Below are 144,179 nucleotides of genomic sequence, written 5' to 3'. Positions count from 1 at the left end.
AAAAAAAAACTCTCTGCTTTTTTCACTCTCCGGGGCTCACACAAACACCGCCTTCATTTGAAAGCTAACTCGAATTGTCTCACTGGCCAGCTAGCCGCCGTGGCACTCGAGATACAAATGCATGGGTTAGGTGTGTGTGTGTGTGTGTGTGTGTGTGTGTGTGTGTGTGTGTGTGTGTGTGTGTGTGTGCACGTGCACGTGCTTGTGTGAAATGTATTTTTGCAAGCTGCAGATTGGCTGGCTCGTCTCAACAGAGGTCCCATTACCTCTCAGTGGCTTTCATCTGCTCATCGAGTGAAAAGTCCTCGCATCTGAGGTGAATGAAACACAGCCTGACATGCAACACACACACACACACACACACACACACACACACACACACACACACACACACACACACGCGCGCAAATGCACAACTAAAAATACAGATGGACACAGAGCCAAAAAGAGTGTGTGTGTGTGTGTGACAGGAATTCAAATAGAATTTATCACAAAGTACAATAAGCACTCGCAGCTTGTTGTGCCGGTGAGTGCAGCATTAAAGTGGATGTTTTCCTCATCCTGATATTGTTGATGAAACTTGCTTGTCGTCCATCTGAGCAGCATTTCCGTCTCGGACCGCAGCCGTGAGTTAACATAGAGTGTGGCTTTTACAGTTTTATATTTACAACAAAAATAGTGGCACAGTTTCAGTATTGAAAACCCACTCACACATTCACGTCTTTCACACAAATATCAAAACAATTACTGAATAACAAAAATAATCTTTCACAATTTGTCTGTCGTGAAAGTTGATTTAAAACAAATTTCCGGAAGTTCATCCGGTAAAAAAAAACAACAACCTTGGAGCATAGGTAGAGGAGAGATCTGAGTACCTTGGAGATCTTTAATCTTTGAAAAAGGACTTACAGTATGGTTGCTTTAGTATAAACTGTAAATGTAGATGATTGCAGACATTAAAGAAATAGCCTGATATTTTCCTCTCAGACTTATTGTTAAAGATGTAAACACGGTAACGAAGAGCTTGCGAGGACTCAAAATAAATACAGACAGAATTTAGCCAACTTTTCTTTATCAAAGTGGCAGCGCACTATAACTTTACACATGATCAGAGAATGAAGTAATGTCCCAGAAGTAACTGAGATATTTATCCGCACAGTTAAAAAGGATATTTCTCGAAGGAAATGAAAGCCTGTGTGCATATGGCAGACGGATGACGTGTACCACGAAGGCAGATGCAGACTGTCACAGAGCAGGAAACTCACACAGGACTGATTGTGTTTACTTATGACTGACACACACACACACCGAAACAAACACTGATGGAAGTCTGGAAGTTTTGCATATTGTTCTTAAACCAACTCTTTACAAGTTGGTTTTGGAAAAGGAAATGTTGGCCGGATATTTCAGAGAACCATCTGTGTAGATCTCTTTATTAGTGCTGGTAGTTCCTGACTGCTGTGTGTGTGTGTGTGTGTGTGTGTGTGTGTGTGTGTGTGTGTGTGTGTGTGTGTGTGTGTGTGTGTGTGTGTGTGTGTGTGTGTGTGCGTGTGTGCTTACGTTTCGATAGCAGGAGCAAAATTGAAACTTTATGATGACTTGATTTTATAAAGTAAGGACAAGTAGGCACAGTGTGTGAAATCGACCTCAAATGTTAATGAAACAAGACATGAAAGAAAAGAAGAAACAGCTAAAACACAACCTGAAAAGTTCAAGTAAAAGCAGACAAAAGCAGCTGAATAAACTGTGAATTTATCATCAATATTAATTTGGCAAATAAGAGGCTATGCAAATCAGATGATGTACAATAAGTCGCGATGCTATTAACACAAAATGAAACACATTTTCTAGTTTATTAATATTTTTAAGACGAAGGAACTCGGTTGTAGAATTAAGACTATAGCCGTAGTTTTGGAAAGGGGACATTCAGAAAAATGTCAAAGTCTGTGTGAGTTTTGCATGAATTAGTGCACAAACAAAACAGAAACAACGGCAAAGCTTATTGTGACAGCAAGCTTTGCATTTTTTTTGTATTCTGTTCTAAATTAACTTATAAATGGGACGTGTTGAAATGATCTTTAAGAAGATGAGCACATAAACAATATGGACAGACGAGGTGAAGGAGTGCCGCACGAGGACAGTGTGATGAGGGAATGAGGGTGTAAATGAATAAAGTGTGTGTGTGTGTGTGTGTGTGTGTGTGTGTGTGTGTGTGTGTGTGTGTGTGTGTGTGTGTGTGTGTGTGTAGGGGGGCTCTCCTGTCAGTCCTTATATCCATCAAAGGGCTGCATCCCATTCACAACAACATGACAGAGACGTAAAGCAATCTGCCAGACCAAAAGCATTTAATTTTGAAATGGTCGCCCAATGAATCCCCATTCGGACGAACAGGGAGCGACGCACACACATATGCACACAAATGATTTTGCCATGCATGTACTTGAGTGTGCACGTATGTCTGCACAGATACATTTGCCACCTCAACCCCCACAGCCTCAGGGGGGGAAAAGAGGAAATGCCTTTTTTTTAAGGTTTGAATACACCGGGATGAGCTTCGCCACTTTAACCTTACATATGCAAAATCTGGTGCTGTGTATTCATGCAGAGAGACACAAAACAGGCAATACAATCAAAAAGGTAATTTCCCTGCCAACGAGACGGCCATGACTCTCCCACTGAGAACAGAAGGCTCTCATTCCCAGTGGCACAAAGTTTCATCACCAGTATTGACAATAAAAATACCATATATGATACAAACTTAAACAAAAACTAAATGATATTACTCATTAGTCCTTCTTGTTCATATTTTCTTTTTTCTTTTCAGATGTTTTCCAGTTTTAGTGTTCACCTACAGCAAAGATGCCCCAAAGTGTCCCCAAAGGTTACAAATCTTCAACACAAAACTAAACCATGATGCTGTTAGCGTGTACGTTACAGTCAGTATGGGGTTAAGTGTTATTGTTTTTCATTTATTTATTCAAATACTGACTTACATGTAGACATACTTACTTAAAGCCCTGAGCTTTATCCATTTTTCTTTTTTTTTTTACAATGATCAAAACATGGTTAGTTGTTTCATTTTAGTTGGTTGTGCCACTGATCAACTCTTGTTGTATATCTGCCAATCAATAGACACAAAAGACAGTGTTACACCTTTAACTATCAAAATGCGTGAGTATGTTTAACTGTTTATGTGTGAGTGTTTAGTAAGGGTGTGATACTCCCTGATTGACTGACTATATTTGCATGATAAACTGAAAAGCAAAACTGCATCTGCATTGCATATTTTATTCCAGGAGAGATGTATGATTTACAGGAAGAAAAAAAAAAAATATATATACATTTAGGCACTGTGTACTGAGAAAAATGACATCAGAACAACCGCCTGTGTTTGATGACCTCACGACTTCTGATGGCTTTATATTGGAAAAACGGGTCAGAAATGTGCTGATGAGTGAGGTCATGATGGCGAGGCATTTTCCTCAGTTGGGACTCATTAGGACACATTTTAAACGAGCTATAATATGGCCGTCTGCTTCTGGGTAGACCAGTGAGGAAGCGGACGACATGTATTCATTTTTCTGCATCTGAGACGCCTCATTTTCTACATGTTTTTTTTAAAGGTAATTCTTTTTTCATCTTCCTTTTTTTTTTTTTTTGGCACCCAATTTCTTAATTTTATAATCAAAACAGAACACAGTTGTTCAGCATGTTGGCTGAAGAACACGATTCCAGTCAGCTTTGATCCAGATATGACGAAAAAGCTCATTATCAAATGGAAATGGCATTTTATGTGTGCACCGAGGCACCACAAACACACTCAACGTGTGCGTGTAAACACACAGCTGCACGCAACTCCACAAAGATGAAATACAGTGCTACATGATTGAATTCGCAGCACGCTCTTCTGTTGTACTTTTTGAAAATATTCCTGGAAACTGTTGTTACCGCTAGCCAGATGATGTTAGCTTTCAGCAGCATTGTGTTGCAGACAATGAAGCCACTAGTGCTGCTAGCATCAGCTGTGTGTGGCTGATAGCCAATACTGAGATCAAAAGAAGGGATTTCACTGCGTCTTAATTGAACTGAGCAGGGTCCGCAACAGGGCTGAATCTCAACTTTGTGCGTGTGTGTGTGTGCGTGCGCGCGCCATCATTTTAGTATTAGGTGATTGGTTAGTGGTTTGAGTGCGAATAAATGAGTGCATGTGTCTGCCTGTTAATTGAATTGGGTGTTCTCAAAGTCTGAGAGGTGTGTGTAACACAGTGCGTTCTTCTAATACACCTGTGGCAGCGGGGAGGCGGCTGATTGTGTGTACAGGTGCTGGAGTGCGTTTGATGTTGAAGTATCTGAACCTCACAAGAGTCAGCAATGCAGTGCTTTATCACACACACAGACGCACACAGACGCACACACAGAGGCAGAGAGAAGCAGAATCGCTCTTATTCTTTTTCCTGAAATAAACAGTAAAAAAAAAAAAAAAAGTTAAACCCTAAACAGGAGAAGTTGAAAGCTCAATGTTTGTATTTAAATATGTTTTTAGTTGTAGTCCAGTAAAAAAAAAAAAAAAAAATACATCAACAATGAATATTAATAATTTGAGAACCAATTAGATTTTATTTGTAATGTCTTTCTCGGGTAAAGTATTCATCAGTTACATGGTTCTAAAATTGTTTCCGGGTTTGTTTAACCAATACGCTAAGGCCCGAATTCCTTTGCTGAATTGTTCCATCGCTTTTCAGACTGATTTGATGTTGCCAATGTGATTAGTTTGACTGAGGCAGTTAGTGTTGGCAGTCTGCAATAAAACCATCCATTCTGTGATGTTGTAGGTTTCACAAATTCACAAATGAAAATGTTCTTGCTGTTTAAAAAAAAATAAAATTATACCACATTCACCTGTCATAACGCTTCTTTGCCTTTTTTTTTTTTTTTTTTTCTTCCTCTCTCTCTTGCACTGTTGAGCCAAAAAGCAACTTAATTTTGTTTTTTGTTGAACTTTTTTTTTTTTCTACTCTTCAGTTTCTTCTTTAAAAGGCACATTTCCAAAAGAAAAGGAGAGCTGCAGCGCTTTAGAAGATTTGGTCTGAGAGGGATTTTCTTTTGGTTTTCGGGGGTGTTTTTAAAAGGGGCCTCACTCCACTAAGTAGGGCTGCTAACTGTGCAATCCCACAGTGCAATGTTCCAAATCCACGAGACTTTGAACATTCATACATATGGGGCGGGGGTGGCGAGGGTGGTGGTGGTGGTGGTGGTGGGTGGGGGGGGAGATGGGGGCTGGCTACAAGGCTATTAAAATAGAGAGACGAGGTTACACCAGTGTCCCTCTTCCATCTATCCCTCAATCCATCGCTCTCTCAATTAGGAAATGAAAACTGCGATTGTCTTAGGAGGGAAGAGATTACTCCCTGACCCTGATGTACATCATAGGGTAATTTTTGACTTTTAGCATAATTAAGAAAATTCAATTCACTTATGACTTTTAAACCATCTTATCGATCTTCAGCTTTGTGTAGTTCTCCACTTTTTAAGGAGAGAAAAAAAAAAAGCTCATAACTTCTACAACTAAGACAAATTCCCAGAGTGTATTAATGTTAAAAGCTTTATAGATGTTTGGGAGTGCATTAATGGTATAACGTTGAGCACGAAGGAATCAAAGTGATGCTTTTTCCTCCATTTGTTCGTCTGCTTCTCCAAATCATAAATGTAAAATGTAAGTTGTCGCACTTGCAGGTACAGATTTTGAGTTTTATGGATTTCCTGTTTCTAAGGGATGAGCAGCGGTATTACAGATTTCTTTTTGTAATAGATGCATACTGTGCACAATTTCCTCTTGTGTTCCCTCCTTCTTCTGTTGCACATCCTCCACAAGACCCACAATCGATTATTTAGCCTGTCAGTTGCACCCAAGAAGGGAAGTGAACTATTTATTCTTCTTTTGAATTCATAAATGAAAGTAGAATCTGTGTTTGTTTCTGTGTCGTACCACAGTAGGAAAGGTCTGGTGCTCCGTATGTTTCCATTTGGCCCCCTATGGAGCATCGAGCCCCTCCATCACCCATCATCTCCTCCACACACACAATGCATGCATGTTCATACTTCTACATTTGTGAGGACCAGCACTGACATTTTCTGATTCTGGTTGGTCCATTCGCAGCATTCTGCCTTTTAAAATGACGACATTTCCACCAGTGCAGCGACAGTAACTAGACAGCAGCAGCCTGTTCTGTTCTCAGCCTCAGTTTTACTTTGAGTATTGCTTTTCAGTGAGATCCTGTTGTACCATATTTGGTTTACCGTGAACAGAATGATACATGTTTTTATAAAAGGTTCTGAGCTATAGGGATGAAACTATTTTCTTTGCACTGTTTTCTCCCGATTTGTTTGATCTTTTAGTCCTTTAGGGACTTTAGTAAATGTTTTTGTTGCATTTACTGTAGGTTTGGCAGGTTTTGCTTGTTATTTGGACCTCGGTTAATCCTCAATTATATTGTGTCAGGTTGCTGCCATTCTATATATTTTGTAGTAAAACATTTAACTTTAATTGCAATTGAGTGTCTTGGTTTGGAATTTGGGGAAGGAATGATCTTTAATGATCTTTTATGTTGCACTCAAAGACCCCTAGTGTATCTCTAGTCCACACTTATGCGCCTTTTTGAAGAAGTGAGGTTCAGCCAAACTGTCCACGGTATTCAAAAAATGTCCTCAATTGCAACGAGCAAAGTTTTACATTATCTCCAATTTACTCTTCATATTATTCTTTTCTGTGTTTATTCTGCTACAAAGAATGATGTCTGGGTTTGTCTAAGTGAAAAAGCCGTTTAAACTGCCAGAGGATTTTCTTTGGAGGAAAGGTGATGTTCATGGGTGAAATTCATGCGTGAATGGGTTAATGGCAGGCAAAATTGTAGTGCTTTGTTAACTGATAAGGTAAAAAGGCACTAAATACTGTTCAGACAGACCATTTACAAATCTGCTTGTTTCCTGTCAACATTAGTTTCGTTTAACCATGGCCAATATTAACCAATAGGTTTGCAGCATCCAACAGTCATTTTAAACTAAGCAATGATGTTTCCATAAACAAGCTTTGTTTGTGCCTACGCGGTGGTGTCAGATCATAAAACTATGATTTGCAACAGATTGGATTGGCACTAACAAAACTTTTAATCTTGCCTATAAATGGTTCAGAGTTTTTCAGCAGTAACGGGCTATTTTGTAGTTCATTTTGTGTGTGCGTGCGTGTGCGTGTGTGCGTGTGTGTGTGTGTGTGTGTGTGTGTGCGTGTGTGTGCGTGTGTGTGTGTGTGTGTGTGTGTGTGTGTGTGTGTGTGTGTGTGTGTGAGGGTGTGGATGAGAGGTAGTCAGAAGTGGTTAGAGGAACAGTGGCCTCCTCATCGCCCAGAGGGTGAAAAAGCCAATGATAGCCTTTCTGCTGCTGCTGCTTAGCTGATAACACATAGTACCATCACCTAATGTCCTTTCTCTGCCCCCCCCCCCCCCCCTCGTCCCCCTATCTCACTTTACTATCAACACTCGCACGCTCACTTTCTCTCCCTGCCCCACTACGTATCTGTCTCGCTCTCCATTTATTTCCCCCCGGCCCTCTCTCTGTCTCTCCACTGCTCTTGTCTGCAGGAATGAATCAGACATAAGAGGCCAAACAAGATTTTCAACCCATTGCTTTTGATTAAGTGACTTAACACAGAGGTCTGCGGCCCGGCAATATCACTAATGGTCCGAAGAAAGAGAGATAGTGTGTTTGGGGGAAACGAAGAGAGATAGAGAGGTAGGGCAGGAGAGACAGAGAGACAGAGACAGAGACAGAGAGAGAGAGAGAGAGAGAGAGAGCGAGAGCGAGAGAGACGTAGGCTAAATCTCCCACAAGTAGTACCATTATCCCCGGCTAGAGGAGAAAGTGATTATGAACTTAAAAGGAGCTTTGCGCTCAGAGCTTTCTCCACAGCAAGTTTAGTTTGAGAATTAAGATTAAGCTGGATTTAGATTTCACGCAAATGCCTTTTTACACAGAGGAGGCAGAAGGGGAGAATAGAGGCTCCTTCTATTGCAGAGTGAGCAGAGAAAGACAAACAATAGTGGCATCTTGCTGTCAGCTCCCAGTTCACCATGTTATATTAAAATAGGACTCATTCTCATTATTAATCACGGTTAAGTGCTGGAATTTACTTAAAAAAAACACAGGTAGTTTTCAATCTCCCTGAAAGTGCCTTCATTTTAATTTTGTTTGATTGTTTTTCTCTTCACATTGAGCAGGAAAAAAGTGTGAATAATTATTGTACTCCTGTTTTCATTCTTCTACAGGAAATCCTGCGAGGAATTATAAAAGTTTCCAAACAGATGAGCGATTATAAATTCCCTGTTTGGGTTTTACGAGCGAATAGTTAATTCTACAAATGTGCTTTTTTGAAAATGCAAAACATATGTCGCTACTTATCTGATTTCCTGCAGGATATCAAAACAATTTGGCATATGAACTCTGTGTGGTGACAGGATATGCGTAAAACAAAAAAACAAACAAGGAAAATACATTTTTCTAATCATTTGTTTGCTGGAAATTGTTTTGGATGATTGTTTCCAAATAAGGAATTTAATCTTTTTATGTCATAAACATGTCCAAAACCTGTTGTGAAATGTGGTAAAGGATTGCCAAATGAATTATTAGTAAAGACTTATATTTTTTGTGATTTCATTTTGAACCGATTTTCTTTTTAAAGCTTCCACTCACAAATGAAAACAGTGAGATGTCGTAGGCATCACTCACTGGATCGAGGGAGAAAAACTTCAGATTTGAGGATGTGATAAGGTTTAAAGGACACCGGCGAGACGCACTGTGACATATGAAGACCATTACAGCATTTTGGCTGCTGTGAAATGCATCGGTTGAACGAGGCAACATACTGAAAATGAATTTAGTTGCCTAAATTTCACTGTTATTGCTTTGTGCTCCAGTCACAGTTTCCAAGAAGCTAAGTATCCTCCTGGTGAGGTGTGCCTGTAAATTCGTGAGAATATGTGTGTGTTCTGGTGTTTACGTGAGCACTTCTACCTGCATGGATATTTGTGCACATGTAAGGTTGTGTGTGTTACTTTCCGCACATTAGCGGTAATTATAGTCAGTAATAACCCTAACGAGGAGAGAGGGACGGGCTGTGTTCAGAGCAGCAATTACAAGTTAATCAGCTACCATGTTGTTGGGAGTAATTAGGCAATGCTGTGAAGAGGATTTAGATCTCAGATATTTAATGCTGCAGTGTGTGTATGTGTGTGTGTGTGTGTGTGTGTGTGTGTGTGTGTGTGTGTGAGAGAGAGAGAGAGAATCACTGCAGTCAGCCGTATCTGTTGAACTGTTGTCCATCCAGTTTGTGTATCCTTATTTAGCCTTTTTTTTCTTAGAAAAAAACTTAAACTTGCTGCAACAGACTAATGTGTGCATCTATAGTAATTGTATCTCCTTATTATAACCAAACACAGTGTATAAAACTGGTTGTAGCTTCTGGGTCTGAAAAGTGAGGCCGATGCGGAAGAGACTTAAACTGCAATACCACCACGGGCCACCAGAGGTTGTCTCCAAAAAGGCTCTGGTTCCATAGACAACTTCTCATGAAATATGAAGTCAATAAATCTTCATCTGGTGCCATTTGCTAAATTCCCTCCTTCTTATTCATTTTTTTTGCAGGCCCATTAAAAAATAATCCCATCAATAATTAAATATTAGACCTTTTTTTTTGGCATTTCTGGGGGTGTCTGTTTGATTGACAGGCATGTCCACTATAGGTGAGTGGGTGTAGTGCCCTCAGCTTCCCAATCAGTTACAGTCAGATTTACCGCTTGCTCCTCCCCAGCTTGTCCAAATATGGTGACATCTGGCCTTCCTTGGGCCTTCTGCCAGAAGGATCCACTTAGTATAAAATGATGTGACATGGAACACACCGTTAGCGCTTGCTGAGAGTTTCTGTCAACGATGGGGGGGGGGGGGGGGGGGGGGGGGGGGGTAGTCAGAACACAGTGCATCACGTCTCTCTGTGGATGGGGCTGCCTAGCAGCCGACTGGTCGGAGTACCCATCGCCCTGTTTTCCAATGTCAGCATCCACAATGGGCATTTGAGTGTTGGAAGTAGATGATGAAGCAATGGAACAAGGTGGCCTGGTCTGATGCTTCACACTTTCTTTTACATCGTGTGTGGATGGCGTGTGTGCGCTGTTTATGCCTGGAGAAGAGATGGCAGCAGGATGCGTGGTGGGAGAAAGGCAAGCCGGCGGACGCAATGTGTTGATCAGGGCAAAGTTATTTAGACATGTACCACCTACTTAAACATTGTTATAGTTACATAGTTACTGATCTTGTGGAGTTCATGCCTTTTGTTGGCCTGAGGGGTACCGAACACAATATTAAGCAGGTTGGTTTTATAGTTGTGGATGATTGGTGTAAAGAGACAGACTGCTCCTCAGATACTGTTGACAGAGAGCAGGAGAGACTGGCCAGTCTCAGTCTCAAAGGTTAGAATTCAACTAAATTTAAGCTCAGCTGTTTATTACAACTTCCTATTAGCATAACACAGTTATGCAAAACATACAGGCTGTGGATGAAGATAGGGCACTGCGAAGGGGGAAAGTGAAGAGACAGCATCTCTGAAAGTTCTGCCATCTTCTGATTGCACAACAGGTGTTGGAAATATTGCTTTTACTGTCTCTGGTGGATTTTGTTGCACTAAGAGATATCAGATGTTGCTGTCTTTGACTTTGTAAAATATGACCTGAACGCTGTCACACTGTCTTCTATGAGTGTGTGCGTGAGGAGGCTTGACCTCATGCTAACCTGCAAAGACGTAGCAAACAGGGAAAAAAAAAAAAAAAAAAAATAGGCTGAGATTCTATTATTAGAACAATAACAGTAATTTATTTTTCATGCCTATCAGCCACTTACCTATTGTGCATCCTGACTTCAAACAGGACAGGGCAAGTCATCTTTACCCCTCAGTAGCAGAGAAAGTATGACATTTCAAAAAGAGTGGGGGAAAAAGCAGTGGCCTAAATCCTCACATTCCAACAGAAGTGAGAAGAGCTTGACAGTGTTTTCAAACACAGCAGCTATACTGCACTCTGCTTTGTGTCAAGCTGGTGAGGTGTTAATGTGTTGTGGTGTTGATCGTGTATGTGTTAGGCCTGTAATTGTTTGACTGGGAGGAGGAAACTGCGATTCAGCTCTCTGCCAAGTGCCATTTAGGCTGAGGTGCTAATAGCAAGGGTCTGACACTAATACACACACTTTAATTGTATGTTGTGTTAATGAGACGCAGGGGAGGCGGGAGGAGGCGGCGGCAGAGGGGGGGGGGGGGGCAAGACAGACAGACAGAGAAGAGAGGTAGAGAAGAGACAGACAGGGATCAGCCAATGACCTGTGTGATGCAGAAAAACTGCTCTGACAGCTCATTGCCCAGTCCTGACTACCCTGCTGTGTGTGTGTGTGTGTGTGTGTGTGTGTGTGTGTGTGTGTGTGTGAGTGTGTGTGTGTGTTTGTCTACTTGTAAAATGGAGATATTTTAAAATGCATGATTAGAGAACAACACACTGAAATTATGCATCAAATTACCATATTGAGTGTGTTTGTGTGTCACTCATTAATATTTAACAATTCAAAAATGTGCTTAAATGTAATCATTAAATTACTTATACGTACTAATACTAAACAGTATGGCAAAAATGCTGCTGTTGTAGTTAAGGCCTCATTATCACTGTATCAATATATTATGAAACAGACTAAATTAATTCAAATAACATGGTAACATATGGAAATCATGTTTATCCTACATCACTTTTCTGTGCTGTTATTATATTTTAGTTTACATTTTATGACAGCCCTTTGTGGATTGTCTTACTCAAGCAAATGATTGGCTGAAGTACTGTTAATTTAGCAAGTCTGTTTATGACATCATTAAGTAGTGAAAGATGAGCTTCTGTGCAAACTCACAAAAAAGTTTATTGTTTAAATTAAAACAAAATTGTCTGAAATTAAAATGCAGTTTTAATATGTTTATATATTTCATGTTGTCTTGGTCCACTCGTCAGTTGCAGACATGTCCAAATCTCGTGATTGGCAGATGAGTGATTGTTTCCCCTGCTGAGTTTTGTACTCAAGTCAACTGTGTTAACTCAGAAGAGTGCACTGGTTTGACTACATGTTTGGAATTATCAATTAATAAGTTGTTATAACTTGTATCTCATTGCTCCACTGATGATTGTTTAGAGAGATGACTATTAGAGTTCGTGTGGGTATCATTTCTTAATTTTTTTTAGACTCGTCTATTATAGTAGCTTTTAAAAATCACATATGAGTATGTAAAAACTATCATCATGCATTTAGTCCCGATAACTGTGTATGCAGATACTAATGTGGTTTTTTTATGTTTTCATTATATAACTTTATGGTGGAACTCTTTTTTTATTATAATATTGAATAATGATCTCTGACCTAAATAAGTTGACTACTATTATTGATGGTGACCAATAATCAGCTTTAATTTTCTCATGGCAATCGATTTGAAATTGAGTATCAAGTTTTTCTAATTGGTATCGACACGTCTGTTACACGTGAGTGCCTTTGAGCGTATTTGTATAGTTCTCTGTAATGCAATGAATCACATTTAGTGCCGTGTGTGTGTGTGTGTGTGTGTGTGTGTGTGTGTGTGTGTGTGTGTGTGTGTGTGTGTGTGTGTGTAAATGATAGCAGAGGGTCAGATTGACCTCCTAATTACTGCAGCTGTGATGGGAGGAGAGACACGAGGCCAGAGGTTAATAGCTGGGTTGTCGGACAAGAAGGTTGAGCAGGCGAGTGAAGGCGGGGGGGTGATGAGCAGGAGAGGGATGTGTGTGTGTGTGTGTGTGTGTGTGTGTGTGTGTGTGTGTGTGTGTGTGTGTGTGCGTGTGTGTGTGTGTGTGTGTGTGTGTGTGTGTGTGTGTGTGTGTGTGTGTGGAGGGGGAGAGGGGGGGCAGAGGAGAGTAGAAGACAGAGAGGATGAAGTAGGTTGGAGTGAGCAGAAGAGGAGAGCAGGAATGGATACAGATCTTATAAGGGAGGAGTGGGAAGAGTAGAAATATGGTGAACTAAAAATGAGGAAATTGGAGGGAATATGAATTGTAAAAGGAGGGAAAAAGAGGGGAGACTTTCCGAGTTTAAATTCTAAATGAGTGACAGATTGGCAGCATTTTCTGTCTAAACACAAAAATATACAGTCAAAAGTTCCTCTCTCAAAAGTTGACCAGTTGCTCTTTTCCCACTCTGCAGTGGTGAGTGTCTGTATCTAGGCCGGAGCAAGCATTGTAGTTAACTGCAGGTGAGTTAAAAGAAAAAAAAGAAAAAAGAAAAATTAATTTGGACAAGCCCCCTCCAAAATACCACCAATTCTCCCTCTGTGTTCGTCTGGTACCGTTTGTCTGTTGCCTGGAGCAGTGAGAGGTGATTAGAGCGCCTAAAAAAAGGGGTTAAAAGACAGAGCCTCATCACGAATATGGAGCGACTCTGAGACTGAGACACACCGAGTGACGCCCATAACCCAGTTTAAACAGGAGCAGACGACAGTGCTAAATACTGGATGGTGATTGACTGAAGATTGCATACATAAATCAGCTATATTTACAGGTTAGAAGCTCAAAACCAATTGTCATTACTATATATTCTACTGTTAATTCACTGTGAGGTGGTAAACATCTTACTTTTTTAGAGTTATGGAAACTGAGGTGGTTAAATGCCTTGCTCAATGGCTATTCACACAATAATGTCCTGTTGCCTGCCGCCGACTCATTCTTTAAGAAATTACTCAAAGCAAAAATCAAATCTATTTGTAGGCTTCATTTTAGGTTTTATCTGTTTCATCTGTGGTTTAAACAAGGAAACATTTGATAAAAAATAATCCATAATAAACAAATCTAGGTGACCTCTGATAAAACAGGAGAAAAAGCAGCATTTAGGTGCATAAAACATTTTGCACTTGTCTTGTCTAAAAAACATCTAGCTTTATTTAATAAAATAACATATATTATATTATATTTTCTACAGCTTTTCAAAGTTTTGCTTCCATAAAATAATATTAATACCTTAATTATGTTTGATGATGTAGCTCTGCTTATCTGTATTGCATTAAAGTTACAAAGCATGTTAAAATAACAAAAACTGACTGTCAGTGAGATAAACAGTAAAAAAAAAAGAAAAAAAAAAAAAAACACTTTTAGATATAATTATGATTGAAAACTGCAGAATAAATTCAGAACCCTGAGAAAAAAACTAATTAAATCAGCATTTTAAGTTATTTAAAACGCTGCCTTGCTCGTCTATGCTCCTTAGGCAGGGTGCTCCTAATTACTTTATCTTTTAAAACAACAAAAATAATAATTAAGTTTTTGCCCTGGGACAACAGCTCATAAAAAAAAAAGATAGCAGTGAACATGTTGGGCACCTGCAGAGGGGACGCTGCTCAGGTCCGGACCCGCAGTCTGACAGAGAAGTGAAGTGAGAGCAGCCTGATTGTAAACATTATGGAAACACTGATGGTGGCATTGGTGTTTGTAATTAATTACCCTGATTGAGTCCGACTGCAGCTTGCTTTTTGAGTGGCATTTCATCTTGATGTTCTTTAGTTAATACACCCACTCCCCACTAATAAGACAACAATTAAAACAGTCATTTGCATCTAACATTATACCCTCTATTAGCTTGCAGAGGGAAAAAAAAAAAACATAACTGAAGGGGGCCGAGGTTGCTGAGAACAAACGCAAAATTAAATTTGTGTGTGGGTTCTCACAATAAATACAACTGTATATACAAAACAATCCTGCAAACAAACTGAAACGTAAAGGAACAGACTTCCACACATGAACCTTTGCACTGCCCAGCTGATTTATGGGAAATGGGACTGCCAGTTCCGTGACCCTGCAACGGTACTCCATGTCCGACCCTTTGGTATCCCAACACACACACGCACACACACACACACACACACACACACACACACACACACACACACACACACACACACACACACACACACACAGAAGCGGGCGCCCAGCCATCACTCGTTGGAATATGAGTTGCCATACCAAAGATGGGGGGTCCACGGGCTGTCCTTGGGGCTGATTGGCTGAGAGTTGTCAAACGATCACGGCGGTGGCGAGCAAGGGGGCCTCGCTCCCCCCCTAAAATCAATTTCAATCAACGTGGAGACGCAATATTATCAAATGTCAAGTCCACCGCGGCCCTCGGCCCCACGCTGCAGCAAAAAATTATTCCTGACAGCCACTTGCCGACTTAATTAAGTGCAAAAAAAGAGAGAAGAGGGGAGGAGGCGGTGGTGAAAAAAGACTGAAGGAGAGGTGGAAGGAATGGAGGGGAGAGGGGGGGGGGATTAAGAGTCAAAATACCTCAATTGGTCAGTTGGTCTTTTTGTTTGGTTGACTGATCGTATTGACAAGGCCTCAGAATGATAGGCTCACAGGGGAGCAGTCGGGCAGGGATGGAGGGAGCGAGCTGGACGGCGGGACGGGGAGATGGAGGGAAAGGGGGAGGATCGAGAAAGACGGGGACGAGACAAAGAGGTAAGATTGAAAGAGGAAGAGAAAGACGGGATGAGAACAGGAGGGGATGAAGCATGAACAAAGGAAGAGCGGGACGACAGACAAAGTTGGAGACGAGGAGTTATGGGTGGAGAGAAAGGACGTGGTGAGAGGAAGAAAGAGGAAGGAAAACAAAAAAGAGCAGGCAGAGACGGATGAGTCGAGAGAAGGACAGATGGAGGGATACAGGAAGAAGAATGGAGGAGTAAGTGGTAGTTTATTGACAAGGATCTTCCTTCACACACACACACACACACACACACACACACACACACACACACACACACACACACACACACGCACGCACCCTCCTATCCGCTCGCCAGCTCTCTTGATATTGAAATGATTCCTTGGGAAATAAATCACATTTCGATTGGCCAGTAATTGCTGAGGATCGATCAACACGTTCTGCTTGATTCTCCCTGGGATTTTCCCTCCTTTGTCCACAACACACACACACACACACACACACACACACACACACACACACACACACACACACACACACACACACACACACACACACACACACACACACACACACACACACACACACACACACACAAATGCAGGCAGTCGATGGGGACCTTGAATCTCAGAGGATAACTGATACCTGATTGAGCGAATCAGTAAACATGAGCTGCTGATTGTTCTTATGCAGATGAATATGAGGTGGTCGATGGAAAAATTAAGTATAGAGAGATGGACTAAGAAAGGAAAGAAAGAGGGAAAGAAGAGATGAAAGTAAATGTACTAAAGTAATGACACAAAATGTATACACTGGATGAAGTCGTAGCAACATTAAGCAAAAGATTAGCCGAAAAAAAAGACAATATTTATCGTTATTTCACCACGTTATGAGACTGGGCTCGGTGCGCTCCTGAAATGCTCGTCTGATTCATGAATGAGTAATTTTGATCAATTCTGCAATCAGTCTGCAGTTGGAAGTCCATCTCCCTCATGTTAAAGTATGATTTATAAATGGCTGGAGGTCATTATGATGCTACAGGCGCTTTATCAGGCTAAATGAGAATGGCCTTTCTACTCATGTTCTCTGTATGACAGGGACAAGCAGGTTGTCGATACAGCAATGACCGTGCTGGAGGGCTGAGGAGACACACACACACACACACACACACACACACACACACACACACACACACACACACACACACACACACACACACACACACACACACACACATACAGACACCTGCACACAAATGGACACGGGAGCGCACAGTCACGTGTCAGTTTGAACACATTTAACATAAACAAAACTCCAAAAATCCAAGAGTGCTGTACAGTCAAAATGTAAACAAGCTAAATCCTCCGAGTCACCCACTGATACAGATACAGTAGTATATACTCACACCCAAGCGATGGATCAGTCAATACACACATTGATCACCTTCTGATTTACAGAAGCAGCAAGCGTTGTAAACAGCAGCATAGATTTTTCTGTTTCCATAAAACACATGCACAATTTATTCACCTTTTAGGGACAAATCGATGCGATTCTGCGCCCGTGGAACAAATTTCTCTCGCACGCAGCATAAAAACGGACAGGGTTGTTATTCAAGCATACCTTAAACCCGGAGAAAAGCTGCGGCTGGATTGGTGGGAGATATTGTCGGGGCTTCGGATTTATTTGCGCAGCTGAAAACGGACGTTAAAAATATCTGTCTGAGAGTGAAAATTATGTATTCGTGTAAAAGCAGAACGATTGTTGCCTGTGTCTGTGCTGATGATGAGGTTTTGGAAGTTTGTGTCGCGCTATAGCAGCATGCAGATGAAGCTAAGGACTGAACAGTATTATAGGTTCCACTTGTGGTTGGAACGTATTATCACAGCTTCCCCAAGTCCATTTCAGTTTAAAATTGTGTGGTCGCAAATGTGGAAAACACTGCGCTGACTTGTGATTGTTGAACATGAACCTTGGATGACCGGGTCAATTCTCATTTATTCGCAAAACGTTCGACGACCAGCCCTGGTTCATAGTTGGTTTTTCAAAATCATCCGAAAGGTGCTATAGTCAAGTCAAGTTCTTACACACCAAACTCTTTTCATGGATCATTTAAGAAATAAAACATAATTGCTGTGGTATTTAGATTTGCTTAGCTGGAACTTCAGTGACACATATTTGATCAGACCAAACACACACAAAAAGGTCTCGCCGCTTAGCTTTGTTAAAGCGGAGTTTGTGTTTAATACCGTCTCTGTTTAGTTAAGTTAAGATATCTGTTTGGCACTTCTGCATGGCAGAACACCTCCACCTACGTCCAAGAGTTGTGCTGCATCACACAAACTGTTCTTTGGCCTGCTCTTATTCATTATAAACTGATGGAAGAAATAAGTGAATTTAAAAAAGGTATATACGATGTTTTAATTCATTGATTAATTTTCTATTTAAGGGTGTTGCTCTCTGTAAGACTAAGTTTGGAGGTTTGTGTCACACACATACACACACACACACACACACACACACACACACGCACACACGCACACACACACACACACACACACACCTAAGGGTGCTCTGTGTAAATAAGCGTACCTGCACCCCTGCAGGGAGGTCAGAACACCCATCCATCTAGCCCTGCCTTGGGTCATCATACACACATTCTTTTTCCCGCTCATTCACACACCCATGAAAATCCTTCTCCTCTTTCTGCCTCTGTGTCCCTCTCAGAAACACACACACACACACACACACACACACACATTACTTGCTGCCTGCAGCCATCATTTAGTGGTTTGTGTTCAGAAAGTGTTTGGGATGTGTAACACTAGAGATGACACGGGAAGACAGAACACTGTCCAGAGGTCAGTGTGTGTGTGTGTGTGTGTGTGTGTGTGTGTGTGTGTGTGTGTGTGTGTGTGTGTGTGTGTGTGTAGTCCAGCTACACAGATGGCAAACACCTGCGGAGTGCTGCTCACCTCTTAATGTCTTTGTATTGTCACACTGACTAAAAGCTGGTTTCTAGTTTTTTAAATAAAGAAGCTTTTTGTTGGTTTATTGTATAAGTGGAGAATTGAAAAGGGTTTTTGTCGTGTTTTGTAACCCCCCCTTCCTCCCTCCCCCATCCTGCCGCTCTGTCTGTCTCTCTCAAGAGGTTCCAGTACTTTAGCCTCCTCTTCCTGTGAGCAGACCTCTCGTCACCCTCCCTGATGACATCTAATGTTCAGAGATGGACTGAAACACAGTGAGTGGAGGTTTGGAGGGATGCAGAGATGGCGGGATGGAAAGAACGCAGCAGAGAGGTAAGAGGGCATGAGCAGAGGTCGGAAGATGTCTTAATCTAAATACATGTTGATAATAGCAATAAATTATTTACTTTGTTAGATGATTTTTCCATGTCGATTTCAAATGCCCAAAACTTAATTAACCCCTAAAACTCAACCTGAAATATTTTTCACACTCTCATAAGTTCTGCTGGTGATCCCTGACTTTCTAAAACCACTAAATATGTCTGATTTTTTTTTTAGATGTGTTTGACAATGTGTTTAAAATTTCAGATTTCATTCAATGTAAACGTCATGTGTGATGCAGAATCAAAAGTAAACAACACAGTCAGTGTGGAGTACTAAACACGTGTTATCAGCTTTGTCTAATTTAACCTTTGCTTGTTGGGTGAAGTTACAGTGAGAATTTTATGAGGTGAGCCGGTTTGAATGATGTAGATGTCGTTAGCTCTCCCGTCTAACAGATGTAACAAAGGTAACAGGAAAGGCACAGGCTGTGTCTAAAATAATGTGCTTAATTTATAGTTGCTAATTTGAGTGCATAAGTGCACTCACACCATCAAGTATGAAAACATGCAGTGCAAAACTCCATCTATAAACTATAATAATCTATAAGTGCATAAACTCTGCATAACTCATAAACAGCTATGCTAAATCAATGCATAAATAAGTGCATAAACAAATCAACACATAAATAACTTTAGTGTTAGCTCTTCTGTTGACACACAACATAAACCCAAAACCAGCTGCAGTGTCGGCTCCAAAATAACATGTAAGATTTGGTACATTACTATGAAATGAAAGTAAATCTCCATCTCAATGCACTCTCTGAATTTTGTTGCTGTTCTGACGGAAATGCACGTGTAGTGGCCGGTCATACACTCCACGTAGTTCTACCCAACAAAAACAAGCATACATACCATGCTTACACGCGAAATGTTCATGAGCATAAATTATTACAAAATAAATGTCTATAACATAATTTTACAATGTTTTTCGTCTTCACGCTAGTTACTCTGTGCATGGAAACGGAATCTGTGAACATCAGACCAACTAACTAAGCAGCAGCAGGAAACAATGTACTTTTTACTTGTACACAAACAATGTTGATGTACATCTTTCTATATTTTAGTACAGAGAGTTTAAACAGTTGAAGCATATTTACCCCATGAAATGAATCGGACAGATGAATCACTCGCATGGAAGCGCTCCACTTCCTGTTTTGCTCTCGCGCCATCTCCTCTGTATACCTCACAGCTGGGGAACACCCATTCATACATCGTGCCACTCCCCGGCTTTAGTGTGAACTTTGTATCTTTCACGAGGCTAGTCATCATTAGTGGATAATGTAAGGGCTTTTAGTCCAAACACACACCAGCGACATATCTGGCATATGACAAGAGATAACTGAACAATTAAAAATGAACACAAAATTTAAGCGTGAAAAATGTAGTTCTGTTTTCCTTTTATCTTAAAAGGTAAAAAGGTGAACATTATGGAAACAGGTTGATTTTGACGTGTTTTATCTTTTTAATAATCTTACTTTTTGTTAGCTATCTGGACAGCAACTTTAAAATATCGTCTTTTCCCATTTTGATGTGAGGTGTTGTAAAAATGAAACCAAAGAAACCTAAATAAACAAACCAAAAACTTCCAAAGGATTCTTACTTTGTTTTCCGGTTTTGTTGTTTCATTTGTGATTTTCAGTTGAAACCATAATTTTAGACTCTACAGAGTGTTAAATCTTGTCAGGCAAACTTGTCATTTTACCTCAACTGCAATGAGGTCAATGTATGTAGACATTAGTAAAAAGTACAATAACATTAAGGTATTTTTAAAGAAAGAAATGTTCATCTTTCAGTCACTTATTCTGGGATTTCACATTGGCACCTGTACACACACAGATATGTGAGAAAGAACAGAGTGTGTCCACATGCTTATGTGTCCACATGTTTATGCGTTCACATGAACTTTCATGAATGCATAAAGACACACTGAAGCATAAATCAGTACATTTTAACCACAACATGAAACAAGTATGTTGTGGTTATGGGGCATTAGCAGTTGTATTTACCATCCTGACCATCACTTAACAGAACTCACTTTGTGTGTGTGTGTGTGTGTGTGTGTGTGTGTGTGTGTGTGTGTGTGTGTGTGTGTGTGTGTGTGTGTGTGTGTGTGTGTGTATGTGTGTGTGTGTGAAAGCTTTTAGTGGGACAGAGACCAAGCAATTCCTCTTCTCTAACTGTCAGAGACCTCATCTTGTCTCTGATTGTTGTTCTGTGGTTCTGGCAAACACACACACACACACACACACACACACACACACACACACACACACACACACACACACACACACACACAGAGCACACACCTCGAGAGTGCAGGTCCCTCCTGGTCCCCCCCGCCCCCCTCCACACACACACACAAACCTCCACACCCCGCCCTCACACTCCTTTTATGTTCTTAAATATTGATAAGTAGCTTTGCAACATTAATATCTTAGATGGCTTACAAGAACACTTAAATAAAATCTCACTCCCCCTCCCCCACCTCTCCTCCAGCCTCACTTGTTTTTCATTTGTGTAATGCATTTGCCTGTTTGGGAAGCGGAGGGGGGGAGGGAGGAGGGGGACAAGAGGATTAAAGGGAGTGTGTATCCGTGGATGTTTGTATAATGAAAGTGGGCACTTTGTTTTTTGAATTGCACAACATTTTTTTTTTTGTTTGCATAAAATCTCAAGTAAAAGAGAGGATGTGATGTTTCATTAGCAAATCATAGCTTGCAGTGCCTTACATTGCTACACAGTATTAATGTCTGGCTATATGATTCATTGATTAAACTAACTTCAGATCAACACGCTACTAACAAACTCTTCAAAACAGTTTACACAAGCAAAATGTATTTAATGTATCACCCATCATTGTATGAGCATCCCGAGCATATGTATTTCCCAATTGGGAAAATTTAATTTTGCATCCTTTATTTTATAACATTATTTACAAAAAAAACCACTCCAAGTTCCTGACATTGCTGATAACTTGAATTAGGTTCATGCTAACTAAAACAAACACTTTTATTTTACTATTGGATTTCAGGATCATCAGTTCACCGATGAGCTCTGGTGAGGTGAAATTCCAGTGTTTGGTTAATTCTTTTGAGGTTTTTATTCACGTCATTGTGCACCTGAAGCCCATTTGCATATTGGTTATATTATCTTAGCAGCTTCTTTTAATTTTGTTTCACACACCATGTCATATTTCATAGAAGACAAGTGAGTGATAAGAAAAAGTGAGCAAATAGAGGAATGAAGATAGAAAGATTCACCAACTTCCGGCTGTGAGAAAAGATCAGAATAATCTCACTAAACAAGTGGCAGGAATCTCATTTCATTTACACAGGATGGCGTTGACTAGTTAACAGTCACCCACAGTACAGACGATTGTGTGTGTGTGTGTGTGTGTGTGTGTGTGTTTTTCTGGTCCGTGACTTGACGTGATTTAACCCCGCTGAGGCCCTGAGAGGCTGATAGAGAGTTTTAAAGGGATTAGAACAGGATTAGGGACCAACTGGGAGGGATTAGCCCCCTGAGTCTTCTAGCTGCTCACATAGCGGTTACCAAACCCACAATGTCTGTGACACACATACACACACACACACACACACACACACACACACACACACACGGGAACACGAACTCGACAAGTGTTGCACATCCAAAAATGTTTGCTGCAAGGGAGGGAAAATAGTGCGTGTGTGTGTGTATGCTCACTTACATGTTTGGGGTCCAATGCATGATTATCCATAGAAAATGTTGTGACTCATTGTGCATGCCACAATGACAATTGTAAACAATCCAGATTCTTTGGCAACCGTTCAGTAAACTTTTAAACCTAAAATTATAATTTTTTTATTTTTTTTATTTTTTTTTAAAGATGTCTAAAAAAAATTACATCTCAAAAACAATTTGGTGTACACGCTCACACACACACACACACACACACACACACACACACACACACACACACACACAGACACACACACAGACAAAAAGGGCCCTCTTGACCACGTATTTACCCGAGCGCAGCCTCTTCCTTCAACAAGACAAATATTTGGTCCAGAGCGTTCGCCACTTCTGTGTGTGCAGGCTGCGTGTGTGTGTGTGTGTGTGTGTGTGTGTGTGTGTGTGTGTGTGTGTGTGTGTGCGTGTGTGCGCGCGTGCGTGTGTGTGTCGCAGGGCATTTTTTTCCGGGGGAAGCCAAATGGAGAAGAGTGATAGGCTGACGTGCGGTGAGGTTCATCAAAGTCACGGCGTGCGACGGCACTCATTTTTCATTGGCTGAGGGGTCCCGCGCACCTGCAACCTGCAGCAGCAAGCCCACCTGACAGAGAAGGAGGGGGTTGGGGGGGGGGGGGTGAAGGAAAGATGTTGACAGAGACAGAGAGTACGCTACAAACATGAGGGAGAGTCGCCAGGAGAAACCAAGAGCAAGAGGGAGGAAGAGAGCGGGAGACACTGGTGGTTGGGACAGTTTGAACGACAGCGTTCTCCCTTTTACATTTCACACCCGGACGCTCCCCGCAGCGCCGGGGGGGAGGAGGCAGGGAGGAGGTGTGGAGGAGGCGTGTGTGGTGTGGGTTGTTTTGCTCAAGGGAGAAAGATGGGGAGATACATTCTGAAGATGTTATTATTATACGTTTACCTTGTTTTGGACTCACAGGGGGACTAAAAGAAAAAGACACACACACACACACACACACACACACACACACACACACACACACACACACACACACACACACAACCAGCACAAATCCACATCCATGTTCCTGCACACACTCACAGACGGAGTCGTACTCACAAACTGCTTGAAGTTCACTTTTCTAAATCAGTTTGAGTCCAAGAGGGAGACAGACGTGTTCACACCAAATATGACCTATTATATATAGAACTGTAAATTTTAAATATGTTATTTCTATTGTGACAGGCCCGTACTGTAGCTGTATTGTCTCTGATGCTAAAACACCTTCTTAGAACTGGTAGAAGGATTTAGATTTTCTATACGTGAAAAGACAAATAACGCGGCATGTAAGAGAAGTGAATACTGTGTTCCGGGAACATGTGTGCAGTGAACATTTTTCTGACTGATGCAGCTCTTGGAGACATTTGCATGTCTAATTGGTTTGACTGTATCAAGTTCTGATCATATGAGTCATTTGAGGTGTTTGTAAGATTTCCCTGCGCTGGGTGGGTAAATGTCCACCACAGTTTGCAGATTAAGTAAATCTTGGTTCTTTCAGAGGATCCTTCCTGTTAAAAGGGAGTTTTTCCTTTGCCAGAGTTTGTTTTCCTCCGAGCTTACATGGGAATTGTTGAATTGTTGGGTTCCTCTGTATAATGTTGTAAAGTTCTGTTGTAAGGACTTTACTGTGTTAAGTGCCCTGAAATAACCTGTGTTGTGATTGGCGCTATATAGAATTGAATTGAATTCAGGGCACTAAAACCCGTAGCCTTCTCCATGTTTGTGTAGAAAGATATTGAGGAAATTACAAAGGTTGGAAATACAAGAGGGCGCCTATTAAGAAATATGTGCTTTCCATGAATTTGAAATACAAATAAATTTAGCATTTTATTGAACTAGCAGGGAATGCTTCTTCAAAAGTGTTTGTATACAGAAAATTAAAAAGTGGAACACTAAAATCAATTCTGTGTGTGTGCGTGAGTGTGTGTGTGTGTGTGTGTGTGTGTGTGTGTGCGTGTGTGTGTGTGTGTGCGTGTGTGTGTGTGCGTGTGTGTGTGTGTGTGTGTGTGTGTGTGCGTGTGTGTGTGTGTGTGATGATGGTGGTGGTGGTGGTGGGGTGTCACCTGCAGCACGTTGAGGTCATCATAACTGTGTGATGTCCATCGCGCCTGTCAACACACGTTTGATTGTACACACACCTCGCTGTTGCTCCCGGCGATAGAAACCCTGCGTCTGTCCGCTATACTACACGCTATACTGGACCCATCACTCAGGCACTGTCACACAGAAACACGCACTTACAGAGACACACACATGCAGGTAAAGACACATATAAATAGACTCAATATGACACAAACACATACTCACACACACACACACTCGCACACATGGTCCAGCAGACACACATATCACTTACACACTCCCTCCTGCTGCTTAGGTTCAAGCATACACACTCTCACTCACTCACAACAGACGGCTTACAATGGAAATGAAGCTAATCCATCACTTGGAACACACACACACACACGCACACACACACACACACACACACACACACACACACACACACACACACACACACACACACACACACACACACGCACACACACACGGCAGGCATCGTCACCTTCACAGCTCACCTACTATCATTGTGACATCCATGCCTGCTGGACACTGTAGCTGCTGTGATGAATTCATAAATGCACACACATGCATGCACACACCCACGCATGCATGTGAATTCATGCACAAGCACTGTATACAATTATTTGTCTGAACTTCACAGCACGGATACTCTGCTTTCATTCTTTTCTTTTAAGTCACTAAAAGAAACAATGAACTTGAGTGGCTATCAGACAGATAGACAAATTACTGTTATATTATATATATATTGTATATTATACAAAATATACAACATTGTGGTTCAATTTATATTTTCTTGAGAGCTTTTCTGCTTTAAAACATATTTCAACTGCTGTGAAACTTATCATTGAAAATAAAGATATGGGACAAAATAAAAAAAAAACGCAATCAGGAGAAAATAGTGTCACGTGCAAAAGCACAAAAAAACGCACAATGATATGCTCATAGCTTTTACCACAATACACCTTTTTCATGACTAACATTAAACCATCACAGGGCAAAAGCACAGCAGGTGAAAAAGTAAAATAAACAATGCAAAAATACATAATAACCAGAAAGTCATACATTCAAACTTTCACTTAGGATAGGTACAGACTAACTTTCAATAATACAACACTCACATACAGTACTTTGTGAGGCTTAATGGACCGTGTTAACATTTAAAATGTAGTTAAATACTAGTATAAAGTAACCAAATATGAAACTAATTTTAAGTACCTTTAAAATGGTACATAACTGCTTTACTTGTGTCAAAGTTGAGTTAATTCCACCAGTAAACCACAGGTGTAATAAAGAATGGGACAAATAGCTGCATTTCATTTAGGTGTTTCATTGCTGGTCCCTGCTATTGTTCAGGCATATGGAACAGATCTATTCGTGTTATTAGTTTCAGTTGTGCTCCTCCGTCTGTGAAAAAGTCAAAATATTGTATCCCCTTTTGAAAATGGCCTATTATTCATTCAAATGAAAACACTTTCGCAGCTCCAACCAAAGCACCACCCACAGCTGTGACTGATGCAAAACTCAAAGCAAAATTATCCCCCCTAAAACAACAACAGGAGCATGAAACTCCTCTGAGAATCACTGGTGTGCGTGTTTGACAAATGCTCGCCGGCAGCACCGCGGTCTCGTCCAGCAGCTCGCCGAAGGCTACAGCCGCGTCGTTTCATGGCTCTCCTGTTACTGGGCTGTAAATTCAGCGGATGGGTCCTGTCTCTGCGTATTGATCCGCTCCGTCACCTTGAACCTCGGTATTGACACATGGGGCGACGCTGAGCAGGGTAAAAGCGGCAATTTACCGACCCTCAATTATGACATTCATAGATGATGTCACAACAGGGGCATGTGGAGCTTTGAGGCACACACACACACACACACACACACACACACACACACACACACACACACACACACACACCCCCGCATGCAGTTTCATCGAGGGATTGAACCCATTTGTTTGAGCTTTGTGCACCAAAACACACACCAGGCAAAGGCTTTTTCATCCTAAACAGCATTTAATGACACCCTGTGTGCGATTCGGTATGTGCCCATGCACACATGGAGTATCTGTGTGAGTGTGTGTATCACCTCTGACAGCCGTTCTCAAGTCTGCTGTCCTTTCATTCCCCAGACAGATGGTTCGCTGGACCATGTCATTAGCAGAATACAGTCGGCCTTTATAATGTCATATTCAATACTACTTATTAATCGTAAGATAGCATGAGGCACAAACAGTCTGTTCTCCCTGCTGAAACCTCCGCATGTGTCATCCAGCAAGATCAGGCATAACAGTAGAAGTCACTTAATTACCGGGCAGCGGTCGGACACAAACATTTTTAATGCCCTGCTCATTTTTCTATTGTTTGCATATGAGAGATTTGTTTTGAATTGTAGCCCAGAGCTCCATCAGTCACATTTGTGACTGGGAGAAAACCTCTTCAGGGAAACTTGAAAAGGAAATTGTGTCTATTTCCTCAGCAGTAACCATAGACAGTAGCTGTCCTTGAGCAATGAGCACCACTGCTGCTCCGGTGGAGTTCTTGTAAGTTTATCTCTGATGTTGTAGAAACAGATTGTAAATACATAACGCTGTGCTGGAGTTTATGTCATGACAGCTCGGGCTCCTCAAAGTGAATGTAACACTTTTAGAAAACCAGACCAACTGTCGGTGTCTCAAAAAAAAGAAATGTAATAACCAATTTTTGCATTCAATGAGTTTATAGAAGTGTCATTATCAAAGACAATAGGACACAACTTTTACAAAGAACAATCTGTACTTTATAGCTAAGGTGATCAAACAATTAATTACTTAGTTGACTGAGAGAAAATTTGCCATAAATGCAAATATTCGATTCATCCAAGCAGATATTTTAAAGCAAAAATAAAGACAATATTTATGAATTTATCTTGTGAAAGCTCCCACACAACATTTATCCTTATTGCAAAGTTGGTGTTTTTAGAGGATGATTAAAGTACAGTAATCAGCATTAGTCTTATACAGTAAATGGTTCTTTGAAGCCATCCTTTTTCTTTAAAATAATTATGATCATTCAATGATCCAACTTTGGGTCCTGACCCTCACATGAAGTACACCGCTATATTGCATTACAAATGGATTTCAAATTGAAGCCATATCAGATGTCACATATCTGATTCAGTAAGTAGTGGCCAGGGGCCGCCCAGCCATCGTTAATACTGTATTCACAATCCATTGATGAGATCATGAAAAACTGTGTATGTTTTTTTGTGTGTGTGTGTGTGTTTGCCCTCCTAAGAGTCACCCCTGTGTGTACTGACACTCATAAATACACTCACACACACAGAAAGAGAGACACACTCCCCAGGGCCTGAGTGCTCTCAGTGTTGACCGCTGAGGATGTGGGTCAGAATAAGAGGGCAAAGACAGAGGGGGCTCTTAACAGGCCACACAGATGGGCCGTAGTCACACAGACACACACACTCGCACAAACATACATGCTCTGGGAGGTCAGGGTTCACCTGGAGAAGCTCCGGTCACTGTCCATCCATCAGTTTTATTACTCATGGTGAAACAGAGAGCAGACGAGAGATGCAAGATACAAACTGATGAGGGGAGAATCTGTAAAGCTCTGAATCTGTTCAAAATACTGTAATTATAAAAAAACTAATTCAGATTTGAGTGTGGATACATTTTTAAAGGCCAGTCATGCTGTTAGATGACTTTGTTTTCCTCTCGTAGATTGAACTGTCCACACTAAGCCAGCTAAATATGAAAATGATTCATTGTACAAGCAGAGTAACAATGCACATTTTCTGACATTTCCTCCTAGAAGACGTGGACGGTGTTGCAGGTGTTTGTGCAATCAAGTTATGACAGAAGTAGTTGTGAGCTTGAGAGATAAGTTCAAACCATTCCTGCTCTCAGACGTCTCTCTACAGCCCGGTCTCGCATCCAAATGTGTAATAGCTACGTTGGTCCAGAACGTAAAACATATTAGTTTCACAATAACGGCTCCATATTTGGGAGTTACGTTTGAGATCAGTGCTTTCACCCAGCAGATTGGTTCTCGGGTCTAAGAGTAAGCAAAAATAAAAATGAAATTATTCTAAATATGTGTAATTATTATGTACTGAAATGTGTATTTAACATTACTTATGTTGATAACGTACTTATTTTAACTTTAATACTTATGAGTGTTTTGCCTCCTACTCAGATGGTCTGCGTGTATTTATTCATGTTCGAGTGAGTTCATGCATCATATGTACTTTAGAATGAGTCTCTGAGTGTTTCAGAGTGCGTGTGTGTGCGTGCGTGCGTGCGTGCGTGCGTGCGTGCGTGCGTGTGTGTGTGTGTGTGTGTGTGTGTGTGTGTGTGTCTCCCCTTATTTCCCAGTGTTTTCCCATGGGAGAATGTCAGCCATTTTGTCCTGTCACTCCTCCGTGCTTTTTTTTTTCCCTCCCTCTTCGCCTGTCCAATAATGACAGTTTAATTTGCCAGCCAATTACACCTGAGCGGTATTTAAATGAGCCAATCAGGACATCTGACAGGATGACTAGTTGCTCCAGTTAGCACTCGGATGCAGAGGTCGATTTACTCCCTGACTCACTCAGTGTTACTGTCGGTACTGTTTGGAGCCTTCATCAATACTGTTCCATTGTTTTCTATTCTATTATTTTCAAAATATATATTGTACAGTTCCATCAGTATTTAGTCTTGGTTTACAGCAAATTAGAGAAAGGAAAGAAAATATAGTGTAAAATTGAAAAAAGGAGAAGGGAAAATGAAACAAAGCAACACGAACCCAACATGGTGAAACAAAAGGAAGAGAGATTGGCAGGGGCTCATCCTAATCCTCTCTTGCTCTGTGTGTAAATAATGTCTAAGCATCTTATTCTGCTCATTTACATAATGTGGGACTCAAATGCTCTCGAGGCCTGAGATGTATTTGCTCAAGACATGTGTGTGTTAGGGATACTTTATTTCTTGGTTGAGGTAAAGGTATCTTAAAGTGTAACTGTGTACTATTTTGTATACAAATGACTTTGCAGGTTGTGTCTTCACTGTGTATGACTGTGTGTGTGTGTGGGGGGGGGGGGGGTCGGGGGAGGGAAGGGGTGGCAGGGGCACTTCTTGATTAAACATCCTCTTTAATCTCAGCTGCTTCCTGCTTTCCCAAGGTCCCCTCCAATAAGCGTAACTACCCCCGGACCACACAATAACTGTAACTGTGCTTTTTAATACCAAGCGATGGTAAGTAAAAATAACCCGAGTCTAATATCTTCAGATTAAATACATCTTTTACAGTCGGTCTCCGTCCTGCTGTGTCGCTTTAAGCTGTCCTCACATACACACAAGCACTATTCATGCGTTGGCACAACCAGGCATTCAAACACACAGGACACATATCATTATAATCACTGAGGCACAACTATACTTATAGATATTAAATGTAGCTCTAGAATGCTTTGCAAATTGCACTTTTAAATATGTGACCTGACCTGCAAGACTTTTTTGGCACCCTGTAAGAATTACTCTGCTTGATGAGTTTGTAACAACAGGGAACCTGTTACAGTAATTACTTTCTGTGCATTAGGCCAAAAGCAAGGTTGCCAGAGTTGCAGATTTAATTACCCCCGGGGGCCGGGAGTTAGGCTCTAACTTGACAATGCAGCCGGTCGATCCAGTCTGCCAGTGTTTGTGATGGAAGGGTGATGATGTTTGCTGTTTCGAATGACCTGAACTTGAAGGGATAAAGCGTACTTAATTATACTTTACTCCCAATGTGTACAAGGGTGGATCAAAAGGTTCCAAGACTGGTCCTGTTGCTCGCGAACGGTGCAAAACCCTGTGACATACACAGAGCACAGAGAAGCTGTAACCTTCGTCAGTAAGTACTCTAAGTTTCGTAGCTTGATGAAAATCAGCACCTCAGCTGCACATGCTTTTGTGAGCAGTGGTTTGTGTGCGCAGATGTTTCCTTACTCACCTGAAACTTAAGTAGAGTGCGCAAATGAAAGTTTGTGTCAAATTATTGGGGAACAGAGAGAAGTCACAGGACAACGTGTTATGACGGCAAAGCGTGAAATAGACACATTTGTCTCAAAGCATGCAGTAGGTTTAGTTTTCATCCACTACAGCAAAACGTGTTACTGTCACGTCGAGACAGCGCCAATCGTAGCTATGTCACATTTTGCTTTAGTGGACGGGTATGACTATTTCATGCTTTGCCGTTATACCGGCCTGCACAGGAGGTCAAATCTGGTGAGTGGGGCTGGTAGGGAGCAACGATTGTGTTGTTGTAGGCGACTTGTGTTTTCAACGCGCTGTGAGCGGTTGTGTTGTCATGTTGAAGAACCCAAGTGCAATCACACCACAGTTCAAGTCGTTTGCGCTGAATGTTTTTCTCTCAGACGTCTCAGAACGTCACAGCAGAACTCGCTATTGACAGTCGATCCTGGGGGACAAACTGGTGGCGCACGACCCGGCGAATGTCAAAGAAGTTTTTGATCCCCCCTCGTCAATAACTAGAGAGAAGAGAAAAGGGAAGGGAATATAAGAAACAAAAGATTATAAAAATGCGTAAACACGTGAAAGAGACGGTGGGGAAATCAGATGGTTTATGTTTTGTCTGTTTGTTAATTATTTCTTCCGTTAATTTCCTTTTGCATTTAGATGCTCAGTTAATACTGTACTTCTGAGATTCATGCCAATAAAAAACAGATGGGAAGGATGGAAGAAGTGCGATACGTTGAGAGAAAAAGAGCCAGATAAGAAAGACAAAGAGAGAAAGATGGTTAATTAGAGATAGGTGGAGGATCAAATCTGTGAGAATGACATAGGGGGAGTTTGGCTGTGGTCCAGTCATCACGCCGAGTAAACAATTTGATTCTCTTATCAAACTGAGGGTTAAAGACTCAAGTGCACGGCTATAGAGGAAAGCAGCGTGCACTGTGTTGTTCCGTAATGACATCTGGACAGCTCGGAGTCAGGGGCCTTTGCACATAAAAACACACAGACCCACACACTTACCTGGAGCAAAGCATGCTGGGCTTTCCCAAGAGCAAGTAGAACCCCGCTGCGCGGCTGACAGCATCCTCCATTAACTTCCATCTCACACAAATACGCACATACATGTGCATGTATGTCATAGACACAAATACAGGGGAAGAGAGGGGAGAAGGAGGAGATGAAGAGAATAAATGTAAGAGGAAGGAGGGGAAAGGAGACCAGATGGGGGGAAGGCAGGACAGAAGAAAACGAAACAAGAAAGACAAGAAGAAAAACTGATTAGAAGACAGAAATAAAGACAAGATGAAGTGAAAGAAAGTAAAAGAAAAGTGTGGATAAGAAAGAAAAGAAGGTGAGAAGAAAGCAGGGGGGGGCAGGGGAAAATGAGGGGAAGGAGAAGAAAGGAAAGGAAGATAGTAAAAACTGTAAAGAGGAGAAGACAGGAGAAAACAAAATAAGAGGGCAGAGAAAGAGACAAGAGAAAGGCTAAAAGATAACGGAGAAAGACATCAGCAAAGACAAAATGACGTAAAGAAGAGAAGGAGGAAGAAGGGTAAAGCAAACCAGATGATAGGAAAGAATTCAAGAAAAGGAGGAAAGCAACGATTGGAAAGGAAGGGATGAGAAGGCATGAACATGTAGCAAAGGAATAAAACTGTACAGGGAAAAAAAAAAACAATGAGAAAATGTAAAGAAGAAAAAGTAGAACAAGAAGATGAGCCAAAGATGAGAGAGTACATAAAACGTCTCTTCTTTGTTTGTGCTCCATCTGTGTCGGCATGAACAAAACGAGCATCAGCAGCTCAGTTAGTTAGTTAGTTAGTTAGCAGGGGAATCAGCGAGTACTTAGGCCCCAATTATCCACTAAATCTGCCTCTCGCTCTAAATGAGATTATTGCCACACACAGAAGCTGTGGCTCCCATTGGGTTCCATTAACTTTGATTACTCCTCATTATTTACTTACAGCTCTGCCACTGTTATTGCTTATCCACTCACACACACACACACGCACAGAAAAAAAGACGAGGGGGAGATGTAAACAGGGAGGCAAACATTCAGAATTATATGCAAACATGTGTAAGGACTGAGGAAGATAGACTTGATGGAAGCACAAAGTGTAAATAATTAAGCGTTAAAGGATATTTTTGTGACGATATGCGAAAATATGACTGGAGAGAAAAGCAAAAAATAATATGGACCAACAATAGTATTGGAAAAGAGATAAAAGATGTGTGTGTCATTGGAAAGGAAATGAGATAATTAAAACAAAAAGGGAGAAGAGCAGAGAAAATGACAAACCCTGCCACGAACATTTCATTTCATTGTAAACACACGCTGTTAATACAGTTTTCAGGGGACACAGCATCAAATGAGACTCCTGATTTACATTAATCTTTTGAGACACTCAATTTGATATTGGGCGAAGCTGGTTTAAGCGCGGATCCAAGTGTATTTGGTAAAACCATTAACTGTGGAAAAGAAGTGGACGTAGTTTCAGGGCCTGACAAGTGAGGCCAGTGCAGAAGTGCCTTCACTGCAATACCACCGAGCACCAATAAAGGTTGGCTCCAAAAAGGCTCTGGCTCCATCGACTCCCATTCATCTTAACTCGTGAAATACAAGGTCAAGAAATTGTTTCTATGAGTCCAAATGCTGTCATTCGCTGAAGTCACTCCTTATAATTTGTTTTCTGGTGGCCAATCTGAAAATAATTCCCATTAATAATTAGATATCAGGCCTCAAAAAGCAGTATGCTTTTAATTGACAGGTGCAGTGAGGTTTCTGCTATCGGTGGATGGGGCGTAGCATCCTCAGGTTCCCAGTCAGATAGATTCAGATCCACCGCTCCCTCCTCCCCAGCTCACCCAAATATGGTCACCTCTGCCTCCAAAATAGCAAGATGGCAACGGCCAATGCACAAACTCGAGGCTTCATAACAGCAGCTAACATACCAATGGTATCACTGTTAGTTGCAGCTTGGGCAAAACACAAGAGACTTTTTTCCGTACCTGAGTCGAGTTGGTATTTTCATGGCTCAACAAGAAGCCAGCTGCGTCGAGGTGGGCAGAGCAGTACAACAGGGGGAGTGTTGCTGTGCAGTGCAATTTTGGTATCAATTTTGAGGTGAAATCCCTTTACACCTACTCATCTGGTTGAGGGCATTTAATTCATTGAATACGTGCCTGAAACTGCCGGGCAGGTATGTCAGTTTCCTCTTGCGTAAAGTTTAGATGGCGGTGCCGGCCTGCTCCTTCTTCAGCCATTACCAAACTGACGGTACACTGCACCACAGCCGTTTTAAAGGGGATGGGAGGAGCTCATTGGATTGGCCATGACTGAAGTCGGTGGTGACACACCTTCTAATTATCTATTCCTCCCATTTTACCACTGTGCCACAGATGCACTTGCGTTTGTGTTCGCAAACCTACCAAAAAAGTTGGCTACACCGACATGCATTCCCAGCACACAGAACCTAGACCTGCGTTTACGCTGCGCACAGATTGATGAAAACAGAGCCCTCTAAGTCTGACTTGAAACAGACATATAAAGAAGCTACTTTCCATTTAGCTTGTGTTTGTGCTAAAAAAAAAAAAAGTAAGAGCAAACAGGTTTCTGCAAGTTGCCCAAAAACAAAATCACAAGATATACACAATGCAATCTCAACTCTGGCACAAGAGATCACTGTTCTCAACCTGTTTCCCATTAACACTTGACTGTGTTAAGTGTTAAAATTAACCAAACCTTAAGCATAAGGGCGTGACCATCTGTTTGACAAAAAAACTAAGGTGGACCGTGAGTGAATATGTCCAAAATGATGTGCTGTGGCTGTATACATTTTGTCAGTGCTCCAATTAGTTTTGGAAAACACATACAAATAATTTTGTTCTGACGTTACAGCTGCTGAAACAGAACTGTTCATATTAATTGTGTTTGAAGGCAGTCAAATCATCATGTTTTGGCATTACATCTGGAGAGGTTGTCGCTAGTAAAATGAGATGGAGAAATGTATCATGTCCATTTGCATGTTAGATCAAATTGGATTTGATCAGATTAGAAGTAAAATCTTCTATCCCTGTGGGAAAACTGAATGGAATGGGAAATGAGGTGGAAGAGAATAGAAAATGTGTGCAAATTATTTTTTTATTATTTGTATTATTATCATAACAACAAATTTATTTTTCTCTAATTTGATGTCTTTCCAAATAAAATGAGCATTTTCAACAATTAGTATTGCATTCATATCCAGCGGATTGTGGAACAGAAAACGCAAAACAAAAGAAAACTGGGAGAGAGGCAATGATGATTTTCGTCAGTCCCTTTCTTTGACAATAAAAGTAACACTCGTGTCTTGAGGAGAGCCCCTCTCTACATAAGAACCCCCCCCCCCCAAACATTTACTGTAGAGAGAAGAGAAGTTTGTTTGGTGACTGGAGAGCTGTTCAGTCGTTGTTTTGGGGCCTTGCCCAGCGCTTACGGCGCATACAGCTCTAATGTCACACTCTCCGTGCACCGAGCTGCCATACAGGCCAAATCATCAGGGCAAAAGAGTGTGTGTAAATGTACTTTGGCGTAGAGGGGGCTGCGCATGTGTGTGTGAAGCCTATTACCACATCGGCACCAGGGGATCGCAGCTGTTTCGCCTCCAAACTTTCTGATGGCGCAGAGAGAAAACTCCGCAGAAAGCCAGGATGGGGGAGGGTGAGGGGAGGGGGGGAAGCAGAGGGAGAAAGAACTCAGCTCTAAGGCCTAATTTCACCGACATTGTCCCTTGCCTAATTGCAAAATCCCTCCGTCTCTCCTTCCCTCCCTGTCGTGCAGCTCTGTGGCGCTCCAAGGTAAAAAAGAAGTCGGGTTCTAATTTCATTTTGGTTTGTCTTAGGACAACTCTTAGATGTTTAATTCTATCCCAATTTCATGTAATCAGGCGAAAGACTTCCCTAGAGGGAGGGCATGGCAGGCCAGGGCCAGGCCTGTGCTATTTGCAAATGTAATTGGTTCACCTTTATTCTGCTCTCTATGATGTTCAGGCGGTCTGTTCTCTCACTCATTTATCCCCCATTATCTTCATATCCTTCCTTCTCTTTCCATCTTTTCCACTAGCCCCATGCTCTCCCTGTCTTCCCGTCTCCCCCCTTTCCCTCGTCCCCCGTCCCTCCCCTCTAGGCGAAACCAGTGTGGTTGTTATTGTGATTTCATATTTTCTTCTCATCCCTGCCTCTGCAGCCTCTGGACATTGACTACAAAATCCATTATCATTTGTATATTTTAATTATGCAAATGAGGATAGCTCAGCTGGCCTGTTGGAGGCTGCAGGGGAGAAAGCAGGAACTCCATTGCGGGTGATTACAATTCATCCGCTCGTCTCGCTTTAATTGTAACAAGCTAATTACCTTGTTTCCATTTAGTATGAACAATGCCAAAAAGAAAAGGGAACAGTGATCGCTATGGCTAACTCACGTGGCACAGCTAGCTGACAGGCATGGAAGGAAGGGAGGGAGGGATCGGATGGTGGGAGGGGAGGAGGGGGTGAAAGGAGAGGAAGAGGGAATGGAAGGAAGGACGGAGACGCTGCATGGCAGTTTTAGAAACTCAGCGGGCTCATTGAAATGGATGAGGTTTTTTTCTTCTCTTCATTCAGTGCGAATGTTGGTCTGAGTACAGTCAGCCTCGGCATGTACGGATGTTGTCCGAGAACTTTTGCTGTTTTGGATCTTTTCGTGCTCAACAACGAGGCCGACCCGTTCTCATCCCAGGGTGTCAAATACTGCCTCAAGTTTAGGCACCAAAAAAAAAAAGTCGTTAGGTTTAGGAAAAGGTCGTGGTTTGGGAAAATAAAATATATGATAAATAACGTCATGTAAGTTAACTTACCTACGATTTTTACGTTCTCTTTTGCTCTTGAATACCGGCCTCCTTAGGGAAAGTCCTGTGTTTGATCCATCCGACCTCCTGTGTTTGCAGAGGTTATTACTCTCTCTACTGCTTCACATGACCTCTTTCCTCGCCTTGCGTGGCGCAGACACCGTGGGACACCTTAGGCGTATCTCTGTGATGCCATTGGCTTCAGAGTAGCATTTGATGCACTGGGAAAGACAACAGGCTGACAAGGCATCTGTGCAGAGTATCTGAAAGAGATGATTTTAAGCCTTTCACATATTGAACACTATGCGATACATTTGTTAAACTACCTTAAATTCCAGCGATTGCAGGCTTTAATCCTTTAAAAAAAAAAAAAGTTTCCTGTTTTTGACTCTGAATAGTAACCCCTAACATGTTTGACAATTAAAACGTCAGAATCAGTCTAAATGATAAACATTTACAGAGGCTGCTTAAATGCAATTTCTGTATAAAATGAATCTCAGAACAGGAAGTGTGTTCCCTGATAAAAATGTAAATTGAGGAATGGAAAAAAAAAAAAAAAAGTTCTCTCTTCATAAAGAACAAAGGACATCAATACTGGACTTCTATAGGTTTATAATCCGTCTACAAGAGACCAAGTTGGTGTTTCTGCCAGAGGTGTTCAGGCGCGTATTCACTCCGTTCAGAGGTTTCTCACTGAAATGAGTCCAGGGCTTCTGGGGATCAAGACCAGGCCTCAGCTGAACAAGATCTCATTATCTCTCCCTCACATAGAGCCACACACACACACACACACACACATACATACAAAGGCACACATACTGTACAAAGACATGCACGCACAGATATGTATTCACACATGCACGCACTTTGTCATGGTACAATGAGCAGCGTGCCACAGTGAGGGACCCTGAATGTATGTCACCATGAACAAGACACTGAAGTATATCACAGATTTAAAGGAGATAATACATTTCACTTCAGGAAGTCACAAGGCCCAGTTTGTGTCTCTGTCTGTGTTGTGTTTCTTCTTTATCCTTCCTTAACCTTCCAGCCTATACACATACAATTATTTACATACACAATACTTTTAAAAATGATGTACTCATACCTTGCAAACATACAGTAAGTGAATGAACCTCAACACACAAACACACAAACACACACACACACACACACACACACACACACACACACACACACACACACACACACACACACACACACACACACACACACACACTTTTCCAGGAACACAAAATACAGTCATTCCAACACACATCCATATGCACCCACAAATTACCTTAGATTACACTTGAAGACACACACACACACACACACACACACACACACACACACACACACACACACACACACACTCATTAATGTTCATACACTCAAATATTCACCTTGTCTCTACCAGTCACACTGCCATACTCCTCCTACCAACTTCCCACATTTTCCGTGCCCACCTACTTTGCGGCGCCATCAGGGAGAGACTTGAAAGGTATTTGAAACTGTCTTCCTTAATCATTTCCCGGATCCCGCAGGACACCGTGTGACGTGACGGAGGAGGAAGGACGGATGGGGGATGAGGGAGGGGTCGGGGAGGAGTAGGAGGAAACGGGAATGGGGGTCTTCTCTGAAGTCTTCTCCAAGAGTTCCGAGGGAACACCCAGTGACACAAATGTATGGAATAATAGCCCTAAAACCAAATGAACAAACCGTGATTTGTGTTTTTATAACCAACAATTATTGAAAATGTTCTAAGCAAAAACAGTTTATGACAAAAATATTTTTTTTGTCCAGTTATAATAATTTTTCAGTGAGATCTAAACGGGGCCTTGGACCTCTCGCTGCCACAACTTTCATTCCCTTGACTAGTTGGATTTTATGATATTACATCCAACTGGGAGAAGCTGAATTTGCTCTCTGCAATGTCTGAACATTGAAAATGTAATAATTCATGCTTTTGCTGTTCATCTCAGTATCTCCTCCTGATATGTTGTTCTACAGACACATTTTAGCCAAACACTGAAAGACTGACTAATTTAATCTTTTGGGGTACAGATTTCAGAAAAGAGCAACTTTGTCCAGACTAGGATGTCACGTGGTGCCTGCATGTTGGATGTTAGGTGTAGGAGTCTAGTAGGTTGCCTCATGGCTGACCCTTGATTTAAAAAGAAAAAACAACAACATCAAAAGACATGCATGTCAGGTTAATTGATGATTCTATATGTGGATGATGTGGAATGGCTCTCAAGGGCAAGGAAGGAAGTGGAGCTATATAGTGCAGGAGATGGGAGCAGTCCTGGCTGAGGTCCCTGCACTGCTTCTGAAGCCAAATAGTGGCTAACCTTTGTTTGTTTCTGGATTTGCCTTGAGTGAGAGGCAGTGATCAGGAGCGACAGTCAAAGCTAAAACTAGAGTAAAAGTATTTTTTCAGTGTTGGAAATAAACTGAATTTAGCTACAATGCCAAGGATGTCAATGTGTACCAGTTCTGCTTATGGTGCTATAATCAAAGCCAAAGAGTGCAGAGTGTCTAGTTTGAGCATCTCAGGATTGTATGTGGAATTTTTGTTGTTGGGTTCTCCTGGTTTCATCAAACCACAATCTCAAAATGTGGACTCTGTTGCTAAAATTGAAGAGGTTGGGAATTAAAATCAGCATCTTCAAGTGTGAGGTCAGGAATTCATTATTTGGGAGTTCAAGCTCTTCTTTGTTGGCTCATGTACTCGTACCTGACAGTTGTGGTGAAGACGAACTGAGTCTTTTACCTTTAGTCACTTTTGGTTATTAGCTTTGCGTCGTCACAGAAGGGATATGATCACTTACTGAAAGTGGCTGACAAGTTTCTCTCACAGGGTGTCTGGCCTCAACTTAAAACACAGTATGGACCAGATAAACCATGACCAATATGTTGGCTGTGCTGCCCACATTATATTTGTTCTTTAAACATATGTCAAGTTTTTGGGGCTTTTTATTTTGTACTTTTCAATGTATTTGATATTTTTGTCTCAGACCTCAGTTCCTGTCAGTGAACTGTGTCTCTGTCCATGGTGCTGAAAGATTTAAAAAAAATCAAGCCTTTCAAGAAGATACTCCCATTTTAATTTCTAGTGCAAAGAAACATATTTTTAATGCAGTGTTTTTAGCTTTTAAATTATATTAACAACTTTCACCATTAAAATATGTTTGAATTGAACATGAGGTATTTTAAATAACAGTGAGAAAGTTTAGAAAATGTGCTGCTGTGTGACATCAGCACATGAACTGCACATGTTTTAATCGTAATCCTGAAAACCACCAGTATGTCACACAACAATAAGACTATAATGGAAACATCTGGGGCCAATAATTCCTTTTTCTTTCTGTTTACATTTCGAGGGGGAACTTGTGTTTCTTCGCTGTGGGCACACATGTTAATGTATACAATTGTGCATCCTTGCATGTGTACATATTAAGCTTCGGTCATCCCAGTGGTCTTTACTTGTGTTACTTTCACCAGGAAAAACCACAGAGGAAACATCATTTATGATGATCGTAAACAGCAATAACTGTTCAACAGGAAAAAAAAAAAATCTTATTTGCAACCAAGACTTCCATTTGAAAATATGATACCCATCTTTACAAAAGCAAAAAAATCTCTTATGGATAATATTTACATCTCAGATGCATGGAAATCCGGCACAGACCAAACCTCTGATCCTATTATACCTCTCTATTACTTCAACATACAGATGTCAAACTATAAGTTAAAGCACATGTAAATACCAGAAAGTCTTTGCATAGATGGAAAAAGAGCGATTTGATCATGTTAGTACAGCAGTTAACTAACTTGATGCCTATTTGACCCGTATGAACGGTATTACTGTAAAACGCCATATGTCTCCATCTACGTCAGGTGTTATGTTGAAAACCTCACAACAATCACTGGCAGTTTTCATACTTAAATGTTTTAAGTACAGACTTAACTTTGCACACAGCCTTTAGATGTTGAGTAGTTCTCAGATATATGATTTTCTTAGTCACTAATAAGCTGTCTTTACACAACTGTGAGGGTCATAGCTGACATATGACATCCAACTTTATGTGTGTATGTGTTCCTATGTGTGAACAATTACTAATTACACATTACTGACAACAGTAGCTGTATATAAAGCAATGGGATGACATACCTGTTTTCTCTGCTAATAGAATTGGATTAGGTCATACAATGTTTGCTCAGTGTGTGTCCACATGCAAACACAGGAATGTGTCCTTGTTTCTGAGTGTGTGCAGACGTACCTCTTTATAAATTGAGGGCAAAGCATTGTAGACAACAAACACAATTAATAATGAGGCAGTGTTTCACACTCAGGTACATGAATCAACCAAGAAATAATCAGAAATGAAATCTTTGTCATTTAATTAATAAGGTTTCGATTAACGGAGGTAAACATCAATCCAGGAACAATAAATTAACTAGATTCAAGGTTTCAAAAGATGTTGGGTGATAATATTATATCTCGGTCAGCCCGCTGTGCATGATGTACAGTACACAAACGTGTGCATATGTGAAATATAGCCCAGCTATATCTGGAATATGTTTGGCCTTTGGCCAAGAATGAACTTTATGTTTCATTTAGATGCTTATAAAACTGTAACCTGCTTCCACCTCAGTATATGTAACTAATCCAACACCTGTAGGATTTAGAGGCTGGAAGTGTTTGACATCACACAAGTCATTTGTGTCTGTTCCGTATGTTTACCAGAATGAGTGAAAGTGGTCATACATGGTTACAACAGACAGATACCAATAGAAGGATTTGTCCTTAAATTACCCTGGCAAAGACATTTACACCTCAACAGATCTACAGTTGTATATGAAAAGTTTGGGCCCCAAGCAAATTATAATTTAAGTGAAAAGAGGTAAAAAAAAACAGGCAGCATAGTGGGGCAGTGGTTAGCATCAAGAAGGTTCTGGGTTCGATACCCAAGCAGGGGCCTTTCTATGTGGAGTTTGCATGTTCTCCCTGTGCCTTTAACAAGAGTTAAACACATTTTTGCTTTTTCAAAAGTTTGGTCTCAGGACTTCATTAGTAGGCCCTTTTTTTTTTTTTAGAAAAGTGAATGACTTTTCACATATCTCAGAACCTGAAGTGATCTGAAAGAAAGAGTGGCAGTGAAACATGGGGGTGGAAATAGGGAAGAATTTGCAAATATTTGCAAATTGTGGATTCAAAATGTGCTCCAGTCAGTTAACAAAGTGATGTTGAAAAAGCTGGCCTTGAGAACCAGGCAATAATCAACAGCGTGACCTTCAAGTCCAAGCTGAAGCCTCAGTAACGACCCCCACAGACTACTGACTTTACCAACAATTAAATTTGATGGGTAAATCTAAAAAAATGACAAATATATCTCAGAACTCGAAGAGATCTGCAGGAAAAAAGGCTGAAAATTCCTTAATGAAGAACAGAAAGACTCTTAGTTGGCTAAGCTTCGCCAGCATCCCTCATTCTTTTATAGCCTCTTAAACTAAGCATGTGCCCTTTGTGTTTCAAATACATCTCAGAGGTTTATTGTACTTACACAAATACAAGGATGAAACTAAGAATAATCCTTGCACTTTCCATTTTTATATTTAGAACTGCAAGGTTATAGCCTTATAGGTTTGAGATTTAGCACACAACAGCTGAAAATATGTTGAAACTTAACACCTTTTCCTCAAGTGACGACACCAGGTTGCCTTAAAGGGTCATCTGGATCTTATTGTAAATCTGTAGTGAATCAAGCTGTTGACTTTTTTCAGGGTGGTACCAACATAGTGTCTTTTTTGATAATGGACATTATTTGTTTAAAATAGCTGAAGTGCTTATGCACACACACATATAAAATTGCATAAGAGACAAACATTACATGAGATAATGAGACAATGACAGGTATTGAAGGTCTGTTGGTTCCATTTGCAGCTTGAAATTTGTTCACAAAAGGTCACCCAAATGGCCTAGAAGGCAAGCAGACAACATTTAAAGATCTACTTTCTCTTAAATATCTTCTTTGTGGCCTCTGTTTTTCAAATACAGCTTAGAGGTTTAGCAGTAGGTTGGACTAAAAGAGAAAGCAAGGCAAAAAATGTAGAGGGAGAGATTTAAATCTGTAACGTTCATTTAGAGATCAGACACTCAGAGAGGATCAACTTAAAGCTGTGTCCCAGCCTCACATTTCCCTCCTGGACTCGTGTTTGAATGTGTGGGTAAGTAATCACGTAACGGTACACAGTAAAACATTCATAAAGTACATGGCCAAAAGTACATGAACATTCAAACACTGCATTTCCTTTTCAAAGTTATGGGTGCCATGGCAGCGTCCTCCCTTCTGAGACAACCTCCTATCATATTTTGATGCTTGTGTTCCCATTGAGCCACATAAGAGCAGTCAAACACTTGATGTTGGAGATGTTTTAGAGGACTTGGTAAAAGTTTGTTTACTTCTGTCAAGGAAGCAAGTGAAGCAGGAGTTAGAATAGTCTAGATGGGATTGGTTAGAAGTGTGCAAATTCATCTACGTGTTAGCTTAAGACACAGTGGGCCTGAGTTTAGTCATGTTCGACAGCCAGAAAAAAAACATAATATCCAGAGTGACACAATCAAACACTTTCAAACACCTCAGCAACAAGTACAGCGAGGCCTTAGCAACAAGGCTAGTTTTTACAGACAGTTTTACGCACCATTTTGTTGCATTTTAAAATGTCTGTATTTGTGCATCACTTCCGGAGTACTTTCATTGTCTGTCATGCACTGCATTAACCTCCTCATGATTAAACTTCTGGGCCAATCACGACAGCAAAAGGCCCAGGATTACCGCAGCAACATCTGGGGACCATGCTAATGGCCCGCATATGTTTTTAATGTTCAGATTTAGACGTCAACATGTTGCTCATAATTTCATCCCATAGAGGAAGAGTGGGTGAGTGAGGGTGGTGAGGGCGGGAGCTGAATGATAACTCTCTCTTTTAGAAATAAGTAAATCACGACTGAGTGCAGCTGTCATCATTAACCAAAGTACTAGTGATGACAAGAGACCCACCCAAACTGTGCGAGTGTCCCTGAGCACTTAAGGAAACCCAAATAGCCCCATCTGTCAATTTTACACTCCATGATTCTTACTTAGCGCACACAGCCCCTGTAAGTGTAACATGCTGTGGGGATTTTATAAAAACCAAATACACACGGCAAAACATATTTATGCTCTCAGCTGTGAGTTTTAATCCGTGTTTTAGAGTGAAAGCCAGTAAAGGAAGAGTATTTTAAGAGTCAGACGCAGGGCAGCAGGGCCAGTTCAGGATAAATGGAACTAAAACCAAAATGTTACACTTTTCTTTTAATGTCTTTGATGTGTGTTGGATAAGAACTTCCTGTTCTTATTAACAGTCCACTCAAGTGTGATTATGAGGATGTTATTCTGCACTGGTTACAACTGAGGATTTTTCAGTTCAACAGAGAGCAAGAAGGAAGTTTGGTTGGAGCTGTGAATAGATCTTGTACACTTTCATTTGGCTGAACATGAACCTCCAAAACAGTGAATTAGTTGTTTCATTTTATCCCTTTTTTTGGTATCAATGTTAAACAGGATGACATGGCTCTCATTGAGTGACAGCTCACTGAGGTGTGGGTTATAGAGAGAGGAAAATCAAAGCTATATAATTTCTGCTTTTTTCACACGAGACATGTTATGTGTCTTTGCCAAGCAGCAGAGACAGCGCCCTCTTTGGCCACTGGTGGTAATAACAAAAACATCTTACATTTAGTACAAACCCACAATTGTGCTGCACACCCATGACAGGTCAGAATTTGTGGAATGGCAAAAGGGAAAGAGGAGCCAGTCAATTAAATCGAACTTACAAAACTTAAATTCCCGCTGACGCAAACTGATGCAAATGCAGCAAGCTAGCCAACATAGCTGAACAACAACAGATATAAGCGCACTGATTATCTGTACTAATGTCTGGAAGTGTTATCTGGTAAGTTTTCTAACATCATGTCAAAATGTCAAGGTACCGACTCAACTCTTGCGGAGATGAGCTGAATTGGCTTCTGATCAAAAAGTCAACGACTTTACTAACACAGCTAAACACCAAGAAGGTGCGACAACACAAGACATAGTGAGCTCGTTAATACTATTTACTAGTCCAACTTCAAAAAGGCTGGCTCAGCCTCACAAAACTCTAACCGGCGATTAAAAGCCAGTCTGGCTCCATCAATCTCTCCATCCATGGCCTCTTCGATCTCTTGACGTCCGTACAGTGAATACCAAGCTAATGTTTTACACCTTTTTTCGCAGTAAACTGTAGCCAGTCAACCCGAGTTGTTTTGTGCAAATTGAGTGCAAGAACAGATATTTAGGGTGCGTAGTGGGAATACGAGGCACCGTTCTTCCTTTTACAACTCGTAATTTTGAAGTTGTGATTTAGTGTACAATAATGTTGCTTTAACTTTTACTTGCATTACGCCGGTTTGGAAGATTTGCCTGAGCTAGATAACCTATGGTTAACGAAGCAGTACTCGAGGAAGTGTAATGCATATGGGATTTTTTTTGGATGGGAAAAATATATTTGATTATGTTCATTCATTTTCTTACAGTTGTATGTTTACATGTAGATAATTTACTGGCTCCTTTACAAAATACAAAAAAAAAGAAAAGAAAAGCAAGACACTTTTCTCCCCAACAAATTGCTTAAGGGAAGATGAAAATCTATTATTCTTGTTGTGGACTGTCAAATTTCCTGTGAACAGTCCCAGAAGGTGCCACACAAAAGCTCCAGGAAGCAGTTGTTCTTGACAGGAGTTTACCAGATTTATGTGTTTGCCAAAGCAAACTGATACTCATCCCTTTGTTCCTTTTTCCTAAGAAAACTGAAAAAATATCCTTTGAAGATGTTTTTTATTCGACAAGACTATGCTTGTCGAAGTTGTGATTTACTGTTAACCATACGTTAGTAACCTAACAGAAGTATTGCAAATAAAATATGTTACAAAAATGTAAGCATAAAATTAAAATATTTGATTTATTCACTGCCAAAACAAAGTGTCTCAGTGCCAATGTTTCACCATTCAGATCCAGTTCTGTTTTCATTGACTGACTATTTTAAATGCTAAAATCCAAAGTCACTCTCCTGGCTCCATATACAACCGTATATCCTGATTATAATTTTGAAATGTAATCAAAACTCAAAATAATAAGTATTTTAATTATATGAGAATCACAGTATACAGTGTACGAATGAACCTCTATGGGTGTCCAGTAAGGATGTTTTTTATGATCTCCTTTATTCATAACATCTGTCATTAGGTTGTAAAAAATACTGAAGATTATATTAATATTCAGATAGACATAATCCTTCTAAAATAGACATGAAAAACATTGTGTTGCTTCTTATGCTTGTGAGCGTATTAAAAAGCAACAGTGTGTTTGTGTGTGTACTTACATCAGCAAAACATGCCGTGTGTGTGTGTGTTTTGTTTGTGTTTTGTATATGTTAATTTGCACGTGACTCCAGCTTGTTACGATGTCACCATCAAAAACAACAAAGGCTCACATTTCTGTCATCATTATCACCGTCAGATTGCTGTCACCCATCCTCAGTGTTAATCCCTCATTTCACACACTGTTGTAGATGGGTATTTACGCATCGGTGGATCAGCAGTGATTCACAGTGAGAGAGCAGGCAGAATAATAATAACAATAACAGTGATAAAATCTGTTTTGATGCTGAGTTTTAATGTGGGGAGAGGGGGGGATCAGCACATCAAAAACAATACAGATGTAAAATCCACCCATATGTGCTGCTGTGTATGATCCTGTTTGGAAGAGCAAGGACTTAATGCGTCAAAGAAACAATCATGTTTTTTTGATTGTGGAAAACCAAAGATAGAAAATGTGAGAGATTTAAAATTGACATTGTATTCGTGCAGTTTTTCCACCACATTTAAAATATTTTCCTGATCATACTTCAAATACATCCACTGAAATGTGTTTTTTTTTCCCAGTGTGCAGTAATTTTATCAACCCAGTGTGTTTTAATCTGCCGCTGTGTGTGTGTGTGTATGTGTGTGTGTGTGTGTGTGTGTGTGTGTGTGTGTGTGTGTGTGTGTGTGTGTGTGTGTGTGTGTGTGTGTGTGTGTCATTGTGCTTGCCTCTCGCTCGCCTATGTGTCCTGCATGTGATTCAACTTAAACCACCTCCTCCACACAAACACGCACACATGCACACAAACATACACAAACATACACATAGAAGAAGAAAAAAGCGGGAGCTAACATTCATTGTTATTTAAACACCAGAGCAGATATGCAGCTGAACAATAATTATTTTCTGGAACAATAATTATTACCATTTAATTCTGTTGTTTACCATTTTGCCCGGTGGCCCCTCTTTAAAAGCCAGCCTCTATCTATAATGGTGAGCCCTTGAGCAGAACTACATTTAACACAAAATATAAAATAATTAAAAATCAAATAATTGAAAAGTAAAAGTGAAGCTTTTTTTTCTTTTGTATTTGAACATTAATTGCCAGAAAAACATGTGAGCTGGTTCTTCCCAGAGGACTGTTCTTCGTCGTGTTTGGTGTCGGTTTGCGCATTATTACGTATTTCATTTTTTGAATTCTTGTTTTACAACGACAGGGAGTGATTTATAAGAACTCAAACAGGTGGATATTTCTGTTTCTTTAACATTAACACAGAAGACTTTTTGGTTCATAAACTGACAGTTTTGATAATGTTGTTATGATTTGCTTTCTATGCTTCATTTTGATAATGTTGTTATGATTTGCTTTCTATGCTTTATTTTGATTGCTTTAATATTATATTTTATACTATGTTTGCACCCACTGCAGTTTCACCAGTTACCAGTGATAAGTCTCTTGCTCAGGAAAGATATTTGGCATGCCATGGTAGTAAAACTATATTTATGAATAATCAAATTTGTGATGATGGCTGATTAACATTTAGCTTCCTTATTTTCAATCCTGCTATTGTGCACGATGGCTCACTGTCACACTGCATGGCTCCCTGGGAGTGGCAGCACTTATTAGTGAAATATCAACATCTCTAAGGCTCGTTTGTCTGTTTACTCTACTGCTTTTTGCAAGTTGTAAACAATAAATAGAGCCACATCAGCTATATGCAGTTTAATCTAACAAAGATCTTTGATGTGTGTATTTTTTTTTTTTTGTGTAACTGTGTACGTGATCGCTCCTTAACTGTATAGTTGAGGGGATTACAAACCGGATCACAGGATTACACAATTAAAGCTCGTCGGGGGTGACGGGGGCCACGCGGATGTGACGAGAGGAACTGAGGTGCCCTCGCACAAACACAAGTGCTGAGACTTATGCATGTGTTTCCTGACAAAGAGAGAACAAATAAAACATACCAACACAGAAATACATACAGTACGTAATAAATAAGTATATTGCATGGCAATTGTTGCCACTTTCAACAGATTTGAATGAGCTTTGAAACAGTGCCAACGGATACAGGTGATGGACTTTTTTCATTATTTAAATAAGATACAAAACCACTGACATGGAAAAAGTAAAAAAACACCCCTACATTTATCACACCCACAAATCCATACAGTTAATCAGCAGTTTCAAATTAGGTCACAATAATAACAACCTGTGGGGTAAATGACCTTCAAGAAGCTATTCCTGCCAAAGGGAGAAATCCAGCTTCTTAAATCAAGAGTTTAGTTACTTTTTCTACACAAGAATATTAAATCTATTGATGTTTCAGTAGAATAAATAATTGAAAAACCCTATTCTCCCTTTATTGTTGTTCAGGGGTAGCACATTTATCTGTACGCAATGTTTCAAACTAAATCAATGCTTTGCTCGTCCATATGTCAAAAAAGCCAACAATTTCCACACTTACTTTTTCACATGAATGTATGACATGATGTCCCATACTGACAGACACATAGACTGTCTATCATCTGTGTTTTAGTTAGAATGATCTCCAACTTCTACAAATTAAACAGTGGTAAAGCAGTAGAGAGACCACTTCACAAACTTACAGTTGGATGGCTTTACAAAGAAACCACACTGGACTTTCCAGGTTTCATTTTCGAACAGGAAACAGTTACTGCGTGAAATATTTCAACTAAAGGTGCAGTCACTCCACACCAAAACAACGGGATGATCCCGTGTTTTTATCACTGGAACAATTACAAATCTTTCACACATTTGTAGACGAACATGCTAATTGAGATCACAGCTGGGGACAAAGATGCCTTCATCTTCCTCTTTCTTTCACTTTCTCTCTTTTTACTTCTGTGGAAAATCGCTTCTTTCTCCGCTCTCCCTTTTATTCACTCCCTCCATCCTGGTATCACTGTTTCCTGGTGATTAAGAGGTAGTTTAACCTCCGGTCCTCATTTATGATAGATGAATAGAAAAAGCCTGGGTTGTTCCGCTTCCTGTCTGTACCACTAATCGAGACCTTAACGTTCACATTAACGTTTACTCAGGCAGACAGACAGACAAGTCAGAAACATGGATGATCGGAAACATCTGTAGCAACTGTAAATGTATCATGTCTGCAGTGTAATGCATATAAGCTGCAATAAATGGCCTAACATGATATGGGGACACCCACTTATTATGCCCAAACATGTTGGATGTTTCATTTCAAAATGTTGCTTTCAGCTGCCGTTTCATTTCATCCCGAAGGTTTCAAATGGGTTTGAGGAGAACGTACAGGCCTGTCAAGTTCTTCCACTCCAAAATCAGAAACATCTTTTTTGACATTGTGCAGGTGAGAGCTTTCCCAAAATGATCATGCCATAGTATGCTGTAGCATTAAAATCGTGCATGATCATAACCAGGCCCCTGATGAAAACGACAGTCTCACATCAAAATGTGTAATTCAGTTGTTACATTGTAAAAACCACAACGCAAAATGTGTTATTTTCACAACAATAGATCAACAATTGTAAGACATTTTTGTTGACCTATTGTTTTCTTCTGGCCACATCCATGTCATGGATCACATCTCAATTTTTCGAGCTATTATTGTGAAACTAATACGTATGCTTTTCATACGTAGGTGAAATTACATAAGTTAAAAACAGTTGTACATTTTGTAAGTTTACTTACTTATGTTACCGAAAATAAATGCTGTTTTTTTTTTTCCGCTTTTTCAGGGACATCAACAGCAGTCTCCTGGTTGAACGCCTCCTGGTTGATCCATCCAAACAGCCCCACCATGTTTCACTCTTACTACTCCGTTTCCTGACTTCTTTCTCTGCACCGGACTTCCTTTCTCCACAAGCTGTTATTGTGAAACTAACATGTTTTGCAGGTAGCTTTTACACATTTTGATATGAGACTGGGTTGAATGAAACCATGAATGGTCCCATACTGAGATGTCCACATACTTAGAGAGAACACAAGGGGGGTGAGTGTGTATCCCTTATATACTGTATATACAGTAAAGCAAAATACATGTATTCCTTATATATTTAAGGTGTTCCTGGTTGTTTGGTTCATTGCGGGAAACTGAGGCAGTGCTATAATCAACAGGTTGCAAGTTGAATCCCAGCAGTCGCAAGAATGTGTCCTGCTGAAGTACCATTGGGCAACACTCTCAACTGTTACCCGTAAGTTGCTGCTTATGAGCTCCAGTAAAATGTAAACGTACACACTCAAACAAGAAAAAGGCAATCATGATGTTAATCATTCCATTTATTTTCAAATATGCTGATATCATTTTGGAATTAAGCTCTTGTAAAAGGTTAATGACAATGAGGAAATTTTGTTAAAATAACAAGCTCTCTCACACTCACACACGCACACACAGTGAGAAAATACTGAGTACAGGCCTTATGGGACGACATTTGTGGTAATTCATTCAGAATCCATTTTAACGCATTGTGCAGGCCTAAGTGCCAATCTTCCTTTTTGGTGAGTCTCCATGATTTTATGTCCCATATAAAACGATGCAGTTTGCTCCACAATGGCCTATTTAAGTTACATTACCGCCGAATATTCCCCAGTAAAGAAAATTAAGCCGTGATACTGTGAGATCATCTCAGTTAGTTATCTTCTCCCCGCCGAGATGTGTCGCTTTGACACCCCGTGGAGAGCTGAATGATTCTCTTGGACGAGAGATAATAGTCTTCTCGTGTGTCGCTTCCCTCAGACCTCCCTTTCTCTCTCTCTCTCTGTCTCTTTTCTCCCCCTTTACAATCCTGATCCCAAAAAAGTTATACATTTAGTGCTGTATGAAGCTGTTAACCATAATTAGGTGACACAAGACAAACAGTATGATGTAGTACGAAGGAGTTTCACAGTAACTTTTCCCACATTTGTGTCACAAACACTCATAAAATAAAGAATTTAGTCTTCAGTGTGAACAAAACAATGAGACTGAGGCTGAAAGACATCACTGTTCTTCCTCCTGGCCTTTGTTTTTTTTAAACATTTATTTTCCAGTTTTAAATGTCACATCAGATTAATCCTTAAAATGTAAAAATGATCATCTCCAAGAGTCCATTCCTGCATCTCATTTCAATCTAAAGAGAAATTATATTCATAAACACACCCAGCACAAACAATCTAAATGTACCATTAGTTTCTACTGACTTGTTACTGCTTCAAAAGCACCGCAGACTTTCTCCGAAAAGCAATCGGAGCTATAGTCAAAGGATTAAATGTTTAAAGAGCCACAGCAGCGGTTTTACATGTTTTAGCTCATTAACCTCAAATTGTATTGTGTATGTTACATTTCTGCAGACAGCTTTCTATAGAAGAGCATAAGGGTTTTTTTATTTTCATCAGATTTCCCGGCTTTGATTGGTATCAGAACTTTCCAATGACTAGAGGAGAGTGTTGTCCCGGCTCTCGAGTCCATTATGATGCGATGATAATGTAACTTTGACCACAAAAGTGAAACCAAATAAATATTCACGTGAAAGCTTTCTGTTAATGTTTTGTGTAAACTGCTTCTGGCACTGTGCTGCAGAAAAATGTGCATTGGCCCATCCATGTACCCCAAATCTGACCAACACGCAGAGAAAAGTCGCACATCATATACACACAGACACACAAACACGCACACGCACACACACACTGCATCCTGCATCCTGCCCCCTCTGACCTTGCAGGCTCTCTGCTTGCCTTTTAAAGCGCACTGTAGCGCCCAGCAGTCTGCCTGCACTGTAGAGCTAATTGTCTTCAGCTTAGTGTTCACTCTCAACGTCTCATTACTCATTCCACTTAGAATAACTTCCACAAGTTTGCTTGTGTTCAGGGGTCATTAAAAGTCAAGCAAGCCCTTAATTACGGACCCGGAGCGTTCAGTAAATAAAACTGCATCTCCCAGCAGCTCTGAATGTACAGTATCCGTATTCAGCTCTTTATAAAATCACACGGTACATCCACAGTGGATGTATGGCCACAGTTTAATGGTTCAAAAGGTCCGAACGTCACAGAAACGGAAGTTTATCAGGAAAAAAACGACATTGACAAGCTATTAAGATTTAAAGAAGGCCACTGACAAATGTGCTCTTGACGACCACAAACACACTTTGAGTCTAAATATCAATAAAGGAGTTGAAGCTTTCAAAAAGCACATCAATAGTATCAAAAATCTCACTAATTAACAAACAGAGACTGGTTGCTCTTGACCTCTGACCTCTGTGTTTAAATGTAAGTGTGCATCTGTGTCTCCTGTTTACTTGCTAAATAATTAATATTTATAATAAAGGAATTCAGTCATGTGGGGATTTAAATGTCTACGTTTGAACAAGAATAATAGAGCATCTTTCAACACGCTGTGCTGTAATTGACTGGACTGCTCCATTTTTAGAGACAGTAGATCACCAGCTGCTGTCTCAGAGGAAGATGTGTCTGTATTCGAGTGGGGTCAGTAATTTTTTTCAATTAATTAAATTAAGGATTTTTTTTTTTTTCACATTCCAAAACAGTCCGAGTCTAATGTGGTGCAGGAATGCTTCTGTACTCAAACTGGAGCATTGTAGCAGGTGAAACCTGCAGTGAGGCAGTTAATCTGGACCCGAGTGGGCTGTGCAATAATACACATTCATTCCTTTATAATTGACAGTGTTTCTGTTTTTTTGAGACCTCCTGTGGTTAAAGTTCTATATTAAAAATCTTTTTGAAGTGGAATTGTATTATTGTATCAGAACAGCTGTTTCCCCTATTAATTAATTAATTAATTAATTAATTAATTAATTAACATGGTCTTGGTGGGTATCACTGTGCAATGCCTAGAGGCAATATACATACACACACAGACACGGACACATACACACACACACACACACACACACACACACACACACACACACACACACACACACACACACACACACACACAATCATCTACACAACCAAACAAAAATCAGGTCTGCTGTCTGGATTTTTAATTCACCAGAAGAATAAAAAAAAAATAAAACATAGCCTATGCGATCTCTGGCATCCCTTTACATGTATAACTTTCCTTTATTATTATTTTTCACTTATCATTTCTCCTGAATAATAAGTGAAAATGATTCAATAGGAACATATGGTGCATGCATTTCCTTTTAAAGGATTAAAGGCCTAAATAGTGCATCTCTGTTTGATCAAATCCGTGTCCCCATGAACATCGCAATCATTTTCTTTATAATTCACTGGCTAATGTTCCAGATCATCGGTGAAATATGGGAATCTTTAGTGGTTTGTCTGTTCTGCTAATTGGTACAAGCGCCTCAGGCAAGATCCCATCTAACAAACTGAGGACGGCGTCGCTCACAGGGCTGCTGTCCGTCCTGGTGTACGGGAGCTCAGTAAAAATAGAAGCATGACAAATAAAAGATGAATTAGAACAGATGGCTCTGCCCACCTCACTGCTGTAGTGGATTTAATATCTGGGATGTGTGTGCGGCATTGAGAAAGTTGACAGATATAGCACCCAAATTCACCCAAAAAACTGTCTGATTATAGACGTCTTGATTTCACACACGTCTCATTACTGTAAATAGCTACAGGACAACGTATCATTTAATGTAGGACTAATTCTGCAAATACACCAAACATTTTGGCCATTTTACTATTATAATAATATATTGATACTGCCACGAAGCAGGAGAGAGTAATGACCCGCGCTGGCACAGGGTAACGCGCGCACGACCACGCGCACAGCCCCTACCAAATCCAGATCCACAGCAAGAAATTGTATCATCAAGGGGAATAGACAGACCTTAAAATTTAAAAAAATAAAAAATAAAGAACAACGACTGATTGTCAATCATCTTAATTACTGTTTGTTTGGTTTTTTTTCTAATTTATTTAAGATGGGTGTTAATTGTAATGCACAGTAAATCTTCGATGCAGACGAACAGAAGACTCCCATTTAGTAAAAGACGTGCAGCATTAAGTAAGGATTAAATCCGGGGGAATGCAGGGCGATTGTGCACCATATTGTCGTTTACAGCTGCCTTTAAATCCACAGTAAATTAATATAAGTAGTGGTGAGTTGATACAGAACCGGCTGTAGTGTGTCGGGTGGTTAAATACAGATTTATTTGACATTCTTACTCAATTTAAAATAAATAAATTATCTGAACAGTTTTTAGTAAGGCCGGAAATACATTCATATGAACATATATATATATATATATATATATATTAATCAAAATCATGTCATTTCAATCGTTAAAAAAAAAAATATTTGGGGGGTAAAATAATTTCATATTTAAAATGAAATCGATGCAGTGTGGTAATTTAGGCTTGATCCAGTGCGTTTTGAGAAAAGAAAGGGAAGCATTTCAATATGGTAATCACTCACCCGGGTCATGTTTCACTTATTGACAGATTTGATGTTAAATGTCTCGAGCTCACTTAGTGTTGTACCTCTTCATTTATTATGTTTTGGGCTCGCTCTCTTTTTCTCCCTGGTTTGACCCTCTGAGGTCACGCGAGCAATTCTTTTTTTTTTTTTTTTTTTTTTTTAAACGCATGATTAATTTCTCAGTAGGCCGACCGGCTAATGCATTATGAAAAAGTGAAATGTATTCCAACGGGGCTAATAGCGCTATTGTATTCCAATAAAGCTTTTCCTGCTTCACATGGTTTAGTCATGCTCCGCTTTTGATAACATGTCAGAGACATCTTCCTCATGGAGAGAGAACGTTGTGGACCATAATGCTCTTTATATCATAGTCGTTCAAAAAGAAAAAGACATACATTTGACCTCTATCCTAATAGAGATGTCAGAGTAGCTGTCGAATTAGAAGATACATTTAGTTTGTATTATTATATACAAAATGTACAAGTTTATTATTATTATTATTATTATTATTATTGTTGTTGTTGTTGTTATTATTATTATTATTATCATCAATACCATTTTTGTGCGAGACAATTTGCTAAACAAACACATAGGCTAGGCCTACACCAATAAAACACAAACATCTGAAGCAAATTCTCAAATATGAATTTAAAACTTCCTGTATTTAAAGGTTAAACATTATACAAAAAAAATATTCAAAATTGGGTTACTAAAGTGTCATAAACAGCATAAAAGTTGTCTGGCTATGTCCTCTTAAAAATAGACCATTCTCGACCGCCTAATTACGCTTCATAACGTTTGCCGACGTTTTTTTTTTTTTTTTTTTTTTTTTGTATTTTACGGAACATGATTGGCTGCGTACTCTTAAAGCTTCTCTACCTGCTTTTTTGCATATTATTTCCAGTCATCTCTCTATTGTGACGTCATTCGTTTCAATAGCTGCGGCCCGCGCGCTGGCGTCCCCCACCCCCACCCCCACCCCACCACACACCTACACCCCACCCTCCCTCCTCTTGTCCCATCGCGGAGTGTTCCCGTGGCGTCCGTCCGCGAGACAAAAGCACGCGGCGCGGTGACAAACCTAAATTGGTTTGAAAAGGAGCAGATGGGGCTCGCGCTCCCCTCTCAGCTGTGTCGCACACGCACGAGGCGCGCACACACCGCACAGATTTAAGACTCGAGCCTAAAAAAAAAAAAAAAATAACCCTGTCGCGTTTATCAAGACGCTGTTGAGAGAAAGATTGGAAGGGAATACATTACAGCCAATCTCAATATGCCGCAGCCCTTTAACCGGACTGACAGATAAAAGCATAATTCAGAATTCAAAAGGAACTCTTATATATATATATATATACATTATGTAAGTGTTTTTATAGCTTGTATAGCTTTTATCAGTATTTTACATTATTTTTAAAGAGTATCCAATATGTAAAACAAAATAAAAGTAATGGCTGTGATGAAAGTAAGTCTATAACTGATGTCCTTTGGCTATTTTAAGTCTTTCTAAATGACCCAACAGTCCTTTAATCCTTTAATACAAAACAAAATAACAATCCAGACTGCAGCTTTCTGAGGAAACCCTTTTTAACATGTATGCATGGCTCAGATGGATCACTTCATGCCTGCTCGTTCTGTCCCCGTGGTAAATGGTTTATTTCAACTTTATCCTGGATGCACTGACGCCTTAAATAACAGACAAAATGCATCACTCAAAGTTATACTAATCTTTATGTATCTTCAAAAGCACTTGTTATCAACTTTTTTTTTTTTTTTTTTTACCTCATGCAGGTGTGCATGTTTTACCAAAGATATGCTCTTAGTGAAAGCAACGTCCCAGAACAAATGCACCTGTTATGTTTCACATATATGCATTTCTTCATCCTAAAACTGGCATCCCAACCGTTAATTCCAGCATAAAGTTCCCTTATTCTGTCCCAGCATGAAAGATGGGCCACGGAAGAATCTGTACCGAGAACAACTTTGTTATGAACCTGTTTTAATTAACGAGGACAATCAGTATTTGGAGCAAACTTCCCCATGAGTGTAGACATAAATGAGATCAGCTCCTTCAGACGTTTGCTGATGATAAAAGTGAGGCAGCTTATATCTGTGTTATGGACTTCATATTTAGTTCTGCGCCCTCATATCTGTAATTTGCCTGCATATTTTTAGAGGAAAAAGTAATTCAGCAGCAGCAATATCCCTGGTTTAAGAGCTTGGAGCTTGGAGCAGGGGTATGGCAAGGAATTCCTTGATTCCTTGAGAGGACCCCCACCTCCCGTATTTTTTTTTTTTAAATAAAATAATCCCACACTAAACGTTTCCGAGGGCCTTGTTTAGGTGAATTGTCTCAGCCTTTTTTTTTTTATAGCGTGGGTGCTGCTGGGAGCTTTTCTGACCCTCAATTACAACAGAGGATGCTACAGTGTGCTTCCTGCCGCCTTTCATCTCCTGGGAACAACCTGCTCGTGTAGAGACTCATATTTCCAAAAAAGCCTTCTTGACTGTGGGTATCAGCTGCACTGACAGACATTATTCTGATCCCCAGACTGCACTGCACTGTCTGCCTGTCTGCTGTCTCAGCCTTCAGTTTACTTTTCTCCCCTATGGTCAGGCTAATGTTTTACTCCACACTGTCTGTGCTTAAAAGCCACATTTCCAATGCCAGTCTCTTCTGCTGGCTGCGTCTGCTGCCAGCAGTCACTTTTAACATCGGTTTGCTGGTAATTAATTTGCAACTCAGGGTGCATGTGCAGTCGACCAGCAAGACGCCCATCTTGATGGCGACGAGCTCGCACCGTAGTTATGACTGGCTGCAGAGTTGTGCGGAAATATCCCGTTCATTTAAAACGAATATATCAGTAGGTCACTGACATAATCAGCAAATTAGCTCAAATTATGTTCATGTTCAATTCTGGTTTTGAGTCTGCTGTGTTGTCATCACGCTGCAGGAGATATTTAGAGTTTCATTGTCTGAGACCTTTTGGGGGGGCACGCGTGTGCGCGCGCGCCACCGAGGACGCAGCTCAGGCTCGTGCGTCTGTTTTTTTTTTTTTTTTTTTTTTTTTACCTGTCCGTGGCAGTTACTTTGACTTTCGCAGCGTTTGAGTGGCAGTGAGCGAGACGTCATTTCAGCTGTTTAGTTTAGACTTAGGCAGCTCGGCGCGTGAAGAAGATCGAGGAGGAACAGAGTGCGCGCGCGCGCGCGGAGGTGCCTGTGTCCTGGATGGTTGGGTTGAGCTCGCGCTCCACGCCAATCAAACCGAAGGCAGGTGTGCGGTCGAGAGCGAGCGCGAGAGAGAGAGAGAGAGAGAGAGAGAGGGAGAGAGAGAGAGAGAGAGAGAGGGAGAGTGAGAGAGAGAGAGATAGATTAGGACCGCGCGTGGTGTCTCTGAAAGGGGAATAAAGCCGGCGCGAGCGTCGCAGTTTACTCACATCTCACGAGCAGGCTCACTCCACAGTTAAAGAGAGGAAGACACCGATTCCACGTGTTTTCCGGACATTATTCAGTCTGTTTACGTGTTTAAAAAAAAAAAAAAATGAGTTTTTTAAAGATACGTAGGATAAATCGATTTCGCTCGTGACGGAGATATTTTTTTTTGGCGCGTTTTGGGATTATTCCCAGAAGTCAGAGGTAAGGACTGCTCGACCATTTCTGCTGAAGGTGGCTAAAACGTTGTTAAAAATGTATCCGCTGTGTCTGTTAACATTAACAAGGGGATAGAAAACGAGCTTCTGTAGTTGACGTATCGAAGACGAACACGCTTGAAGTGTGTTGGAGTAGCCGCTGTATCGTACGACAAACATCCCGTTGAATTTCGAGCACAATTAAGAACACAGTGCATATTAGTATTATTGTCAGTTTTTCTTTACTTAATTAAAAAAAAAAAGCTGTTTTGTCTGCCTTTAATATTCTTCCACGGAAGTTAAGCTTGACGCCTAACTAACTGTCAAGCGTGCTTGTTTAATGAAGGCCTACGTGGCTACTTTTGCCAGAAACAAAACTTTAGCAGAGCAGAAGCAAGAACAAATGATCCGTAGTTCGAATATTGTGTATTTCCTGCGTAGTTTGCTGTATAGCCTGCGCTGTAACAACTTGTTAATTTAAAAGACAAAAAAAAAAGAGAGAGAAACGAACGCTTTTCGTTTTACATTCTGGGGTCCAGGTCTTTCTAATTCCGTATATTATCTTATTGTAGTAATGCCTTTTTTTGTAAAAAAAAAAAAAAAATATATATATATAATGTGCAATAATATTACAAATATATTAGTAATTTACAGAAAAGGTTGGAACAAACTGAAAGAAATTTCTTAATTTTCCAGAGTTGTTTATCCTATTTTTGTTGTTCAAACACCATAAAAATGATGTACAACAACTTTATCATTAATGTGCTGCCAGTGAAATATTTTAAGAAATGAGAATTTTTTTTTTAAATATACATTTTAGAAGTTGTTTATGAAAAGCTGAAGTCAGTTTCTGAATATTATTTACTGCTAAGCAGGCTTTTAAGACAATAATATGCTTTATATTGTACATTAAAACATTAGTGCAATTTTTGAGATAATACAGCACAATAGATTTTTGCTGTCTTACAGCTCAAGTTCTTTCTTTTAGCATTACTTTTTCTGCCATTAACATTGTTATGATTTTTGAAATATATTAAAACAAATATAGTAAATAGAAAGAGGTTGGATTTTTTTTTTATTAAGGAATACAGTATTTACACTGATGTGACACCTGAATGTTTCACCACAGCTGTCTTTAAAAAAAAAAAAAAAAATAGTTAAACAAAACAGGAGAGTAATTGTTGCCAAAAAAAAAAAATAAGCTGGAAGTATGCTGCCTTAAAATACTGTGTTCTTATTAATACTAGATTCATGTTTAAAGTTACAGCTTTTTCAAAATGTAAGAAATATATGAATAAACCAAAACACAAAATGTCCAGGTTAATGTATGCCTAAACGAGGAGTTTGGGGGGGAAATGTAGGATAATACTGTACTTCCACTGCGACACTGATTTTAGAAGAGTGTGTTTTCTCATCCTCTTTCAGAGTCTGTTGGACATACTGCTGAAAACACACACAGGCAAACACACTTCAGAGCTGGAGAGTTCTAAAACGCAGTAGAGGCTATAATTTGTGGAAAAGAAATGAATTGAATTTTTTTTTCCTAATTTAATATTTTGATAATGCATTGGAAATAAGAATTTTAAAAAAAGGTATTTTTCTATTTACTGTTAACCAGAAACAGAGCAATGATTCGGTGTCCTATCTTAGTTGATAGTTTTTTTTCAATAATTTTGTGAATGTTTATAATGTTGTAGTGATATCGAAGTATTTCCAAATTTTGTCAACTCCTGAAAACAGAAAATTGGCAAATATGTTTTACTTTAAATGGGAAATCACAGACATTTCATTTTAAATAATAATTCGTATCAATATGAACTTTCTTCTTTTCTTTATCTTTCTGATCTGCTCTCCTTTCTTCTCCATCTTTTATACTTTTCAACAAATTTACAGATTATAAAAGTATTTGCTGGAATGTATATATATATATGTATATGTTCTTTATGGTAAACGCATCAACATGTGGATCTTTTTTAAAAAATTGTTATTGTTTCTAACAGGTTGTCCGACCACAAGTTTTCCTTTAAGTATGGACAAGACCCATCTTTCAAGCACTAATGACATCATAATGACGAGCTCAACAGGCCCTTACCAACAAGAACCGCTGACTCCACCCAGGCCCGCCCATCTGCACTCCTCATCTTCGTCCATGTCCTCACCCTCTCCTTCCTCTTCCTCCCCGCCCCGCAAACCCAACCAGGTTGGCCAAGTCATCCTATACGGCGTTCCCATTGTATCGTTGGTCATTGACAACAACGAGAGACTCTGCTTGGCGCAGATTTCCAACACACTCCTCAAGCACTACAGTTACAACGAGATTCATAATCGTCGCGTGGCTCTGGGCATCACCTGTGTCCAATGCACTCCGGTGCAGCTGGAGATCCTGCGCAGGGCTGGTGCCATGCCCATCTCGTCACGCCGCTGCGGCATGATCACCAAGCGTGAAGCCGAGCGCCTGTGTAAGTCTTTCCTGGGAGAGAACGCACCGCCGAAACTGCCAGACAACTTTTCCTTCGACGTGACGCACGAATGCGCCTGGGGTTGCCGTGGTAACTTCATCCCCGCGCGCTACAACAGTTCCAGAGCCAAATGCATCAAGTGCGCCTTCTGCAACATGTACTTCTCCCCAAACAAGTTCATTTTCCACTCCCACCGCACGCCAGACGCCAAGTACACCCAGCCCGACGCTGCCAACTTCAACTCCTGGCGACGGCACCTCAAACTCTCCGACAAACACCCGGCTGATGAGTTAGTTTACGCGTGGGAAGATGTCAAAGCTATGTTCAACGGAGGCAGCCGAAAGAGAGCGCTCCCCTCTTCAGCCTCGATGGGTTCTATGAAGAGTCTCTCTGGTTCGGTGGTGCCTCACATGATGGGACCTGACCTGGGGGCGCAGAAAAGAGCCCGCTATGAAGACGAGGATGACCTGGACGGGGGCAGTCTGTCTCCCCGTAAGACGGCACGCAGCTACCCTGTGATCCCCGTCCCAAGCAAAGGCTTCGGCATGCTGCAGAAGTTCCCTCCCACGTCACTCTTCCCCTCCCCGTATCCCTTTCCAGCATTTGGCCTCTGCCAGCAGAAAAAAGAGGACAGTGACGTTTCAGCTGGGCAGAAAGGAGCAGGTTTGTCGGGTCTCTTGTGGCCTGGCCGCAAAGACACTTTCTATCCTCCTTTCTGCATGTTTTGGCCACCGAGAGCAGCAGGAGGAATCCCCGTCCCCACCTACCTCCAGCCTCAGCCCAGCACCCTCTCCTCCCTGGCCGACAACCCCTCTCTCAGGCAGGCCTTTCTGGATCTCTCAGACCCCAGTGAATCTGCAGCTGTAAGTGGCAACGGAAACGGCGTCAGCGCAACCATGGCCCCCAGCGGCGGGACCACCACAGCCAGATCTGGGCTGTTTGACCAAGAGTGCACGACGGTTACACCTGACCTTCGCCCTGTGACATCAGAGGGCTGGCTCAAACTTCTAGACACCCCGACCCTCCAAGCGAGGAAGCCGAGCTACGGCTCGGCCTTCCGCCCGGTCATTAAGGATGCAGAGAGCATTGCCAAGCTCCACAGCAACGGCAGAGGAGTCACGGGGGCAACGGACGAGGACTTTGGGGCTGTGGTCACCGGGTCGGACCGACATCAGCGGCTGTCGCCCACAAGCAGCTGCAGTTACGGAAGTGAAAGCGGAGGCGACGGAGAAGCAGAGGGAGCAGAGAGTGAAGAAGAAGGGGAAGTGGATGTGGAGTCGTCGAAGCAGGAGGAGGAGGAGGAGGAGGAGGGGAGCTTCACCAGCAGGCCACCACAGACTCAAACCAACCTGTACCTCCCCGTGCTTAGTGACAGTGCTGGAGAGGAGAGGGGGAAGGATAGAGGGAGTGGTGCAATGTATCCCAGCGCCTCCCCTCGATCCTCCTCAGATCCCATCCACCAGGAGTCCCCCAGCCTGCCCGCCTCCCCTCCTGCCAGCCTGCCTCTCTCCAGCTCCACCCCGCCTCACCGAGAGGACACAGCTTACAAAAACGTAAATATCCCCGCAGGCCATTTTAGCTAATTATTATTTAAATGGTGCTGCAGTGAGGCAGTGGTGTGATCTGCATAAGCAGATTGATAGGCTGGTTTCTCCCTGTAGGAATTGAAACAGTCACCCCACTCTGATCCCAGCTAATAGGCCCAGGCGTGGCTTGTTTAATGGCCACAATGTGTTTGTTCTCCCTCTGTCAGCCCTGCCTGTTAGGGCAACTCTAATCTTTAACCTGTCGACTCCCACATTAACCGAGCCTCCAGGAGGAGGACGGAGCGACAGAGGTAGAGTTATGAGGAGCAATTGAAGCTATTTGAATTAGCCGTTGACTAACATACTGCACATCTCACCGATTTCAGAGATCCACAGGGAAGAGCTCCAAACCAATACACTTTACGTTAAGTAATTACCAGCGCAGGGAGATTGTATGTGTCCAGTAATGAGCTAAATAATACACGCAAAAAAGAAACAGGTGCTTGAATTTAAAAAAAAAAATACAAAAAATGCAACCATATGTTAATATAAACCACCACCACCACAACAAAGATTGAAAATCACAATCATTACTCCACCTCACAGGAGGATATTGTACTGTATAAATGATACAATGGATAACGTGTAAACAAAATGCTTATCAACTTTATGTGATTTCCAGGTTCACAAAAACAGAGATGAAGGGCTCCCTGCATACGCAACCAAAGACAGTTCCAGCATTTCTGGTGAGCACCGACATTTTCATATTTTTGCCATTTTTGTATGTATAATTTAAATTTAAAAAAAAAAAAAAAAAAAAATCTATCATGTGACAAATGCAATTAAATGTATCAGTTTAAAAACCACCAAAAGGTTGTTAGCACAACAATTAAAAGACATTAACCGCTATTCTTCAAGCACTTGCAAAACCAAAGCAAAGTCTTTTCCTTCATATATACAATATCCAAAAATCACTTCGCATCGGACGCTTTCACCCTGCAGTCGTTTTACGATGTTTTGGTTTCCTCAAATGTTTGCACAGTTGTTGTTTTCTTTAGTTTTTTCTTTTTTTTTTTTTTACAACCTTTCATCAAATAGCATTACACAATCTATTTCAGCAAACTGTCACACGCTATCTGTTTCATCGGACGTCTGAGTCAGTTGTATTATAGCATCTTTGTTTCACTTATTGTCTGAGTGAGTGGTTTTATAGTGTCCGCGTGTCCCTGCGAGACTCGTATTCCTGTGACGTTTCATTTGCTCCTCTCATCTCCCACTCGGACCCTTTCGCTGAGGAAAATGTCTTCTGCGGGTTTCTGCGGCAGTGCGCAGAACAAACACACGCACACACGCGCGCACGCACACACACACACGCACACACACACACACACACACACACACACACACACACACACACACACACCCACCATGCGTACACTTAGTTATCTCCATGTGTCCGGATAGGCAGCTCAACCAATGGGCCTTACTGAATCTCTCTTCCTGTCTATCTCTCTCATCTTCTTCCAGATGAAAACAAAGAGCAGAACAGTTTCTTTGCAGCGGAGAGTGAGACGTCAGCGCCGGACTATTGGAGGGAGAGCTCGGGTACGAATACTCACTTATGGTTTTTTTTGTTTTTTTTTTCTATTTCATAAGTGGTTGCCGAGCAGCTGCGTTCAGATAGAAAACAACAAACGGATCGGTGAAAAAAAAGAGAGGGAAAAAAAAAAAAGCAGAGAGTAACTTGCGTACTTAGTAAAGTAGGAACGGGTGAAAGTTAAATTGTTAGGATGGCGTGGTTAATTTAATTCCTGCATTTAGTCTTACACCAGTGTGATTTGAATCTCACACCTCCGCACCGCAAATTTGAGGTCATCCTCAAACTCCACATTAAACCATGAGAAAATATTTACATGAGGAAATTAAAAAAAAAAAATACATAAAACTAGCAATTCTGATAATTAAAAAAAAAAGAAGAAAATCTCAGGGTGAAACTATGACTTTGTGTACAGAGATGACAATGACATAAGTGACTGTCAGAGTACATAAAGCAGTGCGGGCAAGCTCCTCAGTCTTTATCCATCTCCGACTCTTCTCAGACTGCGAGTTAAGGAATTCACATAAATACACTCGGAGATGAAACAGCAGAGGAAAGCTGCTTCCGTTGCCGCTCTGCCACGGCTGCTCTCTTTAGCGGCGCTGTCGCCAGGGCTGTTAGTCTTAGGGGGGCCGTTATAGTTCAACAAGAAAACATCAGCTCTCAGATAAGCAGCCGCGCTGGCAATCTCCATCCTAGACCCATATCACCGCCGACATAATTGCCTTTTTTTTTCCCCCCTCCTTTCTCAGCGCGCAGAAGAAAAAAAAAGCCTTTCCCGTTTGAAAAAGATCACAGCTTATTGCCTTTTTATATCTGTCAGGAAGACATTAAAAGTGCTTTATGACATCTGTGCCAACATTTATATCTACCCCCCCCCACACACACACACACACACACTTCCTCAACCTCTGCACACACACACACACACACACACACACACACACACACACACACACACACACACGCACCGTAATGATCCCTGCGCATAATGTATAATGTATTTCGAAAAATTACACGAAACAAATTAAATGAGACCACCTTTCCCCTGATTGCCAAACGTCTCCCTGGGCGGTGGGAAGCTCTACGTGATTAGAAGGCCTGATTCCTCTGAGTCCCACCACCACCGCCCCCCCCGCCCCCCCGCCCCCCCTCCACTGTCTTTAAACTCTCCCTCTGTTTCTAGGGAGAAAAAATAATCTAATTTTCCATTTATGTAATGCAAACCGCCTTGGCTTTGACTATTCACGGTTAATTGACTGTCAAACGAGGTTGTTATCCTCGGGCACTGTCTGCAAATTTGCTTGTCAAATGAGACAGAGAGAGGAGAGGAGAGCTCTCTCTGCTCTAAATGAGGGAGAGAAGCATAGGGAGGCTTAAGGAGCCAAGACATGAAATGACTGCAGGAAAATAAACATATCGAGGGTGCTGGATTGCTTCATTTAAGGCGTTCAATGCCTCATTGTCACAATTCAGACGTTAGCGCAAAAAAAAAAAAACAAGGCATAACAATACAGACACCTTCAAACGGGTCCATTTGAAAACGCCCTGCGATGAAGATGTTTGTGAAGTTTTAAAGCAACTAGTAGATTTACCCTCCAGCTGTCACGAAACTTTACAAATAAATAAAATAAACAGTCTAAATATACGTGACGTGAAACATCACTGTAAACGTGAGAATGCTGTTTGACATGAATTTATGAATGTTGAGACTTCATCCTGCTGTCTCCAATGTGTTAGTCAACAATATTCACCTGCAAAATAAGTTACCTTTGTTGACACTATAGTACAACTGTTATCAGCAACTATACTTTTTTTTTATTATTATTATTATTATTATTATTATTATTATTATTTTGGGGCAAAATCCTGGGAAATACCCATCTAAACATCTTGTTTTGAGCACTCCTCTCTTACTTCAGTTTAAAAAAAAAAAAAAAAAAAAGATACCACAGTTATTTACACCAATTTCTGTGATTTGATCTGAGAACAAGCAGAGACTGAATAAGTGAAGTAGTGAATGCAGTAAAGATCTCTTCTCCAGTGGACACAAACACTGTCGTTGCCACAGACGTACACTGACACCCAGAGACCAAACAGCGCATTGCAACGGTCCACTAAACACAGAGGAGGTTGCCTCCTTCCAACGCAGCGGGGTTTTAATTAGGTTTCTAACGCCACACTGCAGAAAGATCACACACGAATACAAACGATGAAGACTGATGGGAAATTAGTACATGACAAGATTAGGATTATATGCGCTGTACACAAAATACATCGTCGGATTTTGTGATTGAATGAACTACTTTTGGGCCCAAAAAGTAGGTAGACACACAAGTCACACTTAAAAATGTATTAATTTCACGACAGAATGTCAAAATAAAAGCCATTTATTTGAAAGAAAGAATGCAGAGATACACTATCAAAAAAGTTGAAAGGTTTTTTTAATTATGAAACAATAAAAAAAAAAAAAAAAATGCAGCTCAAAATGAAGACAATAAATGATTTGGACACCTTAATATGAGGTCACTAAAACAATCGTAGTAATGAGGTTTTAGCATTGCTTCAATGCACCACCGTCTGTCTGGCTTGGTTGGAGCTCTCCGTACAAACTCTATGTCAGATCCATGCAGGTTGAATTTGGACTCATCTTTTGCATTTTTAATCCTCGCTGTTTCATCCTTTGAGATTACACCCGGTTCATGCTGTAATTGCTGTCTCCCTGTATCCATACCGGTTGATCCGAGAAGGTGTAAAGTGATCCTTGGTGATGTTTATTGCCAGATTTTACTCAGTTACGTGGTCTGAAAGTATTTGTTTTCTGCTAAATCAAATACTGGTTTATCTTATATTTTGTGACACACTTTTATGCACCTCATTGAGGTTTTGTGATATTTTGACTGTCCAACCTTTTTGATGCCACTGTTTGTCTGTAGGTCAAAGAACAGCAATTAAATCTCTCCGTGCTTTCAGGTGATCGAAGCCAAGGTGCTGCCTCTCCTGTGCCGCTGAAGAAGGACGTTGAGAACATGGAGAAAGGTAAAGATTGTTTCTGAGTAACACTGATTGTAGATAAAACAGCCTCGCTTCTCTCAGCGGCACTGTTTATACTTTTATAGACGCATTCTGCTGAATCACAGGCAGTAAACGTATATTCGACGACATCTTTTCTAACAGACAATCCTCTCTCCTCTTTCTCCTCCCCGTATTTCCACGTCTCTTTTCTTCTCCCCCGTCCCGTCCTTCTGTAGAGGAGCTCCAGAAGGTTCTGCTGGAGCAGATCGACTTCAGGAGGAGACTGGAACAAGAGTTTCACGCTCTGAAGGGCACCTCGCCATTTCCTGTTTTCCGTAAGTCTGTCTTTTCTCACCCTTTTCTCTCTTTTTTTTTTTTTTTCATCCCCCCCCCCCACCCCCCCACCCCCCAAGGGCAACTTCTCCTTCTCAGCCTTTTTCTCTCTTTCTCCTCCTTTTTCAGCTTTCTTTATAACTGATCAATCACTCAAACGATAATACTGCACCAGCTAATCATAGATTTCATCTTCCAGATAATTTTCAAGATCAGATGAAACGAGAGCTCGCCTACAGAGAGGAGATGGTCCAGCAGTTGCAGATGGTAAGACTGCTAATGGTACAATTAGGTGCTGAACACTGATAGAAAATACGCTTTTAAGATGACAAATAAAACATCCCATTTTAGATGCATGAATTTAAAAAAGCCTCAATAATTGCTTTAAACCAACAGTGTCTGAAATGATTTTAAGAAAGAATAGAATTAAAACTAATTATGAAGCACTTCTCATAAGAATATAATTACACTGCTCGAACAGAGAAATAAGAAATCATAAACAGACGAGGAAATGCGACAATAATAAGTCTACCGTTGCTACAGCTGCAGTAGATTATAGATATAATGAGGAAATCCTAAATCAGAAAGGAAACGATGAATAAATAAAGCCACCCGCGAGACTCAACCGGACACTCGTGCTGTTGCTTATCCGTCCATCAAAAGACGGAGCCAATCACGTACTTTGTCTTTCACGGGTGAGAAGTTCCTCCGCAGCCGTCTGAGCGTTTCCGTCGACATCAATCACCGGAGCAGCTGGTCGACCGGCTGACAGACGCTGTTTGTCTTCGCTTTCTGACACACGCGACGACGCTTGTGCGCGCACGATCGCAAACCGTGCGCGTAACACCGGAAAAAAAATAAATAAATAAATAAAAACCCACAGACGAGAGCACGCCGCATCCATGTCACCACACGGGCACGCGACCGAAAAGGCGAATGTTACAAGCATGCACGTGCACACCGAAGAAATTGACAAATGTGTCTGGAACCGGCAGATGGATTCGTCGGAGAGTAATGACACATTAATTCCACACAGACGTTCAAACGAACTGCAACAAAATGTTTAATTTATGTTGCTGTGGGATAAGATTTAAAAAAAAACTTTCAGCATCTTGTCTAGAATTTCTACTTTTTATTTTCTAAACGGTGATAAAATCCTCGTGTATTTTTTTTTTCACCCGTATATTTCAAAATAGATAAATGAAATGAAGGAAAGTGTGCTTTACAGACATTTTTATTTACCTTTACAGGATACGGTATTCTTTATTTTAAACACAAAAATAAGTCATATGCTGTCACTATTTAGCTTTGACTGGCACGTGTGTTGTAAATGCATTTGTCTGATGAAGCTAAGTGTTATCTCTTTCCTTTGTGTGTCTTTCAGATTCCCTACGCAAACATCATCAGAAAAGAAAAGATCAGCTCCCACCTCAACAAGTAGCTGAAAGGTGATTGTAGTTCAACGTATGTGACAATGCAGCTCATTAAAAAACGTTAACATACAGTACGTTCAAATGAAATGTATGGTTTTCTTTAAGGGAGCGATTTGTTTGGATAAAACGGTGGCAAAACAATGAAATTCAGTTTTAGTTGCTTGACGACGTATAATCCAGAAAACTTGATCCATCTGAGATGTGTTCAAATTAGTTTCACAGTGGCCGTTTGACTGGCCGCCCTTTGGCCGGACCCTCGATGTGAAACGAATAAATAATAACATTTGCATCTTTTTATTGTCTTCACAGGCTTTAGTCAACAACATCAGGAGGAGGAAGCTGCTTGGATTTTTGTGAACGTCCCAAATTGTTAAAAAAAAAAAAAAAAAAAAAAAAAAAGTGATGTGAAAACTGACAGAGAGGAATATAACACTGTAGTGTACATAAACATTTCTTACGTTCTCCTGGGACAGCAATTGTTTGGCTGCTTCTTCAGTACCACCTCATTTAATTTCTCTGCTCACACCGTGTCTGCTCAGAGTTCACCGCTGCGGGGAAACACACCGGTAAAAGATTCAGAACGTTTCCTTTTCACCGACTCGAGTTTCTCTCTCAAACCGACTGAACCCAAACTGGGTGACGTCAGAGGAAATAGAACAGTTCCTGCTCTTTCCTCACTGGTGCGTCGGCAGTCGCATTTGAAGCTTTATCCAACCAGGACCAAGGCGACCACGGCCTTCGCTGCCCTTTGCGAACTTCCGGGGCTGCCGAAGACCACGACGAAGGTCGCCGCGGACGTCAGGAAGCTCTTTTCTAAACCCTTTAGAGACGAAAATTCATGAACACAGAAAGACTGGCTGTTACCGTGGCTCTTGACTGCTGTTGGCCCAACTGTACATACACCAGACGATGGAGGACGGGCTGCGCAAGATTGTGGCTGTTGTCACTGTTGTCATATTGGTAACACGAAAAAGTGAAGAGAAACAAACACGCCGACTTTTATTTATTGTTCACATTTGATCCCAAAGGGATTCTCCTCCTCGCGTCCAGCTGTGACCCTTCACTGTTAACACAAACCATCATCAACAAAACCGACTGCGCTCGAGCTCGGCCTGCTCGATGTCCATATTCTGAATATGGGAGACGAAGGGAGAAAACTGCATCAGAGCGCAGGGCGTGTTGGGAGCTTTGGGTTGTAAACCTTACGGTGTAATTAAATTCAGGATTCATACATGGCGGCATCACAACAACGGTTCACACATTACGCAAACGCATACGGAAGGGTTTACACCACAGTTGTAGTATTTGGGAGTGATTTCTTAATGTACAGAAAACCTAAAGTATTATATTCACTGCATTGTCTTTACACAATGTCATATCTGATTATACATTTTTTTTTTTTTTTTTTTTTTTTTTTTTTTTTTTCAAATTTCATGTATAAAGAGGAAATTATTTCCTGTTTTACATTTCCTGTTGAACAGTTTAAACCATTTGCTTAAAGGCACAGCGCGGGTACTTTACTTCTCCGCCCAGATTTGTAACAACCTTCCATCGTCGCCACATATGAAGGTAATATTGCCGCCATCAGCAGCAGAATCTGCCGTGGGGTGTCGGCTGATGGTGAACAGACAATTAAAGGCCAACTCGATGTGCTTGCTTTCCCTCCAACACAGTGTCCGGGCCACGAGGAGCAAAATGCAGCAATTTGTCCGTTGTATAGCTGTATGTAAATGATTTCATCTGACTGTATGAAATATCATTCATGAGAATACCGAACCTCACAGTCAGTCTATCTATATGTGTTTGTTTGTTTGTTTATTTATTACCCCGAGACCCTGATTGTGAAAATACTATTTATTATAATGTTAAATAAAAAAGAGAGAGACATGATGATGATGATGATGATGATGATGGTGCAGTCAAGTGTATGTCAAAAAATTAAACATGACAGCTCTCCCACCTTGGTTATAGAGTGAATGGATAAAGTCGTCATGTACTGAGGAAATGTTATCATTATAAACTGTTAATGCAGATGTATTTCAAAATGTTCTTGTAGTTTCTCTACTATTTATGTGTAAATTAAAAGTCTATACAAAAAAACAGAAGGTGGTTTCAGAATAAGGACTGTTTCACTTTTTTAAATATAATAGAATACAATTCTTTTTGCCAGATAACTTTGAAAAAGAAATTATATTTCTACAGTTTAGATCATTTAATGCTGCTGAAATCAGAAAACTGTTGTGTTCAGATATCCCAATGTCTGATTATTATGAAAACAGGTGCAAAATTACAGTTCAGTTTGTGAATTTGTGAATTTTAAAGTATCAGTATTTGTTTGTATTTCACACAACTCACTCTTTTGACATCATGGATCACATCATCCATGATGTCATACTATAGTATGTGTGGTCCAAAATGTCATAAAAATGCCCAACTATTGCATATTGTCAATAATGTGAGAAAAAAATGTAATAGCATGTGGTCCAAAATGTGACAAAAATGTCACAGTATAGTGTGTGGTCAAAAATGGTCGAAAAATGTCCTAGGATAGCATGAGGTCCAAAATGGGATAAAAATGTCCTACTATATCATGTGGTCCAAAATCACATTCCAAAACACGAAAAAAAAAAAATGCATAGAATAGTATGTTGTCCAAAATGTGAACAAAAATGTCATAGTATAGCGTGTGGTCCAAAATAATCTGTTTGGACGCTTTATCAAACAGGCTGAGTCCGATGGATGAATGTGTGTATGTACGTGAATACAAAGTTAAGGCGGCTGAGGAAGCCGGACAGCCCTGTGTGGTTCCCATGGTCGGACACAGGCTTGTCAGAGGTAGGTGTCGACTGGTGGTCTCCGTGGACAAACGTTGGACTGGCAGGTGAGTTGGGACTGGTGGTCTCCGTGGACCCACGCAGGACAGGAACCTCTAACAGGTGATCTCCGTGGATCTATGCTGGACGGCGGGTGAGTATCGGGGTGGTACTCAGCCGGGGGAGAAAGGTCAGCAAGCTGGTGGATTACTGCAGCAGGTAGAAGACCGACAGAGGTCAGAACCGGAAGCAGAGTAACAGGAATCAAACTTCCTACTTGAAGTTGCAATGAGGTACCAGATCAGCTGACAGAACGGACTGACAAAGGCGGAGTGCAGGACCGGGGTCGATATACCGCCAGGCGGCGATGAGTGGGATTGGAAGCAGCTGTGCCAGCTGATCAGAGGAGTGGTAGTAGGAGGTGTCTGGAGGCCGGCAGTGGAGAAACCACAGGCTCCAGACACAGACCAAAACACAAGGCACGTGACCGACAACAGCAAACACGGGGAATGAAAGAAAACAACTACAGTATAGCATGTCAGCCAAAATTTAATAAAATGTCATTCTATACTATGTTGTCAAAAATGTCATGAAAATGTCATACTACAGTATGCCGTCCAAAATATCAGAGCGTGCGGTAAGAAATGTCCAAAAAATGTCATAGTACGTTCTCCAAAATGTCATTAAAACGTCATAATATAGTATGTTGTCGAAAATGTCAAAAAAAATATGAGTATAGTATTTGGTCCAAATTGTAAAAAAAAAAAAATATTACAGTCTGTTCTCCAAAATGAAGATTTGTTATTTTACCTCAATAGGATTTATCGTACAGCACTTTTACTTTGGCCTAAGAAAAAGATCTGGATATCTCTTACCCAGCTTATTTGTTGTGATTATGGCTTTATTTGAAAAATGTTTACAAAACAAGAAAGATATAGACTTTTTTTTTTTTTTTTTTTAGAAAGGTAATTCATTTCTTGGTGATCTTCTAGTTGTTGTTTTTTTTTTTTTCCCAACTTTTATTCTCGTTAGGAAACAGTTAAAACGGAAGTTAGTAACACAGCGTATGTAATTCAACCTTATTCCTGCATAATTAAAACATTAAATGCATCAAAATAAAAGTTACTTTGCTTAGTATAAATGAGACAGAGCCCCACTACGCGGCCGTGACTTCTGTTTCACGACTTCCGCTGCCTGTTTACGGCAACTGCATTTCTAGGAGGAGGAGGAGGAGGAAGAGGAGGTCGGAGGAGTAGGAGGAGAAGAAGTTGCCAGCATGGCGTTCACGCTGTACTCTCTCATCCAGACCGCGATTCTTTGCACTAACGCAGTCGCCGTGTTGCACGAAGAGAGGTTTCTCGGCAAGAGTAAGTGTCCCGTTGTATTTCTTACAGCGTACATCCGACATTTATGAATGAAATGACGGATGCGTGGCACGATGAAAGCAGCTCGAGAGACGTGACGCGTTAGCTGGTTGACCATTACGCTGGTTTACAGTGAAAACACTCACATTTGTAGGGAGATCATTTTTGTATTCGTGCGGAATAACCTTAAAGCCACTGAAGGGGAAACAAAAGTGGCCATTGATGTAAATATAAGCAGCATACGTTGTGATATTTCATTTTCTCCAGTAACTCTCCTGTAAAATCTCTCCACCCTATTTCTTTTCCTCCTTTTTAATTTTGTCTTTACTTGCCTCCTCCTCCTCCTCCTCCTCCTCCTCTGTCTCCAGTCGGATGGGGTGTGGACCAGGGAGTTGGAGGGTTTGGGGATGATCCAGGAGTCAAAGCCCAGATCCTCAATCTCGTCCGCTCAGTTCGGACCGTCATGAGAGGTTTGGAAAGCTGGTTTCCTTACGTTTCTAAAAATAAAAAAAAAAAACAATAAAAGTAGATTGAGAAGAAGTAATCAGATCCTTTTACTTCAGTACAAGTGCCGTTACAACAATGTAAAAAAAAATTATCGTCTTGCATGAAAAATCCTACTGAGGTAAAAGTACGTAGGTATAAGGAGCAAATTGTAGGTAAAGTAAAAGCACTGGTTAGCTTCCTTTGATGTGTTATTGTATATTATATCATGGGATTATTAATACTGAAGACTTGGAGCCAGAACAACTTTAAATACAGTTTTTTCAGACGGAGGGATTTTGAAGGAAAAGAGGTTTCGAGTGAAAAATCCCTATTTAGTGGAGCTGTTAACTCGTAGACGCCGATGATGTGATCCTGACTACACGCTGCTTTTTTTGTGTGTTTTAAAAGCTTGTTGTGTCAATTCTTTATCTGAAAAGTAACTAAAGCTGTCGGATAAATTTAGTGCAGTAGAAAGTACAAGATTCCTCTCTTGAAAGGAAGTGGAATGAAGTACCAAGTAGCATCAAATGGAAAGTACAAGTACCTCAACATTGTACTTGACTAAATGTAGTTAGTTACTTTCCTCCACTGAAATTAACTCAAATTTTCACGTACAAATGGTTAATTGTGTCTTAATTTAAAGCAGCCAAACGAGCATTTTCCAAAATATAACGATTGTAAAAAAATCTGCAAAAATGTTGTTAATATCAATAAATATTCACGCGGACTTTCAGCACTTTTTGATTCTCTGGGTCAGCGGCATCTTATGGTCGGCGACCAAAATGTGTCATACTCGGTCTTAATAGTTTGAGGTTCAGGATTTTTCCACTAAAGTTACAAGCGGAGTGCAATTTGTTTACTTGTTTTGTTTGTTTTCGTCTTCCTTTCTTTTTCGTCTAACAGTGCCTTTGATAATGGTGAATTCGGCATGCATCGTCCTGTTGTTGCTGTTCGGCTGACGGGCCCGCCCATCGGTGCACCGAGCCCGGGGACGAGACGCACACAGGAGGGTCTGTCACAGAGGGACTCGGGACGGACATGTTTTTCCACGGGACTGAAACTGGAAAGAGAAGAAGAATTGTCAAAAATACTGGTGTGGCCTTCGTAACCGGCTCATCAGTACGAAACCAAAAGAACTAAATGAATCTCATTCTCTTGAAGTCATGAAACCGTTCAGAACTTCTGTCTTGTGGTGCACAGAGTGCATTTGTTCTCACGTTTTTTGTTTGTTCTTCAGGACACATTGAGAAGATGGATTTGTTGACACTTTTTTTTAAAAGAGACTTACTGTAAAGATGTTTTTTTTTTTTTTTTTTTTTTTTTAATATTTCTGATCATCCTTATGTGTAAAATGTTCTAAAATTTGTCCATCTGTGAGAATTAAATATATAAATGTAAATTTTAAGCAATGTTGCCAGACACAACTCAAACCAATGGATTTTTGTATTGTTTACATACTGATACATTGAAATAAATGTTATTATTCAGTTTCAGGAAGTTCTTCTTGTCGCCCCTTTTTATGTGGCAGCAGAAAAAAAATAAAAATAAAGAGTTCCAGCTGTTTTTCATTTAAATCCGCCTCCAAATCTACTTTGACTGAAAAAAGATCATGTTGCTCAACCAGTCTGTCCAGGGGGGGCCTCTGACCTCCACTCATACTGTACCTCAAAGCTAATGCTAGTTAGTGGGTTCACACACTCGACTACATGGAATTATCACACAGTAAATGAGCCTGTAGTTAAACTGCAAATATCTTAACAGGAGAGAAATAATAGCGTCTTCGTTCTAGTCTGAAATCTGAGTTTTGTTGAACCACACATAGATCACTTTGATATTTGAAAAAGTAATTTCTTACTTCTTTGTGAATGTGTTCTACTTTTACTTGACACTAGCGTTTTCTCCGACCTGTGTAAAATGTTAACATGTTTCCGTTTGCCCATCTATCCCGCTCCACTTCATTAATAATCCCCATATGTTGTGAATTATCACCATTTCCTCTCCCGCTGAGCTCGACAACCACTTTTATTAACATTAGATTCGACCCTAAATACACGGTGGCGCTGGTGGATCTGCAGGAATTAGAAGCATGTGCTTGTCAGGGAGATTTGCACAGTAAAGCCACTCTGATATGTGATTAGTCCGAGAGTCTCGCAGTGAAATCTGCAAGCGATCACAGGCGACCGGACGTGAATATCTGTTCTCCACAGGTCGGGGTGTGTTGTGTGGGGTTCGGGTCTCTGGGCTCTAAATAATGAATCACAATGATGTGATTTGATTTGCTACATTTGTTAGATTAACTCTCTTCTTCACTTTAGAGTTTTCAGGGTTTTTTTTGTACCATTTCTTAGTTAAAACAGTTTAGTTAAAAAAAAACTAAAAACAACTTCACCATTTTTTTTTTTTATAAACTAGAGACATTGATTCTAAGTTAATGAAGTTAGGTATCATTTACAAGTGAAGGAGAATTGACACCCTGAAAATCTGTCTCTATAAATATATGTATATAAAGCTAAATTAAATATTGAGATAAAACAAAACAAAAAAGGAGGAAAATCATGTCACAAAACACAAAAAATGTGGAATGAAGAATGCTGAGGGATTTTAACTCCAAATTAAACCCTCTGTTGGGCAAATGAACATCTACAATAGGAACATTTGAATGTGCATACAAATGAAACTAACAGACTTTTCTCATTTGTAACCCTAATGTGACAGTTTGTAAAATAACAACAAACAACAACAAAATAAAAAAGAAAGTAGCACAAAAACAGAATTAAAACCACAAAAAAACATTCATATTAAAGTTGTGTCTCACTAAGAGGGGATTTAAAACATGATACACTGATTTTGATATTTGTCCGGACAAAGAAATGTACAGTGTGAGATTAACACCCCAACATCGTGTTTTCCACAGTTATCATCTGAACTACATGATATTTATGCAAAAACAAAAAAACTAAAGCTAAAAAAAAAACCCAGCAGTGTTATTCACTATGTGGAGGTAACATGAAAAGAGGATTTGATCAGTGATGTCTGGCAGCGTGCAAAGGAGGTTCTTATCATTTTCATAATACCTCCCACCATATTAAATCTATCTGAATTCCCTAAAAGACCCACTAATGCGATACATCTGTTTGTTGTTAGTGTGATGGGACACATATGTTTTTTTATTTTTATTATTCTAATGAGTGATTAAGTGTTTAAGGATAACCCTCTTAACTGATTATGGTCTATACATTGGAAAAATATCAAAAAGAGAGAGAGTGATATTAAAATTTGTTTTGCCTCCCCCTCCTTCCAAATAATATGTATGTAGAACATCCACATTTTTTTTTTTTTTAACATAATCCAGGAATTGACAGGGAGTGTAAAAGCGTTTGCTTCATTTGAGCTGCAGGGGGCAGCACTGACCACCTTCACAATAATGCAGCTTGAAAATAAACGAAGAAGAAAACGTCAACAGGAAGCAAGAGTGAGCTGCTGCTGTTAAAGGTCGGCGCTGCAGTTTACTGACTTTCTACACTCATTTTGCCATTTATTTATTTTTTTTAATCTAAAGAGCAACATGCAGTGAAGTGGTTGCAACGTAAAACATGTTTTTTTTTTTTTAATCTGTTGGCATGAATGCGTGGAGGAAGCTGCGGGTTTAACACGGGTGACGTAATGATATTGTAGTAAACAAATGGAGAATGAATGAATGAACGTAAGATGTTCTCGACCACCGCAGGGCTCCGGTCAGAGAACACACACAGACACATGATTGTTCCACAGAAAGAGAATTACAGAACCGAATTATCACCAATAGTTAAAACCTTAATTCAACATTAATACACGTTCATTCACAGGAATACAGGCTCTCAGCTCAGCGTCGAGCTGTTATTTGAACGTTTAATTGCAGAACAAACACTTACTAACACTAAATGCACTTCAGAGCACAAGTAAAGCTATAAACGGAGCCGTTTTACCTAAAAACTAAAAAAAAAAAAAAAAAAAAAAGTCCTGCATAGACGATTAGCGCAACCGGAAGCGGAAACAGTTCGCGGGCGTCAAAATAAAGTTCATGTCGGTATACCGTGATATCATGCATAACATGATATAAGTGTTTATACACTTTATACACGTAACATGTATAAAGTTAAATATAACATTAAGTACACCCACTTAATACCACATACATGATATACATGATCATGACGGGGAGGCTGCGCGCCGGAGTGCGAGGGCCCGTACATACAACAATTTATGTTATATACATACTTGTTATATACATAATCGTTGCAGTGATATGATACAAACACAGCATACACTGACTAGACCATTAAAATATGGAATTCAAAACCTGCATACAATTTTTGGAACAAGAAAAAAAATATATATTATAGGAAGTACAAATATTAATATATTTTTCCTTGTATGTTTTTTTTTTTTGTCGCCTCTGATTTCTAGTTAGTCAAACCAACTGAATGAATACTTGTTAAGTTACAGCTCGGATTTTCTTGCCGTACTCTCTCTCTCTCTCTCTCTCACACACACACACACACACACACACACACACACACACACACACACACACACACACAAACAAAGGACACACAAGAGCTATTCTCTCAGTTCTGATGAGATAAATATAGGAAATAGAGAAGTAGATACTTGACCTATATCCTGTGTGTGTGTGTGTGTGTGTGTGTGTGTGTGTGTGTGTGCGCGCGCGCCTGTGCGTGTTATTTTAGGTGGTATTAAGAGCATTAATTGTACCCTCCCATTGATAACTACATGACAGAAATCCAAGCATGTCTAAATAATAGGGGATCAAATATCAACAGACTCCAATCCCAAAATCTGAATTTTCGGCAGAAACCCACAAACGAAACCGCACACTAATCCTCTTAATTTGTCCTGATGCAGGTTTGAACAACACAGTAATCTGATCAATTCTGCCACTACCGATGTCAATTATGATTATGAACATTGTAATCTCTAAACTGATAAATTATTAGGAAAGACTAAGCTTTTTTATACCGAGTAAGGCTCCATTTACAGCGGACCTCGGTCATATTGAGCTGTTGGAGTCCAAGCAGCTCTTATCTAACATGTTCTCTGAAATCGTGAAAATGTTTTAGGTTCGTTCAAAGCAAATGAAAGGAAGATTACATTCAAATGGCCAAGAGAGTTATGATTATTATGAACAGATCCTCAGGTGTCTATTACTGTTTTAGAAGTGTCAGAAAAAAAGTGGGCTTTCTGTCACTGGAAAAAAAGATTTGTCCCTTCCTCTTGTTTGCATTGTGGCTCCGGAAAGTCTCTTTGTCAAGCAGGCTCCGAAAAGTTTCTTTTGTTTTCTGTCTTATTTGCAAGTGATTCTTTTTGTTTTACTTTCCGCATCTAATTGACGACTCTGTGTCCTTATCTTGTGACCTACAACCAACTCAATATTACCATACGAAAGCAGATACAAAGGGAATGGGAGTGACTGTCAATTGTTTGTCAACTGTATAAAAGCTGCCCTACGGAATAAATGTCCGATGTGTTTGATTTTGAACCAAGCCTCTGAGTAATTTTTCCAACATAATTGGTCCTTCGAGCCGGATCCCAACATCTCCTCCTCTCTCAAGAAGTAGCCTGAAACCAACCGTGCACGGGGGAGTCTGGCACTCCTGAGGAAAGACCTCCGCCCTGTTTTTTTTTTATCGAAGCAGTTTGGACATTGGTGAGACCAGGACTGACTGGAGAGAGGACGAGTGACGGGATCCTAGAACAAGGCTGATTCACCATCAAAACATTGGACACCCGGGTAAGACAACTTCTTTTGTTGTTGTTTTGATCTAAAGAGTCTGAGCAGACTAGGTAAACTAAAGAGTGAGCAGACTAGGTCAACTAAAGAGTCTGAGCAGACTAGGTCAACTAAAGAGTCTGAGCAGACTAGGTAAACTAAAGAGTCTTGAGTAGACGAGATAAACTAAAGAGTGAGTAGACTAGGTAAACTAAAGAGTCTGAGCAGAGTAGGTAAACTAAAGAGTCTGAGCAGACTAGGTAAACTAAAGAGTCTGAGCAGACGAGATAAACTAAAGAGTGAGTAGACTAGGTAAACTAAAGAGTCTGAGCAGAGTAGGTAAACTAAAGAGTCTGAGCAGACTAGGTAAACTAAAGAGTCTGAGCAGACGAGATAAACTAAAGAGTGAGTAGACTAGGTAAACTAAAGAGTCTGAGTAGACTAGGTAAACTAAAGAGTCTTGAGTAGACGAGATAAACTAAAGAGTGAGCAGACTAGGTAAACTAAAGAGTCTGAGCAGAGTAGGTAAACTAAAGAGTCTGAGCAGACTAGGTAAACTAAAGAGTCTTGAGTAGACGAGATAAACTAAAGAGTGAGTAGACTAGGTAAACTAAAGAGTGAGTAGACTAGGTAAACTAAAGAGTGAGTAGACTAGGTAAACTAAAGAGTGAGCAGACTAGGTCAACTAAAGAGTCTGAGTAGACTAGGTAAACTAAAGAGTCTTGAGTAGACGAGATAAACTAAAGAGTGAGTAGACTAGGTAAACTAAAGAGTCTGAGCAGAGTAGGTAAACTAAAGAGTCTGAGCAGACTAGGTAAACTAAAGAGTCTGAGCAGACGAGATAAACTAAAGAGTGAGTAGACTAGGTAAACTAAAGAGTCTGAGCAGAGTAGGTAAACTAAAGAGTCTGAGCAGACTAGGTAAACTAAAGAGTGAGCAGACTAGGTAAACTAAAGAGTCTGAGCAGACTAGGTCAACTAAAGAGTCTGAGCAGACTAGGTAAACTAAAGAGTCTTGACTAGACGAGATAAACTAAAGAGTGAGTAGACTAGGTAAACTAAAGAGTCTGAGCAGAGTAGGTAAACTAAAGAGTCTGAGCAGAGTAGGTAAACTAAAGAGTCTGAGCAGACTAGGTAAACTAAAGAGTCTTGACTAGACGAGATAAACTAAAGAGTGAGTAGACTAGGTAAACTAAAGAGTCTGAGCAGAGTAGGTAAACTAATGAGTCTGAGTAGATTAGGTAAACTAAAGAGTCTTGAGTAGACCAGGTAAACTAAAAATCGTGCGCACAAAAATAGGTCCGGGACCTCCAGGGAACTATAAGAATAAATAATTAGACACTGTGAGTGTCCTACAGTGTAAAGGCGGGCCGAAGCCTAACGGTACACTGTATAAAGACCAGTTGCTCGGGTGAACTCCATACAAACTGGTTGGCTCATAGACAGCAAAAATGGGGACATGCTGTAATAAGATCGAAGAGATACCTCTGGAGGGAGACGTAAAACGCATGCACTCAAAAGGTGCGGATAACATCAAATATTTGAAAAAAATGGGAAAAGAAACACGGATTCAAGGGAAAACTAACTGCGACAGTATGTAGAGAGTTGACAGAGGAGATAGAGAGCAAGTGTGGGGGAAATAAAAAAAGAAGGTTTAAAAGAAGCAAGGGCATGGCAGAGAACAGAAAAAAAGGGATGGAAAGGGAGAAGGAGAGAAGAAAGAAGGAAAAAGAGAATGCAGAAAATAAAAATGAGAGGGAAGGAGAAGAGAATAAAGCTCCTAGTGATCCAACAAATGAAATGCATTTCTCCCGGAAATATAATGCAGACGATGATTATGTGGTACAAAAACGAACCAACATGGGACGGCGGCCCGATCCCCCTCCATTCACCCTGGCACGGGACACGTCCCGGTAACAGCTGATCCGCCCGCTCCGCCTATTCCGCCTCCGGCTGCTCAGGCAGCTTCTGTCTCCGGGCCCATGACACCGTCACCAAACTCCGTCCCCTCAACCCCAACCCCAGACGACAGAAGAGATGCAGAAAGCGGCACCGCGCACAACTGCACCCCCTGATAGAATGACCTAATCCCCAAGCATGTGGCAGAATGTACTCGGGGAGACGACGAGACAGTGGTGCAGTATTTTGGCAAGATTGAAGATAGTGTTTGACAAGACACAGTGGCATAGCACCAGAGCATCCATATACTGACAAGAGGGCCCTATGCACAGCAGTTAAAGGACGCCCCTTTGAACGGATTGTGCGCTCCTGTCAGCTCGTTTGTAAAAGAAAACATCAGGTGGGCTGGCAGACAGACGAACTAACAGATGTTGAGGCGCACGCAGTACATGCAGAAAAAAGTTCTAAAAGACAAACGGAGGAAGAAAAAAAACACCTAAAACAAGAACAGCGGACACATGTGAATATGATGACGAAGACACAGGCGGGTTCAGCATGACTAACCACAACCACTCCAGGGTCAAGTTATGCAGAAACACACACATTCCCCCAAAAAGTTTATGTAGATATGCGGCCCTTTTGAGCCGTGGGATAAACCATGTCTCAACAGGAGGGATGGTAGCTATAATAAAACCAAGCATTTACAACATATGGCTTTACAAACTACTAAAACATTTTTTTTTTTCTGATGGTTTAAACATTCAAAGTTTTGTGACAAATTACAAGAAGATTTTTTTTTTTTTTTTTTCAAAAAGTCTGACTTAAACAGACAGTAGCAAAATTCTCTTATCGGAAACATTGTCATACATTTTTGGGATTGCTGACTGTACATACGTACAACCTCAAACCTGTGTCCGTCTCTGAAAGCGTTGTGAAGCCTCACGGCATGAGTCGCCAAGTCACTTTCTCAACAAGCTACAAAACCTTCAACGATCACTTGAATAAGTTAATTCACAAAACAGAAATTAGATTTTCTAATATGTCGTAGACCAAATTGTTGATTTACGAAATAAAATAAAATTGAAAAAAAAAGAAAAGTGAATGAATAAAGGATACGCTGGAGGTGTTAGTCGCAGCATCAGTTACAACCACCGCGATCTCCCCTGCAGGCCTCCAGCATGGCGGGCAGACGGGCCCCGAAGGCTGTGCTCATCGACCTGAGTGGAACTCTACACATCGAGGACACGGCAGTGCCCGGAGCACAGGACGCTCTCAACAGGTAAGAAAGGAGGACAGCTCTTGGTACTTCTGACCGGCAGTGTCATCATTTTTGTTTTTTGTTTTGTTTATTTTTGATTAAACACGCCCCAAGCCTTCCGCTCTACTCCACATTGTAATGCAGTGAAGTTGGAAGTTGATGCACAGGTGCCCGCACGTCTTCCAGCATTATTGCGTCTTTACTTTCGTCAGGATCGATCAACGTGAATTCTGAACGGGCTTTTAATTGCAGGGCGGTTACTTTTGTGTTTTGGTGCCATCAGATTGCGGCAGGCGTCTGTAGCTGTGAAGTTTGTGACCAACACAACCAAGGAGAGTAAGAGGAGCTTACTTGAACGACTGCGACGTCTCAACTTTGACCTCCAGGTGACATATTTTCAGCCTTCTTTTTCTTTCTGAAAATGCACTTCTTGTAATATTCAAGAAAATGGAACTTCATAAAAGGAAACAGGTGGGCTTCTCTCGCGCTTCCCCTCACGTGAGACACCTCGACGATGAACCCACGAAGTGAATCTTATGCTGTGTTTTGAGTGCTGCCTTTCCTGACCTTGCTTTTGAAAATCCACGTCCTTCTGCAGGAGAACGAGATCTTCACGTCTCTGAGTGCAGCGAGGAGTTTGTTAGAGCAGAAACAACACAGGCCGCTGCTGCTGGTGGAGGACAGCGCACTGGAAGACTTCACCGGTAAGAGTGAGAGAGAACGAGACTGGATTTGATGTTTTTCTACTTCCTACTTCATTTTGTTTCAGTTATGAGCGCCCTCTCTACGTAAACTGGAAGCAGTGTTATATTAAGAGCAAAATATTTTTCTTTCCAAACATGTAAATCTGGTTTGTTTGAGACTATAATTTTGCAGTCAGCCTTAAAGGTCCTATATTGTATAAATTAAGATATTCAATCCTTTTTGCGACTATAAAGAGGGTGTGGGTGCTATATAAATACTAGGAAAGTATCAAAACCCTCAGTCGACGGAGCACTCTGTCATTTGGACCTCCTTAAGTTTGTGATGTCACATCGTTTTTCTGATGATCAATTCAAAATTTGGTTTGTCGTCCAAAAAAAGGGACCAGAATTTATGCATTTTAACCAACGGCAGAAAAACCAAAGGTATTACATTCAAAATGACATGCGACAAACAAGCAGAGCTCCTCTTTGTATTTGTAAATCTGTAGCTGTTTGTGCTTGGATGACACAATACATGAATCATCTTATTAAGACTGAAATTGGCTGATCTTCTACCTCGCCCTCCATCTGCAGGTATCGACACGTCGGAGCCGAATGCCGTCGTCGTTGGACTCACTCCTGGTCACTTCAACTACCAAACCCTCAACAGGGCTTTCAGGTGCGAAACTCTCTGGTAACACACAACATTGTGTGTGTGATCAGTTTATTGTTTTTGAGGGAAGATATGACTGATATCTGTCTGTCGTTTTTTTTTTACATGGGAGTTTACCTCGGACTTGTTGCGCTGTTTGATCTCATTTCGTCATGATCTCGTTATAAACTAACCTTTTGACCCGTAGAACCGCAAGATTATTGATAAAACGTGCCATCTAAACTTCATGGTGGTTGTTTTCCTCTTTATTTGTATTGTTGTATGTATATCTGTCTGTAGAATGATTCTGGATGGAGCTCCTCTCATCGCCATCCACAAGGCTCGCTACTACAAGCGGAAGGATGGTTTGGCCCTCGGCCCCGGGCCTTTTGTGACCGGACTGGAGTACGCAACAGACTGTAAGGCTACTGTGGTGGGAAAGCCTGAAAAGACATTTTTTACACAGGTCAGGATTTTTTTTTTACATTTTTTTCTCGAGTAAAAGATTTCGTATTTATCACAAATATTTCTAAACACATTATTACTGGAAATCTAATTTTTAATGGGCTGAAATTCACATTATATCATGCCTCTATTGTATATCCAGTTTTTCAGCCTACTGTACAGTCTATTTATTTCTGTTGTATTTATCTGAATTGGTTTAATGGTTTTTGGAACTTTGAAATGAAACCTCTCTTCTTATTTTACTGTGTTTTTCTCTTCATATAGGCTCTGTCTGATTTAGGGTGTAGCCCCAGTGAAGCTGTCATGATTGGGGATGTAAGTACAATGTTAACTGTGAACATTTCACCAATACTTGTGCACAGCAGTGTCACCAGTCAAGAGGCTTTTAGTGGGGTTCATACATGTGACCATTAACTTCTATTAGAAATGTATTTAGTAATATCAAACCAATGTCAGTTTCCAACAAGTTTGACGAGTTTTCCAAATATGAAGCAGACAATAGAAAACGTCTTTCTGTTCTTGCACCTGAAATAAAATTAAACACTGGTTTGTACACTGTATGTCAGTAATGACATTTCCTCAGTAGCCTGTGAACTTTAGCGTTTTAAAGCCTGTAGTTTATTAAAGGTCGGTCTGTGGTGGTTTATGTCCCCACAGGACGCTCGAGATGACGTAGGCGGGGCTCAGGATGCAGGAATGCTGGGTATTTTGGTCAGAACAGGTGAGTTTAAAAACCGTCTGCCCTTCATCAGCTTCTCTTCATCTTCACATAACAAACAGAACGTGGGCTGCTTTTTCTTCTATGATCATCTTAAAAGGAAGATGGCGGGATGGTGATGGGTGAAGACTCCTTAATTCTCAACATTATCCCGCCATCAGCCGCTTCCACTGTGACGTCTTCTGTATAATGTACTTTCCCTTATAATTTACCCTTAATTAGTATTTTTCTTTTTGTTCTTGGTGATATTTTTCCTCTCCTGTCACCTTGCAGGTAAATACAGAGAAGATGATGAAAATAAAATCAACCCACCTCCCCACCTGACATGTGACAGCTTCCCAGATGCCATCGAACACATCCTGAAGAACTTGCTTTAAGCTACAACTGACAATAGACCGCTACACATTCATTTAGTCACAATAAACACTCGTACTGTTATCATTTATCTCTATTGTAGACCATCAGTGTTTTACCGTTGAGAGAATGGGGGTGCTAAAGTGTTTTCCTCATCCTAAACATGTTGATCAAAGGAAAATGATCATGCTGTAGAAGTTTGAGTTAATTTTATGCATCTGAGAGTTTCCCATCTGCAAGTTCAGGAGAAAAAAAAACACTAAACTCTGTATTTCAGAAGTACCAGTCATCTGTGTTGTCCACATAACAAACATTTTGTTCTGTTAGAGTGTATGAATTATATTGAAATAAAAAAGAAAAGTCAATTACTGACTTTCTTTATCATTTTATTGCCCTTCATTGATCTTTGTACAGACAGCATATAAAATATCGGTACAGTTCACATTATCACATTTCAGGTTCTTTTTCAGGTTTGAATTTCCACATATTTCAGTATTTTTTTTCTAGCGTTTCTGTTTTGTTTTGCCATTGCCATGTTTTTGAAATGCTCTGCTATTAAAACCTGCACTGCTTCAACCCACAGTAATCTATGACAAATATCCAAATCCTAGAAAAAAAACATGCTCAAACTACAAAAAAAATTCAATTCCTTGTTGTGGCTCCCACTAAATGTAACTGCAGTAGCTGAATGTGTATACAGTAAAAATTCCAGATATACTGTGTTGTTAGTGTAATACGCTGTTTTTAAACCTGCCTATGTGTGTGCGAGCGTCAGACTGACTCGTACTCTCTCTCCCAGGCTGTATATCTGTCTATCAGGTTTCGGGCTGAGGGTTTGGTGTGTGCTATCACCTCCAGGAAATCAGCTGTTGTGACAGTTTCCAGCTGGATGGCCGGCATCTCAGTGTCTGCTGTGGAGAAGAATCACAGTTAGGCTGCCGTGCCTGATACACAGACAGAAAACATGGGCATGATGAAATGTGCGGTTTTGATGGTAGGATCTTTATCCACAAGTGCGTGCGTGTGTGTGTGTGTGTGTGTTGTCCTACCGTCCTGATGGGACTCCAGAGCATTAAAGATCTTGCGGACTGGTCTCATGGCGGCCTCCTTACACACCAGTCTGATATCAGAGCCAGAGTACCCCTCCATCTCCTGGAACACAGACACAAACACAAAAAACAAAAAAAAAATAGGCAGTTGAGGACAACAGAAAACAGTCCAAGACCCAAAACAATTATATTAGAAACAAAGACAATGTGAATCACATACCATTTGGCAAACGTTTTCAAAATAGAAACCCCACTTTAACACACCTTTGCCAGGGTTTCATAGTCCAGCGCGGTTCGTAGCTCCACCCCTCCCGTGGAGCTGAGAGGAGGCAACCAATGACAGGTCATAGCTTGGCGAGCTGGTGAGGAGGGAAGACTCACGAGAATCCTCTTCTCTAATCTCCTCAGCATGGCATGGTCCAGTTCCCTGAGAGAAGAGAAAGACTTGTTACAAACCTGGAGAGACAGAAGTATATTATCTAAATATCCTTAGTTTCTTCTTTTCACTTCTGATTTTGATATTATAAAAAATGAACTATTATCTTTGGACACATGGTGAGCGGTAATGCCGAAGTGCACCTAAAATACTACTAAATAAATGTGAAAGGTTACCTTGATTAGGTTGAAATTCATTTACATTTTTTAAGTTCTTGACAATCCAATCATCTCTAACGTGTTTGTCATGCGGAAAAGAGGCAATTAAAACAAATGGAATGGTCAAAGTTGTCATATTGACATTTAAGGCCTTGTTTTGATCCGCTCCCTTTTGCCCCGTCACAGTTACTGCATTACACGTTCATACAAGCTCAAAAATTCCTGTGTCTATTTCAAATTAAAAGCACTCTAGCATTTCAGTAGACAGAAGGCTTCATTTCTTAACGAGGCTTTTACTGTGAAACATTTGCAGGGAACATGTGACTGAAAATCAGACAATCACACTTTAGATGAGTCATCCAGAACAACCATTGAAAATAAACACGAGTATAATGTTGACTGTATTAAGTTAAAGAGATGGAAATGACTATTGCATGAAAACTTGCAACTATACTGGTCACACGACTTCAGAAACAGCAGCTTAACAATTCATTGCACCCGTGGGTGCACTATTGTGCGTCAAAGGTGCGTTCTGGTATTACAACAAATAGCATCACAGCCCTGTGCTTAGATTCAAGAAAAACTGAATTTAGGTCTTTATATACTTCTTTTCAAAACAGGTTTCCAGAGTTAAAATCGGCGTACACTGCAGATGCTGTGATGATAGTGATATTTTATGTTGTTTGAAAAAATTACTAATTGTGTAAGGAGAAATAAAGCAGAGGGAGTCTGTCTTCACATCCATTTATAAATGTAATTAACACACAAACATTATTGATTGGCATCATGAAATATTAAATTTGTGTTTATGTTAAAGTGTTACCAAGGCAGGTTGGATGCAGCAAGTACAAACACCAGGTCTTCTGATTTTGCCAGTCCGTCCATCTGAACCAGCAACTCCGTTTTCATCCTGCGACTCCCCTCGTGTTCTCCTCTGAAAACACACATCAAGTCGGCCGTCACTTCCACTTTCAAGTCATTCGAAGCCCCCGTGAGCAACACTGTTCGTACAGTCTTCTGACCATCTGTATTTACTGCGCTCGGTGGTTGAGCTCACCCCGTGCCGCTTCCTCTCTGGCTCATCACTGACTCCAGCTCATCCAGGAAGATGGTGGACGGGGCGTGGTACCGGGCCAGCTCGAACAGAACCTGCACACGTGTGTATTCAGTGATTGACACAAAGTGTAGGAGACAACGTGTGCAACCTGTGGATGTAAGCTGTATTTTGTTGATCTCTTCTAGCGCACGTGAAGAAATGCCTCCCTACCCGGACCAGTTTCTCAGAGTCTCCCCTCCACTTGCTGACGATGCTGGAGGCTGAGATGTTGAAGAAGGTCGTCTTACACTCTGTAGCCACGGCCTTGGCCAGCAGCGTCTTGCCTGTGCCTGTGTGTGTGTGTGAGTGTGTGTGTGTGTGTGTGTGAGTGTGTGAGTGTGTGAGTGTGTGTGAGTTAGATGGTCACAAGAGTACATGTGAGGTTGGATGTAAGTCTTTAAAGTCAGCTGCGAGGAACACTATTTTCTTCCATGCTGCACTGGGGGTTTTACCTGGGGGGCCATAAAGCAGCAAGCCCTTCCATGGAGACAGGATGCCTGTAAACAGCTGCGGGTACTGTAGCGAGAGAGAGAGAGAGAGAGAGAGAGAGAGAGAGAGAGAGAGTCAGAGAAGGAGGATAAAATTACTTAAAAAAAAAAAAAAAAAAGAGAGACAGAGAGTTAAATTGAGAGAAGTCGGCAGAAGGATATAAAGAGTAACGAGGGCAGGCAGGGAGCGAAATGTGAATAAAACAGCCCAGGTACACCTTTGGTAATGCTCATTACAGTTCAATATAATAATATTTTGTATCTGCAAACATTATAGCAACAAAAATGACTTTCAGAAGCTCAGCTGTGTCCAAAGAAAACAGATACAGCTGATGTACAGTGGAAATACCACATACCACAAATTAGTCGAAATTTTGAGGTGGCAAACAGAGGCGGACTCAAATCACCAAATTGACCTTCTACCCCGCAGAATGAATTACAATGGTGACAAAAGTTTGGGATGGTGGAAAGCTGAAAGGGACGGTGTTATTCAATAAAACAGGCCAGCGGAATAGACACAAGGAGATAAGACACATCAGTCCTCATCTTCGTCTGTAAATGTCAAGAGGATGCAGACAAGCTGATTTGTTGTCATCATATCCATGACAAAGGTCTGGGTGATGATGACAGAAGTGTGTGTGTGTGTGTGTATTTTCTGAGTGTGTGTGTGTGTGTGTGTGTGTGTGTGTGTGTGTGTGTGTGTGTGTGTGTGTATTTTCTGAGTGTGTGTGCCAGATTGTATCTATACACAGAGGCAAAAGTGTGTGATTGTGCCCGCGTGTAATAAATTCAACATGGCGTTGCATGTATGCGTGTTTCTGCCTCCCTGTCTTGTCTATCTATCTGTGTATGCGTGTTACCATATTATCCCAGATATGGATTTAATGTCAGTCTAATAGACTGTCCTGACCCCGCTGCCCTCCTTCTCTTTAAGCCCTTTAAAGGAGATGTATTCAGAATCGAAGACGGGCGACCGACGCTGAAATACCAACGTGCTGGAGTGGCGGCCGCACCTTAATGGGATAAACGACGGCCTCTTTGACTAATCGCTTGGCATCCTCCAAACCGATGATGTCCTCCCACCGAATGTTGGGGCTGTGCAAATAGATGTCCTTTAGGGGGTGAACACGCACACAAACACACAGTGAGAGTGAGGGATGCATGTGGTAGATATCATCTAGACACACACACACACACACACACACACACACACACACACACACGCGCGTCCTGGAGCGATTAGGCCGGCCTAAATAGGTGTCCTTTAGAATGAAACCTGAGATAAGGGAAACAGATAGAAGCTGGGCCTTCATTATTACAACAGATCAATTCTTTAACAACAAAGCTCTTCACTGCCCTCTACTGGACATTTTATATACAATATTTTCACATTCTTACATTATATTCTGTGGCACAAGCTTGTTTTTAAACACGTGTGTTTGTAGTAGTCAGTGTGTGCGATAAATCATTTGTGTGTGTGTGTGTGTAGTACCCTGCTGATGATTGCAGCCAGCTCCCTCATCTCGCCGCTCATTCCAGAGAAGCCACTGAGGGGCTTCAGCAGCCGTTCCTGCAACATAAATTCCTTATTACTGGTGGCGGTGCAGTTCTTCTAGAACCATTATTGTTTGTTTGTTCTCTCTGTTTGTACCATTCAAAGTACTCGAGAGCAACTTATCTGCTCATTTGTTTATGTTGTTTGTGTTGCTCAGAGGCTCCAGTGTAATTACCATGTGGTCTGTGTCAATGCCAGTTCCTCTGACACCATCATGGATTGTACCTTTGCCGTCAGTCATCTGGGCCCAAGACAGACAACAGAAGAGTTTTTTTTACGCTTTCATCTTTGGCACGTTAAGAAAAAAAAAAAAGGCAGTAATTTGGCTTCAGAATCTAATAAAAAGGGGGAACATATTTATCGGTATGCTTTGTATTCATGGCCACCGTTCATGTCTACTTCAAGATGTACATGTTTACATCGTAATGGATTAGACAAGAAACAATACGGTCACATTTTCCAGCTACAAGATCAAATGACAAATCGTGATAGAAAATGCGTGAAATGCTAAATCACAGCAGAAGTTTTAATTTGGATGAAAGGGTTTGCCTTTATTTCTTAGAAAAAATAACTTCCCCAGAACCTTCCTGTTCATGGCCGCCTCCCCAGCTGGTCCGTTTTTGATGGGGGACACGTTGAGACCAAACTCTGATGACTCTGGAGCAGCAGAGGTGCCGTTCTCCTGGGAAAATGAATCACATCATTCAGGATGTCAGAATGGTACCTTATATATTTGTATTTCAGTATGCTTATTTGTGTTGTTTTGTGTTCAGCGCTGCACATTTGCATGGACAATGTTGGCTGTCCTCTTGGCTCTGGAATGTGGGCTCGCTGATTGGCTGATTTTGGGAAGAGGCTTCACAGCTGAACCGGGACTCCTGAGGGCAAAGTCACAGAAGTCACGGTAGAATTTTTTTTTTTTTTACTCTCCGTATGAAATTACTATCCTACTTGCACTTCCAGACACAGCAGACTCCCTTTCAAATCTGACTCCCCTCTTTATTCCACCACTTCTCACGTGTCTTCTTTCGCCTTGACAGAAAAAAAAACAATATAAACCACAGTTTAGATCTAAATGATCCCACTGAGTGAGCTACGACGTCAGCATCGCTGGGTGTTTTAGCACCAGTCGTGTATTGTACCTGCGTCGGCTGTTCTTCTGGTAAGTTTGGGATACTTCTGGAACTTGACGTAGTGATAGCTCTCGTACTCCATCAGCACCATCTCCAGATCGATGTTATCGCCAACCTCGAACCTTTTCACACCTCCACTTGTCTCCTGGTCTAAGGCCACTGCTGCTGCTACATAGCTAGTCGACAGACAGACAGACACACACACACACACACACACACACACACACACACACACACACACACACACACACACACAGCCTTTAAACTGCATCTTCAGTATCATGCATTTTAGAAATTGTAAATTGTTTCAAAAACGCACGTCTTTCAAACTCTTTTTCATTTGTTATTTCTTTTGTTAAACTGCATTTGTGTTCTTCCAGTGTTACTTCTGCTGTCACAAAGAGGGACTCGAGGTTTTCTTCGCACTGACCCATGATCCAGCAGGTGGTGGTAGATGAGGATGAGGAGGTTCTTCTTCCTCATGTCGGTCCTCAGCTCATCCTGTTGGATGGCAACACAGAAAATACTCGGCAAGTCATTGACAGCAATGTGTTGACAGCGCATTTTTGTCTTGGCAGAAGCTTGTTCCCGACGGCAATGAAGATGAAATGTGCCACTAACGCCATGACAGTGAGCCCACATGCTCACAATGTACCAACTAAATAGAATTCAAACATTTCATCCATCATTTATTTTTTATTTTTGACCTGTACTTTTACTCACCGCGATGACTGTTTTTTTTTTGCGTGCATCGTTTCAGAGCACATTGGAAAATCTAAACTTTTTTATTTTGGAAATGCCAGGAAAAGAGAGCAGCCTCGTTGAGTGTTGAAAAGAAAAAGGAAAAGTTTCTCAATGACTGAGGGATTGGCAGCAATTTAAAGTACACGACTAAAGTGTACAGGGAATAGTCGTCCAGCCGGCACCTGACATTATTAATGAACTATATTATTTACACCTGTGCTGGATAATTCAAAAAAAGCCTGCTGTGTAAATGTAGTGTCTTTCCTCTCCTGTTTGAACATCAGACTGTAGTCATGTACTGTGTGAGGTTTCCAGCAGGGGGCGCAGCTGAAAACCACCTGGGTATCTAGGCAACCAATGGACGCCGAGTAATTGCAATTACTAAGTATTACTGAGCCATTGTATTACTAAGTAATACAACGAACCAAGCTTGACCCGCATATTCACATTATAACGTTACTTGTCGTATTGGACGGTCAATTTGGTCGTAAGCGATGGCACGCGCCCCCCCCACTTTTTATTTTTATTTTTGAAGGCATCGATGCTAAAAGTTTGTTAGCTCACAAACAGCTGTCCGTCGGGAAATCTTCTAGAAAGCACAACAAATAAAAAAAAAACAACAACCCTGATTTACTCACCGCCTCCCGGGCTTGATGGGCGATTTTCATCGACTGATAAGAAAGCTCCATCATGATCCCGAAACGTTCCTGAGACAGTTTTGTTCGTCGGTTGTGATTGTTATGTTGTTCGTAGTGGTTTTGTGAGGAGTGTGCGCGTTTCGCCCCCCCTTCCCCTCTCGGGCTTCCGTACGGACAAAGCCACAAAGCCGCTGTTATTATTAGTTATTAAATGCAAAAACGTTCGTGCCGTAGTTTGGAAATAATTTCTAATCAAACAGCTTTTTTTTAAATCTCCAAAATATGTTCGTGAGTTAAAAGAAAAAACTGGCCATAAAATGAAACGTAGTTAAAAAGTCTGGAAAGGGCCTGCAAATGCAACTCCATATGTATATCATATATGGAGGTTACATATGATGTGACTAGTAATCTCTTTTTCTTAAGGTATGTTTTAAGGTACAATTGAAATAGAATATCTTTTATAAATGCATTAGCCATTTGGGAAAAAAAAAAAAAAAATCACTTATTTTTCTATGGTATATACAGTACATGTCAGTGTTGTATTTCAGTGTTTTACTTCCTTCTACTCACAAGTATCGGTGTCTTTTGAAAGCATAATTAGGAGCTCATAATATTCACATTGAGGTTTAATATAATGTCATTAAAAATGACCAATTGATGCACTGATGATGATGATACTGAACATCTCCGCCAGAGAGCACGAAAGAGCTTCGGATCGAACTCTGTTTGTGTATGGTCCTCCCTAAAGGGCATCTATTTTGCACAACCCCAGCAGCCAGTGGGAGGACATCCTCAGGCGATGAGTCAAAGAGGCTGTCGTCCATACCATTTAAGATGTGACTTTCAGCGTCTTTCGCCCATCTTCGATTCTGAATGCATCTCTTTTAAAGGGCTTTAGGAGACAAGAGGGCAGTGGGGTCAGGCCGGTCTGTTAGACTGACAATAAATCTACATCTGGGATAATATGGTAACGTCACATCTGTCTATATAAACACATGCGCAGGCTACCAGCAGCACACGGGTATGTAGAGCATGAATATTCACACAGCAAACAGACACGCACAGTTATGTGTCTGTCATCCCACCTCTCTCATGATACGACAACAAACCAGGTTATCTGCATCCTCTTGACATTTACAGACGGGAATGAGGACTGATGTGTTTATCTCTTCTTCTGCTGGCCTGCTTTATTGAATAACACCATCTGCTCGTGCAGCGTCGCTCCACCTTCCCACAGTCCCTGAAAAACCCTTTGCTTTGATTCTTTTTTTTTTTATCAAGTCTCCAGAGGACAGCAAGTCAGGTTTGTGATTTCACTCGTCTTCTGCTCGCCACCTAAAATCCTTTGCTTGGTTTTGTTTGTTCTGGACAGAAAAGTCATCTGTAATGGATTTACATACAGTAATTATAATTCACTGAAATGCAATGCCGTAATTATAGTCCCGTCAACTGTAATTGAAGGCTTCCGTGATGATTAAGGAGGTCTCAAATTCCATTGTTATTTACAGCACTGTAGTTACACGTGGTCCATATGGCTTAAGTAAAGGTTCAGTACAGGTGAGCACTTCATCTGAGCTTGATTAAACGTATGTAGTAATAATTCAAACAAACTTGTATCCTTTTATTTTAAAAACATTTATTTCATCTGGCACAGTCAGTTTGAGTCTTTATCCCCCAAGTAGGTTGCACATCTGGTACAGTAATACATTTACTGTTTCACCATCCTACCTGACGCTGCTGTATGTAAACTAACACTAGTGTGTTTTCTCTTTACTGGAAACCCTACAAGGTTCATCCATTGGTCTGAAAATAAGGCCGTTTTATCTGAAAAGGTAGTGGTGGTGGATTCAGCAGCAGTTTTTTTCTTGTTCGGTAGAATCCCAAGTGAGGCTGCTTCCATTTGGCCGTTTCAATCCGGACATATGCGACCTGGCCGTCATCGGACCACAAAGTGGTCCGCAAAAGTACAGGTGGAAACACACACAGGAAGCATCGAGCTCTGATCTGTTCAGGCCACATTCACATGACGGCCAGGTCGCATAATCCGGATTGATGTAGCCAAATGGAAACAGGATAACAATGATTCCTTTTCTGCTCAGTGTCATTTTAAGATGTGGAAATGTAGAGTTGTTTTTTTTTCTCCCTGTTGGGATAGTGCAAAATTCCCCACCATGAATAGAAGCTGAAGACACTAAAGCTGAGCAGCATGATCAAAGTCGGATATCATTAAATATTTCAGATCGTTTTGGATGAAGGTCAATCAGTTTACATAATTAATCTGTACCGTTGCGTATAATTAAACATGTACAGTTACATTTTCAAAATGTAAATTGGATCAATAAATATTTAAATATTTAAAAGGGTTTCCAACTTTCTCCCAAAACATTTCTGTTGATGTCTCACCACACCAGTATGTGATATTTTCTGCTTTACAGTTAGAAAATAAAAAGTCCTGGGGCTACAGATATGATTAGTTGAGGATGAACCTTCATCGCAGTATCCTTTAACCTTAAGTCCAAAACAATTTGGGGTTGTCAAGAAAAAAGAAAAGAAAAAAGAAAAGGGAAATTTTCTTGATTGAAATTGAAATGAGTTGCTGCAATGTAGCTCTGAAGTCGACACTATGACAGTAACTCGAAAAATAAAATCACCGTTGCCTCTCAGGTGAGAATAATCTGAGATGGGATATTACACCCGCATCATCCAGGCAGTTTTTATAACCATACCCCCCCCCCTTAGGTTTTTAGCGATTTCAAAAAATATTTAGTGCAAACAGGTCAGCTATGATTGAATGAGGAAATGGTACACAATGTCAAGAGTGGCTTGGTCTTTGGGAGCCAATACGCTTCGTGGTTGCGTGGCGCTGGTTTCTGAGAGATGTTTCAGGAGTCAGATCTTCATAATGCTAGATTCACCCTCATTTACAGAGAATCCACATGAATATAAACACGAGTTAGGTATCTACTAAGAAAATAACAGCTTTGGCTGCGCATTATATAGTTTTTGTTTGCTTCACAAGCCAAATTAATCATTGCATATTTTTTTTTCCTCGGTCTGCAGATGTAAAACACTTCGAACATTAGCATTTTTAAAATCCTTACATATTTGTAAATGTTGCTGGTTCCTGAAAAAAATGAACACTTCAAAACCTGGTTGTATACATTGGCTTATTTTTGCAGGGCAATCTCAGGTCTCAATTCTTTAAACCAGCTTCTTAAAATATTACAGAAATTCTATGGTGATGGAGGCAGTCTGAGCTCTCACAGGAAGACGTAAGATGCTGAGTGTCGTTGTCAAACTCTGAGATGTGGGCTCGATTCAGAATGAAACGTTGTTGGCCGTTTGGTTTTTCGTAGTACATCAGTTTGATGTCTCGTATAAAACGTTGGGACAAGTGGAGGTGGAGGGGGATGAATTTGAATGAAAATGAGATTAACCAGACGGCTACAAATTTAGATGGTTTACAGAGTGTATCAAAAGTACTGAATACTTGGAATCAGCAGCACGGATTTTTTTCCCCACCATGCCAGATTTTAACGGTTGACATGGGGAACCTTTGATGTTACTGTCCCCGTGCAGGAGTCTGCTGTACCTTAGAAAGCTCCCGTCTCTGTGAGTAGTGTACCAGCCTCGAGCAGCAGAGCCTTGATGTAGACGTGCACGGTGTAGAACATTGTGAGGAAGTCCTGGGTGCTGAATAGTGTGTCTGCTAGAGCGAAGCCCAGCGTAGAGGGGATGAATCCTCTGCCGTACTCCACCATCCAGGTGCCGGCGCCCCACTGGACCGACGTGGCCTCTCCGACAGCGTGTACGATGGTGTCACCTGGGGGAATGGAGTGGCGGAGTAGAGGAGGTCAAACAACAACAAAAAAATCCAATATGTTAAGTTTTGGTCATTTAGGTGCATTCACACATATAAAACTATCGGAGGTGCATTTAAAAACTGTTACCGTTTTGGGAGCAAGCTGTGGGAAGCAATAACCTCTGTAAAAGAGTACTCCAAGTTACATCATTGCATCTGTGTGACAGGCATTTTTGTAACCACTGACACGTGCACAATTGCTATTTTACGATGGACTTGAGCAGAGAGCACACATCAACTTTTCTGTCAAACTCAAATCGCCAACAGAGACCCTTGAAAAGTTTCAGAAAGTCTACAACTATGAAGCAATAAATGAGGCCAGGTGTTTTGAGTGGTATTTTGCCACCGTCCAAGAGTGAAGAGGGCGAGTCCATTCAGAAGGGAAACCAGGTGGGTTTTCTATTAACATTCGTGGGGTTGAACACCCTGAATTTGTCCCCCAGGGTCACAGTCAACAGATTTCTAGTGACATTCGGAGGCGTCCGAAGGAAAACTTTCACTGCAAACAACCTGATCTGTGGTGCGATGTCACTTTTGTTCTCCATTATGACAACGTGCCTGCTCACAGCGGGTTGAAAACACACAAACAGACCTCTTAGCACGGCAGATTGAAACGTGATAAGGTATTACCGGGGTAGTATATTTCACTCTTGGTCGTCCCCTCCTTCCACTGTCTGAAGGTGCCTGAGATGATGGTGTCAGAAATCTCCACCCAGTAACGACCTGACAGAAGCAGCAAGTTTAAAAACCAAAAAAAGATTGGTCCTGAGAAGAAAACAATGAGATACAACACACCTGCAAAGAAGATTCAGATAAGGCGCCATCATCTTTGACGACAAAAGCAAAGTCTGCGTGCAAGCATCCTCTGCTTAATTTAAGTTTTCCTACAATGAATCTGTGCTTTATTTTAATGATTCTTTTTCCTGGAACTGATTTGCTCCCCCAAACAGACAAACCTCTCACAAAAATCCACCCTCCTTACCCGAGTGTCCTCCTGTGTCCACGGCGGTACCAAACAGCAGCAAGTATTCTGTGAGAGAGGCGTGGAGGAGACACATGGAGCCCATCCAGCCGCCAGCGTTCACAAACACCCACTGCAGGTCCTCATCTGGCAGGATGTGGCCGGGATACCTGGTTCAGTCACACTTTAGGTTAGGTTAGGTTAGGTAGTTACTTTATTAATCCCCGAGGGGACATTTTTTCGCTACAGAAGCAATAAGATAATAATAGAATAATAGAAAAGCAATAAAATAGCAGTAAATAGCAGTAAAAATATAAATATAAAATATAAAATGCACAGTATATACAGTATATATCTATATATATTATATACAAACAACCAAGAAACACAGTCAACAGTGTTATTGTTGTGTGATGGATTTGGCCAGAGGTGAGTCAGGAATGATCTCCTGTATCTGTCCTGGTGACATTTATACATCATATACAAAGATGACTGGAACACTAATATATAAACTAATGCTGGCAAGAGAAGCCAATGGACATCATATGAGGTCAATGAGTTAAAAGTGATAACCCAGTTCAGAAGACGGTTTCTCACTTTGACTAACCTGACATTCAGGGTTGCAGCTACGTAACGTGATATAACTCGTGTTAGTTATATGTCAGATGATCTGGTACGACACAAGTGTTCACGTTACCTCTTCCTGAGCTCCACCACCACTTTGGAGAAAGCCTGCTCGTGGTCCTGACCTGAGAAGAGACACACACACATCCGCGGCACACACGGGAGATGAGATTATTTAGGGCAGTGCGCTTTGGGATTTTTGAACCGGACTTGCAGGTTTGTTTTTTTTTCCGCTTGATTTACAGGTAAAAACTCACCTGCGTACTGTTTCGCCAATTTGGCGACGTCTTCTTTGTTGAAAACGTAGGACTTGGTGGCCATCCAGTGGCGCAGCAGCAGCACGGTCAGGACGGTGAGTGCAGCGAACACGGACAGTCTTAAACTCGCTTTGACCACAGACATGGCGGAAACAACAAAAACAAAACACCTCACGGACGGACGCGCAGCTGCAGGCTCGGCTACATGCGGACGCGCGGACAGACGGGTCGCCCTGTACCAGCCATCGGGACGGAAGGCGGAGTCCACCTGACAGATCGTTTCTGGTCAGGTGGGGGACAGGACACGGCCGTTCAGCCAATCACAGGACGAGTCTGTCGTTTAGGCAACGGCGACTCCAGGGTTGCCAGCACGCTGTGAAACCCCCTTTAACTTATTTTGATTATTTTTCACATTTATGTATTAAGAGCGGACGGAATTTATATATTTTAAACCCTTATATTAAACTAAAGTATTTGAATGCCATATTAGTGTTGTTATTTTGTCGTTACTGCCCTCATTTATTTATTTATTTGTATTATTTCTAGAGGTCATTGATTTGTTCCAAACAGCCTTTTCGATTGTCAGACAGGACAGGAAGTGGAAGCAGTAATGAGCTTCAACTCAGGAACAGCTGAGGGTTCAGTAACTTAAAAAACGGCGAGGTGACAGATCTCAAACCCAATTGACCATCATGAGCGAGGAGCAGGGCGACAGTTTTAATGCCACAGGTACGTTTTTTTTTTTTTTTTTACCAATTTATCAAAGTTTGAAAAACATGATTTCAGTCGTCCAGGATGTTCTGCACATGTAAACATCTGTAATTACAAACTCCATTTAAAATATGGCAGTTTTTCCTCTATAGCGGTACTCTACTGTCATCTATTGTGGAGCAGCAGATGGATTAACACGTGTTTCAATGGAGTTTGGTCGCAATGAGTTTCAACGTGGAAGAGAGCCTATTGTAGGTTTACTGACGTCAGTATTTGTTGATGTCAGATCAGTCTGTCCAGTGACATGATGGTGATTACTACAACTAATTTGACAGGCCTATCTCTCTAGTCTACGCTGACTAAATACACGTAGTCAGCTGTGCAGTCTCGTGACTTCACTTCCTGCAGCTTTGGCTCCTCTAAGTTGCAACAGTATAATCTGTTCCTGAATTATTTATTTTTTTATTGTGTAGCTTATTTGCAGAAGGTTACGGCGCTTATTTATCTTTATTTAGACATTTTATAGACTCTATTATATTTTTTTCCAGTAGTGATCACAATTGATGATGACAATTATTTGTTGCAGCCGCTATTGGCGTTCAAGAAATACATAGGATGGAACAGATTGCCATTGATTGGCTGGTCGGGTTGACTTCTGCACACACCATTGGTCGATCTTGGTTTGCACGTGTCGATATGTTATTACATTGTCTTGTCCTATTGCATGTCTTGTATACCTCAGAGCACCAGCACCTGCGTTACAACCCTCTGCGGGACAGCTGGGTCCTGGTGTCGGCCCACCGCATGAAGAGACCTTGGGCCGGTCAGGTAGAAAAACCTCCCGAGGAGCACATCCCCAGATTTGACCCGCGCAACCCACTCTGTCCTGGGAACACACGAGCAAATGGAGAGGTGAGAGGAGGTGGTTACATAGGCCAACGTCACAACACAAGCCAGTCTGGAAATGGTTTTCTACAGGTTGTCTTTTTCTTCACCCTGAGCTGGCTTTGATGTGGTTTATTTAAGGTATTTGACAATTTAATGGCCTGTATGCCTATATTAGCCACATCGTCTGCCTTGGCTCCATCCAAACATAACAGATGGCAAAGGTGACGGAAAGCAGGCAGCTAAATCAAACTCCAGGCCTCAGACCTGCCTTAAGAAACGTATAGATATTATCACAGATGTCCTCTCTGCAGTGAAGGGGTTTCTCTAGAGTTCACTATTGATGTTGTGGACACTAACTATTTCACGGAAAGTATAATTAAACCTTAGCATTGCCTTTGTTTTCAAATCACACAGGTTTTGTTTCTCAAAGTATGAATTCTACTGGCTGTCGACAACTACATGTTTTTTCTCTCTCCTGTTTCTTGATATCTTTGTGTCTGTCTATTGTTCTCCAGGTAAATCCAGATTATGACAGTACTTTTGTCTTTGAGAATGACTTCCCTGCTCTTCAGCCAGATGCTCCAGGCCCTGGTGAGTTCAAGTTCTGTATAAATACTGTACAATAGTCGATGTATTACTTCATGGAAAATACTTTATCATAGCAGAAAAGCAACTACACATGTTTTGTTTTTTCATATTCTGCTTTCATATAGCTGTTTAATACATTTTAACATGTACACAGATAGTTTGCTAAATTTACTCTTGCTTTCATTCTCTTTGATCCATTCTTTTCTACAAAAAACATTGCTGTTGTGTTCTTCAGGTTCGGATCAACATCCATTATTTCAGTCTAAATCTGCCCAGGGCGTCTGGTAAGAACAAAGCTTATTGTTATAGTCCAACACTTTAAACGATGCATTAAAAGAATAGTTCATGTAAACTGCCTTTGTGTGTAAAGGTTTGATGTGTATTTGTATTGTTATCATTTTGCTGGTAATAACTGTGTGTTATTTATTAAAACATGCCAAGGGAGTGAACATAAAATTCAACTTAAAGTTAAATCTGTTACACAACTCAATAAATGTTTGATATTATAGTCCTTTACCAATAAACCAATAACTTACAGTGGTTATAAACATTTATAATAAAGTTTAATATGTGGTTGGGATGGTAGAATTTATTCATGAATGCACCTTAATCAACATTCCTTTTCAAAATTATGATACATTCAAATTTATGACTGATTAAATCTCAGCCGACGAGCGCAATCAGAGCAGTCACGCCGGGGCAACTTTAATTCGTTGTTGTCATCATCAACTCCGTAATCAGCTATTAGGTGAAGCACTGCATGCTTCCTGTTTTTTTAGGACATCTCCAACCTGAGCAAAACAAAATCACAAATCCACACAGTGCATTCACATGAGGGTGTTTGTGTTCCTCTGTGCCACCAGCAGATGGGGATGTTTACTCACTGCTCCATCTCATTGGTACTAAACACGGGCTTAAATATTTTCCCTGAGACTATGTGCATCGGTAAGATGCTTTCCTGAAGACAAATCTTGTTCATTTCCAGGAGAAGGTTGATTTAAAAAAAGTTTTGAACAAAATCCTGATCTATAGGCATCGACTGCTGGATTTATTTAGTGTGATGTGAGTCTGACGTGCTCAACAGGAGACATAATCCTTTGTTAGTGCACATTTCTATTATACATAAGGAGGTAGTTTATAATTGCAAGATCCATAGAGAACTGAGTGGTATAAATGTGGTACTATGTCATGGATAAGTAAGTGAATTTTCATTACTTCAAGCACATGCAAAACGCTTCTGAACAATCCAATATTTTGTGAATACGTGGATGATTCAACCTAACAGCAGAGTTGCATAACAATTTAATAATAGATTAAATCAAAACACTGTAAGGCATGTGCCAGTTGAAAACTGAACTCTGTGTTTAAATCCCAAGTGTTGGCAGATGTGGAGGCTGTGGGGTTTTTCTTGCCACACAAACTGACAGAGTAATGAAGCACAAGAACAGCAGTGATTGACGTGTCTTTGCGTTTATTGTGACGTTTCGGGTATTTTTTTTTTTTCTTTCTGGCAGTTTCAGTCTAAATGCATGCGAGATTGTGTTTTTCTTTTCACAGTGCATTTCTGTATGCACATTTGTTCACACATACTGCACAGTGATGATGCTGGTGTTGTGTGTTTGTGCTCTGCTCAGTCCACATGGTCCTGTTGTCATATCTAAAGATAGAGACAAACCTGGAAACTGACTTGCAGCTTGTTTTCCTGCAGCCACGTTCAGGGAGCCAATTAGAGGGGAGAACGATTTTGAGGATCTGTGTCATAGGAGACAAAAGAGGGACGGGATGCAGGATGAGAACATTCCTAATGATTTGTTGTATCATCTCGTCTCAGTCGTACACTTCCTCTCAGAACTCCTGTGAGAAAAGTTTGGATCATACTTTATTTTAAAGGGCTGCTAGTGTCATTATAATATCCTGGAAAGGAGCTGTTATGTAACTCTAATAACTTAGGAAGGCTCACGAAAAGGAACAATTTGATGCAATTTATAGGTAAAATTCGGTCACTTTGCACATTCATTTTGAGTTATTTGTAATTAATGTGAGTGTCAGCACAGCTTTTTTTCTGAATTTTATTCACAGGAAAACATCAATAAACATTAGATAACACATTTTTAAGTGTTCATTTGGATTTAAACTGAGCTGTGTCAGACTTTGAAGTCATTTAAAGTTAAACCTGCAGTGCAGAACTTGTGTGTCCACCTTCTGCCAGTGAGAGTAATTAAACAAAATACTGTCATGCTGACCTGCTTAGCATCAGTATGGGGATGTAGCATTTAGCCCAAAGCACCACTGTGCCTTTGTTCAGCCTCGCAGCGCTGCTACCTTGGCTGCATTACATCATCACTAATGCCTTCAAAGAGACTCTGAAGACAGCACATATGAAGTTTGTGTCCATCAATTAATAGCATCAGTGTTTGGTAAGATAAATCCTATTAACATCTTTGGTATGATCTTGTGAACACTTGTGGGACTCAACAAGACACATGGAAAGAGTTGCCTAAGAAAAGTCACACTTCATATTGTCCAAGACACATTATTCTTATAACGGTTGGCGTTATAGTTGGTTCTGTGTTTTAGTTCTCATGCTTGTAGAGTTTGGCTGAAAGTCTAGAACACACACACACACACACACACACACACACACACACACACACACACACACACACACACACACACACATACACACACACACACAGCACACACTGTAATAGGCCTACTCATGAACAATTTATAAATATGGCCATTCACTTTTGCTCAGAGCATAAACACCAAAGTCATGTTCAATTATTGATCATGTACTAGCTGCTTGGGCCCAAGAAAAGCCGGACCGTCGATACAAATTTCAGTATTCGGAGTCTGACCATCAAGTTCGTTTCCCTTGGTATTATAGGTAAGACTGAGAGCAGGCAAGCACCTGGACATAGTATTTACTTAAATCCACACAAACTCTCAGGTAGTGTACATTCATCAGTTCTCTGTACAAAGTGACTTAAACATAATTGCACTGAGACCACACTAAAACCCAACACGTAATCCCAGTGTTGTGGCTTCAAATCTGCCTCTGGAAGTATCGCATGTTATGAAATAAGTCAGTCCCAGTATTGTCTTGTCTGTTCTCACATTTCCAATAAATGTGTAAAATGTCAGATTCCATTCATTTGCCCAGGAAAAATGGTCTTAGGGACCCTGAAGTATTGTAATGCTGTTTATAACAAAATGTTATCATGGTTTTGATGTCAAGGTGCTTATGAGCAAAGAACTGAACTCCCCAAACACTTTGAAGTCTATGATAATTCAAAAGATGCCAATCTACAGGACAGTTTTTTGCCTAGATGGCAGCAATTGGGATTTTTTTCTCTCTCTCTTTTTTTGGAAAGTTTTTCTTGAAATTAGCAGACTACTTACTAACGACACACTTGAAGAAGAAATGTCAGGAACAGCACACCATTATTATCTATGCTAGCCACATGGAAAATGGCTACGTCAGTCTCTTGCTGAGTAAAATATATCTCCATCTTCTGGATGGATTGCCATGAGGTGGTAAAGACATTCATGGTCACCCAGAGATGAATTATAAAAGCCTTGAATTAATTCTCTCAAGTATCATCATCAGGTCAAAATGTCAATTTGTCCAATATGTTTAACCAAAAACTAAACTAATAAAACTAATAACATTCCCAACAGCCTCAATTAACAAACGTTAGTAGGATAACTTGCTAGACTAGCATGCTACCTGCTAAACATCAGTAATGTCATTGTAAGCATGATAGCATGTCGTTGTACGTTTTAAGTACAAGGAACAATTGTCTCTTTAAGATGGTTTATTAAACTCATACTAGGGATGCTGCAAATTGTTGCCAATATATTGCTAAACGCATTGCTTTTGTTTTCAGTCTTTAACACTGCCATTCGAACTCATAACAAATAGATATATAACAGACTTGCACAACAGATTTTGACTTAAATGTGAATTGTTAGATTCACTATAATGAATTGAGAGTCCAGTCTTACATAATTTGATATCAGCATCATGTACTGTCACATGCCTACTATCCTGCCACCTCTCCTGTCATCCTCTTTCCCCCCTTTTTTTTTTTTTTATGCCTTTCTCAGTAAGGTCATGTGTTTCCATCCCTGGTCTGACGTCACTCTCCCTCTCATGAAAAAACAAGAGGTTGTCAAGGTGATTGACAAGTGGGCAGAGCTTGTTGAAGAGCTAGGCACTACGTACCCGTGGGTTCAAGTAAGGGACACACACACACACACACACACACACACACACACACACACACACACGCCTCATTTCTCCCAGGGCTGGATAGCTGTAAAATTGTAACCGATAAACTTTTCACTCCCATTCTCCAGAGCTACTGATCTTTACGGTTTCTGGTCTTTCCAATTTCTTCATCTTTATGTGTATCTCATCTTGTATTGGATTGGTTGAAACTTTAATGACGCCTATGGGCAAACTCACAAATTCAAACAGGTGCAGCAGAAAGAGAGGGACATGAAAAGGGCAAGATGTCAAACTTTACACAACAAGCAATTCAATTCTTCCTGAACGACACGCTAAACATTGAAAACATTTTTTTGTCAACTTATTGACTGAATAAGAGAAGCTATTGTCAGCAAGAATTATGAAAAAATATCAGCTATAGTAATTAAATTATAATCACTGTATCTAATCCAAAACTGAACTGATTCCTATTATTCTAAAAATCCAGATCAAAGGTTAGCCAACCCCATATAGAACATTTTCCTCAGAAATATCTCCTGCATGGTGTTTTATGTTGGTACCTCACTGTACTGTGTTTCCTGCATGCCAAATCAAAATGAACTATTTTCATAATCGCAAAAAACATCAATTAATCCCTGTTTTAACTCCGCCTCTTATTTTTTGTTTGTAGATTTTTGAGAATAAGGGGGCTATGATGGGATGTTCAAATCCACATCCCCACTGCCAGGTAGGAAATGCTGACACTGTACATACACATACAAAGTATTTCTGTGTTTCCAACAGGAGGAGAATTTGATTGCGTTGGTGGGGGGCGAGGCGTGCGACCGATGTGCATGCAGAGACTCATAGACTGTAGCCTGCAAGGGGATGTTTAAAATCCACTCAATTACTGCAGTACACACAATTTGTGTAAATCCAGAATAGTTTAAAACGAATGAAATAACATCTTCAAACATAAAATTCACTTAAGTGGAAAATGTACTTATATATATGCTTTAAAATGAGCAGTAATGCATAATGTTCTCCTTTACTCCAGTTTTGTCTTGATTTTAAGCAGTTTCATCAACAAATTAAATGTCCTTACCATGACAAGAAGTTCAGGACATTAATACACTCAGCTTTTTTCATTACAGCTGCTTTCAAAGTGCCGCTTTAGCACAAAATAATAAAAGCTATTAACACATGCACAATATAATTTGTCACACTGCTCTAATTTACACATCTGACATGTGCTTTCATATTCTGAAGTTGAGATGTGTTAAAAACACACTCACAAGTGTTAAGCCAGAAAAGTCATAACATAGAAGCTGCTAATTAACTCTTCATCCAGGAATTATCAAAACTGTATGCCTTTGTGACATTTTGTGAAAGAGAGTATTGGTGGGTCTGTAATTTCTTCCTTTATAATTCTTTTTAGATGCATATTCACGCCTATATTACAGCTCGGTTGTTATTGTGTCTTCATGTTCTCCTATTCAATGAGGAGATTCAGGCTAGATAAACAAACTCAGACAGAGAGTGGCACTTCCTGTCAGCCTGACTCCTCACAAGTGTGATGATTAAAAAGAGCAGAAACAGGAGGGGGACTGACAAAAACCTGAGAGATGGTTAGTTGGTGTACATAGCATGATTTGCTGAATTCTAAAATGCACTATTGCTGTCAGAGTAGTCAAAATAATATGTCAGAAATAAAGTTGCCAAAAACTCAATGAAATAGAGGGAAAAAGAACGTTTGGGAGTGCAATAACAGTTAGGGCCACTAGGTGCTGGCTCCAAAAAACATCTGGCTCAATACAGAAAGCATAAACTTCTCTCGTGAAATAGTGAGTACATTTTTTTGTTTATCTAATCAGTGTTCTTCTGAAAATAATTCCATAATTAATTAGATATTATGCCTTTAAAGAGAGGTATGTTTAGGGGTGTGTGTGGTTTCATTGACATGTCTGGGGTGCAGTGAGGTTTTTGGTATAAGTGGGCAGGGCATAGTGTCCTTGGGTTTTCAGTCAGATCCACCCTGTACTCCTCCCAAGGAATGACCAAATATGGTCACTTCTGGCTCCAAACAACCAAGATGGTGACGACCGAAATGCCAGACTCGAGGCTTAAAACAGCAATTCATAGACCATTAGGTGACATCACGTTGGGTTGCCACTTTGTAATAACAATGGTGGCAAACTATGATAAGATAATTAGTGACTGAAGTGATCAGTAGTCAAATTTAGATATTAACTGACATAATATGTTTAACAGATTAGAAACCCATCCAGGTTTCAGACCTACTTTTCAGAGCTCATTGAAGGTGTTGTTGTAGCTTGAGCATAGTGGGGCTACAATTTCCATTTATTCAGTTAATTAGTTTCCCCTCTGCTGACTAATTGATGAAAATTCAATTAACTAAAATAATTTTTTGTTTCTCCAGAGGCCAGTTCAGGAAAAGTGTGCTTGAATCTGTGCTGTATAGTTTTTTAAGGCTGGAATATAGAAACCACCAACAGATGGCAGTGTGTGACCTCAGAATAACATTGATTGTCCATGACTGATGAAAGTAAAGGAGACTCTTTCTGTTTTCCCGATGAATAAAACTCCCTGTAATGTATGCATTCGGGGGATGTAAAGCTCTTGTTTTGGCTTGGGTAACCAAATTCACGATCAAACCTGAATAAAGGCATTGGTGGAGCTTTTTAAAAGTTTTGGCAATTTTGGTTTCTTTTTTTGTTTCTGTTTTCCTGCGATCCAGATTTCCCTTTCTTAAGACATCAAAGTCCTAGAATAGACTTGTTTAAATGTGTGTGTGTGTACTGCAAGGCAACCCCTGCAGGTCAAAACGTGTGAAGCATAAATCTAAAACTTTCAAGAATAACGAAGAGAAAATGTTAATCATGTAATGGAGGCAACGTTGCTTCTGACAACTTTGGTCTCACAGGAATGGAGCTGTATGTATTTTTATGTAAGTGGAAGAAGGAAAACATATGCCTCTGGAATAGCAATATCCTTTTTTTTATTTTTACATAAGTAGCCCAAAGTGTATACACTATTAATTCAGCGAATTTGCCTCTCAGGAGCAGATACTTACTGAGCTCATATTTACTTCCTAAGTATGAATTTCACTTTTGAAGAGCAACACTTGGAAGCTGAAGTTAAAGGACTGATGGTGTTGTAATAGTTATTAAAGTAATACTTTTTCAGAAGTTCTGTCCTGTGGGGAAGGAATATATTCATTATTGTCCTTGTGTGTGCTATCTATATTTCTCCCTCTCTAAGAATCAACAGTCTGCTGCTGGGTAGATGATGGAGCAGTGTAAACAAAAACACGGGTGTACAAACAGACCCACAGCTACAGATGTTGGCAGGCATTCATACATCCACACGTATACATGCCTGGAGGCATGCAGATGAACAGTATTTACACATTTAATTCACATATTAAACCACATCTGTGTCTTTCTGCCTTTCCCCTGGTTGTACTCGAGAGAGCATGGTACTGCATTTAGCCAAAGGCCATGAACATGGACATGACATAAATGTGGTTTCTGCTCCTGTCACAGTGATTGTGGACAGAATCTTATTAAGTCTTCAAAAAAATATGCCAGAAAACATCAACAACGTCCAGCTACTTAAAAATATGATCTAATTCCACTTGCTTTATCGTACAGTGAGTGCTATTTCAAGAGTTTAAACAAGTGATAATAGACAGTGACGTCACCCATTGGTTTGTGAGCCGTCGTTATGAAGCCTCGAGTTCGGATTTTGGCCTTCAACATGTGTTTTGGAGCGAGAATTTGAAGGAGCTGGAGAGGAGGGAGCGGTGAATCTGACTCGATATCCGAGCACACCGTGCCCACCTGTGGAAAAAAAATCTGATACACCACAGGCCTGTCAATCAAACAGACCCAAACATCTAATATTTAATGAATGATCGGATTATTTTCAGATGGATTGCCAGAAGCAGTATAGGCACTGGCCTAAGTTTTAAGACCCCGAAGCTACATCCACTTTTATGTACAGACATGGATCAAAAGTGACAACAATGCAGCTACTGAATACCACACGTATCCTAAAGGCAAGGCCAGCAGGACTCTTAAACGGAAAAAACAAAAACAAAAAACTCCTCATCTCCAAGAGGACCCTTTTAGCATTTCCCCCATGAACTTATTTTCCCTGGCTTATTCTCCCGTGTAGTAAAGAGGGGAACAATAATTTATTGGAGCTTCTCACACTGTCATTCCCGCACTGCATTCTGGGTGAAAAAGTGGAGGAATGTTTAATCAGGAAACAATTTGCAATGCAGCCTAAAGCAGTGCTGCTTAAAGCAGCCGAAGGAGGGCTCCGAGTTTTGCTCTGTTCATGATGTGATGGAATAGTATAATTAGGAAATCTACTCCTGATGACACTTTCAATGAAATGATACAGTGAAAGGAGTAAAAAAAAAAAAATAACTCAAACATTGAAAAGACACCAAACAAGTGGCCAAAAGAATCAGACACACACACACACACACACACACACACACACACACACACACACACACAGCCATGTTTCTCAGTGCAGCAATAACTGATCAATATTCCGGTGAGGGTTTCACTCATCAGAGCATGAATATACAGTTCTCTCACACAGTTTGCTTTCCTGCATATATCATCAGAGTTGCTGCTAATTTAAAAAAAAGAAAAAAAACTTATGTAAATAGCTACCTTCAAACCTCAGTAACTGTTATCTCAGGCAGTGATTTATCCTGCAGCACTGTGGGTGAATGTTGAACTCTTTAACAGCCTCTAAAGCGCAAGCTTTTTGAAATGCAGTAGAAATATATAATGAAGCCATTTCACAAATGAAATGGCCGACATTATCTCGTGATATGGAACATCAGACCCAGTTTTCTGCGGGGATGCTCATTTTGTTAATCACAGTTCAAACAGACGTGTCATTGAGGGTGAATACGGTGTGGTAGGGAGAGCCAGTTGGTGGCTGATAAGGGCAAAGTTTGAACAATTTGTTTGTCACAGTTAGCTATCAAAACAACTGTTTTACCTCATCAGCTGTTCTGGAGATGTTATTATCACAATTAGAAACTTCATTTTGTGTGTGTGACTTTATGGGCACATTGAATATTGCTTTTTAGTCTTTGTTTAGGTTTGGCTTAAAGATCACAAACATCTGATTTCTTGGTTTTTTTTCTGCAATTGTGAAGTAATATGGTTACACATCTTACAATATATCTGGTAACGTGTAAATTGAAAATGTAAATGTAATTTCATAATTTCCGTATTGTATGAAATGATACATACTTGAATTTATGATAAACATCATGCCTGCTTTTATTCTGGTAGTGCAGATAGACAGGCTGGATTGGGGGAGCTAAATGCACTCGACGAAGGCCATATAACAAGGTTACAGTTCGGCAAGAGGTGGGCAGGCAATCAATACATGTCTGAGTGGGAAGGTTATAGACAGGTCATAACATGAGTGACTGATGGCCCTGGAACCAGGAACAACTGGAACACTTCGGCATGTGAGACTCTGGTTGAGAAAAGAGGGAAAGCAGCTACCAGGTGCGGATTCGGGTGACTTGGAAAGAACGGAAAACTGAGATGATAACTTCCCAAAATGCAGTAGATTTAGGAGGACATGCACGTAAGGCTGAAGAGGACAGGAAGAAAGGTGTTGTTATGACAATCCTAGGTCTTTTTTTCCCCTCACCTTAAACTCATGGTTGTAGATTATTTTCAGTACGCTATATTATACACTGTGTGTTAGCGGTTTGACGAGGTACATAATGTAAGCGAACAACCTAACAATCGTCCACAGATTATAATTCAGATATAGCTATATTCTTTCCTGAAGACCGGTTTTGAAGCGCAGTGTGAGTTTCTCTGACTGTTGCCCTTTTGGCTTTACTTATTTGGCCTAATTTACGATTAATTTAAAATTGGGCAAAGACGGAGCTGAGGCGGGATGAATTCAGCCCGATTGCTGAAACCAGCACATCTTCTCCCTGACAGTCCAAGGTTAGAGTTTACAGTCAGTGTGATGTTTCCCACCTGGCACTTTAAGAAGTCCCTCCCTTAATTGTGCCTAATTCCAAGCTTTAATACAATGTAAACTGGTGAGTTATGAATAAATTCTCCCTCCGTACAGTTGTCATGAAAGGGGAGATTAGTTATAGAGACCAAAATTGTTCTTTATACCAGGTTGTAAACAGATTCATTTCTGCTGTGAGGTTGGGCATTTTAACATGGGGGTCGATGGGGCTTACTCGCTTTTGGAGCAAATCACAAGTGGCCATTAGAGGAACTGCAGTTTACAGTGCTTCCGCATTGCCTTAATTTATTTTTAGTCCTGGCGGTTGCTGCTGAAAGAAAAAAAAAAAAAAAAGTGTTTTGAAACCCAGAAATCTCTACATCTGTAAAGTATTTATTGATGGAGCCATTTTGACCGATAACCCTTTTAAATCACAAATGTAATGTGGTCATTTTGAATCAGAGCAGTGGGAGAAAATGGTCTGGTTTAATTTTCTAAATAGACTGTAGTACAAACACACGTGCACGTTATTCTAGATTTATTTTCTCATTTTCATCATCTTCCTCCATCTTCCTCCTGCTTTCTTTGACGTAATAGGTGTGGGCCAGCAACTTTCTGCCTAATGAGCCAGCTCAGTCAGACCGCTGCCAGAGAGCATACCATCAGAAACACGGAGAGCCGCTGCTGCTGCAGTACGCCAAACAAGAGGCCGAGAAACAGGTACAGCACGCTTTTGGTAAATAATGCAAATGTTTGCCTTGCAATTTACTTTTCCTGTGAGGTGAAGTTATTGTTAGAGTCAGGGTCTATAAACACAGACTAAAACTGAAATAAATCTCTCGCTTAACATATGCAACATGAAGAAGTATAAATCTGGTCTGCCAGGCTATAGAGATCAAATATGCTAAATTGAACCATTTTACATGGCTTAAAAGGCCTGTTTGATTAAATTACGTGTTGCAATGCTTCATGATAATTAGCAGTTACATGTCTGGCATTGGACACTGAGGGAACTGTGCGATACTAAACTTGCAAGGAGTGTTTTAAAAGTGTCTCTAAATACAAGACGCAAAACCGTGACTCGCCCTCACTGCCTCCCCCTTCATCTACTCTCTACTCTTTCTCCGAGTTCACCCTTCTCTTTTGATTTCCCATCCGCATCCTCTGCCTGTCGCTCAGTCAGTGAAGCGTGTGATTGGACAGCAAATATGCTCATTAGCATAATGCTGCAGCATCCATCTTCAACCCGCGTGAAGATTATGAAAACTCCGTGTGTCTTTGTGTGTGTTTGAGTGATTCTCCAGCCGTGTGTGTGGAGCATCAGCAGCAGTAACCACTGAAGACAGCACTGAGCACATTTAGCATGTTGGCAAATGTCTTATTAGTCAGCAGACACTCGGTGGAAGCCGTGAATGAACTCTGCCAGTGGGTTAAAGTCGAAAGACACAAATTTTTTACCTCACTACCTCAGACTGTGGGGAAATAGCTTGCTCATGCTGTTTTATTTCTTAATATACCTAATCTCAGGTTATATTCACAGCTAAAAACCTTTCTTGAAACTGGCTCCACTTGTGTTTAGCTGCCTATAAGCCAGTAAAACGTGCTGGCAGGTTATCTTTTCCTAATGAGGCTTCCATATGTACTGTACTTGCACTTGGAGTTTAAGTGTTAATCAACAAATTGCATGTTTTTATTGAGTTGGTAGAGCAATCTTCCAATGCTTTTTTTTTTGTGCTAGTATGATCCAGTGTTGTGCATGGTTTCTGTATTCCTGTATCTGCAAAATCTTTTAGCATTTCACTGGAATTATGTGCAAGAGGTACACACATGCAAAAATGTACTGCCGTTTTCTTTCTTTATTTCATCCATATTATTTACTGTTTGTTCGGATTGCTTACTAAGAAACATGATGTTATTTTCTGCCCTTCGTTACAAAGCTTTTCGAAACTTTCTGATTAATTTAAAGGAGTTTAAGGCCAAAGTAAGACGGAGGCAGAGAAGTAAAGGGGTTGAAAAGAGGAGGAGAGAGAACAAAAGAAAAGGACAAAGAGAAGAAATAGGCAAGTTAGAACAAACTGAGACACAAAATCTCACACACACACACACACACACACACACACACACACACACACACACACACACACACACACGTGTGCGCACCCACACAACAGAGAGGTGCCGGTAAGAAAAAAAGCCACTGATTCATTCAGGGAATGAGCTGACCTGTTCTACTGGGAGTGTGTGTGTGTGAGTGAGATAGAGGATAGCATTAAGGTTTTCAGAAGAGCAGAGTAGACACTTGAATCTCCTCGACAGCTACTCATGGGGACTGACCTTTATAAAATCAGAGTGGAAGCAGGAGTGAGTGTGTGTGTGTGTGTGTGTGTGTGTGTATGTGTGCAAGAATACCGTGTCCACCACTAGCGTGTGTGTGTGTGTGTGTGTGTATGTGTGTGTGTGTGTGTGCGTGTGTGTGTGTGTGTGTGTGTCTCCTCTCTCCTTGCTCCTGTCTCTCTGACCCCAGGTTAGGACCGTAAATTGGCACACTGCAGTGTTTAGAGGAGTCTGAATTGGGCTTTGGCTCCCAGGTGACACTCTTGACTTTGAAACAAAAACTTTCTAAGCTAATTGAATAAAACTCTGGGATTTGCTGTCTGTGAGGTGTCTGTTTTAGGACGCCCCCCCGCCCCCCCTTCCGCTTCCTCTCTCTGTTTTCAACTCACACCTCCATCCTCAATCTTTCCCTCTCCATCTCCGTCTTCATCCCACTCTTCCTTTATAATCCGGTTAAAAGTATAGGAGAACAGGTGCAGTGGAAAACAAGTGGGGGGAGTAGTCTTAAGAAGGAAGATTAAAGCTGAAATCTGGACCAGGAAAAATGAAGTATTATTTGTTAGGTTTTGAAAAAAAAAAAAAAAAAAAAGAAGATGAAACTAGTAAAGGCAAACCGAATAAAATGTTCATACTTAGCTGACAAAATACTTTTCCACACAATTTCCTCTTTTACATTCTTCACTTATTTTCTCCAAAATATATGTTAAAAGAGATGCAATAATCTCAGTGGTGTTGCTCCAGGCACTAAATAGAATCCCATACGCACTTCATTAGGAGAAGTGAACACTTTGTAATCCTGTTAGATAACTCTGTGTTTTCCTCCACAGTTATTAAACATCACAATATCCCCTGTAGATCCATCAATTATGCACTAACGCCTTGCTCGATAAGCTTTTCGAAACTATGAGGGATTCATATTTGACTCTCTGCTTTGGCGTCTGATTACTGATAATCGGGTTTGTCGGAGAGAGACTACCTGTCAGCTCTGCATTGCATAACAACTCCAGTTGTGAGGTTGGAGACATGGAGCAGGGTGAAGGCAGGACTATTCACAGTAAGTTGTTTTCTGCTTGTGTACTGGAATACCTGGAGGAAACCCAGTTTGCACATCCAAAACACAACAAGCCACATGGATGGTGCCACAAGGCTGAACACCAGAAACATGTTTCATATGTAAATCTCTGGACTGCAGGGACGGGATCATTTACATATCGCTGTATATATATATTTATGTAATAATAATGGCTGTTTTCAGTTTTTTCCAGCTGCCTCTGGTCATGGTTGAGTCGGATAGAAAGTGACCAAATCTCAACAAACCAAATGTGGTGCAAAGATTATGTTTGTGCGGGACACGTTTAGCATGTGAAGGACTAAACCAGGGGTCTCCAACCAGTTGTTAAGTATGTGTGTGTTGAGTATGAATTTATTATTGTTCACATAAAAGAAGCGTATTCATCTGTTTTGGTTGGAACTCGCCTATATGACTAAACGTTACAGTGTCTGAGAGCTATGTGAGTAGCTGAGGTACAGCTAACGGCTGGAGGGGGGTGCCATGTGAGCCACTAAGCCTATTACTACAACAACCACGACTTCTTCATACAGTATATGGCAAATGGAATCACACATCATATAATCCCATGTGAGGTATTTGTGAATCAGATGTTGTTGCTCGGCGTTATTGACACTCACTCAAGCGTATCGCTCAACTCTGCAGCCCCGCAGAGTGTTTTTAGCCTCTTTCGGCTCTTTGTTTTGCTTCCAGGCACATTAACCGTGTAGTTCGGTCACGCCACTCTCATGATTCCTGTTTCCAACGTTATGCTACCTGCCCAGCACCAAACAAGTTAGCAACTATCTTGTGACCACAGAGGAGCATGTAGCAGCCAAAGACATACATATTTTTCTCAGGGTTTGGTGAAGACCAAATCAGAGCTAAAAGGTAAAGGACTATTTGAAATGCATTTGTTATGAATGTTAGTGTTGCTCTTATTCTGCTGCCTGTCTTAACAGCCTGTTGTTTAGCTTTACCCCATAATCATTTTATGAGGTGATACTTTGTCAGAGCTTTGTTTTTCAGCTTGTTATGGATTTCTTCTTCCCCCAAGTGGCCTTGAAAAAACTGCAAAAATCAATCATTGATCCTATCACAAAATGTTGTTTATGCTCTGAGGCCTTTACAGGCCAGCATTTCCATTTTTGCTTGTGATCAGACAAAGCAGTGTGTTAACACGCAGTAACTGGCAGCACAATGCAAAGAAAAACAACAAACAGACTCCATGTGGTCGTTGAGGATTAGTATGGAGCTGGCTTGCATCAGATTCCTGCAGCTATTCAGCGCGCACACATACAATGAGCTAATCTATTTCTGATGGTTTGTAATAGCAAGGTCAGGGCGTGTTTGTGTGCACTCATCAGCTTGTTAAATCTCAGCTTTAGACACTTTCTGCATTTAAACACTATGATAATTTGGCTTCTTGCTGCAAACAGCCAATCTTGACTGACCTGTTTTATTATCATTCTGAACTCACTTTATTATGAAATGAGAGGGTGCTCAGTCAACCTACTCTTTGTCATTTTTTTTTTTTTTTACCTCAGTATTCCTTTTTGTATTTCTGTTGTTCTGGTCTGAATGCATGTTATAAGTGAGCCAAAGTGGTCCGATCAAGTTTGTGTCTATATATATATTTGTATATGTGTGTTAATTCTGATGTAATGTGCGTACATTTTTGTGAGGTTCAGTCATTCTTTTGCCATTTTAAAATTAACGTTGAGCTACAAAACTGTTGAGGATTACACAGTTATTAACTGTAACAAACTAATTTGCCCATATGTGTTGGATTGCGTTGTCTGAAGTTAAAATAGCAGTTTACCTAAAAATAATCTATGAATGACTGACTATTAAGCTTTACTTTACCATTGTTTTTCTTCTGAGTGATATTGTGCTCAGAAGAACTACAGATTTATTTTAAATTGTATCAGCATGCAACAATTTTTTTCTACAGTTTAAATATATTGGTTACTGGGCATTAGTCTTGTGGGAAATGGTGTTAATTGTTTTAAAACCATTGAAAAATCTGAACAACAATGACAAATGACACTAATGGCATGAAATGCACACAATACTCCTGAGGAAGGTAAACTTACAACATATGTGCATACAAAGTTGTCTGATTGGTGTCACATTGGATTTGAAGTCATCTGCATTTGTACAAATATTAATTTTATTTGGAATTAAGCTTTCCTACTCTGGCACCTGGAGGGTTTTGTTTCACTTTAGCTTTGGTTGATTGTCTTTTCTGGGAAAAAAAAATAAACTTTATAAAAATGTTAAAATATATTTCACATGATATTGCTTTCATGCACAGTCTAAAACCATTTTAATGCGTGTCCCCTCTTAGGAGCGAGTGGTGGTGGAGAGTTCGGATTGGCTGGCGGTGGTTCCGTATTGGGCCACGTGGCCATATCAGACGCTGCTGTTACCACGGCGACATGTCCTCAGAGTCAATGACCTGACAAGCGAGGAGAGGGAGGGTGAGTGTGTGTTTGTGTGTAAAGATGCTGACAGACTGAGTGACTCAGAGAGCGATAAGGCAATTTAGAGCAGTTTAAGGTGACTCTGCGACTCATTAAAGGCCTGCTGGTTTGATTCCTGATCGGGAACTTCCATGCTCATTCACAGCACATTCAAGCTTCCCAGAAGAAGAAACATAAAATACGAAACACTTTTGCACACTTTGAGTTCATAAAGTGGTGTCATTGTGTTGAAATATATAACTATTGGAAACATAATACAATTACTTACAGTTAAACTCAATTACAATTAAACATGCCTTTGATTAGATATGTTGGAGATTTTTTTTCAGCCCTCCTTTTTTGTGCCACAATATGTGGCAGTTTTAATTAAAAAGCAAATGTATTTTTTTCCATAGTTAACATAATTCCAAATACAGGATGTACATTAAGGTTTAAGGTGGTTGGCATGTATTGTTCTCCCTGTCAAGCCTCCAAAGATTGTAAAGATTACAGTATATATTGATTAATGATAAAATTACCCAACATATTCCCAGATGTATAACCCTTATTTGTTTGGGTTTGTGCTGTAAAATATTTCAGATGTTGAATAAAGTTTTAATGAATAATTTTTAAAAAAAAATATTTTAAAAGCTTATACTAATGATGAATTGATTATTAACTGTCAAGTTTGAATCCCTACTCTGATGCTTTCTGTCTGTCCAGTGTTTTTGTGTAAAAAAGAAATGTGTTTATTTAACTTTTTGTCTCTGCTCTGTCTGACTTCTATATTTAATATCCCCCAAGATTAATGAAAGTTTTATCTTCTTTCAGTTTATAGAGTCAGGTCTCAGTTTGAACTTTTTTGTTCACTCTTACTGCACATCGCCTCTCTTCAGCTGCCCGTCCTCATGTCATTCATTATGAACAATACTCAAGAGCAAATGTCTTCTTCTGTCTCCCTCTAATCCACACTCCTGCTGTTTTCTCATGTTTATCTCTGTCTGTCTTGCTGTTTATCAGATCTGGCTGCCATTATGAAGCGACTGCTGACCAAGTATGACAATCTGTTTGAAGTGTCTTTTCCCTACTCCATGGGCTGGCACGGTAAGAAAAAAAAAGTGGGGGAATGGGGAGGGCTTTAAAAGAAAAAAAAGTTTTTTGTAGAGTGCTAGAAGCAGTGAGGGACAGATGGCAGAAAAGATAAAAGATCATTTTTTACATAAATTGCATTGATTAGTGAAATGGAGGAGTGTACAGCGATAACCTGGGTGCGGTTCAGACATCAAGTCAGCTGTCTGTTAATTCACTTAGTCTATGTGAAGTATACAGCACAAACTCAGGCGTCTGAGGGCAGTGTTTTTCTGTAACTGTGATCTAAAAAAAAAAAAAAAATCTGTCCTCAAGTTCGTGATGTCGAGTCTTTTCACCTTTTCCCAGTCAGGATTCTTCTTGTTCTACACCAAACTAAAGAGGACAGAGAAATGATATGGAGGGAAGAGGTGCATTAAAATTCGGTCACACCTTGGTTAAGTTTTTCTGACAGTCCCACACCTCAGGTTGTTAATACACTAAATCCCTTCCATTTCCACTTTTACACATGCCTTGTAATCCTGCATTTATTCTGTCTTTTTTTTTTTTTTTTAACTATACAACCATCAGATAAGATGCCTCCTCTCACCTTCCTCTTTACACCCTTTGCACTGCTGTCTCTCTCTTTTCAATTTCCTCTTCCTTTGTTGTTTCCTTACTTTGTCTTCTTTCTATCCTTCCTTCTCTTTCTTACTAAAGCCAACTTTCACTCTGTGATGTGTATTCATTTCACATCCAGAGAGCTAATCTTCACATCCTCCACCAATCTCCTTGTGTGTTTTCTTTCTACTATAATTTTGCTAAATCACCTATCGTATACCAACCCAAAAATTACAAAGAGTATGAAAATGAATTAGCTTGTCCAACGTTATGGGATAAATATATGTGAGTTAAGGTGCAGCGCGCACTTTCTGCAGGTTACTTAACTCGTGGCATTTCAATCATCCCTGCTGTAATAAATTAAATGAGAAAACCTCAGCTTTGATGTCGCCCACTTACTTACTCTATCTCTTTTCTGGTCTATCTTCATGTAAAGCAGGAGTTCTCACAGTTAGCACTCATTCGTTGTGTAATGTCAGGCTTTTACTGCTGATAAAGTAGCATGTAGACACAGAAACTGCACAACGGTCTGTTGCGTATCTGAATGATAAAGCGGTCAAGCAGTTTTGGAAAGCGACACTGACTGAATGGGTGTCATTAACTTTATATTATATATTGTTTTAACATTAAAATAAGCCTCTATTTAAACACATGGTTGCAAGAAGTCGTAAACCCGTATTCATTGTTTTTTGGCCACTAGAGGGCAGCACAAACAAGCTGTAAATAAAGTTGTATGGTGAAAAGTTGTAATTGGCATGAAGTGACATGTAAACGCTGAGCAAAGGTGTAGCAACCTCTAGCATTAGAATTCATGTATTTGTTTAACTGTTATTCCATACACAACTAATTATTTTTTTGTGTGTTTGCTATCAGTTTCCTTTATCTCCCATTACTCATTTCCCTTAAGAGGAAATTTAAGACAGTCATGGGACAGTTCGTAGGTTAATAAATAAATATATAAATTAAAAAGATATAGGGAAATGTTATCTTTGTATGGGATCCCTAAAGGGTCATGGTGAAAACATTTTTGAGTACTACTTTTGCATTCCCTCGCAATATATCTTTTTTTACTCCACAATATATTTTGTGTCCCCTTGTAATATATTTGCGTTTTCTCGCAATATTTTGTGTTTCCTCACAATATGTTTTGTGTTTCCTCACAATATGTTTTGTGTTTCCTCACAATATGTTTTGCATTCTCCTGCAATCAGTTTCTTCTTTCATTTTTTCTGAGTCGCAAAACATATTGCAAGGGAACGCAAAATAAAAGTAGTGCTAAAAAAACACTCCGTGCAACATGGGCTGAATTACTTTTTCATTTTAAGAAAACATGAACCGTGATTTGCATCTCAAATATCCATCTAAAATAAATCTGCTATGACGAAGCAGCTTGCACAAACACATTCGGCTGCAAGCTTTGGACAGAAAGGTGTTTGCTTTCAATATATCTCTTTTTCTACTAAGTTATTGTAATGCTCAGTGGAAGTATTGGCTGATATTATGTCTGCACTGATGCAGTGACGGGAACATACTGTGGTTGAGGTCAGAGGAACGCCGTCCATCAGGTTTAAACTGGAACAGAGGTTAGCAGAGTGCAGTGACGCGATGAGGTGATGAATGACAGGAAGGAGAGCGGTGTCACCATGACTGAGTGGTCAGAGCGATCCTTGTTTAAGCTAAAGGTTGCAGGTTCAATCCCTGCAGCCGCTGTGTCTTGAGTGGTTTTTAGTGAAAGGAAATTTCACTGCTCACTAACCATATAGCCATGATATTTTTTTACAGACATGTCCTTGTCCCTGATGGATTAAGATAATTTTGGTGATCATTTAACACCATCGTAGGCTCCAATACCTGAAAAAACTACCACATGCCCATCAGCTGCAGCTTTGTGTTTAGTTCAAATGTAGCATATGTTAGCATGTTAATACACTAAATTAACTAAACATAGTAATTGTACCTGCCATACATTATGTTAGCATTGTCTTTGTGAGCAGATTAGTACGCTAAAGGGAGCATTTAGTTCAGAGCACAGCGTCCTTAAGCACACCCACAGTTTTTTTTTCTTCTACTATCGTGTCTGCTGTATTTTCCATTTCTAAGGTACAAATCAGGTACCTGAAGTCTGAGTAATAATAAATAATCACAAGGTTGAATTTATTATTCTTTAATTTAGTCCACAGCTTCATGGTCAAGAAGTAAAATTTTATGTTTCAAGAGAGTCCATTTTTTGAGGCATTATTATCATCTCAGATCAGTTTCTGAAAATGAAGCTTCATATATATTTTTTTTAAAGACCTACCTGGGTTGATGTGCTGCTGTCAATCTTTTGCTGTTTCTTTTTCTTTTTCGTTTTCAGGGCAGGAAGCGCACATGAAAGATATAAAGTTTATAAAAAAAAAAAGAGAGATGATTTATTTCCACCTAAACTCTAGTGGGGCGAAAAGGACAGAAGGCAGGAGAGGACACTTTTTATTTTATCCGATATCAAATCTTTGAAGCAAATCTAAAGTCTAAAGCCACCTGTGGCGAAAGCTCCTGCTGATCCTGTGTCAAGTTTTGGCGTTAGTCTTCTATTCTGGTTTGTTTAGAGACTAAAATTTACAGGTCACAAAAAAGTGTTGAAGATCAGTAGGGAGTGGAGAGGTGCACCTGTTTTATGTGGCAAACAGAATGATTATTTTTTTCTTTTTTTTTGAGTCAAGACATCTGCCACAGGGATATCGCACTGCAAATGGCCCATGTCCAAAAAAAATTGTCATTAAAGTTGACTTTATTACAGAAAATAGATATTACGTTACCACATCACATTACAATTATGTAAACATTTGTTGTTAATCCTTAAATATTTTAGAAATAAAATTAGCCTGTTCTTGGCCACAAAGGATGATGTGATGTGACATGCGATAAAGCATAACGATAAAGTTGGCTTGACACAGTCGGATTCTGACTCCTCACTCCGTGATTTTAGCAAGCAGAATGAGTGGAATTTGGAAATGGCTACAAGGTCCAAAAAAACATTAAAGAGGGAAATGATAGCAGTGGATCTGGCAGGTCAGATGAACCTTTCAGGGCTGACTGCCTTCGAGCTAGCTTGGTGTTTCCAGACTGACTGCGTGAATACGTTGGTCTGGGCGACACTCCGTAGGAAATCGTTTCCAGTCGTTGCATTCTACTGGCCGTAGATCTCGGGTTAATTTTAAAACTGATGGAGCAGCTTTAACCAATCAGTATGTACCGAAACTCTACCACTGCTGCTACTACATTTGGAAAAAAAAACTCTTGACTTCAACGTCATCACCGACACTGGTCGCTGACTCTGGTCTGACCTTCAGAGTGGCTGAGCGAACGTTAACGCGAACAGGTTAGCGGTCAGCAGTAGTCTGGTGTAGCCAGGTTACCTTTGAGCTGCCGACTGAAAATATATTACCATGTAAGCTGCCTTAGTCTGGGGAAGGGACAGTCATTGAGAGAGAGAGAGAGAGAGAGAGAGCTGTAAAACCCCATGATAACACCTACACATTAAATTACTTGTGAAATATTACAGTTTGGTTCATTAGCACCCTTCTGTTTCTTGTTATTCAAAACAGAGGAAAGAGTGACGAGACTGTCGAGAGAGCCAGAAATGCAGGGCAGAATTAAAGAAGATAGACAAAGACCAAGAAAGCAGTAAAGTAAATATTGACTTTGGTATCAAATGTTACAGTACAGTACAAATTAGCAAATGTACCGCATAAAATTACTATTTGTTTATAGTCTTTATTGTGTTTATTGGTTTGTTGTATATAATATATATAGATATTTAATGTACTGTATATATACTGTATATACTGTGCATTTTATATTTATATTTTTTACAGCTATTTTATTTTATTGCTTTTCTATTATATATTCTATTCTATTATTTTATTCTATTGTTTCTATTATTGCTTCTGTATGTATGCTGCTGTGGCGAAAAAAAATTTCCCCTCGGGGATTAATAAAGTATATACCTACCTACCTACCTACCTACCTACCTAGTCATGTGAAAAATGTTGTGCACCTCATAGAAATGTGTTAAAAAAAAAGTCAAATATTACAACATTCAATGCAATTAAATATGCTTCTTTGTTAAACATATTTATTTTTTCTTCAAAAATAAAAAGGTTACAGGCAAGGGAATCTGCTGTTGCACATTATGTGGGAGGAAAGTGCACAACGCACAAGGTTGACTCCCCTTACTATGGTCTTGTTTTCATGTAAACCAGGGATGAGAGATGACTCACAACTACTGTATATGATGATGGGAATAATTCGAAGATGTTTCACAGCCAACTTCAATGATGGCCAATCAAATCAGCTCATCTAATTCCCTTTAAGACCCCTGGGACAAAGCGAATTGTCAGTTTCTTATGAATGAAGAAGGATCAAACCGATACTGCCATCTAAACTTTATGCAGGAAGAAACTGACATACTTGTCTGGAGCTCCAGGCTATAATCACAGAGTTTATGGTATTACGAGCCCGCCTACATGGGCTGATCATGTTAAATTGAATTTGGAAGAGGTCAATTAATATTATAAATAACTTTTCTCCTAGTATTGTGAGAACCGCCGCCCAGTGTAGGAAGCAGTTCAATGATATACGCCAAAAACCTGTCTTATATATGCCAAACAGTGGCATTAATTAAATGTCAAAGTGAACAAAGAACACTCATCCAATATAGTGAAATCTGGTGCTGAACGATGTTGAGGAGTGATCATAAGTAAATTACGCATTTAAAGCTCCTGACTCGATTCATTTATTAACAACACTTATAAGGAGCAAAGCGCTCCACCTATGAAGTGGTGTTAATAAATGTACTGCACCATGGTCTGAGTGTGCCTTATTTATTTTGCAATCATTAATTAAATTACCTTAGTCGCTGTGTGTAAATTGCTCTGAACATTTTGTGTGTTTTACAATCTGTGGTCTCGCACGGCTGGCAAGATTAAGAAAATCTAGCCGAGAAAAAAAGCCACTTACGCCACACAAAATTACCAATGCACCTACATTTGTGCTGCAATTTCACAGTGCCGTCACAGAAAACTGTTGCTATGGTAAGGTGTACGTGGTCTGCAACAATGTTTAGGTTGGTGGCACGTGTCTAAATAACATCCACATGGATTAGGACCCAGGCTTCACCATTGGTGACCAATGCAATACTACCAATGCATACCAGAAACAACCCACAAGACCAGCTGTTTTGGAGATACCCTTAATTTAGTCAGCCAGCCATTACAATTTGGTTCTGGTCAAAGTCAGTCACTTCATGACGCTTGTCCATTTATGCTGCTTCTAAAACATCAACTTTGACGACTGACTATTCGCTTGCTGCCGAACATATTCGACCTCTTGACAGGTGCCATAGTAAGGAGATAATTAATGTCACCCACTCTACCTGTCAGTAGTTTGAATGTTGTGGCAGATCAGTGTGTATACAGCTTTTTTTTTTTTTTTTTTAATTGCTAGAATAAATTTGAACCCCCAAAATCATGGTGTTATTTTAATCTTATCAAAGGGGATTAAGGAGAGCGAGACTGCTGAGGTAATAATGGACGTGTTGTAGCGTGTTAACACATTCTGTAGACATACTGCACACCCGGACCACCTAATTTTGGAAAGCCCATTCTTCTCCATGAACACGAACACACACGTATGGCTCACATAATGAGTTCTCCCATCTGCTTTATTTGAGCTCATTTGGAAGCAGCCAGCTTTTATTTAGGGCTAGACTTATTAGTGGCAGAGTGCAGAGAGAGAGAGAGAGAGAAGTGGCCTGATGCTGTTTGAGTCACCTGGGAAATCATGGATTAGATTAGTCTACCTGTTTATTCCTTCAGGTGGAAAAGGCACAACACATCACAGACAATATTAACGGGCTGGATGAAGGACGAGGACACGGAGAGATCTAGGACTCCATATTATAGCATGAATTGAAATACATAAAATCTCTTGCATCATCCTGCATATAAGGTGGTAGTAGAAAATCAGTCAGATATGATTAGCAGTCCTTTATCCAGGGATATCTGTAACTTTATGTTAATTCTGAAATGATGCCTGCAGTTACACACTCACACACATGCAGCACCACAAACACACCAGAGACTATATTTAAAACAGGGTAATTGTCCACTAATAGGAGCATCCGTCTCTATTCATTCTTTATCTGGCCACTTCAGGCTTTTCTTTTTTCCTCCCTTTTCTATTGCTGTCCATTAGTTTCCTTTCTGTCACTCTCCTGTCATCTCTATCCGTGTCTTATCAGCCACCATTGTCAGGAAACGGACTCAAAAGGAGAAGCTTTTCTTGTGAATACAATGTCTCCAGGGATTTTTTTTTATTTTATTTTTTTTTTTTAAACTTCTTTTTGTGTTTTTTTAAGATATATATTCCACTGCTGTCTCCACTTCCCTGATTACTTCATTACCTTCTATTAAGACAACACAAGCAGTGCAGAAGCTATACATGTTACACAGAGATCAGTGAATAGGTATATAATTACCAAATAACGTACATTTTCATGCAGTTTTCTGTAACTTTGGTCAAGTAACATTTGAAAACGATGACAAATTATAGACAGGGAAAAAAAAATATGATGAATGCAGATGCTTATGACCATGAAAAGGACTGCATTTTCAGAGTTACCTGATCTCAATCCAGATAAACAGCGACAGAAGGCACATTTGTTCTCACTTTTGCATCAGATGGCATCTCCTCACAAAAGTATGTTGTCATAGAAAAAGCTCTATTCTTTTTGTTGTTGTTGTTGTTGTTGTTGGTTACACTCGTAAGATTCTGGCTCTATTGCCCACAAAATCAGCACATGGCTGCTTCTTTAATTTACCTTGTTAGCTAACTGACAGCGGGGTGTCTGATCCACAGCTTGAAGGACTTACAGAGCAGAGGGCCTTGTTCATGCCGGGTGGAAGGCAGCGAGATAAATGAGCTTGTTGTGTTCTGGCTATGCATATTCGTAATTACCCGTTAGTGTTTGATTGCGTTATCATTCACTCAGTGTCTGTGTTTTCACATGTGTTTACTTGTCCCCCTGTTTCACAGAGGCAATGAGAAAATAAATATTCTATGTATGTAGACTGTATTGCTACCTTTTTAACAGACAGTATTGTGACGCAATTTTATACTTTGTGGGTCTTAGCATTAAACACAGCAATGATATACAGAGCTGATATACAAATATACTGTATTCTACCATGCATACATGACTCTTACAACAAGCCTTTCATTTATTATTATAATCAGGTTACCATGTATTTACATGAAGTGTTTACTCCATGTCCACTTCACAAAGGCATCCTTTGTTGGATTTAGCTGCTTATCACTATAACATCACTGTGGTCAGAATCTGACTGAAAACATCAAACATAAATGTGATACAACACAATAACAATGTAAAGACTAAGCTCATTACGTCACTATAAACTTCATCTCATCTCTAAAAAACAACCTATTGTGACGTGTTGTGTGGTTTGTTAGTGGACGTATTAAAGGGGTATTTCGGCCGTTGCAATCTTGTTGTTTTTTTTAGCCAGAAGTGACCATATTTAGATGAGCCAGGTAGGAGCGATGTGCCTGACTGCACCCGAGGCATCGCAACCAAACTAGACACGGCCCAAACATACCTCTCTTTGAGGCCTGATATCTAATTAATTATGGAGTTATTTTCAGAAGGAAAACCAAAACAGTCATCAGAAGGAGTGAATCTAGCTGATGAAACCATAATGACTTGTGTAAAAAAAAAAGACTGCCTTTGTATTTCATGCAAGAAGTTGAATTGCAGTCAGAGGCTTTTTGGAGCCAGCCCCTTGTGGCCCTCAGGTGTATTGCACTTTAAGGCACTTCTGCATTGGTTTCATGTTTTAGACCAGGAGGACACATCCATTTTCATATACAGTCTATGTTAAAAACTAAAATTAAGATTTAACATTTTAGCTCTGTTGTCATGGTTTTCAACTGTTGACTGAGTGTAAACTGGCTAATTGCGAAAGAATCCAGCCGAAGACGTCGTCTCTCAACGCCAGCTCCATTCTCACATCTCAAGCTGCTAATCAGACTAAACAATGTCTGGCACATAAAAGGGGAAATATTAGCTTGGATATCAACAGGCTACACTGGAATGCCCAAAATATTGTCCGTTTCCTCCGAATGCTAAATCATCATCAGACTGATGGGTTCACAGATGGCTCTTAACTGCTGGCATTGACAATTGCCAATTTCATTCTTCAGATTTGATCCTCACACAAAACACAGGGTTGTTCACGACCTCGCAAGCTGTCAATCTCAAATAATTAAATATGTATAATAATATGACATGATGACAGAGCAGCTCTGTTCACTTTAGAGGTGGAGAAATGTGGTTGAGACTGTAACAACCTTAACCCATCTGTACAGTCTCTGCCAGTCAGAAATCAGTGTGCACAAAGCCTCTGACTGACTGGAGGTTGGTTCTGTCTCTGGTCTGAAGTCCCCCATTCCTTCTTTTCTCTCTCAGGAGCCCCAACTGGCCCCCATTTAAAAGAAGACAACTCCCACTGGCAGCTACATGCTCACTACTACCCGCCTCTGCTGCGCTCAGCTACAGTGAAGAAGTTTATGGTGGGGTATGAGATGCTCGCCCAGGAGCAAAGGGACCTCACCCCTGAACAGGTAATGCATTAATACACATGCATTTATACAGTACTGGGGCTGGTGTGTATGTGCTGCAATATACAACACATACAATGATATGGACACCTATTTTTCACAAATGTTTTCCATTCTATCCTCTTCGTTCAGCCTGTTGAGATTACATTTAAATATAATCTACAGCTTTTTACAGTAAGTGACTCAAGTGTAAATGCACCCTCATAAATTGAAAAAAAAAAAAGCAATTCATGGAGTCAAAGTTGGGAAGTGAGTGTCTTAACAGAGTTCATCAAAAGGTCCATCAACAAAAAATGAAGTTTTTACAGCAAACTAACTATAATGTGTAGCCTGGTCTGTAGTGAATTCCCTGTCTGTTCCTTTAAAATGGCATTTCAGCTCATTATTGCTGTGTTCTTGTCTTAGGCTGCTGAGAAGCTGAGAAACCTGCCAGAGGAGCACTATAAGACCAAAGAGAGCCAAGAAAAAGGAGGAGAAAAGGCAAGCCTAAAGTGAAATAATGCTGTTTGATGGATGGAAGAGTATTATTTAAAACGGTTTACTTTTTGGAAACCAAATGTGACTTTCTTTGTGTTTTAAAAGTCTAAGTTTAAGTGCCTTTACTGACACAGGGCTTAGAGATGTCCCCATCAGTGCCATACACAGTATATATTTTTAATACATTTATGTGTCCGCAAAGCTGGTACTGGGCTCTTTACTGTAATTGTGGACATCAAACAAAATGTGGTATGAAGCCCCTACTCCACGTTTTAAAGGAAATAATGAGAGAACATTATTCTGTTCTTACTTACTGTCCCTTCTGTTGGATTTAAATAAACTGTGTTTGTTGTTTGGTTATATTGGAAAACTTTCAACCACAAAATATTTTCTTCCAACAACACAATGCTTTCTTTTGTGACTCAAATGAAAGTCTTTGTTTCTTGAAAATGTTTCTCTCTGCCAAGGAGGTTATGTTTTCGATGCAGCTTGGTTGTCTGTTTGTTTGTTTGTCAGCAGGATTACAGAAAAAAAATACTGGTTGGATTTTCGTGAAACGTGGTACAAGGGTGCAGCATGGGCCAAGGAAGAACTCATTAAATTTAGGAGTGGATCCAAGACACGGGTCAGTTCCATGATCACAGTCCTCATCCACAGTGGGCAAATCCCAGTAATCCTCTGCTCAAACTTTTTCAAACAAAAAAAACACTTTTGGAAATAGAAACAAACATATCTGTTGTGGTTGTAGATTTACATATCATAGAAGAGGGGACTATTGGCCTTGGCAGAGGTTTTCATACCCTTCTAGTTTTATATCAAATATTCTTGAATGAATGAACAGTTTGACAGCTTTCAGCCTTAAAGGTATAAGACCGTGGAAAAGTTAATTTTACATAAAATAAAAAAAACTATATGTCTCCTGTTTACACCCAGAGTCAGTATTAATTGAGCAATATTACACGAGAGGGTGTGCTTTAACATGATTATTGGCACCACAGTGATGCGGTCAGGATCACGTAAGCATCACTGAAGTGCCAATGATCACGTTAAAGCACACCTTCGAGTGTAATATTGCGATTATACAACAAGTAATCATCTACATAAAATATGTAATCTAAATGTATTCATGTCGTGGGGCAATTCGCTCTCAAAATACAAAACGTTTTGTTACTGTGATCTCCGTTTCCATGGCAATACATGGGGCATGACTAACAACTGGAAAACAATCAGTCGCCTCAGTAGAAGCGAATGTAATGTATGCAATGTTTACTACTCCAGGAAGTAGGCCGACCCTTAGTAATGACGTAGCAACAGAGACGAGATCTCGTCCGTTTTATTGCTTTCTTGAAATCGTTTCTCAAACTGAATAAATACACCACATGTCATGTGTTTAACATATCCGGTCATGCTAGCTGCCGTCCAAAAGAGACCAAGTTTTACCAAACGGGTCACAATTAGTAGGCCTGAACAACTAAAAACAACATTATATTGGATATTATATGAAATTTAATTCCAATGATATATTCCCATTGAGAAGGCGGAGTGATATTTCTGGTGATGAGCACGGTGCGCTTTATGGTGATTTGAGCACGTTCCAAGTGCCAAGTTAGACAGTTGACTAATGAGATCGCTGGGTCGGAACGACTTGTTGGATTAACCTAAAGTTTTATCCAACAGTGTTTTTAAACATGAACTGTTTATTCAAAATTTGTAAGGCTTAAAACATACTGATGATAAAGTTAGAACATTTCTAGAATTAGATTCAGAAATGTTTCTTTTTTAAAAACATTATTTACATAATCATAACAACAACTTAATGTCCAAATATGTAACAACTATGGACCTTGGTAGCTAGACTGAGGTGATAATTGCATTTATTTCATACTACACGTCAGTGAGGATCCGAAATTATATTGTCTTGCTAAGAAGATAAGATTTTTGATAGATCAGACTGAGATTGCATGTGTGTATTGTATTGTATTGCATTAAGTGTACATTAATACAATATTGATACTGTACTTTCACTCAGTGTATTTGGATCATATAAAAAAAAACTAATGCAGTCTAATATGGCCTTACAATGTGCCGTTTATACAAAGGTGTCTCGTTGTAGCCTACCCTCATTAAGATAATATAAATGGCATGGACAAAATAATAGAAACACCTGTCATTATGATACAATACAATACCATTATATATACGTTAAAGGGTTACTGTGTTCATGTAATTGTTTTCCTTTCATGACAGAAAGACAATTTTAAGTGCATTTTCACAACGAGGACTGCAGGTTTTTCTCCACTTCGCTTCACTTCGCATCACTTCCACTGAAATTGCTTTGAGCGGGGATCACTTTGTGATCTGTACGAACAGGAGAAGTTACAATGAGCAGGCAGATAATGCGACTCTTTCAGTTGACAAGGCTGACAGCTTGGAGCTCTTACAGCAGTGGCCCAAGAAAGATGATGGAAGCTGATCGAGGTATAGTATACTGTTTCAGTACTAGTGTTAGACCTGTCTAACACCTGGTGGAGTACTTCAGTGTGACACAGCAAATATTAAACAGAGCACCATGGGTTTCACATTTTATATTGCTCTACATGGTTGTGTAGATGTAATGCTCGTTCTAATTACTTGATTATGACTGACTTAACATTGATAGAAGGGTTTATGCAGAGAAATTGGATGAATACTCTGTTGTAACTAATAATGAATGTATAAGGGACTGCTGAGAACCTTTGCCATGGCCTAATGTTCTCATTGGAAAAGGGGAGAGAGAAGGAGTGGGACAAAGATCAAATTGCTGTAGGACTCACAGACTGAGTCCCTGTATTTATTAACAACTACAAAATGAATGGATTAAAATAAATTAATTATGCACTTCTGTTTGTCAAGACATCGCATGCAGATAAGAATGCAATGTATACCTTTGACATGTTAAATGAGATGTGCTCTCACTATGATAACAGTAGATGGTAGTGTTGCTTAAAAAGTAAGGAAGATAACCTGGATTTAGGTTGATAATCTGACTCTGTTTAGCCTATACCAGTAATGAAATCTCCCTATTCTGTTTTTCAATTCAACCAAAAGCTTCACAATACACAAACTGTAATTCCATAATCAGCCTGTTTCCTCTTCATGATACAGTAACCAAATGTATGTCTGCACCTATAAGCAAGAAAGCAGGTAATAAAACTGAATGATATTTTCAAAGCAAAAGTTCAGGTAGGGCATGAGCAGCCATTAATCCATTTAGTTTATCAACAAGTTAATATTAATATTTTTTACTGGGTGAATTACTCATGATACATGTATTCACTCTAGAAAACAAAAACATTTATTTTAGGGTTTAGACTTGGATTTCGGGTTAGAATTAGCTCACATTAGCGATGGGGCTGGTGTGTACTGGAGCCATGACACTGCTGATAAGGTTAACTGGGAGAAAACTCATCCCGACAAAGGTATAAACTATTATTGAAGTAGAAACCTTTGAAATTGTGTTAAATTCATACTTTAATTGCACTAATTTGAGCCCTAAATGCTAGTCAAGTGTGTCAAATGGTGTGGATTGTTAAGGATCATACATCCATTTCTGTTATTGCCTACCTATCAGGAAGCCAGTGGTTGCAGTTCATATCAGTATAATTGGAAAAGGCACATGTAGATACTTAAATGTGTTCACAGTTAACATCACATCTGCTTTCAATTTTGTCAAAATCCCGGCGCAGAAAAGTGCAGCAGCCTTAAAGAAGTAATGGAACCTTTTAAACCAAAAATAGTGATGCTCAGAGTAATAGTTTAAAGTTAATCTTGGAAATCTAAAGTAAATGGTAACTTTCATATAAAAATCTGGGGATTTACCATCAGAGTAGATACATGAATGGCATTATTATTTATTAGATTTAGTATACCCATCTTTTTGGTTTTCTAGTGCTCTGAACTTATTGAAAGCTGTAGGTCACTTCGCATACAAAGAGATGAGACGATAGCAGTTGACGAATTGCCTGCTGCTTGTTCACCGGGCAACATACAATTTAATTCAAAACAAATTAAATAGATGAAACTGGCAGAATCACTGCAAGCTGCCACAAACTCCCCAGCTGCTACATAGCCTCAACTACTTTAATTGGAACTACCTACTAATCAGGTGATCACAGGGGGAACTAAACCCGCACAAAGCATCCAATTCCTACACAATAACAAACAAAAGATTTCTTAAAGCCAACTGAAAGACAAATTTGCCAATGGGAATACGCACACACACACACACACACACACACACACACACACACACACACACACACACACACACACACACACACACACACACACACACACACACACTAAGCATACACACACACACACACACTAAGCACACCAGCTAAGCCAAATCATTTCCTGCAGAGCAGTTATAGCTTTTCGTTCCCCACTTGTTGGTGCTTCGAAGATCACTATCGCTGAATGAAGTGCAGTGACATCACAAGAGAACAACAAAAATTATCTACTGTTATCATACTGGGCCCTTTTAGATAAAAACCTGTTATGTTAGTTCATGAATGATTTATCTCCTTTCTTTCTTTTGTGGTTTTTAGTTGGGTGAGGAAAAAGTTTAGGTATAGTCAACCGTGATATTCCAGAGGAAAACCCATACATACATACAGAAATGTTAGGTTTAATCAGGAAAAAAATTACTCTCATCGCCTTTTATCTAATTTTCTTCAGATCGATATACAAACCCCCCCCCACCCCCCTCATTCAAGTGTTACATCTTTTTGGCTGTATTTCTCCTTTTCTTGGGGGTTGGTGGTGGGGGAGGAGGGTTGTAGGTGTGGGTGGTGGAAAAAAAAGGTGGGTATTAGGTACACTTGCAAAATCGCATGGGCAATGACATACACCAGCCACACACTCACTGTTTTCATTATTTATACTTCCTTCCACTGAAGCTCAATCTCAGTTTTTCCATAAATATTAAAACTGGTTCCAGGTTTTGTTAAAATATGTGGTTGAAGAGTGGAGAGATGTAGGCACAGTTTATATACTGAGAGGTTCTTCTAGGGCATGGATGTTGGTGAGAGTGTGTGTGTGTGTGTGTGTGTGTGTGTGTGTACGTGCGTTAGTGCAAAGCCCTTTTTATGTACTGTGACAGACCTCATTCATTCAGGTCAATATTTATCCAGTCCTCCAGGCTAACCGTGGATCCTCTTCTCATCTATTTCATCACTCCTTTGAGACTTTCTGTGTGTGCATGTGTGTGTATTGCAGATATGTATTACTATCTCCACACAGACAGTGAGGTGTGTGTGTGTGTGTGTGTGTGTGTGTGTGTGTGTGTGTGTGTGTGTTTGTGTTTGTGTATAACCTCTGTATTTCCTCACTAGCAGAGGAAGGAGGAGAGTTTGGCTTCTTTGCCAGATTCTTGTTGCTTGTCTTTTGCAGCCGGTTGTGGTTGAGAATTGTTCTCCCAGAGCAGCTAATGATGCCAAACATGCCTGAGAATCTGATTATTATAAGTCACATGCCCTCATTGTAGCAACACATCGTGCAGATTTAAAAAGTTACAGAAGGAAAAATATTTCAACGTTCAACAAATTATTACAGGGGGTGGACACAATAATGTGAACACCTGTTGGAATGACCTCTATTACAGTACACTGACTGATCATATTCATTTAGTTGACACAGAGCCAGAAATGACTTGATTTAGTTTTATTTTGATTGCTGCAACTGTAGTTTGTGGCGATGCTTGTATTGAATTGTGCTATTTCTTTTGTTCATGGTTTGTTCACCTCACACCCCAAAGGAAACAACAGCATGAGTATACATATTTAGTGTTATTCATGGTTTAAATAAAATAAAAAAATATGTGAGACAAATATTGGACAGGATTTTGTTACAATTTAAAGAAGATGCATGAAAAATAGGTATTTCTTACCTTTTAAAAATATTTGAAACAAAATAACTATGGTGGGTTGTTCATTATTACACAAACAGTGCAATAAATCTAAACTGGAAGCTTTCTACCTCTTGCGGCACAAGTGTTCATTGATTAACATGCATGCTGTGCCTGATGCTAAAGGAACATATTTCTTGGTTAATCAGTACAAATAAATACAAATCTACCTTTGAATTAGACACTGTAGCCAAACTTACTTAAAAACAGCCATCTTTTGCTGCTTGTTCTTTGGGGGTAACAATTTTCAGATCCAGCTAGTATTAACATTTGGCATCTCTGGCCTGTTTTGTCCTTGCTTAATATTTTATATATCAGAAACAACAGTGTTTTATGTAATAATATGACAATACATAAGGAGTACCTCAGGGTTCTATTTTTTGCCCTCTGCCTTTCTCTATATATGTTGGCCAAATTGTACATAGTAGGGAATTCATTTTCAACTTCTATACTGATGACACTTAGCTGTCTGTGATGACAAAAGCGGAGGACCATCTAAACATTTTTTTAATTAGAGTCCTGCTGCCGAAGGGCTCACGGAATCAACATGATTTATGCAACAATGAATATTTGTACAACTTTTCATTGCATTTCATCAAACAGATATTTTATTCTGTACAAAAGTGGGGGACTAACTGGTCCCAGGCCAGCAGACCCGTTTTGCTACCTGAAGAGTTTCTGGATATACCCTGCATGTTCATTATTCTAAAATTCTCCCACTTATTTGGCTAAAGCAGCAATCAAAGTTAAGATTATAAAAAAGAGCATCAAAATTAAGAATTTAATATTCAGCTAATCAGCTTCATCAAGACATTTCATTACAATATGACATAATTCTAATTATACATGATAATTCATTAAGGTCAGACCCCACTGGGCTTGTAGAGGGAAAATTACTTGAAGAGAGAAGTAAAGAAGTAAACCTCTATAAAGATAAACAGGCTTAACACACACTTGTATACATCTTTTAAGATGTTGAACCAAATACCAACGTATCCATTGCACAGCCTATCACACTGTCTATCACAATTGCACCTTTGGGATGCTGACCTTCGCTGACTTTGTGAAACTCAGGTTGACATTATTCTAAGAGCTTATTGAAGAATTTAGAGCCACTACTCCTCTCCTCTCCCCCTGGCTGACCAGAGAAATGAAGATAGGTGCAGGAACAGCAAACCGCTCAGTGGACTCCAATTAGAGGGAGGCGTGAGCGAGCCTCTCACCTACTAATCTGTCACCTCAGAGGGTGCTGTAGATCCTGATGGGAAAGAGGGAAGAGGGTGATACAGAGGCACAGAGAGGGAGGCAAAAGAGCAGGAAGTACTCAAAGAAAAAGAGGAGGTTGTGACTTTAAATCTGAAATACAATTATTTTATAAATCTACTTTCCACAAGTTGCAGCCTCAAAAATTACCATAGTTGTATTATGGCCTGTCCGGGCACAGTCTCAATAACAATTTATTGTCGTAAAAGGATGTTTATCTCAGGACTGTTGTATTGGATTGCATTATATTGTAGGCTGTCCCTGGAATTTGTTCCAGTTTATAGCCTGAGTGCCTTTTTTTTTATGAGGCTCTGACACAGCTCCCTCCCAGTCCATCTGGGTCTGACTAGATCAACCATGTTCCCTTTGCACTCAGCTGACCACAGCTCTGATTTATTAGCACCTTAGAACAGGACAATACTTTGACTATAATTCTTGCAAGAAAACTGCATTAGTATTCATTTGGAAGCACATTTCTATGTTGTAGTCACTTTCCTTTTAGTTCTGATTTTCTTAACAACAGAAACACTTAAATGTTTTCAGAAACATTTAGATTTACTTATGTTAGATTTTATTTTACGGCTTGTTGCTAACTTTGTCTGTCTGTTCTGGGCATGAGTACTTTATATAGTGTTTTTCAGAGGTTCTTTTTTGAAAACAGGCCCCGATAAGTACAGGATTTGAAGGTCATAAAAATAAAATGATATGCTAAAAAACTACGTACAGCCACAGAGCTGGGTGATAATTCTCCTTTCACCTTATTTTACACCACATTGTCATCGGCTTTATTGCTACTGAAGTATTGTTTGTATACGTTGTCATTTGCATGGTAGAGTGCTGCCTTTACTAAGCCTTTTAGTCGCAGCTTAGGTAGCAGCATGTTTCCTTTCTGGCTGACAATGCAAACTGAGAATGTTCAAAGGAGAGATGTTACACATGAAGAGATTAATTTTATAATATTTCTGTAGTTTGATAGATCGAGATGAAAGGGAAACTGATAATATTGGATTGCTTTTTTAACTTTTCCAAAGGCTGTTGCGATAAATTAACATATTAACAAATTAACATAGACAATATATGATAACATTGGCAAATTATGTGGAAAAAGTTCACATGGGAATCTACACGGACTTCACACATTACACTATGAAAATGTTCCAAAATGTGCAATACACATGTTTCACATATGCACAAACACATGTATGTGGTCACATATGAGATTTTTCACATGGTTTTTCTGTTTGGGGTAAAGTGACTATTGGTTAAGAAACAAATAAGGTATTGAAAAAACGGACGTGCTGTCTCTACAGTTACACAGAACTTAATTCTCTGCAGAATTAAGCATCATTACAAACATATCAGCTTAACTAAACTCCCAACAAAAACTGGAAAAAGGGAAATTATCTGTGAAACTGAAAAGGCATCCATAAACTTCAAATTTAACTTTCCCTTGTGAGCATCACTTGTGCAGTTAAAAATATATATATATATTTTCTCAGATCAACCACAAGTTATCTCTAACTAGGGCCTCCTTTTCCAATCAGATCAGCAACACAACTAAAAATGAAGCTGAAAGCTTTCACAGTTGGTTCCTGCAAGTGTGCAGTGTTGGTGCAAAAGAGATAAATGTTGAATTGGCTCAGTAGAGAGCTAAAAGTTTGATGCCAAAACCCACTTATCCATCCATCCGTCCATCCATCCATCCATCCATGCATGTGTCCGCCCATCCGTCCATCAATCCATCCACACACCCACATACTCCAAATTAACTTTGTAAAATCAAACTTTCTTGAATCATTCTCTTGTGTCAAAGTTTTTTTCAGGCCAGCCATGACTTCACTCTGCCTTGGAGCTCTGACTTAAATCAGACCAGCAGTAAACTTCAAACAAAGCTAAAAACTTTCACAGTTGGGTCCGGGAGCCGTGCAGAGCTGGTGTAATGAAAATGAACAAAGAGTGATGGTTGTCATGGCATGGGAGACTCTCTCGTGCGACAAAGAGAAGAAAGCACTTTGAAAACAAGAAACACCCCAGAGGCAGTACTATCACTTACACTGTGCAAAAAGCATTTTTTTTTTTTTGGTATGTAAATTATATGTAAATGATCAACAGAGGGCAGTAAGATACTTTCCAATCGCAACAGTGATGCACATGGCAGATTACAGGTAACATTAACAGCAAGGAATCTGTATAATACTCATCTGAAATGAATTCTTATTAGCGTATAAGCATCGGCTAAAATGCTGACAGGCAAAAAAAACAAAAACTGCTGTTTTAATGTGGAGGTTGGAATGCTGATCAAACTTTCCGTGGATAAAATAGATGGTGAAACCTTTGAAGCAAGTGTTTTTTGAGGCAAGTTTGAATACTACCATTTTATTAAAATTGTTGTAATTTACTTCATCCCAGCAGGAGTTTTTTTTTTTTTTTTACAGATCAATAGCTCTAATTACTAAGGGTTGGGCATATATATGACAACAAGTAGTAGTTGAAGAGAAAAATCATTGAGTATGACACACAACCGATTTTGCCTCTAAAGATTGGTTATCTTACAAGAAGGCACACTCAGCCCATGAAAATATGTGTATTGTTTGTAATTTATTGTGTCACAATAAAGGGAGTCTGACAAAATAAGCCTGGGGATGTCATCATGGTTATATCTCATCAGAGTTATCTCTGCCTGGAAGCAATTGCTAACAAAAAAAACTGGTACAAACAGGAGTTGTGTAGTTTGGAATATCTGGATATTAGAGACTGTAATCCCAACAAGCATCACTTGGTTCAGCAAGCACCCTTAAACACTTATGTTTATATTCGAATGAGAAAAATATAGGAATATAATTGGAGGAAATGAGGGATTTATCACAGTGACATTGCTGACAGGAATGATCTTAACAATTACAGACCCATATCCAAACTGCCTTGCCTTTCAAAACTCCTGGAATCTTTAATAAATTATCAATTGAAGGTATTTCTGTCCAGAGCTTCCATCTTGAGCTCGTTTCAGTCCGGTTTTAGGGCAGGCCACAGTACTGTAACTGCTGTTATTATGGTTATAAACGACATTGCATCAGCATTGGATAAAAAAAAGAAAAGAACTGTGCATCACTTTTTGTTGATCTGTGAAAGGCATTTGATATTGTTGATCACCTGTTTTCTACCTTGAATGGGTTTACAATCGAAAGAGTGACAGAATATACATATCTCGGCATCTGGATTGATGAAAAACTCACATTCAAAATTCACATCGACAATCTTGTGTACAGACTCAGACAAAAGGTTGTCTATCTCTATAGAAACAAAACCATGTTTCCCATGTTTTGCAGGAAAAGGTTTGTTGAGGCAGTCTTCATGTCAATCCTAGATTATGGCGATGTGATTTATAGACATGCATCAGCCTCAACACTTAAATCTCTGGACTCTCACTACCATTCTGCCCTCAGATTTATTACAGGTAACGGCTACAATACCCATCACTGCCTTCTATATGATACGATTGGATGGTCCTCTCTTCAACAGAGATGTGACACTCACTGGCGTCTCTTTATTAATAAAGCTCTGATTGGAAAACTGCCCCGTTACCTGTCTGAAATGCTCGTAGACACAGACGGGCCTCATCAGACTCGCTCCACTAACCGGCTCTCATTACGTTTAGGACACATTTAGGACACATTAGGACTGATCTGAGAAAGTCTGCTTTTGACTTTAGTGCACTTGAATCCTGGAACAAAATACAGAATCTCCTTAAAATCAATTCACTTGCTCCATTCACACATTTCCAAAGCTTGATTTTAAATCTCCAAACATGTACTTGTAATTTTTTTATATAACTGTATTTTACTCAGTTTTATCTACTCAAACTACTTAACTTAGATTTTAATGCTTCTTATATAGCCTTCATATTTTATGGTTTTATTGATTTTAATTGATCTTTCAGGCTAATCTCCCTTCAGTTGACAGTAAGTGGTTAACTATAAGCTCAACTGTGATAGAGTTTTAACTCTGTCATCTTGTCTTATTGCTGTGATCACTGCCAATGTGTTTTTATTTTTATTTGTTCTTTGCTCTGTAAATTAATCAATGTCATTGTAAATGAGGGTCACCCTCAATGATTTCTCGAGTATAAATGAAGGTTGAATGCTTTCGAACAAAAAACAGTGCCCATAGGAAGGAGAATACGTGAGTGGATGGGTCGACCAAACATTGGACTGGTCAATCCAAGTTTTATCCAACTTCAACTGGGTTTGCTTGGAAATCTTTAAGACATCCCAACCGAAAGGTCTCTTCAGTTTTCGACTGGAGGGGAGTCTCTCTGGCTTTCATCCTCCTGTGGGGTAGTTAACATCTTGAGAGTCAAACGCCTCACGAGTGGAACCACACAACAGCACCAGCCCCCTCAGGACAGGACTCAGCAGTCCAGCTTCATCTGAAGGACAAGGGATACTCATTGAGGACAATAATGTGGACAGTTTGGTCACGCAGGGAAGACAGATGGTTTGATAGAGGAGTCAAAGAAGTCCTCTAAAACAACACTGACTGAACCGGGGAAATGGTCTATTACACCACTCTCAGACCCACAACCGATTAATCCCATGACTGCTGTTGAACCTATCGACTCACAGGATGGCCAGGTCAGTCTCAAAGACTCTCAAGGTGTTAACGACCCCACAAGAGGTTAAAAAACCTGGAGCTCCCCTACAGCCCGCTGGAACTGAAGAAACCTTTTGGATTACAGGAAGAACCTCAAGCAGATCCATTTGCCTTTGGATAACATTTACAATGAAAGGCTGCCTTTCATTTTCTGTTTCAAACTAAGAGTCAACATGGGTTTGTTTGGTGTTTTGTTTGTTTTTTTGATCACTATTTATTTTGTAACCATGATGATTGAATTGATTAATTGATTAATTGATTGATTGATTGATTGATTGATTGATTGATTGATTGATTGATAAAGTCTCCTATCTTATTTTGAGCCATGATTTATTGCTCAACCTCAGTTTGAGGATTATCACAATATAACATTCATAAACTTTTCAACGAGGGCTTCTCTTCTTTTAACAGATGTGGAAGGCAACAAATTTCGTTCTGTGTCGAGGACCTGAACAAAGGATGTATTTTGTTGTTTAATTTCAAAGACTTGTGTGTGTTCCTATGGAGAGTCGCAGAAGGAGGGATACCTGTGTTGAATAAAATTTAATTAAAACCTTTTTAAAACTCAGAGTGGTTCAGTTTGAATTCTGTCAATATCTACCAGGCATTTATCTTAATTGTCTCTTATGTCTGTCTCTTCATTCCTAATCCATCCAGCCCCCTACATTCATCATCATCATCACATTATCATCACCTTCATCTCTTTGTCCTTTTCTTTCATATTCCTCTACCTTCGACATCGCCTCTTCCATTATCTTGTTGTTGTTGTTGTTTTTTTTTTCAAACATTGACAAGAGAAAGATACAATCGATAGCCTCACATGGCTATGTAGGAATTTCATAGCCTCCCTGAGAATTACCAAGCACATGGATTTCACAAACTGAATATTAGCTTCTGTAGCTCAGGACAGACCCACACTCCCTTAACTCCACTTCATAAAACCATAGAGAGCAATGCAATGCAGGATTATATTATGTATCGGTGTGTGCAAGATAAACAGGATAAACATGCTGCTGTAGCCCAACATCTTCCCACTCCCATTGAAGCAGGAGGGAAATGGTTAGATCTGAAGAAGAGGCAAATATGTCTTCTTCCAGCATCAGATATTTGAAAAGAAATTACACAAGCTTTTGTAGATAATGAAGCACACCCATACACTGAGAGGCTGTAAGTGATAACCTCAACTCTGGTCAAATCAAGATAGGAAAGATTGAATGCCGTGGGACTTCTGGAATCAGCCTCTCTGGATTACAAGAAAAAACAAACAGTATTTTATCACGTTTGTCATAGCACTGTTAAACAAACACTTGTTAACCTGTGCTGTCCACTGCTGTTATGTTATGTTATGTTATGTTATGTTATGTTATGTTATGTTATGTTATGTTATGTTATGTTATGTTATGTTATGTTATGTTATGTTATGTTATGTTATGTTATGTCGCTGGCCACTCTGTGTTGTTTATCTGGACTTTTATTATCTCGTCAAATTGTTTTATGACAAAAGCAAGTGACTGAAACACAATTTTCCCCCGCAGGGGAACTGTTTTAATCCTCAAATGTAAATCAATTTCCACTATCTGGTGTGAGAAGTTTGTGAAAGGCTTTGACCTCTTCATCTCATATAAAGGAGGGATGTCCGCTCGCTGTGAGCTGCTCAAAGATTAATTTATCAAGCATGGCGAAGCATATGTTTCTACACAACTTGGGGTCTACACCATGTGTGATAAATACAATCCCACTGGGATACAATGAGCAAACACCTCTCCTGTTTATCTTGCAGCAGCAAGGACAATCCCTCTCTGCCTGGCCAAGGCCATAACAGACACATACTTTTCTCTTGTTGTCTCCTTAACACAGCCACAGTTGTTCAAGGTGGCACAGAGACAAAAACACTTGAGCACCAGGTGACCTTCAACATGCTCCCATTCTTGCTGTGGACTTATTGTTTTTCGTAACTTACCAATTATTTACAAGATATAGAGTGAAGAGGAATTGGCGCCGTCTTCAAGGGAGAAAATTCACCTTAAAACACTGTTGTTTATTGGTGGTATTTTGATATCCCGACGTATAAAGGCAAATAAAGAAAGTGTGACATTATGGATCGAGCAAAGCTGCGATTGATTTTGATAAGAAGACACATTTCTGCTTGCTACAGCCGCATCTTTAAATGTCATGTTTTGGTGTCAGTCCTGGACAATCAAATAAGACTGTCGTCTGTCTAGACAGACAACTTTGCACCAGCATTGTACAATAATACAGGGAGAAACTGATCATAGATACAGTGGATCTATGATCATTTTCTGTAGCATTTTGTGCTTTTATAGTGGACAGTGGAGGGCAACAGGGCATATGGAAAGACTTTGGAAGGAGGCGGTTATATGACAAAGGGCCAAAACCTTCTGAATTATAAAGCAAAAATACCAAGACCTGACAGCATTACTGTATACTTGTACTTACTTAATTTAACACCTGTATTAAAAAGTCCAGTTCACGGTAACAATAAGCATGTATCCTAGACATTTGCCATTGCATTTTCTAAGCATATGTTCTGACAAGACAACCAAAGGGCACAAAAACCAAAAAGCAATTGTGGTAAGACATAAGAATACCAGCAAAGGAGAACCAAAGCACACATGCATCCACAAAGTAATGTTTTTTAAAGAATAATGTAACTGACTGAAAATCTGAAGGGTATTAAATAACAGTTTAAACTTCAGAAAGCTAAAATGTAAGATAACTGGTCTCGATACAACTACTTTTCTTGGGTCCCTCTCCTTGCGAGCTGGATGTTGCAGACTGTTGCTCATAGCTTCAGTTTTCTTCACTGACCAATGGGGGTAAGTGCAAAAATGTTCAAGTCGAGCATTTTTTTTTCCAAATTTAGTTGCAGCAGTACTGTAGTTTCAGCGAATATGGCGGTCGATGCCAACTGGTTAAAGGCTGGTCCCACAGTTTCAAAATTAACCCGACGTCTACACCTAATAGGTTGCAACACCTGGAAATGATTCATTTTGGAGCATGACCAGGCCCATAAATTCACAAAGTGAATGGGAGTGGGTCTGAATTTGGGCTACCTCTCCTCCCCCCTAGCGTCGCAAACACAAGTGCAGATTCATGCACAAACACATACACACACATGTTTAGGCCATGCTACTATGTTCTTTTCCATTTGCTGATGAGCCTCTTGCTAAAAGGATGAACCATCTACTAAAAACTGACATTACATAAGTGTATACACAAGGTAGAAAAGTGGTATATATATCTATCACTATCTCATTTGCTGAAACAATGTTGCTGGGTGACTACTATGAAGATGATATCCCACGACTCGAGTGTGAAAATCCCTGACTAGCTTCTTTACCGGTAATTAAGGCAATGTCAGGAAGTCATATAATAATCCAAGATATAATAAATTTAGCCATACTTGTTTAACATGATGCAAATGATGAGTAGGGTTTCAAAAGTATAAAGAAGCAGATAAAGCTACTAAAATGTATAGGCTTATTAATAAAATGTATAATAAATTATGTTCTTACAAGTATGCTGTAAGAGGCCATTAGACAGATAACAGTGTCTTTTCAACTGCATATGTCAGGCTTTTAACATTACAGAAATTAAAAGAGGGGGACGCACACGACCAAACTAAAAGCAAAGAGGAAATGACAAGTAAACACTGATGTTGCTTTATATGCTGGAGAGTGTGGGGAAAACAAACAGTGGAACAAAGAGATGAAAATGAGAAAAGACAACCAAGAACCAGAAGAGGCAGAGGAAGGCAGTTGCAGCAACAAAGGTGGTGAGTGGACATTAGTGATTAGTACAGGGCACAGAGCTGTGGACTCAGGAGACTGTGTGTGTGCGTGTGCATATTATTCAAAGCTGCTGAATGAGATTCTACATTCATTACAGTTGGCTCCCACAAAAACAACAGCACAACTGCAGTCTTAAAAAACATTCACCTTCTCTAAATGACTGCATTGTTTCATTATCCTTGGAATGAAAACGCATTTGGAGTCAACTCTGTATTATACACAGTACTGTATATGTATATATTCTTCTATATATAAGAAAGTAAAGGAAAACACCTCGTGAAGATGGATTTACACTGTGTAGCAAATTGTCAATTTAGCTACAAAGACATGCCATTTAAGGCTCAATGGCATTTTTCAACTGTAGCTATAAAGGAAGCTTAAGGAAACTAGCAGAGCAGCTTTATGAGACGGTGCTCAGGCACAGTGGTGTTTGGGCTGAATTTTAAGAGTAACAACATTAACATGCTGATGTTTAGAAGGTATAATCATCATGTTCATGTCTTACTTTGGCATGTTTGCTGGAACCGAGATATATCTCGGTCTGCGAACTTCATATCGCAGACTACTGGCAGTCATTCTGAGTGTGTACCTGCCTTACAATTGTCGGATCGTAAGACTACTCTGAGTGTGCAGGTTATCCTTAATCACACAGAGATTTCATTTGGCAGAAAACAGGGGGAGTAGCCCGGCAGATTGAAGCCACAGCTTCCAGCGATTCAGACAGGTGCTGCTCTAGATGCTGTGCATGCAGGCTTTTTTTTTTTTTAGCTGTCTCAATTCCCATCTGTCTGCCCCTTCAAAATTCTCTATCTTGTTTGCTTTCTTATCTCTTTGTCAATGCCCATGTTATTGTTCCTCTTACTATTTTGTCCCAGAATCTACTGCAAGCTCAGTTGTAACATCAATCCCTTCATAAACAGACCCAGGTTATCATTCTGACTTTTCTTTTCTTTTGTAAGATTTTTCCTTACTTCCACTGGAACTGTTTTTTACCCCCTAAGTTTTAACATCATTCCTCGGTTAACGTATTCCTGGTTTAACTGGTGCTACATTTTACTCACTGGAAAAGCAAATTGTCCTGAATGTGGTAGTTTTATAGATTTCACTGTATACACATAACCCAATCTTAACTCTAAATTGTATATCTGCTGTTGAAAATGATCAGAAAAATCTTGGTTAATAACATGTTTCCAGCTGCTCTCATTCCAGCACGTCACTGCTATTTTGTCAAAGCCCACCTGCATCTCAGAGAAGTGCACAAGGTGCCTTAGGTTTATGCACCAAAACTACTTTAATATGTTTAGGAAAAGATCACAGTTTGGGTTTTATATGAGTATGTTACTTTAAACATGTTATGCTAGTTGAATATCTTACATTTATGTGGGTACGTTACTTAAAAAAAGCTTCATTCTGACACAAACACCAGTCCAAGAGAAAGTTGTGCCTGATCCATCTAAGCATCCCCAACCTTCTCACTTCAT

General features: G+C 40.1%; 6 protein-coding genes across 10 annotated transcripts; 4 read left to right on the top strand and 2 right to left on the bottom strand.

The window, feature by feature from the left end:
- Nucleotides 1-57,971: 57,971 nt before the first annotated feature.
- skor2 (SKI family transcriptional corepressor 2) lies at nucleotides 57,972-68,795 on the top strand. The gene is made up of 9 exons (XM_069159431.1): nucleotides 57,972-58,074; nucleotides 60,068-62,079; nucleotides 62,735-62,798; nucleotides 63,580-63,657; nucleotides 66,623-66,688; nucleotides 66,901-66,999; nucleotides 67,197-67,264; nucleotides 68,382-68,445; nucleotides 68,740-68,795. The coding sequence occupies exons 2-8, from the start codon at nucleotides 60,097-60,099 to the stop codon at nucleotides 68,436-68,438; spliced, it is 2,415 nt and encodes an 804-aa protein (XP_069015532.1). The 5' UTR covers nucleotides 57,972-58,074; nucleotides 60,068-60,096; the 3' UTR covers nucleotides 68,439-68,445; nucleotides 68,740-68,795.
- Nucleotides 68,796-72,478: 3,683 nt separating this feature from the next.
- ier3ip1 (immediate early response 3 interacting protein 1) lies at nucleotides 72,479-74,667 on the top strand. Its single transcript, XM_069162424.1, has 3 exons — nucleotides 72,479-72,610; nucleotides 72,976-73,077; nucleotides 73,997-74,667. Exons 1-3 carry the CDS (start codon nucleotides 72,520-72,522, stop codon nucleotides 74,050-74,052), a joined length of 249 nt encoding a protein of 82 aa, XP_069018525.1. The 5' UTR covers nucleotides 72,479-72,519; the 3' UTR covers nucleotides 74,053-74,667.
- A 1,878-nt stretch (nucleotides 74,668-76,545) lies between these two features.
- On the top strand, nucleotides 76,546-85,280 carry hdhd2 (haloacid dehalogenase-like hydrolase domain containing 2). Of its 2 annotated transcripts, none has more exons than XM_069162401.1 (9): nucleotides 76,546-76,585; nucleotides 81,931-82,040; nucleotides 82,303-82,405; nucleotides 82,618-82,723; nucleotides 83,297-83,381; nucleotides 83,655-83,820; nucleotides 84,084-84,134; nucleotides 84,477-84,540; nucleotides 84,811-85,280. In XM_069162401.1, exons 2-9 carry the CDS (start codon nucleotides 81,940-81,942, stop codon nucleotides 84,912-84,914), a joined length of 780 nt encoding a protein of 259 aa, XP_069018502.1. In that variant the 5' UTR covers nucleotides 76,546-76,585; nucleotides 81,931-81,939; the 3' UTR covers nucleotides 84,915-85,280. The 2 variants fall into 2 exon arrangements, with proteins under 2 accessions (XP_069018502.1, XP_069018510.1); XM_069162409.1 differs by lacking the exon at nucleotides 76,546-76,585 and adding an exon at nucleotides 76,636-78,884.
- On the bottom strand, nucleotides 85,256-92,328 carry katnal2 (katanin p60 subunit A-like 2). Of its 2 annotated transcripts, none has more exons than XM_069162380.1 (16): nucleotides 92,189-92,328; nucleotides 91,237-91,307; nucleotides 90,816-90,982; nucleotides 90,671-90,705; nucleotides 90,455-90,553; nucleotides 90,257-90,355; nucleotides 89,849-89,914; nucleotides 89,611-89,688; nucleotides 89,132-89,230; nucleotides 88,083-88,146; nucleotides 87,802-87,920; nucleotides 87,592-87,683; nucleotides 87,358-87,468; nucleotides 86,205-86,367; nucleotides 85,941-86,043; nucleotides 85,256-85,802 (listed from the first exon to the last, which is right to left on the bottom strand). In XM_069162380.1, the coding sequence occupies exons 1-16, from the start codon at nucleotides 92,240-92,242 to the stop codon at nucleotides 85,663-85,665; spliced, it is 1,560 nt and encodes a 519-aa protein (XP_069018481.1). In that variant the 5' UTR covers nucleotides 92,243-92,328; the 3' UTR covers nucleotides 85,256-85,662. The 2 variants fall into 2 exon arrangements, with proteins under 2 accessions (XP_069018481.1, XP_069018488.1); XM_069162387.1 differs by having other exon boundaries at nucleotides 85,256-85,799.
- A 1,468-nt stretch (nucleotides 92,329-93,796) lies between these two features.
- Nucleotides 93,797-98,037, bottom strand: sigmar1 (sigma non-opioid intracellular receptor 1). Its single transcript, XM_069162369.1, has 5 exons — nucleotides 97,893-98,037; nucleotides 97,709-97,760; nucleotides 97,033-97,181; nucleotides 96,681-96,773; nucleotides 93,797-96,011 (listed from the first exon to the last, which is right to left on the bottom strand). The coding sequence occupies exons 1-5, from the start codon at nucleotides 98,035-98,037 to the stop codon at nucleotides 95,782-95,784; spliced, it is 669 nt and encodes a 222-aa protein (XP_069018470.1). The 3' UTR covers nucleotides 93,797-95,781.
- A 60-nt stretch (nucleotides 98,038-98,097) lies between these two features.
- On the top strand, nucleotides 98,098-127,386 carry galt (galactose-1-phosphate uridylyltransferase). 3 transcript variants are annotated; one of them, XM_069162340.1, is made up of 11 exons: nucleotides 98,098-98,182; nucleotides 99,346-99,515; nucleotides 100,007-100,082; nucleotides 100,315-100,363; nucleotides 104,193-104,322; nucleotides 104,987-105,043; nucleotides 110,932-111,054; nucleotides 116,067-116,199; nucleotides 117,202-117,285; nucleotides 126,398-126,552; nucleotides 126,955-127,386. In XM_069162340.1, the coding sequence occupies exons 1-11, from the start codon at nucleotides 98,098-98,100 to the stop codon at nucleotides 127,042-127,044; spliced, it is 1,152 nt and encodes a 383-aa protein (XP_069018441.1). In that variant the 3' UTR covers nucleotides 127,045-127,386. The 3 variants fall into 3 exon arrangements, with proteins under 3 accessions (XP_069018441.1, XP_069018456.1, XP_069018449.1); XM_069162348.1 differs by lacking the exon at nucleotides 98,098-98,182 and adding an exon at nucleotides 98,246-98,621; XM_069162355.1 differs by lacking the exons at nucleotides 126,398-126,552; nucleotides 126,955-127,386 and adding an exon at nucleotides 121,458-121,592.
- Nucleotides 127,387-144,179: the final 16,793 nt, after the last annotated feature.

Source organism: Embiotoca jacksoni, unplaced genomic scaffold, assembly GCF_022577435.1.
Source record: "Embiotoca jacksoni isolate LCO1_2020_lvr unplaced genomic scaffold, fEmbJac1.0.p SCAF_10, whole genome shotgun sequence".
NCBI classification, from domain to species: domain Eukaryota; kingdom Metazoa; phylum Chordata; class Actinopteri; family Embiotocidae; genus Embiotoca; species Embiotoca jacksoni.
Note: the sequence above shows the minus strand (reverse complement) of the source record. Positions and strands in the feature narration are given on the sequence as shown.

What these genes read in the sequence shown, in the direction of transcription:
- skor2 (XM_069159431.1), top strand. Translation starts at nt 60,097, where the DNA reads ATGGACAAGACCCATCTTTCAAGCACTAATGACATCATAATGACGAGC. An exon ending in CGTTGAGAACATGGAGAAAG is followed by an intron (nt 66,689 to 66,900) that starts GTAAAGATTGTT and finishes GTCCTTCTGTAG; the next exon opens with AGGAGCTCCAGAAGGTTCTG. An exon ending in CTCGCCATTTCCTGTTTTCC is followed by an intron (nt 67,000 to 67,196) that starts GTAAGTCTGTCT and finishes TTCATCTTCCAG; the next exon opens with ATAATTTTCAAGATCAGATG.
- ier3ip1 (XM_069162424.1), top strand. Translation starts at nt 72,520, where the DNA reads ATGGCGTTCACGCTGTACTCTCTCATCCAGACCGCGATTCTTTGCACT. An exon ending in AGAGAGGTTTCTCGGCAAGA is followed by an intron (nt 72,611 to 72,975) that starts GTAAGTGTCCCG and finishes CTCTGTCTCCAG; the next exon opens with TCGGATGGGGTGTGGACCAG. An exon ending in AGTTCGGACCGTCATGAGAG is followed by an intron (nt 73,078 to 73,996) that starts GTTTGGAAAGCT and finishes TTCGTCTAACAG; the next exon opens with TGCCTTTGATAATGGTGAAT.
- hdhd2 (XM_069162401.1), top strand. Translation starts at nt 81,940, where the DNA reads ATGGCGGGCAGACGGGCCCCGAAGGCTGTGCTCATCGACCTGAGTGGA. An exon ending in GCACAGGACGCTCTCAACAG is followed by an intron (nt 82,041 to 82,302) that starts GTAAGAAAGGAG and finishes TGGTGCCATCAG; the next exon opens with ATTGCGGCAGGCGTCTGTAG. An exon ending in GTCTCAACTTTGACCTCCAG is followed by an intron (nt 82,406 to 82,617) that starts GTGACATATTTT and finishes GTCCTTCTGCAG; the next exon opens with GAGAACGAGATCTTCACGTC.
- katnal2 (XM_069162380.1), bottom strand. Translation starts at nt 92,242, where the DNA reads ATGATGGAGCTTTCTTATCAGTCGATGAAAATCGCCCATCAAGCCCGG. An exon ending in CACCACCTGCTGGATCATGG is followed by an intron (nt 90,983 to 91,236) that starts GTCAGTGCGAAG and finishes TCTGTCGACTAG; the next exon opens with CTATGTAGCAGCAGCAGTGG. An exon ending in ACTATGAAACCCTGGCAAAG is followed by an intron (nt 86,044 to 86,204) that starts GTGTGTTAAAGT and finishes TCTGTGTTCCAG; the next exon opens with GAGATGGAGGGGTACTCTGG.
- sigmar1 (XM_069162369.1), bottom strand. Translation starts at nt 98,037, where the DNA reads ATGTCTGTGGTCAAAGCGAGTTTAAGACTGTCCGTGTTCGCTGCACTC. An exon ending in GTGGTGGAGCTCAGGAAGAG is followed by an intron (nt 97,182 to 97,708) that starts GTAACGTGAACA and finishes TGACTGAACCAG; the next exon opens with GTATCCCGGCCACATCCTGC. An exon ending in GAGTGAAATATACTACCCCG is followed by an intron (nt 96,012 to 96,680) that starts GTAATACCTTAT and finishes CCATTCCCCCAG; the next exon opens with GTGACACCATCGTACACGCT.
- galt (XM_069162340.1), top strand. Translation starts at nt 98,098, where the DNA reads ATGCGGACGCGCGGACAGACGGGTCGCCCTGTACCAGCCATCGGGACG. An exon ending in ACACACGAGCAAATGGAGAG is followed by an intron (nt 99,516 to 100,006) that starts GTGAGAGGAGGT and finishes ATTGTTCTCCAG; the next exon opens with GTAAATCCAGATTATGACAG. An exon ending in AAATCTGCCCAGGGCGTCTG is followed by an intron (nt 100,364 to 104,192) that starts GTAAGAACAAAG and finishes TGCCTTTCTCAG; the next exon opens with TAAGGTCATGTGTTTCCATC.